The sequence below is a fragment of the Eleutherodactylus coqui genome, chromosome 6 (assembly GCF_035609145.1).
Source record: "Eleutherodactylus coqui strain aEleCoq1 chromosome 6, aEleCoq1.hap1, whole genome shotgun sequence".
In the NCBI taxonomy this organism is placed as follows: domain Eukaryota; kingdom Metazoa; phylum Chordata; class Amphibia; order Anura; family Eleutherodactylidae; genus Eleutherodactylus; species Eleutherodactylus coqui.
In genome coordinates this window covers 157,479,250-157,623,428 of record NC_089842.1, presented here as the reverse complement: position 1 = coordinate 157,623,428, position 144,179 = coordinate 157,479,250, and the positions used below count along the sequence as shown (strand labels likewise).

At 41.0% G+C, this 144,179-nt stretch overlaps 1 protein-coding gene across 2 annotated transcripts; it reads left to right on the top strand.

Annotated features, from left to right (window-relative positions):
• Nucleotides 1–23,845: 23,845 nt before the first annotated feature.
• On the top strand, nt 23,846–126,502 carry BCL11B (BCL11 transcription factor B). 2 transcript variants are annotated; one of them, XM_066608051.1, is made up of 4 exons: nt 23,846–24,470; nt 37,029–37,397; nt 109,635–111,494; nt 126,024–126,502. In XM_066608051.1, exons 1-4 carry the CDS (start codon nt 24,413–24,415, stop codon nt 126,212–126,214), a joined length of 2,478 nt encoding a protein of 825 aa, XP_066464148.1. In that variant the 5' UTR covers nt 23,846–24,412; the 3' UTR covers nt 126,215–126,502. The 2 variants fall into 2 exon arrangements, with proteins under 2 accessions (XP_066464148.1, XP_066464149.1); XM_066608052.1 differs by lacking the exon at nt 126,024–126,502 and having other exon boundaries at nt 109,635–115,901.
• Nucleotides 126,503–144,179: the final 17,677 nt, after the last annotated feature.

The window sequence follows — 144,179 nt, the reverse complement described above, 5'->3', positions numbered from 1 at the left end:
GGATGGATATATTCAGACTGCTATACATTAGGATACTGCGGTGAATTTTTGTTTGTATGCATCTTCTGCTCACACTCCAGCCACGGTCAAGGCCGTCCCAACTTGTCAATTCCTCAAGGCAAGGCGGATTTGCTCCACTCAGTGCAATTTTGAATTACAAACACACAAATTGTAGATGAGGTTAAGTGATAGAGGGCATAGTAAGCACTATTCAGGGTTATAAGAGGGCCTGTAGGACCAAACATGAGATTCTACTTGGGCCATGAATAAGAAAGAATGATGATGATCAAGTGGTTCGTTTTATTTCAACTGATAATTGCAGGTGGGAACATAAGCACAAATCTCTTAAAATACATTGGTCGGTTCTGTAAATGAACGCTACACTTTTCACCTGTATTATGAAGACCCCCCCCCCCCCCAAATGACAGCATGGATATGCAAAAAGTTAAAGGATATCTTGGTAGGAAGCCAATTTGCGCCCAGTATTCCAAATGTATTTGGTAGTGATGAGCCAAAGGGAGAGTGTTATCCATGTGGCAAGTGTATATCATGTCCCAACATAGCGACCGATTTTTAATCTGCGGATTGCACTAAAGACTTTGAAGATCAGGATTCAGGAACCTTACTACATGCAATTCTAGCTGTGTAATCTATTATGCCATTTGCCCCTGGGCAAAAATTTATATTTGGAGGCACTAGTCGGGCGCTCCGTATCAGGACATGTAAGAGATATCATGGCGGCCAAACAAGAGGAGAACCCTCATTCTTTAAAAACCATTCCCAGACAATATAAAATATACCACAATTGCAATCAAAATGGCTTTAAGGTACGAAGAATTGAGAAAATTCACGGTGGTATCAGAGGGGGGAACACTAAGCGATTGTATCTCAGGTTGACTGTACAGGTGCTTTTAGAAGGAACAATTACTGTTCAAAGAAGTGAAAGTGAACGATAATCGTTTGGTCTAAACGCAGCCAACACCGAACAATATTCATTCAGTTTTCATTCATCGTTCATGTTTTTAAAATCTAAAAATTATCACTGGCTCATTCACTTATCGTTCGGCTTAAACAGCACTTGTTCAGTCTTTCACATTCACTAATACAGGAAATGTGAAAGACTGAATTAGGGCTCATGCCCACGAGCGATGCGGAATATGCCCTTGGATTTACGCCACGGGAATACAGCAAATCAAAACAAAAAAGTGCCAGCGAGTGATGGCGTTTTTCTGCTGTTTCGCTTCCTTTGATGTCAATGGAGCCCTCACGCCGGTACAAAAATGCATGTGTGCATTGGCAGGCAGAAAGCACTTAGCTTCAATAGAACCTTGCCACTGCGGAATTCACATGTGGATGTACGTCGCGGAAAACACGATGCAAATCCGCCCGTGGGCATTCACCCTGATTCTAAACTATTCTTGTTTGAATGAGCCAACAGTGTATCTGCCTGTCTAAGCCTGCCTGTCCACGGGCGTTGCGATATCCCGTGGCGGATCTCCACCGCAGGAGCCACCGCTGGGGAGCAGGAGCCTGCTGACATATCTCTGCTGTAAGCCTATCTGACAGATAGGATCACCGCGGAGAATCGTGGCAATTCGCAGCACGCTGCAATTTGTTGGCCGCCAGCGGGAAATCGCTGTGATTCTCCGCTCGTGGACAGGGGGGCTGCACTTTCCATAGCAACACTATGAAAAGCTTGCATTGCATTCCCCGCGGACAGATTATCACAGCGGTGAACGCAATGCAAAAACGCCCGTGGACAGGCAGCCTTAACAGAGGCACAAGAGAGAACAAGCAAGAGATGATATCATTCATCGTTCAAATGATCTGGCTCTCCGGATTGGCTTTTATATGCAGCTAGCGAAACATGGACAACCTGTATCCCAGCCTCTTTCTCGGCATGTGGCTTGCTTGACTGCCATATCCAAATTTCCGTCCATGTCCTTTGACCCCATGCATGTGCCATTGATGGCGCAACAGTTGTGGCTGATGAGGGCAGTCATTTATAGGGAGTTGGCATCCTTGAACTGTAACTACACCCCTGAGGAAGAGGCAATGCTCGTCAGGGAGTGTGGATACATGAAGACACTGATATATATGGGTGAGATATGTTATATATGCCAACTTGTAATGCCAATGTTTGTGCATAGACTGCTTGACGTGTGGAATGCTGAGGGAGTGGGGATTATATTATAGACTTTTACATCTGTTTTGGGTGACATTTATGTATCTTCTGATGATGAACAATTATGGGCATATTGATACTATTTATTTGAGGATGATGCACAGCATCCTTTCCCCCCTTTTTTCTTTTGTGCATTGTCATTTTATGTATGATATGTACATTAATAGGGCATAATGCAGTGTTTACAATGTTTATCCCTTCTCCCTCCTTGCTGGTCAGGTATTATTAATGTGGCCCTTTAATGGTTATAGGCTCTTGTGTGGCTCAGAGTGTTAGGGCAGTAGAAATGCAGTCCTAAGCTCTCACTCACGACCTGAAGGTTGTGGGTACCAGCCCTGAATGGTTCAGGTAGCCAGCTCAAGGTCGGGAACAGCTGGTCTTCCATCCTTCCGAGGTTGGTAAAATGAGCACCCAGCTTGCTGGCGGGTAAAAGATGCCTGGGGAATGACAAACCACCCTGCAAAAACAGTCTGCCAAGAAAATGTCACGATGTGACGTCACCCTAGGAGTCAGTATGGAACTTTACCTACCTTAATGGTTATTAGTGGTAATTCTCTGATTTAAGCCGGCGATGATTTTGGACTGTGTATGATAGCGTATCTCACGCATGCTGTCATGCGCAGTCTTCCTGGTTTCTTTTTTAGTTTAAGTTTCCCGCTCTGTCGCTTTGAAGCGGCGTGTATAAGCACCTCCCATATGCAATATATACAGTTCATTATGTGCTTATAGAGACCAATGGGCTCTATCGTGCATAATACGCAACAAAATAGAACATGCTGCGTTCTTTTTTTGCGCGCGTATTATGCGCAATGAATACTTGCAGTAGTGAATGGATCAATGACCCTATTCACCGCATATTACGCAAGTGTAATACCTGGTGAAATTACGCTCGTGTGAGCCCGGCCTTAGCCTCTTGATGTTTCCAGTCTCTACTGTTTTGTACAACTTCTTCACCTCTCTATGGACAATAAATTACTTTTTTTATGAGGATTTGAATAATAAAGATTCATATTTTTTGAAGTAATATATGGCTCCGCTTTTCTGTGTGAATAAATACTTATATTGGAGTTGCTACTATATTATTTTTTTTTGGGGGGGGGGGGTACGAGATATTTAGGAATGAGATATTTATCTAGGATGTTCCTAGCTGCTATATGTTTTTATATGCTTTTAAACCACATTGGATTAATAAAGTGCACCACGTAGTCTGTGGAAGGAATTGCAGCGGCGGGTTGGAGAGCTGACAGCAGGGAATCGGCGGGGAAGATAAGTATAAAACTTCCATCCCTGGACTCAGTGTGTCACCTACTTTGAGTGCATAAGCTTAGCAGGCTCAAAGTAGTTGATAGAGTCCCTTTAAAACTCTATTCACTAACCTTGTACTGTACTTAGAGAATGTTGGTGTGGATTCCACAAACAGTGCGTGAAGTCTGAAGCCAGCCTTAGAAATGGCACATTGGATAATGGTTCCTGTTACTAACTTTGTATTGGGTCCAGAGACTTTGTAACTTCTCTGTGACTATATTCATTTGGACCCTTTGCATCCAGGAATTGGTTAATGACATCACCTTCTTCTGTGGCCAATCCAGTGAGCATTGGACTAGTTAAACCCACAGTTGCCTGTTCCTGTGATTGTGGTTGCTTTGAAACAGTCATGAACTTGGGGCTTTGTATCTGGATGCTGGGTCAGTAGTTGCTGGAGCTCAGAAGCCAGGGTCTTGATTCTCTACCTCTTGGCTTACCGCTGATTAGCGGTGCTGCTGTTACTATGAAAAGTCAAAAATCGTGTGATCGCCCGTGTGAAGGAGCCATAAAGAGCATTTTCTCTGAATGGAAAGCTATATCAAAACCCCTCTGGAAACTATAGTAAAATAGCAGCCATATTGGTTATTAGTTACCTAGTTTTCCCTGAAGCATCTAAATATTCACTTCTTCTGATTAATTTTTACTGGCTTTGTTATTTAGTATCCCCAAAAATCTACTCTGTGCTACCAATCCATTAGAATGGAAAACAGCTGATGTAGTCCCTTACATGCATGGTGTCTTTCCAGAAGGGGCAAATATCGCAGTGCCAAGGCAGCACAAAACGTATGGGTGGTTTTGCGCTACAACTGTTGCTAACATGATTTCAAACAATGTTGGGAAATGACATTTGAGGGCCAGGTAATTTGGCTAATTTACACCAGTCCTAACTTAGTATTTATTTTTTCTCGAGCCGTTTCATGTGGTTCCAGTTTGCACTCGAACGAATACTGGGCTGTGTTTATTTATAAAGGCCCAACGCGATCTGCGCTTTACTGCAGCCATATAAGACGTGTAAATAACACACGAGCTTAAAGATTTGGTTACAATGGCAGGGAGTAGCAAACAAGTTTTATATTACTCCATTTCTAATATGGAAGGAGGGAGTTGTCATCCAGGGACGGGCCCTCACTTACCATGTGACATGTACGAGGGCCCGTGTGGACATCTGAAGTGTCCACAGGTCTCCAAACCCAAATTCCAACATCCTTGAAGAGAGACCTTTGGGCATGAGGACCCAGGAGCGACTTCTACTTCCGCACCATCTCTATAGCTGACTTCCCTTGATACATGGAGGTTCAGTATCCAAATGAAAACTTTTGTAAGACGTTTAATATCTCTGCTTACTGCCAATGAGTTGAAACACTCTTGTTTGCATCCAGAAGTGGAACCCACATACTGATCTTATTCCACAGACACAAGTGTAGGGCTAATTATAATGCTTTTACATGTGATGGAAAATTAACCATAGAGAATTCTGCATCAAAATCCACATGGCTAAAAGGGCATTTAACCATGGAATTGCTGTGGCTTTTCAAGGAGCGAAATCTGCAGTCATTCCGCAGCAAACCTGCTTACTAGATATGTGGGGTTTGGTGTGTAATTATCCGCCACATGTGAACGCAGTATTTCCATACCATTTTTGCCACGTGTGAAGGTGCTTTTACATGGGAGGAATATGCCGTCCTTGAATTTTGCACCAAAATCCGCATGGCTAAGGGTATGCTCACACATAGCGGAAATGCTTCACATTTTTGCAGCATTTCCACATCAAAAACAGAGACAAAATCCAAACCATTTTTGTTACATGTGAACGTACTGCGAGGGCGACTTCAGACAAGCGTGTACACGCGCGCATTGTGCAGAGAATAGAACCCATTGTTTTAAATGGGTTCCTTCTCACTGTTCTGTTTCATGCTCGCATTTCGCTCACACGAAAAAATGCAACGTGCTCTGTTTTTGTGCACCCAAGGTCCCGCCCTCCCATATGAGCACATATGTTCGTGCGGGTATGCGCAAAAGACTGCACATACTTACAAAAACCAACACCCCATGTGAATGAGCAGTGCATGTGCAAATGCGCCCAATATTTGCACAGACATGCACGCAAAAACACTCTTTCACAGCACAAATACGCTGCGCAGGAACAAGCCTTTTTGTGCTTATACGTGCGTATTTGAGCATGTATTAGCTCAGTGTTTTTGCACAATAAATGTTAATTTTTTGCACATGCATCGGCATTTTTTAATATACTTTTTGCACCGATATGCACCAATGCTGCAAGCCATAATTAGTCTAAGGACTTATTTACACGAGCATATATCGGCCGCCGTTTTCACTGCCGGTGGATATATGCTACCATCTAAGCTGTCTTCCCCTTTCCCTCCGCCTCCCCGTCTCCCTCCTCCCCTCCAGCTAAGCTCTGCCCCGTCCCCCCCATCGCTATCTGCGGATAAGGGGTTGGGCTTAGCTCTGCCCCCATTCCCCCCCCCCTTCCATTGCAAACAGCCGGAGGGAACGAGAGAGGCAGAGAGACGGCGAGGGGGAGGGAAGAGTGAAAGACAGCTCAGATGGTAGCATATATCGACCGGCCATGAACATGGCGGCCGATATACACTCCTGTGCATAAGCCCTAAAAGTCAAGATGTGCTCTTTTTCCTACTTAATTACACAGTGTTATACACATCTCCTAGTGTATTGTGCGCACATTTGCATGTCCCCATTGACTTCTATAGGAACCATTGGTGTGCGAATGCGCAGAAAAATAGAGCATGCTGCGGGGAGGTTTTTGCACACCCGAAATGCGTATCAAGGCTTAGGGCTTAAATGCACATCGTTGTGCATACGGCGAGCGTAGTTGTGCATACGGCCGTATGAAACGCCCTAAGGTGGAGGAAAGATTCTTCCTCATAATGGCAAAATCATATAAGCATCACTGGTGGACCTGTGTTGATGTAGTGAGGAGCAATGGACATAGGTGCGAATAGGGACAGTTCTGCTTCCTAGCGTGTTTGGTGGAGGGGATGGTTCAGGCCTGTGATCCATCTACTTCCAAGCCCTATAGCAGTGGGGTAGTCTGCTCTATGACCACTACTTTACTGGGACAGACAGCAAGTTTTTCACAAGATTCTCCGAAATATGGACTTCAAATGGTTGAGAGTTATAAAAACGTGTCCCCAAATTGTTTTTTTAGACGTTCTGACATGCTGCAAATGTGAATTCAAATGGAAGACATGACCTGAGACTGTATCACACGGCCGTATGCACAGCTACATGTGCTTGTGCATGAACAGGGTTTTTTTTCACTTCTCGAGACGTCCAAACTCTGTGTCATAGCGCAGGAGTTTGAAAAAAATAGCGATTAGACAGATCCAGGCCTATCTTTCCCGCACATAGTATAAAGTATTAAGCACAGCCTAGTATTCACGCCTGAGAAAAGAGCTAGTAGAAACAAAACCATGGAAGGCGATGGTTTTGTTTTGTCCCGTTTGACTATCACGGCGGCATGGCGGGAGTAAAACAAGCCCACGTGTTTAAGCCCTACAGACACATTTGTGTCGCGTGTTTGTGAATAGGGTCTTACGTATTTGTGCATTCAACTGTATTTTTTTACTGCGCTTTCTGTGGGCGCAAATCATGCACATTTGCGCGCACAAAGAAACACGTGGCCATGGTCCCGTCCATTGACATGGATAATTAGCCTAATTAGTTCCATATGGTCTATTACCTTGCGCAAATGGACAGGAAAATAGAACATACTGATAATTATTTTCAACAATGGAAATGCGCACACAAAATACGTGTTTGTGAACTAACTCATCAAAATCAATGGATTCTATTCACTGTGTATTGCGCGCGCAGGTTTTACACGCAGCACTAATGCGTTCCTGTGAATAAGCCCTTAGGTACACGCCACCTCCGGGCCTTTTTAACACTGTGTTATTGTTAATCTACTGTGCAATTATATCAAATTCCCAAGACACATGAATACTGTAGACATCGAAGAGGAAAAACTGCCACATACAAAGCAATGTTTATTTGCAAATACCCTTTGTATCATTAATTGTTGCAACTTTCACATATTCTAAACACAAACGATTCTCCCGAACGCCCACATAGACAGCGCTAGGATCTATGCCAGCGTTCTCACCAGAGCCGTCCATCACTGAAGAAACTGCAGCGGAAAGTGCTCTTTCTTAAATTATATCTGTTTCTGGGAAAGTTATGTGTAACAGAGATTAAAGAAAAGCTTGGGGTTGTTATCCAGATTTCCTAGACTCCTGAATGGTTATGAAGTTGTAAGAGGGTCAGTTCTGTATGTGGCCCTCAGCCCTTTTTATAGGATCCTACTGTAGGATAGCTCAGTAAAAAGACAGCAGTAAATTTGTATCTTAAAGGCATTGTCCCACTTGTAGGAAGCAGACAGCTCCATACGTTGTGCAGTGGCCTGGGATGGTACTACAAGCTGAGCTTTATTGAAGTGAATGGGACTCAGTACCAACTCAGGCCACTGTGCAATCTACGGAGCTGTCTGCTTCCTACAGCAAAACACCTAGACGTAGGAGAACCCCTATAACTTTATTCCAAAAGGAAGTACAATACAAGCATATTTAGGTATAGAGGTTGGCAGTTGCTAATAGCAGTGAAACAGTAATAATAATCTTTATTTATATAGCGCCAACATATTCCGCAGCGCTTACAATACAGGGGAAATAACACAAGACAACGGTTACATGAAGTAATCAATTGATGGAAACAGTAGGGGTGCGGGTCCTGCTCCAACGAGCTTACATACTACAGATAATGGGGTGATACAGATGGTAGAGGGGCTGGAGATGTGCACGGTATGGCGAGGTGGAGAGTGAGGGATGCTATACACACAGACAATGGTCAGGCCGTATAGTGGCGGAATCAGGATGACTGCAGGGGGCGGTTGATTACGCCTAGCATGGATTACAGTTTGTGGGACAGGGAGCATGTTATCAGGCGGAGTACAGAGGGGTTTGGTTTAGGGGATATGGTATGTCTCCCTGAAGAGGTGCGTTTTTAGAGCACATCTGAAGTTTAGTGTGTCAGTGATTGCCCGGATATTTTTTGGTAGCCCGTTCCAGAGGACAGGTGCTGCTCTTGAGAAGTTTGTAGGCGGGAATGAGAAGTTTCGAATTAAAGGGGTGGTCAGTCTGATTTTATTAGCAGAGCAGAGGGCGCTGGCTGGGTGGTGAATTGAGATGAGGGAAGCAATGTAGGATGGGAAGGTGCTGTGGAGGGCATTGTGGATGAGGGTAGTGAGTTTAAATTGTATTCTGTATGTGACGGGCAGCCAGTGCAGTGACCGGCACAGGGCAGAGGCGTCCGAGTAGTGGCTGGACAGAAAGATGAGCCTGGCTGCCGCAATCAGGATGGATTGGAGAGAGAAGAGTTTGGCGCAAGGGAGGCCGATCAGCAGCTAGTTGCAATAATCGAGCGAGAGTGGATGAGGGCAACAGTGAGCATTTTTAACGTGTCCATTGTGAGAAAAAGGCGTATTCTAGCGATGTTCTTGAGATGCAGTTGACAGGTTCGGGGGAGAGATTGGATGTATGGGGTGAAGAAGAGATCGACGTTGAATATGAGCCCAAGGCAGCGGGTGTGCTGTCTGGGAGTTATGTGGTGCCACACACTGAGATGGAGATGTCAGGATGAGGTCGGTTAGTGGAGGGTGGAAACACCAGTAGGTCAGTGTTAAAGAGGTTCAGTTTTAGGTAGAGAGAGGACATAGTGTTGGAGACAGCAGACAGACAGTTGGTGGCGTTCTGGAGGAATGTTGCTGTGATGTCCCAGGAAGAGGCGTATAGCTGGGTATCATCAACATAGAGATGGTACTGGAAACCAAATCTCCCGATGGTCTGTCCAATGGGGGCTGTGTAGATGGAGAAGAGCGGAGGGCCGCGGACCGAGCCCTGGGGGACCCCAACAGCAAGGGGAAGAGGAGGGGAGGTAGAGCCCGCAAAGGAGACGCTGAAAGAGCGGTCAGATAGGTAGGAGAAGAAGCAGTGTCCTTTAGACCAATGGAGTGAAGCATACTGAGAAGTTTGTGGTCGACAGTGTCAAATGCTGCAGAGAGTCTCTCAATTAGGACATGCAGCGCACCGATTATAAAGTCTCTTAGAGCGCACACAATATATATACACATGTAAGTGGGGTAATCCCCAGATTACTTTTATGTTAGTGAAACTTTTAAGCTTTATGATTTGCTAAAGTACTGTTACTTTAAGAAGGGCCCAGAAAACTTAGCAATGGGGGAGTAACTTAGGAGTTGATAAAAGTAAACTCTGCAAAGAAGAGAAAAGTGTGATGCAGTGTTGTCATCTAAAGGGCAAAAGTGCAAGTAGCGACACAGGTGTGATGAGTATCACAGGTCTGGGAGTGAGATGGACTTTCACTTGCACTGTTGACCTGTTGACGAGTTGCCACCACACCTGGGGTATGAGATCGCTTAGCTGTATACCGCTATGTTGGAATAAAGATATCTCTGTTGGAAGTATGTGGCCTCCGCTATCTTCAATCTCTACATACTGCCTGCAGGCCGGACAGGAGTGTGACTGAGCCTTCTGCTCTTCCTATGGTCAGAATGTCACATCCTGTCCTGAGCAGTAAGCAGAAGAGCAGCGCGGTGCTCCCATTGATTTCAATGGGAGTGAAGCCAGCACTCCAACTTCCTCCTCTAAATACCGATGACTGTCCGGCCAGCCGCCAAGACAATCAGCTCATAAATGGAGGTCCTGAGCGGCAGACTCCTGTTCATCATCTACTGATGACCTATCCAGAGGATTGGTCATCAGTTTAAAAAAGCCTGGAATACCCCCCTTAAGTTCTCTTTAAAACCTATTACAAAAATATTAGGCAAAGATTATATTTGTTACTGTCTATGGTAAATATAATTTATCAGTTTAGCGATTCACAGCTTTTTTACTTTTTCGTTTTAGATTTGGACAAATCTTGATTCCCACACTCTCCGCAAGCCCAGAAAAAGAAAGGCCAAAAACAGATGTTCACAGGCAGAAGCCTCATATAAGTATTTTTTACTTTGCGCTTGAAACGTCTTGTGGACTATTTGACCGTAAATGATGGATTCAGTGTGATATAACAGAGGGTTTATGTGTATGGTGCCACAGAAATGCATTAGCACTAAGTATCTGTGAGGTCATCCGGTATAAATTGATGTTGGTCGGGTTCATTAACCCCCATAAAATGGACTTTTTCCATACCTATCTGAGATAATATCAAGCTATCAAACCCCATTATTTCGGACAGGTAGGATTATTTATTATGACAGGCAATGAGTTCAGGGATTGGCATCATCAGGATAGTTTATGTTCATTCTATACGCAACATGATATGTCAGGAAGCTGGTCTTCAGTTTACTTTCAAGGTTACTGACTTTTTAATTTTTTTGGGATTTATAACTTTTTGTAATAATCTTTTTTATTTTTAACCTTTAAATTGTTTCATTATTTTCTAGTGTTTTTATTAGTACATTTGTAATTGATTTTTGGAGATTTCTCTTTTGTTTATTAATTTACCATTCTTTATACAGATTTTTTTTCATTTTTTATTTGTTTGAGATGCTCATTGATCTAGAAGAAATTTGATCAGAAATAGTGACTATATTTGAATAATTCTGCTCATTATATTATTATTTACAGCTATTTTTTTATTTACTCTTTTGGATGCCAAGAAAGATTTTAATTAAGTTTGTAAATATTTTTCCTCATTACTTTTTAGCTTATTTTTAAAAAAATTCTTAATCATTTTTGTATTTTGTAAATTTTTACACAAATTTTAATTATAATATTTTTTTGGAATTTTTCTTCTGACATTTTTATTGATTTTTAAAAAAAAGTTTGTATATAAATTCTGACATTTATGTATTGATTTTATTTCATTGGTGTTTTTTTATAAGATGCACGTTTGTAGCTTTAGAGGCAATTTCATCACAATTTAAACTGTTTGTTTTTCCTTCTCTCTCTTTCTGCACATAAGAGGTATTTTTTTTTCTTCTGACTTCTCAGTATAACACTGTAATTGTGTAAATAATAATTACATATTAAAATATATTACTATTATTAAAAATAATACTAATTATTATTACTATTGTGTCTATATTTGGACACTAGGTGGCACTGTTTTATTGATTTACATTTCTAGTTTTTTTTACCCTGAGAGTACAAGTAGCTCATGTTAGATTTGCAGATATACAAAGGAATAAGATTATTTATTGAGAATAAACTATGCCTGTGCAGGTCTGAACATTCAAATAAACATACGATGGAAAATATGCATGGTGTGTGTTTCCCTTTTAAATCAGTCCAGCCAGTAACTGTGACCAGGTAGAGCTGTCACTGTAGGCAAAAGTGCATTAAAATGCTCTACTAAAGTCGTAGACATGTTCAAAGCATGGTTATCTTAAAAGGGTATTCCCATCCTAGACCTTTATAGCATATCCACAGAATCTGCAATAAAAAGCTGATAGATTTGAGTCCCACTTCTGGAACTTACATCTATCTCAAGAGGAGGGTCTGACCCCCCTAGACCAGCTGTGTAGGGTGGCCGGAGGAGATCGGGAGTTACAAAAACAGTCCAGCAGGTTGTATAGTGCAAAAAAGTGAATAGGAGTTATGAAAACAGTGCCGCTCGCTGTGCTAGGCTGTCTTACTATAACTTCCATTCACTTCTATGTGAGTCGTTCCCACCATGGTAGTGGGGTATAGGGAAGGTTTCGCATCTCAGCCATGATGGATGTAGATGGGAATATTCCTCCAATGTCATTATTTCATTCACATAATTTACTTGGTACTACAGTACTGCAGGGATATTGTGTGCCGCCATATGGTGCTTAAATTTACTGTTGGATTTATACTTTAACTAATAGACAACTCTGTTTGACATTGGCAAAGAGAGGTACAGTGGGGCCACATAGAAGTCTAAGGGTGCTGTATTAGGACTCTGCACAACTCAAAGGTTGCATGGAGCTGTATTACACATGTGTGTATGAGGCCTAAATCTGTATATTCACATGGTGGCCAGAAAGGATAGATTGAAACAATGTATTTTGTCACTTCTTGATGGAGCAAGGATGGTTGGCCACCCAGGGCTCCCCTACACAATAGTTGGTGGGAGAGGGGGGGGGGGGGGGGGGATTTCATTGAAAATCAAAACAGAAAATAGAATTTATGACAGTGCTGTCGTCCAATGAGTGCATCCCTTCTCAGACTGATGGGAGTATTCGTCAGCCAATGAGAGTTTTCGTCCATCTGAGTGAGGAGAGAACTATTCATTGGTACAGAAGGACCAGGGAACAATGAATAAAGCCGGTATGACTTACAGCTCCTCACTGATCTGGATGCCAACACATTCGGTCCTGCTGCTATCCAGCATCAGGACATAAAGTGTGGTGGCTGGCATCAGGACCCTGTGTATACAGCTAAATACTATCATATATCCTGATGCTAAAGCCATATGCTATCACCTGATAAGATAGGAAAGTTCTTATAATTTGGGAGTCTGGGCTGATAAATTTATGGGTCTGGTCTGGGAGCTGAATTAGTTTTGGGGTCTGGATTGAGAATTAATTTTGCAATCCGGTCAATCTTGTGGAGAAGTCATCATGGTGGTTTGGGCCAGATTGAAAAGAAAAGAAAGGTGAAGTCCCAAGTATTCTGGCTGTAACTGAATCTGATCACTAGTGTATTCTCACATAGTCTGCAGAGTGATGATTCTCTACAGTGAACCCATGTAGAACCTGGATCTGAACACTATTTGGTCACTGTATGGCAGTATTATTGGTTAGATTGGTGTTTATGTAGTGGTAGCATAGTCCTTATACAAAATGAAGGACAAAAACATGGGATTTGGCACAACTCCAATGGTGAAGAATCAAAACTCCATGAGTTGAAAGTTTTTCTTCTTTATTGATTGGTATCTAGAAGCTGTTTGGCGCATTTTGTTTAATCTGCTTGGGACACCCAAATACTTTGTTCCGACCCAGCAAACGTGAATAGCTAAGCAATAACAGTTTGTACTGTGGGCTATAGAAGACACCTATCTAGATTTGATGGGGATAGATATATAATATACGATTTTTGATTTGAGATATGAGCCAGTTACCACATTTTGTGTTTGTTCAGCTCTCACACTTGTGGTAAAGTATTTTTATTCACTTTTGAATTGTTTGCATTCTTTTTTGCCAGTTGTCCTTAAAATTTGTCCCTTCCTTCGTAATAAAAGTTCCAGAAGAAGAAAATAACATTTTTTTTTCTTCTAATGCATAGAGTTTTCCTGTACTGCCCCCTATGAGGGCCGCAGATCTAATTCCACAGCCCCAGCCAGATTGCTCCTATGAAGTGCCCAACGGGTGGCTGCTTGTGTTCCAGAGACGAGGTGCATTAACATTGAAAATTGTCCTTTTAATCCTTAAATTAGGATGGAAGCTTTGAAGGATAATTATGTTCTATATGTAACAATGGTGTAATCTGTAAACAGTTTGACTGTATGTGGGGGGCACCTCGGAATGTATTCTGCATAATTGTTTTCAAGATGCACTTTGTTATTTGGACTTAAAGGGAAATAGGAAAAGAGGGGTAACATCTCCTAGCGCTATCCAGGCTGATAAAGCACCAGAGCTGGCAATTAAATTCAATAGATTCATGGTATGGAATAGATAAAATGCACAGATTAACCTTTTCAGATCTTGCTAGAATCATGTTACATTTTTAGTTTTTTTAACCCCTTCCAATCCACTGTCTGACGTCTAAAGACATTCTGATTGAACGCTGTACAGCTCCGATGTCGCAAGACGTCCAGCAGGGTATTCTTACTGTATATTACTGGCCTCTCTGTTGTTGGGGGGTCTCTCCGGCATGTCACATACTGCAGTACTGGCTCTAGCCAGCAGATGGCGCCATTGTATAATGGCAGAAAGAGAAAACCCCCTAGGAAACCCTGAATCCAAAATTGGATTGCAAGGGGTTAATTGTCATTGGAATTAGGCCTCATTCACACAGGGGTGATAGTGATGAGGCACTGAAGAGAACAGTCTTACTAGCTTGCTTGATGCTCAGTTTTTTTGCAGCAGATTTTCTGGCTTGTAAAAACTATTTTTTGCGTTTTTTGCAGGGTTTTTTTGCCCATTATTTCCTATGGCAACTTAAAGAAATTCCCATTGGATTTGCATCTCATGTGATTTCCATGGGATGTGATTTTTACCAATGAAAACTATTTGGGCGGCAGCACATGGCCATGTTTTAGCGCGTTATTGTGTGCGGGAGAATTCCGCCTGCGAAATGCGGAGAATAGAGCCTATTGATTTCAATGGGTTCATTCTCACTTCTTTTCTTTGCTATGGGTTTTCTGCTGTGGAACACTTGCTGCAGATACACACCATGTGAAGGCAGCCTTAGAGGATATTCACATATTGCGGAAATGCTCCAGATTTCACAAATCTGCCTCATTTCTCAGGGCAGGCATTGTGGATGGGATTTCAAGAAAATCCTTAGGCCTCGCTCAGAGGCGTAACTTGAAGCTCCTGGGCCCCAATGCAAAACCTGTAATGAGGTCCCCAACTATAATACTTTATTCATAGTACTGGGCTCCCAATATGGAGAAGAGAGGCCTTATGGGGCCCCCCAAGGCTCCTGGGCCTGGGTGCAACCGCATCCCCTGCATCCTCTATAGTTACGCACCTGGCCTCGCTCACACAAGCGTATTGTGGCAATATATTGCGCACATATTTTTTGCTTATAGACTTGTATGGGAGTCTTAAAACGTGCAGATTTTACGCAAGGCATAAAAAATAGAACATGTCCTATTTTGGGTCGTTTTATGCATATAAGCCACCTATTCAAGTCTATGGGGTGCGTACAATACGCAGTGCACACAGATCAATACACAGTGCAAAGCTTCATATTTTGTGCAGCACTTCTAATCTCGTATGAGTGAGGCCCTATAGGATTTTTTTAAAATATGGATTTTTTCCCCTATTTATATAGAAATACACATATATTTATATTTTATTGCTTTTTTTGGATGCTAGGAAAAAAACGATAAAATGTTAACAACCCAACGCCCAACTGACCTTCATGTAGTTTGAAAATATTGAAATATGAATAGATTTCTGTTAATAAAATATGAAATAGCCTTAAAATTGGTGATGTTTTATGAGACTGTTTACATCAATCTTTATTGAACGTTCATATATGCATCTCTACTAACAGTGATGACAAAAGGAGAAAGGATCCTGTTTCCCTAAGAGCTTACAGTCTACAAGAAATGCATATAAAAACTTACTGTATAACAGTCTACTATGTTTTAGGAGTATTTCAAGGTCCACCGTCTTCTTCTCATACTGTGTATATTAAACCAGGTGATCTACAGCGCCCTCTAGACAGATGTTGGGAAATTAATTCTATACATTTAGATTTTTTTGTATTTTTTTAGGCAATGCCATCTGTTTTTTATTTTACACCCTCAGACTTCATAGTATTTTGCATTCTCATTCATACCTCACTGAAGGTAAGGTTATGGATTAGGTTTATCAGTCCTATTTAGATTCCAAATAAGACTTCCGTACTTCGTTGGTAACAGTGGCTCTGCTACATCTCTAGATGTGTAAGGGTGGTTTCAGATAAAACAGTTTTTAGTAAAACTGCTGCCTTTTTGGTGGCTTTTTTCCTGACATTTTTCTAGCTTTTTTTTAAACGCTACAAATAAATTTTAACTAAACGCCAAATTAAAAGATAAGGCGCACTACAGGCATTTTTGAGCAATTTTTCTCAACTTTTTTGGGTCAGTTGCGTTTTTTTTCCAAAATGCGGCATGATCTATGTATCACATTTTTTTCCTGATTGGCTTCTATATAGAACCGGAAAAAAAAAATATAAAAAAAAATGCATGTTCTGCATCCACATCTGCATTGGAGGATTCTTTAGGAGCTTCTGTTAAATTTGCTGAAAAAAAAAATAGTACAATAGGTAGCGCTATTTTTTTTAGGTAACCTGACGAATACCATGACAGCAACCTGACGGACCCAATTATAGTCAGTGGGGACCACCGGGTGCCGTCCGTGTCTGTTATATAATGGATCCGACACTGCGTTATTTTCCTATGGCAGAACACATCAGCTGCAATGATTAGCGCAAATGTGAATGGGGACTAAAAAATGTCTGCATAAAAATAACGCCACCCAGAAGATTCACGTGAAATTCACGGTGTTTATTAGAAGCCTAAAAAAGTGACAAAAAATGTGTGTGAAGTAAACGTAATGCTAACGATGAACCCAGTGGAAAGTCATTTGGATAGCTGCCAATATCCTTAATGTACATTGTCCATACAGTATGTATAGTCAATAGTAAATAGAGTAATAAAAAACATTGAAAGCGGTTTAGGGGCCACAGACAGAACGATTAGAGCGGTTGGATCATTATCTATAATTATTATACCTATATTATATTGTTATGTCACTGCTTGTCTCCAGAGGCGTTACTACAGGTGATGCAGAATTTGAAGTCACATACAGACCCTGAAGGGGCCCAAAAATTTGTTCTGCCGCTGCTGCTTATAAAAGTTCTTGTAATAATCACATATTTGGTTTCCATTTTTTTATTTTTAATTACAATTTTTTTTCAACTGATCCCATGTTTGGGCTGCATATATGACCTACATCCCAACTGATTGCATTACATTAATGTAATATATTCTTTACCTCCTCAGTGATCAATGAAAGATCGAAATGTGGTTGTCTAATCTAACTCTTGGCCGTAGTTTGTGGTTGAATACTATTCCTCTCAGACATGGCGGGATGTTTATTGAGCCCCTGTCGGAAAAAAAAAAATTCAGTAGGGCGGTATGATTGGCTACAGTACGGTACATGGTGAGAAAGCCCCTGACCCAGGCCCAGCCGTAGACAAGGGGCCGCGAGGCCAGAGGCGCAGGTCAAGGTTGTTAGGAAACTGCTATTGATCTGCCTTTGAACGTGAGACAGAGATAGCAAATAGACTAAAGGGGGAGCTGTGAGACAAGACATTAGAGCTAATGATCACCGGTGCCAGACAACTGAAAGCAAAGGAGCAGGCAAGGAACAAAACAAAAAAAAAATACAAAATGACTCGATTTCTTTTTTTAAGCAAATTTATAAAGTTTAACAAAATTCGACTTCACGAAAATCCCCTAATTCATAGTATAGACTTATTTTATTCTCTCTGCTGGTAGTGAGGAAATAGCGAAAAATAATCCAAGAGGTTATGCAAAAACGTAGTAGAGCTGAGTTTGTCATGGGCCGCCACTCAATGTTTCCACGATCTTATATTATCTGAGTATACTCATTTACATGGGTCATGAAAAATGCACCGTCTTCACTGCGTGTGGTTTGTGTGTTTTTGGTGTTTTTTTTTTTACGTCCGTGTTGCATTCATGTGTCATCCGTTTTCAAAACACGCGAGAAGGCCGCATGATGTCAGTTCTGTCACAACACACAGCAAACAGGATTGCAAAAATACTCCCCCACACAGTACGCTAATGCGTTTTCGCTGCGCTTTTTTAAAGCACCCATAAACTATAATGGCCAGTTTGGTCTGTGAATACGACCCGGACACGCTGCGCTATTTTTTGTACAAGCAACTTCAGACGAGCATAGTTTTAACGCTCAGATAACCGCGCTATAGTCGCGCTAAAACAGCGCGGCTATCTCAGCGTTAAATCAGGTGAGCGAATAGCAACTGCGAGCATGTTGCGGCTGCTACTAGCAAGTATTCAGAGTCTATGGGAGCCGCCGGCGCTGTGCCGTTAGAAGCTAGGACATGTCCTGTCTTTTGACGGAGAGAAATCTCTGCGTCAAAAAAAGCGCCAATTTGCGGCGTGTCAAAAAATCGTTCATCTGAAAGAGGTAAAAAACACAGTCTGAATACACCGATGGTTCTGTGTGCTTTCCGTATTCAGGCAGTAAAAAATCTGAAGTGAATGCGTCTATGTGAACGGAGCCTTGGAGAGTGATCGTGATGTACAAAAGAGATGGTTAAATGACAAATTCAGCTCTGTTACACCATTTTAACCTAAGGATCATTGGATTTTTGGGTCACAAAACATTAAAACGCTTATGAATAAGGAGCGGGTCATGTAGACTTAAACATGGGTAAATGATGATGATAATTACAGTAGGCTTGATTGCACTAAATATACAAACAGATGAAGCAGAGCTGAGTTAGTGATGTGGTGCAGCTTCTGGTGATATCTTGGCAGAGAACAGCTGAACCTACTGTATTATCGTAACTCAGAGAGGTATCTTTGTTTGTAAGGACTATACAACACATGAAGCTCTGATATATATCGTACTACTAGGAAAGGCACCTTTTGTCCATCACTATTGCAGAATTATGAATACTGTCCAACATTGTCATTTTCTTCATCTACTTCATCCGCCGAGCCGTCCTGATACTTTTGCCTGTTCATTGGTTTAAACCGACTTCTGTTTGCCCGTGAAAATTAAATTAGATTGCAAATGCAACACATGGAACTACATGGAATGATTCCTCTCTGCTGCATCTGACAAACTCAGCTCTACTACATCTGTATATCTACTATACAGATAAGGAGTTTATAGCACATGAAGTCCTTTGTGTTCTCCATGTCCTCATATATTCATATTCTAAACTTTGTGCATTCCTGACAAGGCCTGTGTGACCCCCTGACATCCATCATTATGACAGCAGGTGGGGCCTGGGGGTGGGGGGGTTGCAGACTTTAGGTGAGAATGAGGATAGATCCACTGCCTGGGAGAACTGCCTCACAAAAAGTGGAGGAATGAATATGAAAAGGGGTGTAACATATCTTCTCCTCCCCTCATCCACCACTGAGGACATCCCCATTCATAACCACCACACCAGTAATTATATCATTAACTCCTCCAGTGCCGCATTTGAGGGGAAAACCATTCAACGGTGAAAAGAATTTAAATCAACTTTGTAGCATCCGGAAAAATAATGATGCAGATTTGTAAACTATTGCATACTGTCAGGGGGAATTTCTTTAACCTTTTCCTTGCCATCGGCTTCTGTATAGTCCTATAGAGCAAGGAATGGGTTAAAAAAAAAGACATTCCTTGACCAGCTGAGCAGTAACAGCACCATGCTGGTTTCTGTAAAAGGATAGATCAGGAATAAGTTTGCATGTGCTGGACTTTGTTAGATTTCTGCCTGGGGGACAGAAGGGTGATGAGATAAACCATCTCAATTCCCCTTCCCCTCCCCCTCTTAGCCTGGCAGCCTGGACCCTGCTGGGCCCTGGACAGACAGAGCCTCTGCTTATTATACAGTTTTAAGGGGGCCAATGCCCCATTGATGGCACTGGGGGACCGGAAAAGATGGGGGCAGCCGATAGGAATGCAATTATTGCTTAAAATCGCTCGTTTGAGCGATTCTTTTGGCCAATAGTTGGCCTTGTGTAAAAGTCCCCTTAGTTATCTTTTCTAGTACAAAGCAGCAAAGCGAAATGAAAATGATGTTGTAATAATATAGTGTAGGGGGCGCATGCAGAAAATGAAGCACATAATGTATTATAATATAATATGGTACAGTCTAAAATATATCAGTCGTATATGGTTTAGGAGGATAATATACAATTTCATATAATATGATACAAAGTAGCATAGTGTACTATTACATAGTTTAATATGCCATATTACAGCATAATACAATGTTATATAAAACAGTATAATAACTAATACAGTATAATTGGTTTGGTAGGGTAATACATATAGATGACTCTGTAGGGTATTACATCATTTAATATGGTATGATATGTTATAGTATAGTTACTTTTATAAAGATTACTATGTTATATGAAATACAACACATTACAATACCATATAAGATAGTATATTACAGTATTATATACTGTAATATGGTTCCGTAACAGTTACATAATTGAATGTAGCATAATTTAGTATGTTACATTATGAGATAAAATAATGCAATATAGTGTAATCTAATACAATGCAATGTAGAAAGTATAGTTTGGTATGGTTAGGTAAGTTTTGATAAGTCATGGTAAGGTATGATATAAAATGAGATGATATTACATATTGGTATGTTATGATATGGCATGTGACAGGTGATATGGTATGACATGATATAGTAGAAATGTTAGTGAGATATGTTCAAGCCTATTATATGATATAGCATGGACAGTTGTAAGATACGGTAAAGTATATTACATGATATAGTGTAGATAGTAGTGAGATATGGTAAGGCATATTACATGATATAGTGTAGATAGTAGTAAGATATGGTAAGGTGTATTATATGATGTAGTACAGATGGTGGTAAGATATGGTAAGGCATATAGCATAGATGGTGGTACGATATGGTAAATCGTATTATATGGTCTTGTATACTATAGTATATCACAATATCATACATACTTGCAATTTGGTATAACAGAGCATAATGTTATATAATATACCATATCTTCCAAAATATGTCACCAAGAGGATAGAAGAAAAGACCGCATCAAATAAGGATGGAATAGAACAATTAAAAAGCCCCTTGCATTTCATTATTCCACATTTGCCTGTATTCCAGCACAACCACTCCAAAAAGTGACCCTAACATTATAATACCCAGAGCCCCAAAATGCAGCAAAGCAACATAACAAGCAAAGGCAATCTGCATCAATAGCGACTGAAACTCCAGATGTCTCTGTAGACCAAGGTACTGAAGCAATGAAGACACCTGCAAAGCAAGACTTGCCCCTTTTTTTCCCCTAATCGTCGCGATCGCACGTGCGGAAACGTTCCACATTTATATGTATCAGTTTTTTTTAAATAAAAATATGCAAAATCTGATATAAAGCACTGAATGAGTATGAGGTGAGTGATATAAAACATATCGAGGGTCGGGTGCGGACATTATTTTGTATGTACTTAAGATGAAGTGAAGCGATACAGGCGACAGAATCACAGGTTTCTAGTTCCACTTTCTACTTCATCATGTGTGACTGCTCGGGTAATGGGCAGGCTTAGATGTAATAATTAAAAAAAATGAATGTTTCTATGCAGGCGACAATATTGCGAGTGGTTCCGAGCGTCTCTAATGTATTTGAATGCGCCATCTACAATTAAGCAGTTTAACCTCTTGCAGGATGAGGATGAAGATAGAAGGATGCCCTTCAAGGATGGGAACGACAGCGCCTCATTGTCTATGTGCTATCTCATGATTACTGATCCCATCCATGATGTATATGTCGCCGCCATATATGAGCAGTATCATAGTATACATATTCATCGCTTCATCTGAACACTTGGATGGCATCGTACTCCGGAGCTGTAGGCTTGGGGCACACCAGTAATTGTTCTTTTACATGTAGTTTGAATGGTTAAGCCTTGCTGCTTACTCAGATGGCAAGGACAGATGTTGTCGGGGCTAGCACCGTCCTTTTGGTTTCATGTCATAAATTAGGTAAAGCAAATATTAATATAAGGTGATAGGAATATAAAGAGTGGGGTTTGCTACTACTGGATAGGGAGTACAGCCATGTGGAACCTGCCTCGTGCATGGGAGAATGAAGCAGAACATCTTACTACTTAAGACATGGGCAAAGAATTTGGGAATGGAAGGGGTTTAACCCCTTCACTGCAGAGAACATGTACATAGATATTATACATGCACATGACTCCCCTTCTTGTGTCACTCCCATTCATCTCCTTTAGATTTTAAGCGCCCTCCTGAACAGGGTTCATTAGGTATACTGCTTCTATGGAGGGTGAGAAATGTGGGGCCGCTTTGTATGTATAGAACAGATAGATGATAGGATTTGCTCTCACGTGATTATCTGAATGCACATTAATGAAAAGGATGGATTTAACGACTATCTTGTTTTATATTATATGCATCAGAAGAGGGATGATCGATTGATAGATAGATAGATAGATAGATAGATAGATAGATAGATAGATAGATAGATATGAGATAGATAGATATGAAATAGAGATATGAGAGATAGATAGATAGATAGATAGATAGATATGAGAAAGATAGAGATATGAGATAGATAGATAGATAAAGATAGAGATAGATAGATAATAGATAGATAGATAGATAGATAGATAGAGGATAGATAGATAATAGATAGATAATAGATAGATAGATAGAAGATAGATAGATAGAAGATAGATAGATAATAGATAGATAGATAGATAGATAGATAGATAGATAGATAGAAGATAGATAGATAGATAGATAGATAGATAGATAGATAGGAGATAGATAGATATGAGAAAGATAGAGATATGAGATAGATAGATAATAGATAGATAATAGATAGATAGATAGAAGATAGATAGATAGAAGATAGATAGATAATAGATAGATAGATAGATAGATAGATATAGATATGAGAGATAGATAGATAGATAGATAGATAGATAGATAGATAGATAGATAGATAGATAGATAGATAGATAGATATGAGATAATAGATAGATAGATAAAAAGAAAAGAAAGATTAAATAGATATTAAAAAAGGTTTTGAGGTGACAACTTCTATGCATTCAGAATGATCAATGCTGCCATTATATTCTCTTTGGGATAAAGTGGGTTAAATTTAATATGCACTATATGGGGTATGCAGTACATGGAATACAGGAGATAGATAGATAGATAGATCTGTGTGTGCAGGGTTCAGCAGGGTCCAGACTGGGATAAAGTGGGTTAAATTTAATATGCAGTATATGGAATATGGTAGATAGATAGATAGATAGATAGCTAGATAGATAGATAGATAGATAGCCACAGCCATCTTTTTCCTGATGGGCCAGCTCTTCTTTCATAAAGAGTTAACCCTTCACTAGCCGCAGTGTATGTTTTAATGGGTTAAGTCATCTGTTAAATAAGTAATTTATCTCATACCTTTCCTGTTCACAGTGATTAACTCTTCCTTTGCCACAATTCTCTTATTGCTTTTATTTTCTTTCCCCTACAAACTAGTAAGTGCTGGTAAGATGTTAAGTGTTTAGCCATAGCTGGCTGCAGTGTAGGTGAAGGAAGGGCATGGGTGACCTTTACCCAGGGCATGTGAGGGTGCAGCAGGCGAGGTGCAGTGTGGGGCACACACAGGCAGTGCATGGAGCAGCAGGCATGTGCTTCCTCTCCTCCTGTGTTGTGTATATACACAGCACCGTATATTCCAGGCAGGGTACAATGTTAAAGAGCCACCACTAGTCGCCCCCAGTGCTCCTCAGTCTCTGGGTCTTTTTGTCTCTGGTGCAGATTAAACGTCACGTCCGTACTTGAACTTGAATTTTATCCCATTGTACAGAGGCAGCCCCAGCCATAGAGAGACAGAGAGCTCCCAGAGAACCAGGACTCCGCCATCTTCACCATGAAATAGTCCTCCCCCCAGTGCCAGCCAAGTGGAGCAGTGCAAAGTGCTGGCCAGTCAATTGCAGGGCAGTGCCAGGCTCACTGCTAGCAGCAGACATTCACTCACTCTCTGGTGGCAGCAGGGTCAGCTCCCCCTCTGGCATTCTTTTTTTGGACAGTGATTATTGTTTTATATTTTTGTTTTATTTTTATTTTTTTTTGCAATTTAACATTTTTTTGCATTGATATTTTTTTTTGCATTGATGGGAGAAGTGCCATTGGAGTGGGCACAGGCATTTGGTAACTTGGAGGAGAAGTGCTGCTGCTTCCTGGCACAGAGGGGGGCACCCAGGTCTCCTGCTCTGCTGAATTTTATTTTTTAATTTTTTTTTTGAAGAAGCACCAGGAGGAGGAAGAAGGAGATCAGAGAGCAAGGAGCAGGAGGAGGAAGAAGGAGAAGAAGGTGCTGGGAGAGGAGGAAGGAGTCCCCCGGTTGTCTTGCAGATCTCCGGGCGATGCCACTGTAAATGCCACTGCAATGTCCCGTCGCAAGCAAGGGAACCCGCAGCACTTATTACAAAGGGAAATCATTACACGTAAGTGTGTGCATGGGCAGGGGGCACAGCTCAGTGCCGGGGACCGGGAGGCTGCAGGGGATCCTGGAGGAAAAGTTTTGCACAGGGGGGCAGAGAGCTGGGAAGTTGAGAAAGTTGCAGGAGGACACATGTGATTCCCTGTTTCTTTTTGACAGTGTCGCACATTCCAAGATCCCTCTCCATTCATTTTACTGTCAGTCCCTCTCCCCTTGTATTGTGATAGAAGGGGGAAAGTTCCAGGGTCTGCAGATCTGATGAAACACATTGGCCTTTGTCCCGATCACATTTCCTAGATCACTGTCTCGATCAGATGCGATTTAGCATTATTGCAGGGCAGTGAGTGCTTTGTAATGACTTCCATCCTGACTTTCTTTTATGCTATAGTCGGTGCAATCAATAGGCAATAATGATTATTGTATCACTATTGTAGTAGTATTATCTAGTGGCTTGATTGCATAGATCTCTTCATGCAATGCCATCCAATGCAATTTATTAAGCACTTAGCACAATAGTTTATTATGACTTTTACTGTCACAACCAAATTGCATGAATTACTTTATACAATGCAGTTCAATCCATTATTATTAGTATAAGTGATATAATACAGTGCAGAAGGACTAAGTGCAATTATTCAGTGTGTTACTCTATGATATTTGCTGAGCCGCCTGCGTTAGAATATTGCATTGGAACAATGTGGTTTGCTATTGCATATAGTATAATGACCACATTGCATTCATCGTTATGTAATGCAAATATTTTATTAGGATTATTTAGTGCAGCGAGTAATAATCATGCACTAAGAGGTTATAGGGGGGCAGATTTGTGCAGGAGTGCTAAGGGGATCAATTTAAATTGCACTAGACCAGATTGCACAGACTACTTCATACAATGCAATCTATTACAGTTGTTGTTATTATTATTATTTATTAACAATTATGAGAATATTAATATTATTCTTCCTGTGCAAAAAGTTAGAAAGACTGTTATGGCGAGGATCAGATTGCACAGATCACTTCATACAAAGCAATTTATCAATATTATTATTACTAGTGCAATGAATATTAGAACATTGCACGGCACTGAGCGGCAGCAGACATGAATGTGCAGTAAAAAGTTGGAGGGGTAAAGGGGGGGATCATGGGGAGGTAGGACCTGAGCAGGACAGGCTGGGGGGAAAGCTAATGACAAACACATGGTTATAACAGAATTACAACTGCCTGGTTGTAAAATGGAAATGCAACCAAACTGGCAGCAGAGTCTGGGGAGGGAGAGGGGGGAGAGAGAGGAGGGGGTGCTGGATCAATTTATTAGGAGGGGAGGGAGACTTTGCACACTGGAGATGGGACAGAGATCTCTCTCCGGTAGAGCTGGCACCCACATGTCTTGGTTTGCCTCCATGTGGGTGCTGCAAACATGAGAAAATAAAGTCATTGAGCAAGAGAGGGTAATGGGGCCCATGTCAGGAATTCAAGGAAAGGAGTGTCAGCTCTTGTGGTCTATATGAGCTATAAAAAGTTTAGGTTTGTGTCTTATAGGCCGCATACAACCCATGTGTATGACGAGTCTCCTACAAAGAGTATACAACACTTGTAATAGTATAAATTGGCGCAGTTTTAAGTATAAGTGATGTTAGTCTGTCATCTATGAGCCCTGTGGTAATAACAATATACGTGCATTTAAAAATATCCATGCCCGCCATAAGTGTGCCAGTCACCTGTAACCATATCATGGCAAAAATTTGTGAAATGCATTGTGACCTATAGCCAGGTCAGTGTTGGCACCATGGAGCTTGCACTCTAATTGAGACAGTAAAAGTGCTAAAACATCTAGAACAATGTATGTGGAGCATAGAGCCTGTCAGAGATACTTGGCGTCACGTATGGCCTATTTATAAGTGTATACGGATATATGCAGGTTTGTTGTCGTCGTGTTATTTGTGCCGTGTATTTTGTAGTTTTTCATAGAAATTTAGAATAACAGGCGCCAAGTATTTCCCTCATGGAAATGTCATGTATCAATATAGTACAGTGTCTGTGTATACATGATAGTAAGGTGCTGGGTTACATATATTTTGCATGGCTTGATGCTATATAGCCAGGCATTGAGCATTAATATTTATATATACATGCTGTGTTGATTAACATGAACTGCTAACAGATATGAAATGGCTGTAGTGAACAAAGTAAATAGTCGGCTGGTTATTGGGGTCATATTTATACCGGTACATGGGTCGTGTTCATACAGAAGAATGTGTTCATACAAGGGGTACATAGGGACAGCACTGTGCACATACATGGGGTACATAGGGACAGCACTGTGCACATACATGGGGTACAGAGGGACATGACTGTGTTCATACATGTGGTACATAGGGACAGGACTGTGTTCATACAAGGGGTACATAGGGACAGGACTGTGCTCATACTTGGGGTACATACGTACGGGACTGTGTTCATACATGGGGTACATAGGGATAGGACTGTGCTCATACATGGGGTACATAACGACAGGACTGTGCTCATACATAGGGTACATAGGGACAGGATTGTGTTTATACATGGGGTACATAGGGATAGGACTGTGTTCATACTTGGGGTACATAGGGACAGGACTGTGCTCAAACATGGAGTACATAGCGACAGGACTATGTTCATACATGGGTTACGTGGGGACGGGACTGTGTTCATACATGGGGTACATAGGGACCGGACTATGTTCATACATGGGTTACGTAGGGACAGGGCTATGTTTATACATGGGGTACATTGGTACAGGATTGTGTTCATACAACAGGATAGGACTGTTCATACACAGGGTACATGGGGACATGTTTGTTTTCATGCATGGGAATAGTATTGTTACATACAGTATGTGGACAAAGTTATGTTCATACATGAGGACAGAACTTTGTTCACATACGGGGAAGAACTTTGTTCATACATGGAAACAGGACTGTGATGATTGTACACATGGACAAGACCGTACTCATACATAAGAACAGGATTTTGATTATACATGCAGATAGCACTGTATTTCTATAGGGCCATACATGGGAACAGAACTGTGTTTACAGAAGGGATATGTATGAACAGGACTGATTCCATACATGTGCTAATATGCAGGAGCGTGTTCACACATGTGGAAAGGACTATGTTCATACTTGGGATACGTGCGGTCAGGATTTTACTCTTACATGCGCAAAGGAATGCGTTCATACGTGGGCACATGACTGTCCATATGTTGTCCTACGTAGGGACAGAATTGTGTCCACACATGAGGTACATGGGCTCAGGATTGTTTTCATACATAGGCTTAGAATTCTGTCCATACATGGTGTACTTATTGACAGTTTCTGGGTTACCTTCTTCCATGGGGTGAAGTGTTCATACGGGGGCAACACAAGGACAGGGATCTAAGGAGTCTGAACACAAGGAGGTGACTGGTGATGGTGAAGGGAGACAGGAGCCCAGGGCTCAGCTTATTTTCCCGCCCCCTGCTCAGGCTTCACAAGCGGCTGCATCGTCTCCCTTTCATCCCGGCCCTTCTAGCCTTTAAAAAATAAAAGTGTAAAGACTCCCAAGGCTCCTGCCTTCTCTTACCCCCAACCCTAAGGTGTCTGTTGAATGCCTGTGTCCGGGGAAACGTAGAGAGGGGAGAGCCGGGGAAGGCAGAATATTTATGGTAGATTTTAACAAATTTAAATAAATAAATATATATAGGGATATATAAGGGACTCTCTCCCCTCCCCTGGCTTGCAGGGGAAAGCTGCCTGCTCTGCTACCATCCTTTCCTTCTCTCCCTCTACCATAATTCTTCCCGTCGTATTTGGATTTTTTTGGACACTGCAATTTTTAAAATATATTTTTGGAAAAAAAAGAGGCAGAGAGATGGGATTGTTGCTGTCAGAGGATACATTTCTGCTCCATGGTGTAGTTTGTACCTCGTGCACATGGTGTAGAGATCTGCTCATTTATTTCTAGCTTTGCAGAGCAGGTGGTCCTTAAATTGTACATTTTGTATTTTTTTTTCTTTTTGCATTTTTTTTGGGTAGCACCATATGTGTATTAAATTTGGGATCTCTGGATTATCATAGATGGAATCTCTGAATGCAGAGGCCTGTCAGTTTTTCTTTTTTCCTTCTTTGCTTTTGGGGTGGGGGAGGCATCAGTGAACCCCAATATTTGTCTGGAATGCGGAAGGACATGAATCAGGTAGGTATATTTTTGCTGTTTACATCTCCCTGATCTTAGGATTATTGATCAGTGATCCAGAAATGACATCATTGGAGGTATTTGAATATTCATGAAATGCGTTGGAAGACGGCATAACCCCTTCTTTGCCAGAGTCATTCATGGTGCACCATGTTACACTCTAGTGCATATAGGTTAATGATTTCTAGTCTCAATGAATAATGCAAAAAAAAAATTAAAAATGGGAAAACCAATGAATTTTATTGTTTTTATATACCCTCAAAATTTATCCTCTATCTTTATGGGGGTCCTCCGGTATCTTTTTGCTAGACGTTATGGTATTTGACGTATGCATCTCTTCTTAAGTTGATCTGCAAGCAGAGTCTGGTTTGCAATTATATACAAGTGCCAGTCTCTAAGTGGCACTGTAGTTTAGTATAGGCATGCGTATTGATTTTTACAATGCTGCAATGCAAATTTAGAAACGGGAAAGTACAGTAGTTACCTAGGGTTGGGGTATCCCCCCCCCTCCTCCCCTCCAGGGATTAGCAAATTATGCAAATATAAAAAAAATTACAATGGGAGTTGCATACCCTACGTGGAGTTCTAATTGAAAAGAGAACGTGTTAGGGTTTGTGATAGATTTGCAAGTTACTGAGACATTTAAAGGGACCTGCTACATTGGATATAATGAGTTGTATATTGATTATATACAGCGTACTCTGCTGCCTGGCTTCCTTATTGTATTATGCTGTGGATTAGCTTGACATCTCTTGAATAAACAAGACAGCATTACTTACTGGCTTGAGACCTGAAAACAAGTGATCCCAAGCAGCATGCGGCCCTACTGGTGCAGACCTAACTGGTTGAGCTACAAATAATCTATAGCAGCCTGATATGTAATAAGGAGGGAAAAAAAACTGAAGAGGTGAGCGAGGGAAAGCGTCCATGCTGGAGCATGAAAATACCTGCAGATGTGGTGGAGAGAGAGTAGTCAAACCAGTTTTTATTGTTTATTGTGTAAAAAGCCCTCTGGTTTGTGTTATATAGGAATCTGGTGACTGGGACGAGCGGGCGTTCTGCATCAGATAGTTATCACCTTATGGGCTCGCAGGGAGTTTGCACACACACACACACGAAAAAATAGAAATATCTTCTACCTGCGTGCAGTGGGGATTGCAATTGTCGTTCTAGTTTGTAGTTAAGAACAGCAGAGCACAGCATGCATGGTGACCTATCTGTAATAATCGCTGAGGAGGGATTTTACTGATACTCAGGCCTACAGTCCTTTCCACTGAGTACAGATCGTCTTGTTTGATAATATTGTAATAATGAGCAAACTTTCACAGTTTTAATTTACACACATGACATGGGAATAGGGTGATTTGTGCTCAGATGTATACACTTGTGTATGGAATGCTGTCCATTTCTGTATGCGTGCTTGTGTATATATTTGTGCGAACATGTGTATCAACATCAGTCTTTATATTCATGAGACGGTCTATAGATATTTATATATTCATGCATGTGTATATTTATGTGTCTGTATGTATATATGTTAGCGTATCTATCTCTCTCTCTCATATCTCTCTCTCATATCTATCTATCTATCTATCTATCTATCTATCTATCTATCTATCTATCTATCTATCTATCTATCTATCTATCTCATATCTATCTATCTATCTCATATCTATCTATCTCTCTCATATCTATCTATCTATCTATCTATCTATCTATCTATCTCTCTCTCTCATATCTATCTATCTATCTATATATGTATGTATGTATCTATCTGTCTATGTGCATACACCTATATACAAGATCCTTCTTCTGCACGTCGGATGCAGCAGGCACATTAATGTATAGTCCACGCTACCTGTGGCTCATCGCTCAACAGCAATTAAAGTGCATGGTCCTCCTTTCAATTTCCCCCCTCTTTATCTAATATATAAGCACTCTTTAAGTGTTCTAGTGCATAAGTGACATAATCTCAACCTTAAGATTTCATCAGTCACTGTGTGAAAAGATGGCAGATTTTCCCATGAGATGACAGGCGGCAGGCGGCTCACTATATGGTCTGCAGCAATTCATGTATTAATCATGTATCCTTATAGTGAAGTCCTTTTTCGCAATAAATATATAGCAGCGGAGTATAAAAGCCGCTAACCCCTTCGTTGCCAACAGGTAGCGTAGCACAGGAAAATGATTGTGGTTGGGCGTCCCTTGCAGTGCAGGAAGGAACCTGACTTGTATGCACTAAATATCTATGCACAGATTAAAATTTTACACGCGAGCGCTTGGGTCGCTCGTACTTTGCAGATTCACATAACAGGCCTTGTACAATTTTATAGGCCACTCAAAAACATCCAAGGTGTTTAAAAAAAAATTGCTATTCCCCCCCTCCTTATTAGCAATTTTCTAGCAGTACATTCTTTAAAAGTGGCTACTGCAAGGTGTGGCGTTCCTGTGCATTACTTATGAGGGTTTGGTAGAGACCTAACACATGTGCCCTCGTTCGCAGAACTTGTGTGACCGGGCATGTATGTGCAAGGTGTCGTCTTATTATGACATCGATAGATGGAGGTCTTGAGGATGATGATTAGGTGTTAATACAACTCAGGAAGGATAGTTACATTGTTTTAAGGGGCCAGCTTTGGTTTGTGGCTCTTGGTCACAAGGTCCAGGGGTGCAGAATTTATAGTGACAATGTGTTTATTGCAAATAGTTTTTTTTTTAAAATAAACTTTTGCTTTATAACTTGTATTTATTTTTTATGCTGCACATTTCAGCAGTGCCCTAAAGGCAGATAACTGACAGACTCTGGCTACTAGGGGGAGCTCCGAGCCTGCAGGATTGTGAGCTGCTGGTTGCAATTCCTTCCTAGTATTTTAACTGTGAAATGTTGAAATCAACACACAAGTCTGTTTACTGCTGCAACATCTGAGGCACAAAGAGAACATTTATTTATGCAAATCCGACCTGTTCTTTTGATGCTTTTGTCCGTACCTTTAATAAGTGCGTCCAGTCCACTCGCTTCACATGTCACAGACCTGCAGTGGGGGGGGGTTGAAGTTTACAACTATGTCTTAATTAGCCTATGAAGGATTCAGCGTATAGCTTTTCAAAGTGATATGTTTAAGTAAGCGGTACAATTTTCTTAAAATTTTATTTATTATTTTTTTGTTATTCTTAAATAGTTTTTAAATAGTTTATTTTTTTTAAATTCTTTTTGGATTAAGTTCATACATTTTATAATAGGCCGAACCTTAGTTTGGGTTATTTTTAATACACCCTTTAAAAAAAAAAAAAAAAGTTTCTTTAATGAAATGATGTGATAAGCTATGATAAACTTGTGGCAGGTTGCAAGATGCTACTGTAGAATCCATTGCCCTGAAACATAGTAACCAGTCTCTTGTTTCCTAGAGGCACCGTCCCATGTGTTAGGGTTCAGTTTAGCCTCAGTTTACATCTTTCAAGCCATTGTTTCGTGTATTAGTTTTAGGATACGTAGGACTAAGGGGGAGATGTGGGGAAATACCCATTGCAAGGAATGCGAGCTTATCTGCTAATCTGCAAGAGAAATAAATTAGGTCAGACAAAAGACAAGTGCTGTCAGAGGAGTCTTCAGTCTTAAATATAGGGTAGCAGAAACATATCTTATTAGTACTTTACTGCATATTTCAGTAGTGCACACAGGAGACATGCAGACAGTATACATATCTTTTCAAAATCCCTTAAAAATTTCAGGGGTGGTGGGGAGGAGGGGGGGTTTTCCTTTCCGCGACACAGTAAGAATATTACATGTGGTAATTTAGCTCATCTCACTTAATTCCGCAGTGCATATAGTGTACGGAGTGATCGCATTAAAAAAAAAATAATAATAAGTTAACTGTATCTTTCCATTTTGATTTTGAAAAACCCTTCCGGAAACCTGAACATTCTGCGCAGGCATGAAATAGTTAAATGAAGGGAGTTGTTCCCTATAGTAGCTTAGTTTTCTATGTGTCAGATAAGCAGTCAGCAACTCGAAATGCGTTGAATTACATTTGGCGTTTTTTTTCAAAAAATTCTATTTTTTTTTCTACCTTGTGGTAAAACAGTAGAAAGAAATCATTGTTTTTTTTAGTATTATTACAAGCGGAATCCAAGTGTCTTTCACAATTTGCATTAGTTCTAACCCCCCCCCCCCCCCCCACCATGCGCATTCCACCTCCTGCATATTTATAGGTTCAATAAACGCTTTTCAATAAAGTATATTTATATTTTCAATAAACCTTAGATGTGTGTTCTGGTCACAAACTGTGAGAGCGAGAGAGCCTTTTAAAATACATCACACTAAATTATAAGCTCTCAACTCTGGCTACTTATGCAGATTTTTTATTTTTTTTGCCTGTAAAGAAAAAAAAAATGTAAAAAATAAATAAATAAAAAGTAAAAATAATGAATCAAAAAGGATAAAGAAAAAATAATAAAATATGAAAGTACGTGCAGATAGATGGATAGATACGAAATTTGGGGCCCCAATTTTGACGCAGATTATTTTCTAACCTCGCTTATCTTGTCTGCGGATGTATAGTCGCTCAGATAGGGCTTCAAATTTGACTAAAATATGAAATTTAGCCCCCCCAAAAAAGTGACAACTATAAATTAACCTTTGCCATTTCGGCTGTCTGAGACAACAAAATATGACACCACCTTTTTGTCCGTTATCTCTGATGAAAAATGAAAAAAAAAAAGCGACAAAAATTAAAAATGTGATTCATATATAGTATATCCAGTATAATATATAATTTATGTTACCATACAGCTTACAGATACATGATAGTGCCCAATGATAGGATTTACACCTTTCTCACTTTAAACAGTGCATCTAATATTTCAACTTTTTGTTCTGGACTTGGACGCCAGCGTAGCTCATATGACAGGTTTGTTCTCAGGTATTTTAATTTGCATTAGTTATTTGTCTATTCTGCTTCCTAACAGCTTGCAGTTGTTTTTATTGTATTTTTTTTTTTAGAATTTTTTTAGAGAGTGAGCATAATTACACTCGGTGCGACTTAGTATTCTAGACTTATTCCGTTTTTTTATTCCTTATCCTCTTAATTGGTTAAGTGGCATGCAGCACATTGCTCTTTGTAATCTGTTACAAGTCCTTCAATGCTTGAGTTGGTCAAGAGTCTAATTTTTCAGGCAGAACGGTGTAAAATGACTTCTTTTAACTCTGTTGACTATATTGTCGATATAGAGTTTTCGTCTTTATTACACTCCCAATATATGCGTCAGGAGTCTCTGTCTGCTGTTCAACCGTTTGTGATGATCTTCAGCTTCTAGAACAGTTTTACCTCGATGCATTTGGACCCTACAGTAAGTACAGTATCTAGGGAATAGGGCTGTTCTATTATTAGAGGATGTACAGGTGGAGGAGAACTGAGTTTGCAGGGTGCTGCAGAGCTGAATTTGTCATTTGCTACAGTTTTACATATATGTATATATATATTGATATTGTATATGATTTTACGTAAGACCGCAACTGCATTCTGCAGAGCGCCCCAGTTAGTGCACTTATTTTTGGCTTCAGTAAGAATAAATATCACTAGAAAGCAACTGAAAACTGAGGCAACAGTAGCAAATTTGTAGGTACGTTAACTACCGGGCCCTGGGAACCTATGGTATTATTTTAATACAGAGAGTTATCATTAAAGGTTAACAATTCAGCCCCAAGTGACAAATTCAGCTTTGTTATATTTGTAGAGATCAAGGAGGGGTTGCGGGAAATTTTTGAAGGTGCGAAAAGGAACAAAAGTAATTAATCTCAGCCCAAAACTGTTAACTCACCTACTAGGTGGGTCCAGAAATATATTGTGTCAGTGAAGTAAGTGGATGGGGTTGTATCACTGCAGGGATGGGGTAGGGTTAAATGTTGCTTTACACTGGATTTGGTTGAGGGACTGATAGGGTTCTCATAGACTCTCCTAAACCTCTAGTTTAAGATATTGATCTGTAACTATTCAGATGCTTAAAACTGGCTAAAATGAATAATAAAGTGACATGACGAGAGTCTGGCTTTTAAGAAAAAAATACCATAGGTTCCTTGGGTACCCTAACAATCTCTATGTAACAGGTTGCCTCCTTTCACTTACCTGTAACTGATAAATGACCAATGCGGCTAGATGACTTTATACTTTGTACAGCATTGCAGAGCATGGTGATACATATATATATTGTTATGGCTGCATAGTCAGTGTGTGGTGCGCAGCTTTGCGTTCCGGCAGTAAGTGTCTACCTGCAGTCCTATATAAAAGCACAAGTAACGTATTGTGATGAAACAGTTTGTGCCAAGCAACAAACTCAACTCTGCTTCATGTGTGATTCATGTATCCGGAGTCTACTTCTCCTCCAACTCAGTCTATTAGCAAAATTGTTATAGTGCACGTTGGATAATCAAAGCAATGATCTGATTGTTTGCCGAGATTAGCGCCAAATTTTTGACCTGAATGCTGTGCAACTTTTTCTGATTACAAAAAAATTGCAATTATACCATAATAGATCATTGGGAGGATGGATTACATTACCATATCATCAGTTTAGACTGAATTGATATCACATGACGGCATGACTATTATTATTCATGCTGCTTTACTATCACACGTTGTGGCCTGTGTCCCTTTATGTTGTATATGTGACCCTAAAGGACATTTAGTCTCATTTTTTTAAAATTCCAATTAAATGTAATTACTTGAATTATTTCCTCTCGGCTGTTTGTTTTTTCATATATTCGGCTGTTTTATCTGTTTCTAGAGAAGTTGAGCGACAACCAATATGGCCGCCATTATTACCGAGTCCTTCTGGACTCCTGAGTGGCAGCTCTATGAAATTGTTATAGTCTCTGTCTGGCTCTTACTAGGTTTATCTGAGTCTGGGAAAGCTGGGAGCAATAATGGTGGGCTGATAGTTTGCCACCCAGCTTTCCTAGAATCATATAGCTGATTCTATATAGCCTATAAAGTCCTGTTATATAATATGATATCTTCGTTGTATCCGCCATGATCCGAATATTCAAACACCATTGTAACCAGACCTGTGAAGCACCTTGACCGCCTCGTGTAAAACATGACATGCGGTAGGAACATGGGTGTTACCAGGAAACGATATTTTAAATTTTTATTGACAGTTTCGTAAAAGTAACCTAGAGCCGAGCAAAGGGTAAACAAAATCCTATTTCCGGGAATTTTTTTTTCCGTACAGCTCCGTCCTGCCTATTATCATTAACAGCTGGTTAGGCATCCTGTCAAAAAAAAATAAAAAATCATTTAATTTTCCTAATATAAGACTCCTCAGTCTTAGCGGTAATATTTGTTTAGACTAAAAGAGTGAGGACATTTCATGCAAACGTCGTGTTCTCACTTGAGTCGCATAATTTTTTTTTTTTTTTTTCAAAAATCATCTGCTACAATTTCAACTTTCCCTTGCAATTAATTATAACCCTGAGTAATCTCGCATGTGATAAACAGGCTGTTTATTGTCTGGTACAATACAAGTTACATTTTGAAGAGGGTGCGTCTCTGCGACATCATAATGGCCGGCGCAGAGCAATAGGAAACATTTTTTAGGTGTTTTTTTTAAATATATATAACTTTTTTTACCCCCCCCATGAATACAGTGAGACATGTTTGATGTAAATAATCCGTTCGGGTGAGAGGATACAGGTATGATCTCAAGTGCTATGTACTGCCAAGGGCATGCTGCATCTCCTATGATGGGGAGGATGAAGGGGAGGGCGATGTTACAGGAATCAGCAGCTATTAGGAGACATCTATCTGTTTTTAGACTTGTTTATGCTATTGATAGCTTTAACACAAATGTCCTCAGGTAGGCTTTATGGGGGTAAAATAAGGTTATCCGTGACAGTGGATCAGTATGTGGACAAGTTTAGTTATCGCCTGCTAGGTTAATACTCAGGTCTCTAAGAAGCTGAGGCTGAATGTAACTGCACAGAGGCCATCGTAAGTGATCAAGGATTTAAGTCTGCAAACAAAATTTAAGAATATGTACTTGGCCATCACTAAACTTTCCCAAACTCCTGAGTGGCAAACTCATCACTCTGGATCAACTAGGTTGATTTGGTGTCTAGACTGCTGGTTGATAATTGCTATTGGCATATTCGTTGTACCCGACAATTGGCAGAAGCAAATAAGTCTTTGTTCACCTCAGCATTGTGACTTTCTTTTAGAAGCTTTAAACTATGATGATTTTTAAAACATTTTTAGGATGAAATGCACTTTAACTTAAAAAAAATGTTGATATTTAGAAATAATTTTAGTTTAGTTTTATATATTCTCATGATTTCTCGTGTGCTCCATTACAGCCGAAGAGCACCATGTTGAAACGGTAATCACAGATGAAGACGACGGTCTCCCCATCTCAGAGCCGGGTACCATCAGCCTGTCCGGCAATGGGACTGACCCAGACTTGTTAACATGTGGACAGTGTCAAATGAACTTCCCGCTGGGAGACATCTTGGTTTTTATAGAGCACAAGAAAAAACAGTGCGGAGGTCCAAGCGGAGGCTGCTATGAAAAGAGTCTGGATAAAAGTAGTCCTCCGCCCCCATCTCGCTCCGAGCTCAGGAAAGTGGCAGAGCCGGTGGAAATCGGTATCCAAGTCACGCCCGATGAGGAAGACCGTCTTCTCACACCTACGAAAGGAATTTGCCCGAAGCAGGAGCATATTGCAGGTATGCAGGTGACATTCTGCTTTTGGAGATGGTAATGTTGTCCCCAAGAAAGGGTCAATGTGTACAATACAAAGGCTAGTCAGTCTTTATGGGTTTCACTCTAGACCCAGAGAGATAGACATCATAGACATCCAGGACTTGGCTCCAGATTTGGCTTAGAATATTTGCCAAATTTTGAGATTTTGCAGAATTGTTTTCCAGTACTTTAGATCTAAAGGTCAGGAATCCTCACCAGTAATTCATTAACAGCTCAATATATTTGAAAGTTCTATCATTATAGGATTGGGGATCTTATATATTGTTGGTCTCCATATTTGATTTTTGTTTCCATTTACAGAAACACAAATCTTTATGCCTATACCCACATGGCCGTAATTATCATGGCCTGACCTATTTTTGTCCGTTTTTGCCACCATATTGGTATTATTTTCTATTGAGCAAATACGGATCTGTATTTATGCAGTAGTAAATAAAACCAAATACTGATGGCATATTGATGACATACATTTGTAACCTCATCTGTAATGCGTTCGGATTACGGATCCGTATAACGGATGTGTTACAATATGCTTGTCTGCAACTGGCCTCAAGAAGAACTGCCAGCTCTCCTGTGTTGTCTGCGTTAGTAAATACAGTACTTGTATTCCCCATGCAGTATCAATTCATAGAACTCTACTTTGTATCATTCCCCTGTTATTCCTCCTGGAAATGTTTGAATGCATTGAAACTGGGTGTCCTTGGCAATGGAGCCTGTCCTTACACAGCTTGACGCTATCCAATTAGTACTGATGGTGACAAACACACTCTGTTGACAAACAGAATAGTAACACCCAGTTTCACTTTATTAATACATTTCCAGTGGGAATAACGGAGGGATGATACAACGTAGAGTTCAAAGACAAGATGCTCCAGAATGAGATGCGTGGACTTGATTGGACTCAAACAGGCAGAAGCTAAAGAATCCAGCAGCCAATCAAATCAGGGCTTTAAGTTGAATAATATCCCATAAGAACAGACAGACGCAACTTCTGATGCGTTTCAAGCTGACATACAAGTAAGTAAGATGAGTAAGACCTGTATGTCAGCTTGAAGCGCATCAGCGGCCATTTATATTTGTCTTTCCGTGATTTTATTGGATGCTGGGTTATTCTTCGTGTGTTTTTGATGCTCCGGAATTGTTATTTAATGGGAATACAAGTATATACGCTTGTCAGAAAAAAATAAGACCGGTCCTTTTTAGGCCGCCTTCTCACACATCGTATTTGCTGCTGGCGTTCAATAGCGGAAAATCCGCAGCAAGTATACTGAAAATCCGCAGAGGTCACAGTTTTTGTAGTGGATTTTAACCCTTGCATTCAAGGGTTGAAATCTGTTACATTAATAGGCGGATTTAGATACTTGAACTTTTCAAACATGCTACCGATTCAGTGTGGAAGTGTAAAACCCCATTTACAGGAGATTTTAAAATTCTCCTCCACATGGCTTGTACTTTAAATGCTGCAGAACTTACATAGTAAAATCCACTCCAGGAATTCCGCAGCATTTATGCTGCATGAGAAAGCACCACATGGGAGAGCTGACAAGTCCCCTTTAGGGTAGATCCACATGAGATCCACACGAATTTTGGCGTTCATCTGCATGGATTTTGAGGCAGATTTCACATTTTCATTTGAAATCCACTATTAAAATCCACAACATAAATTCACAGGCTGCTGATTTAAAATCCGCAGGTCAATTTACACTGCAGATTTTTTTCCCCAGTCTGTTGATGAGACCTCTTAAAGTCCTATCACATGGCCGGTATGTAAAATGCAGATTTTCAGTAGTCGATTCTGCTGCGGAAAATCCACACTGTTCACGTCATATATGAACATACCCCAATAGTAATACTAACCCCTATAAAGTGTTTTTTCAGTAGCTATGCCATCATGTAAAGACACCCCAAACTTGAAATTGCTAATTATGTTAAAATAGAGCCCAAAAGTTTAGACAGGAAGTAAAGTTTGGGTTTCATGCATCCTTACAGGTGAGCATAAACATCTATGAAGGTACCTAATAATTTGGGCAGACCGTATGGAAACAAGTTAAAGAGCGCTCTCCTTTTCTGAGCAGCACGACCATTAGCAGTGAAGGGTCAGATTAGCAAGCTTATTATAAATCCATATTTAAGCCTCTGCCATTGAGAATAAAGGTGCAGTGAATAGCACAGGCCCTCCGTGTCTGTGGCGTAGCCGGTGGCACTGACCTCTCCTCTTCTTGGTAGTTATACGTAATAAGCAGTCGTTTAATCATCACATGAAAGCGTCAGTATCTTGGCTCCTATCATGTGAAGTCGCAGCTTTCATCTGCCTGGCACGGAGACTCTCACTACCTTATGAGTCTGAAGTTGCATTGATTTGCATGTTAGAAGTCGGAGGATTAGCACTAATCCTAAACCTATTTATACTGAAGCCTCTGTGAAGGAGAGTTCCTTTTTACGTTTTCCTCGAATGCAAAACTTATCATCTTCTCCTCCTCGATGTAGGCATTGATTAACCAAAGTTAACTGGAGAACCCGTGCCCTACATATATAAGATATATCTGCAACTTGCTGGGAAACTACAACCCCCAGCATGCCCTGGGACCTCTCCGATTATTAGTTGGTCTCTTCTAACCTTTCAGTCTCTACGACATGCTGAGTGTTGTAGTTCCAAAACACCTTGGGAGTCACAGTACTGATTATAACCTCTACTACACTCAACATGCTGAGAGTTAGGGCTTCTTCCAATGAGCGTATGTACAAATACTCTCGCCTCAGCGCAACTTATTTTCACAGTGAATGAGGTTGATTTGCCCACATATCGGCGCATTGTACTGTTCTTTTTCTGTGCACGCAGGCCTATTCATATGCGCGTGCGATACCCTCTGCCCTGATTTAAAAGGCTATTTAACCTATTACGGTCCAGATACACTCTCTTTTTCACAGAATTGCGCAAGTTATTGCACATTTCCGCAACTGTCATAAACTTCTGTGGGGACCTTTGCTGCGCAAATACGCAGAAAGATAGAGCAGGGACTATTCTTTGGCGCATGACTGAAATGTGCGAAAAAAAATTCTAATGTGCAAGAACCCATTCACATTAATGGGTTTCATTTTCTGCGTAAAAACGTCCGTCTGAAGAAGCCCTTATGGCTTTATAACAACTGGAGCGCCATAAGATGTAGAACAATGAGGCTGTCAGGTCACGGTGGGACTTTTTGTACTACCATAGAAGGACCACTGTTGGCCCTAAGGCCTCTTTCACACGAACGTTATTTTAACGCTCCGAAAGCCGCTAAAAAATCATGACTATCGGAGCTTAAAATCGCATGAACAAAGAATAGCCACAGACCAAGCACCTATGTCCTATCTTTTACTGTCCCAGTTTTTAGGCGCATCAAAAAATCGGAACCCGTAGAAAACCATTATTTCCAATAGGCACGATTTTTTGATGCTCCTAGTTTGCATCAAAATGGCGCTCATGTGAACTAGCACTTGGTGTAATTTTACAGAGGATGACCGTTGGGCGCTTAAGTGTCCCAACTGTCCCAACTATCTTCGCTCCTGTGCTTTTACATAAACAAATGTCTGCCCCTTTAAACGGGCCAATAGTCTTTAAACGGGCCAATTTTAGGTGAGCTGAAAACCAAGTGACTCCGACTAGCGAGCGATTCTTGCTCACTTGCACTGTCAGGTCCCTTGTTTACACGAGGTGCCAGTCGCCGGAAATTCCTGTTTTGTGCGATTATTTGGGTGACTAATGGCCTTATAAAAGTACCCTTAGGTCCCATCCACACGACCTCTTTTCCTATCCGTGTGCTGTCCGTGTATTAACTGATTGAACACTGACCGCACACGGACCACTTAAAGTAAATCTGGCTATTCACATGGGCGTTTTTTACGTGCGCCGATGTTCCGTGTAAAGAAAACGGCAGCATGCCCTATTCTGGTGTATTTTCACAGACCAGAATTTTCCATGGCAGTGTAAAAATTAATGGATGCTACATGAGTGTACGTTTTTTTGCACATGTTGCCAGGAAACAGTAAAAAAGTGACATCAATTGGGCCTTCCTACATTTTTTTTGCACACGAATGACACATAAATGGCATACGAACGTTAAAAAAATTGCACATACGCTAGAAGAACATACGCTGCACACAGTGAAATTGGTCCGTTTTTCACGGATGCGATCTTGTGAATCCACAGCAGAAACATAGGTGAACTGCATAGACCAAATGTGCTCCTAAATGGTACACATTGAGCTGCGGTTTTCTTTCCGTGGATCTGCTGCGGAGTTAAACCTTTGTATTTCAAGAGTTGAAATCTGCAGCAGAAATCTGTGACGTACTGTGGATTTAGAATCCGCAGCATTTTTCAAAAGTGCTGCACATTCGCTGTGGAAATTTTCCCCTCCATATGAAGGAGATTGTAGAAATCCCCTCCACATGGCTTAGGCCTCATGTCCACTAGCTAGATAGAATTGCGGATTCCGCAGCGGATTTTGCCCATAGGGAATCATTGGCCAGCCGCGGTCCATTAAATTGATTTTTGCACCCGCGGATGGCCTTTTAAAAGAATTGCGTTTTTCACGCGCGGGAGAAAAAATGCGGCATGCTCCATTCTGCCGCGGATTCTGCGCGGATCGGCAACATTGCTATCACATTGATAGCAATGTGTGCGGGTATCTGCATGCAAAAAATACCATTTAAAGCAAATCCGCGCGGAATCCGCGGCAGATTCAGCGCGGATTGTATTTTTCAAGTGGACATGAGGCCTTAGGGCTCGTTCACTTGGACGATTTTGCGCAGCTGAGTAATACGCTAAAAAAAATCACAACTAATAGAACCAATGTGTTTCTAATGGAAACGTTCATATGAACAGTTTTTAGCTGCGCAAAAGAAAATATCACACCTAAAAAAATAGTACATCAGCGACTGAACTCGAATTACCTGCTGCGCAAAAAGATAGTTCTTGACCTATCTTTTGACTTAAAAACCCAGGAGACCGCATAAACTCCTATGGGAGCTGGAAAAAAAAGGAGGGGGTGGGAGTTTAGCTGTGTCCAACACTTGGAAAAGTAGGCTGATGCCTGTATTTTAGACATTAGACGTCCTTAGGAGGATTTCAACTGACCGAGGGAATTCCGAATGGTAGCACTTTTTTTTGGCAACACGCCGCTCCCAATTATGAATGGGCGATTTTAATGCTAATGAGACTTGATTGCGGAAAATCATCCATTCACGGTGATTTTGCCGCAATTTTGTGCACGGCTATCTTCTGCGCAATTTTGACTCCTATGTAACTGAGCCTTTATACTGCAAATGCTGTGGAATTTTCGCAGCAATATCTGCGGTGGAAATTCTGCAGCATTTCTGGCATGTGTGTTGCTACTCTTTCTCTTCTCAGCTTGATGGAAGTTGTAGTTCCACTGACTGCCTCTACTCTTCACGGCTTACTCTTCACAGTTAGACCATGCTGGAAGTTGGCGTTTCCCAACATGCAGCTTGTGTAGCACTAATATAAAGACTTATTGTGCAAAGTTATTAGAGACCAAAGCATTTGCAGTACTGGGATTTTTCACATTCCGTCTAGTGCTGTCGTAGAGGGAGACTGGAGCCGGAGGTCGTCGAGGCGCTTGTCTATCAGGCCATATAGCTCCGGTGACAACAGAGCAGAGGGGACCGCTTCTCCCAGCATGCTTTTTGCAGATTACTGTTGTTAAGAAGCAGCCAAAACACAATGTCAGATAATAGGAACGTGTATTATAGAGCGGTATCATTTGTATTCTCATATGACAGATATTCTTATTTCCTCACGTTACTGTCTGGGAGTCTTGGCTTCTCCCTCCCTCCACGAGCTTCTTGGAAGCAGAACCTGCGATGTGCTCACAACACTTTATATTTTTTTCCAAGAGGCTTTTCTTTGTCAGGAGTTTTCTGGCAACGATTTGCTCACCAACTTTTAAAGCAATTATAGGTTAATCCTTAAAATAGTAGCAGAGACTTGCTGTGTCAGCGATAGGAAAAGTTTCTCTACATTTTTTCATTGAAACTGCATACAAATCGCACTTTTACGATTCAACGCTACTACATGGCATGTAGCAGAGCTGTCAATGGGAATATTGCATTGTTTGGGCACCACAAACTTACAAATGTACTAAATGACAAACTGGGCTCCAATTTTACATTTACAATTTTGGGCGAGGATTTAAAGAGCAGGTGATATAGCAGAGCTTAATTTGTTATTTAGGTCCTGGGGCTATGTCCTTTGTGCATAGTAAGAAAGCCTTTGTAATAATTATACCTGCAATTGTCTTGGGATATTATAAGATAACAAGTGACAAACTCAGCCTGCTAAGTTTTTTTCTGTAGTCCTGCGTAGAATATAGAGATATTTTGAAAAGTTGACAAATGACAAATTCGTCTCTGCTACATCTGCGCATCAGATCACATATATTGACACAACTAAGAAAGATGGCTGCCATTGTTTTTATCTTTCTGGAGTGATGGCCTCTTTTATACGACGGAATGCATTTTTACGCTCAGCCGTACGCGGTAAAAAAATCGCATGAATGAAAAATAGCTGCGTATTTTCTGCCATTCACACGGGCGGCTGCTGTGTATGGGCAAAAATATACGCTGCAGCGTGGCAGAAATCCTCAGAATGCTTAAATAGCAGCAGTTGTCTTCCTTATCCAGCGTTGGGCACAGCTAAACTCCCTCCCCCTCCTTTTTTTTCAGCTCCCATAGGAGTCTATGGGAGCTTCCAGTGTAGTTCATTCCAGTTCTTGTATCAGAGGAACAACATACAGTAAAATTTCATTAATCCAGCATCTGACAATCCAGAAATTCTGATAATATAGTTCCAAATTCTGGCACAAAACTGCATGATAATCAGTACAGAAATACAGGATATTAAAGGGGTTGTCCAAGATTAGAAAAACATGGCTGCAGTCTTCCAGAAACAGCGCCCCTTCTGTCCATGGGTTGTATGCGATATTGCAGTTCACTCCTATTCACTTCAATGGAGCTGATGCCAGATACTTCTCATGGACAGGCGTGGCTCTGCTTTTGGAAGAAGGCAGCCATGTTTTTTTTAAATCCCGGACAACCCCTTTAAATCTGATATTTAATAATCCAGAATATTTTCTGATGGATTAAAGGAATGTTCTGTTCTTCAATACTGATTCTAATCCGGCCTGTGTTCTTGGGACAATGGATGAAGCTGAGATATTATCTGCCCCCCTGATTGTGTTGGGATGGTGGCGCAGAAAGGTGCAGCGTATTCTGGGCACGAGAGATAAACATTGCCACTGGCACATAAAAAGCCATTTGATTCCATTTTAATTATTTTGTTACAAATGGAGATTAGTTAAAGCTGTGTATGGCGGCGATTGATTGTTGAATGGGATGGCCGGGATTATCCCTTTTTTAAGTCATGACAGCTAATTATCAGCACTGTCGTTAGCTAAATATGTCCCTGTTATTGCTGTATACCATGATGGGCTTTAGCCGTAACAAGGCAGCTCCCTGACACTCATCATATCCGCTTAAGATTCTTAATAGACAAATTTCCAAGCATTTCCTTGGTTCAAAGAAGCTAGGCGGCTGCTTGCGTGTGTGTCAAGCTAGATGCTGTGAAGCTTGGCATGTGTAAGGTTTGCACGGGCATTCGCAGAAGAAGGCCTGCGGTGACACCTGATGTCGCTGCCTCTATAGAGAAGCCGCAGTGTAATTACAGGAAGGGCAGATCACACAGACGTTAAAAAAAGGCAGTTAAAATATGACCGAAATCTGATGAATCAAAAGTCTTACGTCCAATGGCTGCAGTTTCATGCAATCTATTGCTTCCTGTTATCAGCCATTTCAAGCTGGAGAGAAGCTGCGTTCTTCAACTGGATGGCTGACAAGTCCATAAAAATGTCCTCCCTAATAATTACCACTTTATGTGCCATATTTCCCGAGCGGAAAGCATCCAGAAACATTGATTTTCATAGGTGTGAATAATATTATCAGCTTGTATTATAGGATGCACTTTATATGCTGATGACATGAGGTGCGCTTCCCCTTTAAATTTTACCAGAGGTACAAGGGGCTAATTTGTATTGCAGAGACCATAGACATATAATAATCAGCCACATGACAAGGCTGATCATTTGTGCTTGTATCAAATATTCTGTCTTTTTTTATGGTGCAAAAGATTTAAAGGGCAAGTCACATAAAAACAGCCTCTTAAAAAAGGCCAGCGTTAGGTTGAATTCAGATTTGTCGCATAACTTTCTGCAACTATCCCATTTATCCAATCATATTAAGACCTGCGTTTAAAAGGCTGGTTTTAATAAATTACAACTTTTAGGTTGCTTAGATTTCCGTGCAATTTATGTCATGTCCCTTTTTGTATGAGTCGGAGAAACTGTCCAAAAGTGTCTAAAAACACATAAGAAATGTAACACAAAGCATATAAGATAGTTATCTGACGTAGTTTATGCCGGAGAGCATATTTTGAATAGTAAATCTGCCCCAATGTGTGAATAATCTATTAGAGATAAAGTAATAGTTATAGGGGAAGAAATTGTTACATTCCAGTACAAACTCTACCTAAAGTGGCTGATATCAGGGAACAATAGGCTAAAGTCATGTACAGAGAAAAATGGAGATAAATTAGAGTGTAGGCTTAGGTTATCATTAGGGACCTTTCACACAGGACAGGATCTTTGGATATTGGTAAACCATTTCTATAGTGTCTTACTGGTCACCACATATAGTCCTGCAGCCGCTCATACACGTTATTCCCATAGTGCTAAAGACCTGACATTCATGGTATAGTTAGAAGAAGGTATGAGTTGGAGGCTGAAGGTGTGTCGGTGACTGTCTGTCACACTTTTACAGTTCTGTTCCTTAGATTAGATAAGCCCCCCCCACCACCACCACCACCCCGGTCATCACAAGGCTGCATTATTCGCAAGGAAATATCACAGGCTGGATGGTCACTGTTCATCCGTTCCCCCGCTACACTTACCAGGAAACATCTCACAAAATAAATGCAGTTTATCCGCTCAGTTGCTCATGCTGGTATTTTTGTAGCTGGGTAATACAGTTATCGTCCAGAGCTCAAGGACAACACTAAAGTTCATTCTATCTATTTTTTCTTCTACATTGGATAATCTGAAGGTATTTTTGCTTGTTTCCCAGCTACAAATGTCCTCTAACATTTTCTTTTTTTGTAAACATTTTATATGAAAAATAAGACCTGAGTATGGGCTTGTCCTTGGTAGGTCAGGTAGAGTCCTCAGGTATAAGTGAAGTCCAAGACACTGAGTCATGACTGACTCCTAGGGTGATGTCACATGGTGACATTTTCTTGGTAGACTTTTTTTTGCAGGGTGGTTTGCACTGCCTTTCCCAGTCATCTTTTACACCCCAGCAAGCTGGGTACTCATTTTACTGATCTCGGAAGGATGGAAGGCTGAGTCAACCTTGAGCCGGCTACCTAAACCATGCAGGGATTGAACCCGCGAGAGCTTAGCACTGCATTTCTTCTGCCTTAACACTCCAGGCCACACAAGGTAGAGATAAGTAGGGTTAAATGACTGTGATCTTTGGGTCAGGCCTTAGGACTCTTTTACATGGAACAATTAATGTTAAGTTTATTGCTGTTTAAACACTGCCAAAGACTGAGTGACGAATGAATTCATTCACTTATCATTCGTTGCTCAGTTTATGCAGGCATAAAAATCAAATCACAATCAACCTTTGTAAACAAGCAGCCGTTCAACTATGAACGACTGACTGCCTGTTCACTGTGAAGGGAGGGGGGAATAGGTAAGGAAGCAAGCATCTGTAAGTGCTCTCTAGTGTGCTCTGCCTCTAGACCTGATAGAGCTAAAGTAGAAAGGTAGTACCCAATTTCTACTACTCAATATCAGAAACACTCTCATTAAATGGTATTCCAGATACCTACCCGCTGAATGGGTGAAAACTGATAGTTCAATGGAAGTCTGACCGCTGAGACCCGCACTGATACTGAGAACGATTGGTCTCTAAGGGAACGGAGTCCAGGTTGTTCCATTAATTTCAATGAGAGCGCCAGAGATTCCTGCTTTGCACTCGACAGTCTCTGGCGGTCTTATTGAAAATAATGGAGCGGTGGTGCACCTGTGTGGTCTACGCTCCATTACCTTGGAGAGCAACCAGATCCACGTTCTCTAGATTGGTGGGGGGCCCAGTGGTTGGATTCCTACTAATCTATGAGTTTTCACCCATCCAGCGAGTGACTTATGGTCTCTGGGATACTCCTTTAGGCCTTAGTCACACGGGCGTTTTTTGCCGCGATTTGCGGATCGCATGACGTATGCGCACCCGCAAATCGCGTGACCGGGGCCGAAAAATCGCCCGAAAAAACTGCTCCTAGCTGCGTTTCAATAGAAACGGGCCGGAGCTGTCCAGCGCATTGAATTCAATGGAGCCGGCAATACAGCCGACTCCATTGAAAGCAATGCGCTACGGGCGATCTCACGATGAATTGTCGGGAAGGGCTTAAATATATAAGCCCTTCCCTGCAATTCATCCAGAAATGTGTAAAAATAAAAAATATATATATACTCACCTTGTCCCGGCAGACGGAGTTCAGCGCGGCCAGCTGGCAGTGGGTGTGAGTGGGTGTGAGTGAGAGCTGCCCCTGATTGGCTCAGCGCTGAGCCAATCAGAGGCAGCACTCACTCACACCCATTCATGAATTCATGAATGGGTGTGAGTGAGAGCTGCCCCTGATTGGTCCCTGCGCTGAGCCAATCACACCCACTCACACCCACTGCCGGCCGGCTGCGCTGAACTCCGTCTGCCGGGACAAGGTGAGTATATATATTTTTTTTATTTTTACACATTTCTGGATGAATTGCAGGGAAGGGCTTATATATTTAAGCCCTTCCCGACAATTCATCCCACGCTCGCCGGCAGCCCATTGCTTTCAATGGAGCCGGCTGTATTGCCGGCTCCATTGAATTTAATGGGCAAACATCGTTCTTCTCTTCCACAGCTGTTACAGCTGTGGGAGAGAAGAATGATTTGTCTTCTATATGTTCTCAATGGGGTTGGCGCTGCTGCCGCCGGCCCCATTGAGCGCATATAGAGAAGAGAACAGGAATCGCAGATAGGTGCGATCTGCAATTTCTGTTCTATAATCTATCGGACGAGCGCATAAAAAGCGATCATGTGTCCGATACCATTGCAAAGCAATGGTTTTATAAAATCGCCGGACGCATGCGCATGCGCAAATCGCGCGAAAAAATGCCTGTCTGACTAAGGCCTTAATGTTTATGGAAGAGGAAGAGACAAATTCGATTGGAGTGAAAGGGTATTGGATGGGAAGCTCTGGAGAAGGATGTTGCCATGAAGTAGTCATGAGATAATGAGGTAGTCTAGAAATGATGAAGACATGAACTAGTATTTTAATTGACTCAGGGTTGTGGAAACAGGGTATTTGAGAGATATTTTTTGTTAGAGGTGTTGAGGGCTTGTATATAAGGTTTGAAGGAAAGGGCAGAATAAAATGTCACACCGAGACAGCGGGTATGTTGGACTAAGGAAAATATAGACCATTGATTGTGATTGATAAATCTGATGGGGCTGTTGAGTGAAATGGGATAAAAGGTTATAAATTCAGTTTTCTCCATGTTGAGTTGAAGAAGTCAGGAAAAAAAGAAGGATATAGTTGATAGACACTTTAGATTTTGGATAATAGAGAGGTAAGATCGATTTGAGTATCGTCAGTGTAAAGGTGGCACTAAAAGCTATCCTAGAACAAAGGTATAGGTGGAGAAGAGGTGTCCTAGGACAGAGCCTTGTGTGACACCAACAGCGAGAGGGCTGTGTGAGGAGGTGGTATATAAGTGGGAGACACATAGACTAGAGCTACACAGCTGTGACAGGGGTTGGGTAACCAAAAATAGCTGTGTAGCTGCAACCTCACACTCACATTGCAGTGAATAGGGTTATAGTGCAAAAAAATCAATTGAGGTTGGATTTTTTGCCACCTTCAGTTGCAGAAAGCTGCAACTTGCGCTGTAACCCAATTCACTTCAAATGCAAGTGCGAGGTCACAGGACTGCGCAACTAATTTTTTATCATGCAACCCCTGTCATGGAAAAAAGCCCTAACCTAAATATTTGGTCAGTGAGGTATGAGGAAATCCAGGAGAGAGCCAGATTTGTGATTCCAAGGGAGTATAGAGTTTCTACCAGGAGGGGGTAGTTGACTGTATTGAAGGCAGATGACAAGCCTAGAAGGAGGAGCACAGACTAATGTTTTGAGGCTTCTGCGGATAGTAGACCATTAGTGACTTTAGTTAAGGTGTTTCCAGTAGAGTGGTGGAGTCAGAAGCCACTTTGTGGTTAGTCGAACAGTGAGTTGGATAAGAGGTGGAAGGCCAGTTCAAAGTCCTGTTCCAGGAGGTTTGACGCAAATTGGCATAGTGAGGTTGAGGGAAAGCTGGACAAAGAGGAAGGATCGAGGGATCGCTTCTTAAGGCTGAGTGTGACAGTAGCATGTTTATAAGATGATGGGAAAGGGGCAGTGGCGAGTGAAATGTTAAAAAGATGGGTTAGGGCCGGTATGAACTCATTGGTTAGGTTGGAGATGAGGTAAGATGTGATTGGGTCAAGTGCACAGATGGTGAGGTGTGACTTGGAAAGCTTTTCCTTGGTTATGGTGGAGAAGCAGGTTATGATGGGAAAGGACTGAAGAGTTGTGCAGAGTGGTTGTGGGGGCTGTAGGTTGAAGCTTTCTCTGATTTTGTCAATTTTGTGTTTGAATTGTGTAGCCAAGTCCTCAGCAGAGATAAGAGATGTGGGAGGGTGCATCACAGGACGGGGAAGAGAGTTAAAAAAGTGTCTTATATGATTGGGGCCATGAGTTGTTGGGAGATAGGGACCAATTCTAATTACTGTAAGCTCATAGCATCACTTGGAGATGATGTAGTATATTCATGTACTTACCAGAACCTTCATGTTTGGTGTTCACAACTTAGAGGATCCAAGGGAGGATAGATATCTTATCTTGGTAACCCTGCTTGTCTATCTTCACACTTTGTTTTCATCCATCATCAACTGGAGAAGTCCATTCATTAGTCCTTTAAAAAAATGATGCATCTACTATATGTATTAACCCTGGTACAATACTTGAATACATCTCTCCCGAATTGTCAGAGAAAGGGGAATGGAAGGGGCCAGCCTGGAAAAGAATGTAGCACATGGCATGTTATTGCTGATACAAACCACCTGCACATTATCTGTAATAACGGCGTCTAGTCCTTTTTTCAACGTATCTTCAGAAACTATGCAAAAAATGTACTTTGTTATTATAAAATAGATTTCACGCAGATACTGAGAATGTATTGTTTACAACCAAGTCAGAACTGGGCAGAACTTCGAAACTGTACGGCCTTGATAAATCCCTATGGCTGTATTAGGGCTCCCGCACAATTGCGTTTTTCTTGCATGTTTTTTGGGGTTCATGAGCCTGAACAAATTGTCAAAATGGAAGTGTGGTGGCCATCGCTCGAGTGCTCAAAACTCTTTGATGCGGCAATCATTGGTGTACATAGAGCACAGATAACAATGATAAAAATGAGGTCCCTTTCAGCTGCTTCTTGACACCACCACACTCCTAGCAACCTATAACAGGAAGATCTGGTGCCCCACATCTCACTTTCATGAATTGATTTTCCACTATGTTGTTTGCCAGCAGCGGTGGAGACCACAACCCAGTGCAGGTTTTCACAACCTATAAAAAAGGGGAAACAAGACTAAACTGAAATAGGCCCACTTTCCCCTGAGGCCACATTACAGATATGGTACATGGGCTGTCTCTATGTGAGGTATGCCCTTGGAAGAAAACTAATGGCGACCTGATATGAGTGAACCCCAATGCTTTTAGGGAAAGCTTGCTCTTGCATACTGCAGCATGTTTCCGCTGTCCCTCGTGTGACAAGAGGCTCAGTGGTTACAGTTAATCTTTTGCAGGGCTGAGGTCATGGGTTCCTGTCTCATGAGGGCAACATCTGCATGAAGCTTGTGTTCACATGGGTTTCCTTTGGTTGGCCTAGTTTCCTCTCACACTTTCAAAAACAGACTGGTAGGTTAATCAGCATCTTATGAAATTGTCCCTAATGTGTGGGGAAATTAGATTGTAAGCCCAACTCTGCAGCGATTGACTGATGTTGGAGCTTAAATAAATCCTCCTCTACACATGTTACAGTAACGACAAGCTAGTTCCGGCAGCATGGTGCAACTTTTTATGCTTCCCACTATATACAGTATTGGTTTCATACTACCCTCGACACCCTACATTGTGTTACTATCAGACTTCATCTGGGCCTTGTTTTTGTGCGATCATACAACATGCTGAAACATTATCACACCTTCTGCTGTCTCCTACAACACAAGCATCACTCCTCCTACAACACGCCAGAACAAGCAAGATTCACGCCTACTACATGCCAGAGTATGCCAGCATCACACCTCCTGTTATCCAGAAGTCTAAGCCAAAAGATGGCACTGCACCACCGTCACACTCTCTACAGCAGATCTTGGACAGTTACTGTCACACTTCCCACAAAGCACCATGATGAGAGAATGTCAGATCTCTTTCTGTACAGTCTCATGTGCCATTCTCACTATTACTGCTACCGGCTGTAACATGCAATACCACACCGCAACACACCTAGGGGGTCATTCCTATTCCTATCCATGAACTTGGATGCCTCTTTATCTATCTATTCCTATCTATCTATCTATCTATCTATCTATCTATCTATCTGTCTGTCTGTCTAGCTCATATCTATCTCCTTATCTATCTATCTATCTATCTATCTATCTATCTATCTATCTATCTATCTATCTATCTGTCTGTCTAGCTCATATCTATCTCCTTATCTATCTATCTATCTCATTTCTATCTATCTCTTTATCTATCTATCTGTCTATCTCCTATCTATCTATCTATCTATCTATCTATCTATCTATCTATCTATCTATCTATCTATCTGTCTAGCTCAAATGTATCTTCTTATCTATCTATGTATCTATCTATCTGTCTAGCTTATATGTATCTCCTTATCTATCTATCTATCTTTTTATCTATCTGTTTGTCTAGCTCATGTCTATCTCCTTATCTATCTATATATCTCATATCTATATATCTCATATCTATCTATCTCATATCTATCTATCTCATGTCTATCTATATATCTATCTCATAGCTATCTATCTGTCTAGCTCATATCTATCTATCTATCTATCTGTCTAGCTCATATCTATCTTTCTATCTATGTCATATCTATCTATATCATATCTATCTCTCTATCTACATCATATCTATCTATCTCATATCTATCTATATCTATTATCTCATATCTATCTATCTATCTATCTATCTATCTATCTATCTATCTCTCTCTCTCTTTCTCTCATCTATCTATTTTTCTAATATTTTTTATCGGTTTACCAGTATATATCATTTTATAGCTCTCCAATTCTAAAAGTATTGCCAAGAAAAATTAATAATAATCTTTATTTGTATAGCGCCAACATATGATATTATTTTACAGTGATACATACATGTACAGTGAATGGTTACATTATTTTACAATGATACATGCATCTATTCCTGTATTTGAACAACTTTTTAGCCTCTTTTCTTGAACTAATTATGGCTCCATCACACAGGGGGTGAAAACTAAAATAGTGGGTGGAGTATCTGGGGATTTGGAATCCGGAAATCCCAGAGATGTAATGAAAACAGAACGGACTTTTCACTCGCACTGTGTCTTGCTGGCAGCGAGTTCGCTTTCACGAGCCAATGTTTTTATTGTTGGTGTGCTCTAGACAAGTAGTGGGAACGACTTGTTAACCCTTCTCACTGGCTTCAAACAACTCAAAAACATTTAAACGCATCAAATTCTTCATCTTTTTTTTTCAAAAACAAAATGAGCATTTAACCCTTCATGTGGAGCAGGCTCTGCAGTGCATCATGGGTCTTTTCTATCATACAAAGGGTCAGCCATATGCACAGCAGATGTTAAAGCCTGTGCGGCCACGCTTTTTTTTCCCTAGCCATTAAAACACTAGCCGTGAGTACTGTCACCATATATCACTGCTTTGCAAGCATAATTGGTATATGAATATATTAGCATATTTTACTGGGACACGGCTAAAAATAAAGTTCCCACGGTGTCGTTTTCATGTATTTATTAATTTGTTCCAATTGCTCGATGTCCATTCCGCTCACTTTTTGTGGCCTGAACCTTATTGTTATGTTTCTGCGTTTAGACTTTCTCACCAGTTCCTCTCGCTGTAGACTTGGCCGTCAGCAGTTGCATCATCGGAGCCTGCTATTTTTCATCATATTGTTTTGACATGTATTCTGTATGAAGTGGGGAAAAAGGAAAGTTAGGTGAATGACCCTGCGGACCTTAAGGGACTCAAACTGAAATGCAACACTTAAGTCTGTTTAAAAAAAAAAAAAAAAAAAAGCGTCTATGGGTTTTGCTATTTAAAAAAAAAAAATCTCAGGATTTTTTTTTTTTTACATTTAGGTCAGTGGACGACAGATTGGGCAACGGGTGCACAATTGACATCAGTTTTGTAATCAGTCTTCCAATCTGTTCCAATGGGGAAAATCTTTTTTTCCCCCACAATGGATGATTTCGGGTTTTTTTTGCCATTGACTTTAATAGGACTTCAGTTTAAAAAAAAACAAAAAACTTTTATTAGGATCAAATGTAAAAAAAAAACAAGTGTGATAGCACCCAACCTAATCTTGCCTTTCGAAAGCCAAAGCTGCAATTAAAATCATTCCACCTTCCTCCAGATCCCATACCAAGCTGGCATCCTGGTTGGATTCCTGGAATGTTCAAGTCTGTGCATAATTTGGGGATAATTGCACAGCTGCTCTTGGGGTCTACATCTCTGAGCTGACCTTGGTCAGTGCGTCTGCCCCTGAATACATGTTTGCCTTCTCTTTCCCTTGTCTTTTTATTTCACTTTGACAACCCCCCCACCTCCGCCTCCTCCTCAACTCCTTGTCTGTTCTCATTCCATAAACACTGGGATCATTACAAATCAGCTCCCATAGTAGAGCAAGCAGCTCCTTTGTGATCCCCTCCTTCCTCCGTCTTAAGAGCTAAGGTTATGGCTTATATTAAGGTCGCTAACAAAAAATTACAAAAAACAAAAAGTATTGGCCCAAGGAGCTGCAGACCCAAAATCCAGAATTATTAAGTGTAGGGTGGGGCATGTGATACGACATAATATTACATTGTCTCCGCAGATGGATTATGGGAACAGCTCCTCCCCCACACTAAAACCTAGTAAGTTAATTACTGTGTCATTTCCATGTCTGAGAGCATCAGTGAGACACGACTTCCTAGGAGACACAATGCCATTTTCTTTTACACTCCTAGAAAGCCGGCGTACTACATACACACGGACAGCTTTATGTACTAACACCAGAGAGGCAAGGTCACCCAATAATGTGTCTGCACCCATATAGTAAGGATACTACTAAAATAGTCGGCTGTATTTACGCGGGCGAGTGCGACGTAGGTCATTGAATATCTGATTTATATCGCATTTGTTTAACCTGCGATTCTCCTGCATGTGCGATGCGTTTCGGTGTTGAAACATGCGATTCGCATCGCAGTATGTGTTTTTCATGCGCGAGAAAAACATTGCACGTGCTTCCAATAGTTGGTAAAGAATGCATCATGCTCGTATACGATTTTTTTCGCACTCCCATAGTAAATAATAGGCAATTCTTGAACAAGAATCACCCAAAAATAGGGTATGCTGTGATTTGTCGCTCCTGGACTCTCGGTCCAAGAGAAAAATCGCTCACGTGCGTAAACCCATAATAGGTTCTTTTTCCGTAGCGTTCCGTCCGTATTGCAATCGAATGGAAATTGCGCTAGAAAATCTAAGCATAGAAATTGGGTTTCATTTATCAAAACTGTGTAACAGAAAATCTTTGCCCACAGCAACTAATCAGAGCTCAGCTTTCATTTCTCAAACTGCTCTGCTAAAATGGAAGCTGTACTGTGATTGGTTGCTGTGATGGACAGCAAAGGCAGATTTTTATGTATACCTCAGCGGTATAAGAAATAGCAACCAATCACAGCGCAGCCTTCACTTTACCTCTGTGGTATAAGAAATAGCAGCCAATCACAGCGCAGCTTTCACTTTACCTCAGCGGTATAAGAAATAGCAGCCAATCACATCGCAGCTTTCACTTTACATCAGCGGTATAAGAAATAGCAGCCAATCACAGCGCAGCTTTTACTTTACCTCAGCAATATAAGAAATAGCAACCAATCACAGCGCAGCTTTCACTTTACCTCAGCAGTGTAAGCAATAGCAACCAATCAGAGCACAGCTTTCATTTTACCTCAGCGGTATAAGAAATAGCAACCAATCGCAGCACAGCTGTCATTTTACCTTGGCAATATAAGAAATAGCAACAAATCACAGCACAGCTTTCATTTCTTATACTGCTGAGGTAAAATGAAAGCTGCGCTGTGATTGGTTGCTATAGGCAACACAGACAAATTTTCTTTAAGACATTGTCCATAACATGTTGAGCTAGTTCTCTGTGTCCCACCTTGGGTGTGGTAGAAACCCTTTCAATGCTATTTGCCCATGTTTGGGCACAGCCATAGCATATGTTCAGACGATGTTGTGCTGATGGCTGGTCTATCAGACCACTGGACGGCATTGCCCCAACTGGCTAGTTTCCTCTGTATCAGGTGTAGGACTACTAGTCACTATGGTCAAATTCTTGCGGATATTTTGCCCATTTCCCTGTCAGTGGACTGAGGTGTGGTAGTGGACCAGCATTTCCTTTCTTGCATGGGGCAGGAAAGGGAAGCTTCACCTCAGGAACGCCTCACACGGGATTGAGTAGGCCGCACCGCAAACCGCAGTAAATTCCGCGCCAAAATCCGCAGCTCACCTGCATATTTTGAGGCAGAATTGAAAATGGCCTAATTCAGCATCAAAATCTGCATTTAGACCTGCGCAGTTTGGTGCTGAGCTCTGCAGCTGCGGATTTGTCGGCGTCCTGCTGTGCATTTCCGTCCCTCGTCCCCTGAGGCTCCTGCGGCTGAGGCCTCCCCTACTTCCTCCGGTGGGCTGTTAGAGCTCGTAAAGAAGGGGGATTGAAGGGACGTTTCCGAACCAGGAAGTTTTATTTATTCTTTTCTTTTTTTCTCTCTTTCCCCAGTTTCACGGGTGGCAGCCAGACTTGGCACCTGGCCATGGTATCTTTTGAAGGAGCAGAAAACTATTCCAAGTTGAAATTTATAGAGCACAGTGTAGAAGGTTCAAGGGCTGGAAACCGCCAACAACCTCAGCCTCTTGTGTTACTAATCAGTCCTGCGAGCGGTTAAGCCGGTTTGCTCACTTGTACCTCATTTTACCCAGCAGACACCTTTTGTTCCTTTTAACCATTTTATTTCTGGTATTCCCCACCAGTGAAGGTTAGGAACATACCTGGTTGTTGCACTCGGAGGCCAAAAAATGTAATCTGAATTAGGTGTATCAGGATTTCCCTCAGGCCGGCTTGTTGTAACACAACCATCATGCAGATCCATTAGGCAGACGTGTTACATCAGTATTTGCGTTTATTGGTATTATTTTTGAATGGGCGAATATGGATCGTTTTTTTGCCCAGTAGAAAATAATACCAATGAATGTAAATATGGAGGGAAATACAGATCAAATACTGATGACGTACGGATACGATACAGATTCTGCATTTGAATGACTTTCAGTAGGCTATAGTGAGCGCATTTTTCATCAAAGACGAACAAAAGTAGCACATGCTGCGTTTATAAAACACGACCATGAAAAATGCGGCTATGTAAATAGATTCATAAATTTTCATTAAGCCTGTATTACGGTCCGCAAAATACAGACCGAATACGGATTAAGAATGAACTCATGTAAAATTGGCCTTTAAGCGATTCCAGTTTCAGGACAATGTTTTCAGCTGTCCAACATGGCCGATGCAATCTTCAGACTACCTGATTTCTACAGTGCATTGCTCAAGTGATCAGTGTTAACTAGAGATGAGCGAGCGTACTCGCTAAGGCAAACTACTCGAGTGAGTAGTGCCTTATGCGAGTACCTGCCCGCTCGTCTCAAAAGATTTGGGTGACGGTGGGGGAGAGCGGTGAGTTGCGGGAGGGAGCAGGGGGGAGAGAGCGAGCGAGAAATCTCCCCCCCCCCCCCCCCCCCGTTCCTCCCCGCTCTCCCCCGCCGGCACCCGAATCTTTTGAGACGAGCGGGAAGGTACTCGCATAAGGCACTACTTGCACGAGTAGTTTGCCTTAGCGAGTACGCTCGCTCATCTCAAGTATTGACCAATCAGAGAGCATTAGATAGCAAGAAAATTGCAATGGTCATCTTGGACAGCGGAAAACTGGATCCTGAATCGGACATCAGCAGAGAAGAATGCCAGCTGACAATATACTCTCCCGTTTTCGGTCCTGGGACAAAATTTTTTCCCAAAACCTTAGTGTACTTTGAATAGTGTGAGAGTAAAGTTGCCTAAAAACCACTCCACCTCCAGTGTGAGTGACTAACGAGCATGCAACTAGATATACTGAAGTAATCGCAGAAAGTTCAGTCTGCTATATTGGAGACTGAGGCCTTATGTCCACTTGCTGAATCCCGCAGCGGAATCCCTGCATGCTTGCGGACATGGAGAGGAAAAGACAGTTTCTTACCTCTCCAGATCCAGCGTGGGTCTCTTCCGGCGCGGTTGGATCTTCTGTCTTCAGCACGGCGGATGTGTCGGGGCGCGCTGGCCAATGGGAAAAAAAATCACATCCGCATGCTTTTCACTGCTTTGCGAGCACCTATGCATCCCTATGGGCGACTTGATTTGTTGATCTCCCGCGCAGGTGCCGCAAATCAAATCCGCCCGTGGACATTGGGACTCTCAGTGGTTCTCAGACTTGTTTTGGTTCCTCCCACTTGCTCTGCAGAATGCATGAGAAGACAAGACATAAAGTTACACTGTTACTGGATGGGATTTCAGTTGAAGACAACCCCTTTTCATATGCCCTAATACCAAATATAGTTGTCATATAGGAAGGATGCAATCCCTGCCAGCCATTAACAGCATCCCTCTTCTGGCAGACTTGGTCTAGCTATTTATTACATGGTCCCATTAATCTGAGTGGGCACCTTGTAATACTGCTTGTCCCATGTAGGGTTCCAGGAGCTGATCCTGCTTGATGTACCTCAAGTAGAGATACGTTTTTATATAGAGGCAAGTATAATGATTAGGTTAATGATTACTGACTTATTTTCTAGGAAACGTGACATCACTGCCGCAGGACTCACTTTATAGTAGTCTGTTGTCATTTTCTTAATTGCTCAATGAACTTTGGAATAACTGTATGCATGCACTATATGTGTTCTGTAGTTGATAGCATCTAATCAAATATTTTTCTTCATTAAGTTACATTTTATTAGACGAATTAAAGGTAAGGTAAGACATAATTGTGTGTGGTAAATCACTTACTAGGTTGTTGGTTGCCCGTGTCAGCCTCAGCACCCACTGAGCTGACCTTGGTTCCACTCTGTCAGCTGTCTGTGCTTTTGGTCCAATTTCCCACTCCTGGGTACAGGAGATTAGATTGGTATTTTCTTTGGGTAAGACACTATTCAGTGTAAAGATTAGTCTATCTATCTATCTGTCTGTCTGTCTATCTATCCATCTCATATCTCCCTGTCTCATATCTATCTATCTATCTATCTATCTCATATCTATCTATCTATCTATCTATCTCATATCTATCTATATATCTATCTCATATCTATCTATCCATCTATCTCATATCTATCTATCTCATATCTATCTATCTATCTCATATCTATCTATATATCTATCTCATATCTATCTATCCATCTATCTCATATCTATCTATCTACCTATCATCTCATATCTATCTATCCATCTATCTCATATCTAACTATCTATCTACCTATCATCTCATATCTATCTATCCATCTATCTCATATCTAACTATCTATCTATCATCTCATATCTATCTATCATCTCATATCTATCTTTCTATCTATCATCTCATATCTATCTGTCTATCATCTCATATCTATCTATCAATCTATCTATCTATCTATCTATCTTAAGGTCTCATATCTATCTATCTCATATCTATCTATTTATCTATCTATCTATATCATATCTATCTATCTATCTATCTATCTATCTCCTATCTTTCTATCTATCTACCTTCTATCTATCTATCTATCCATTTCATATCTATCTCATATCTATCATCTCATATCTATCTATCTATCTATCTATCTATCTATCTTAAGGTCTCATATCTATCTATCTATCTTAAGGTCTCATATCTATCTATCTATCTATCTATCTATCTATCATCTCATATCTATCTATCTTTTTATCTATCATCTCATATCTATCTATCAGCTCATATCTATCTATCTATCTATCTATCTATCTTAAGGTCTCATATCTATCTATCTATCTATCTATCTATCTCATATCTATCTATCTATCTATCTATCTATCTATCCATCCATCCATCCATCCATCCATTCATCCCTCTATCTCTCATATCCATCTTTGTATTTTCTTAATGTCTGGGGTCTATTGCTCAGCATGTGACACATAAAGTGCCTTGTCGTGTACCCGGTCCTGTGTGTGAACTTGGCCAGCAGTAGTAATTGGACATTTGGGAGAGACACACAGATACTGTAATCATTTGGCAGCAAAATGGAAGAGTGTGATATTAGCAGTTTTTTACTTTTTCTAATTTGAGCGCTAAGAACGCTGGTGCGTCTCTCCAAGAGTTTCACATCTGCCGGAGCTGTGCATCATTCCCTGGGGTCCCATTTATAACAATCTAACAAGATAGGATTTGCCTTTGAATATCTGTAAATATGGCTTAAGATCACAAAACGAAACTCATCATTGTTGAAGACTAAAAGGCAGAAAAGCGTTGTTTGATGAATGTGCATATTGTCGCTTCCTTCACACACACACAGGAGATAAAACACTTAGGAAAGTTGCTCTTTCCCTCAAACATCTGCATTTGCACACATTTAATTGCCGCTTTTCTCCGTCCTGAGAGTTAAGATTTGTCGTCAGGCAGCTGCTTTTATTAGGCTTTATCATTTGTTAAAACTACAAGGAGAACGTAACCCTTTATGTGCCGAGGCAGTACAATCTTACACTGAATATTTGTATCGCCCAACATGGAAAACACTTTGTTATCACAACTATCAGACCTGGTACTTGGCTAGGATGCTAGCTATGCACCATATGACACTCATCTTGCACCATATAACGCCATACCTTGGACACTTTATGACAGTATTACTTAGGCACCTCTGTCTGACCCTATTATTTGGGTGCTAAATGGAACTATTATTTGTTATGTTAGTATGACACTAATGTTTGGACACTGTATCATACTGTTACAGTATTGCTACATGTTATGATGCTAATATTTGGACACAGTATTACTAAAGCAATGTGGGCAGTATTTTTGGCACTGTATGGTTTCACATTTGAACACTCAGTGGTAGCATTATCTGACTAGCCTGCGGTACTACTCTTTGCACACTTTTTTGGGACTACTATAGGAGAACTACATGGAAATGTAATATATGCATTGCATAGTACTGTGCTTACAGCAGCCAGTAAGATACTTGTAGTTATCACAGTATAAGGAGGAATGACTTTCAGCATTTTCATATATAAGTCACTTCTTTCACATATATAGTATGATCTCTTTATATTATGTCATATCACCATGAGTTGTTCTAAATCATATATGTGTGTGTATATATATATATATATATATATATATATATATATATATATATGTTTCTTTAAAGCCTTGTTCACACCAGTCGTCTTTGTTTCCGCCTAGCTGTTCCATTGCGGAAGCAACTAAGCGGAAAGAAAACAAATAAAAAACAGACGCAAACAGCTTTTCATTTGCTTCCGTTTTCCATTGACAGCGCTGTTAAAAAATGGAAATGTCGCAGTCCATTTTGATTCCGTTTTTATTTTGAAGTGGAAAGAAAAGACAGCAATTCGCACTTTTGCTTAAATTTTCAAAAACGTATAGGCGACGGAAAATTGAGAAACGTATTGAAACGGAAGGCCTTTGGTTTCAATGCATGTCTATGGGCACAAAAACGAAAGCGCTTTTTTCCGTTTAGCTGCTCGCACAGCGGGACAGCTAAGCAGAAACTAAAAGCACTAGTGTGAACATGGCCTAATTATTATGGATCTGTTCTGTATGTTTATCAAAATAAAGGTCAGCTATTGTCTACTAATTGATAGAATTCCTTGCATCCGATTGGTCATTGCAGGCGATTTACTTTTTTGGTATGTTTCCTCGGCATCACTCCTCAATCAGCATTGCTTTTGTGCTCACATCACCCATATGGTAGCAAGATCCGTGTGTGTGTGTGGTAATGTGACGCTGGGACCGCATAAGTATTGTTTTTATTAGCTGGACCCTTCATCTTTTGTTTGCTGCGGTATAATTCACAGCAGATTATTTGTATAGGGGTAATATTTTTGGCTACAAAACCCTTGAAAATGATGGTATAAATGTCCTGCAATAAATTCACTGTGTTATTATTTTTCTTTAAATGGTGTTTTTTTTCTAATTGCTTCTTCGTTGTGCAGTTTTGTTAGTGATCTATTAGACGTAGGTAAATAAATCATATTTACATTTGGCATTCCTGGTAGTGGAAAGAAAAAAAAAATCACTTGGCTGTTTTTATTTCCTCGTTTCTAAGCATTTGCTTCCTACCTGTTTTTGAGCGAGTGCCCAGAAATAGTATTTTTTTTCTGTGAAAAGAGAGAATAATGCCAGGCTGCCTCACTCTTGCCAAATAAACTGCTGGATTGCAAAACTCGGTGACGTTCTTCAGCTCAGTTCGGATTTCCTGAGAAGTTTTTTACAGATAGTTGAGGTTGGTGAGCTCGGGAGTATTGTGGGTCCTGGAAGCCTACGGCGTGTGCTCTCTGATGCAGACCACCCCTGGATTGGGTACCTTTATTTCCTGGGGTGTGTTCTTTTTTTTTGTTTATTTTGACTAATTTAGAGAACATATAGTTTGGATTTTATTTTAATTTGCAGTTGGGTTTTGTGTAATTTCCTGTGTGTTCAGAGTTTTAATAAATCTGCATATAAGGGCAAGCTGGGCATTTGTGTGGCATCTCTCTGGCACAGTATTTTACATGCAAAGCACTTCAAAAAGTTGTACACAATTTACAAAAATTTGCAGAACTGTCAATGTCCACACAGGGCACTTAGTCGTGGCATCCTCCTGCCCTTTTTTTTTAATGGAAGCAAGTTTTACCTGTGGTACTTTGGGGGGCCTTTTCTCCATTCATTTCAATAGAAAATACTTTTGGTGATTTTTTTTGGTGGAGCCGGAAAGTTCCCAGTAGTCAGGAAAGTCAGTATGCTTAGAACAATGGTGCTGGCTCCTAACTTTTTGGTATTTTTTTACCATTGATGTCTGCGGACATTCTTAACCACCTCCAGACTAGTAGTTTTACCCCTCATTAACAGGCATGGGCCACCTGGACATTTATAGTCTATGGGCAGGAACTGGTTAATGTCTGGCTACTTAAAAAAAGGCTAGTAAAGTATACAGTAATTTTTCTTCCCCAGGAAGAAAAAAAAAACACGGCCACAAGAAAAAAGTATGAAAAGACCCAATAAAAATAACATACAATGTTATGGCTAATTGCCTGTTTTGCAAAAATTACAGTAAAACTGGGATATAAACGCAACGTATAAATAGACCCTTGTTTCTAAATTGTATTGAGCCCCCAATTGAAAGGACAGTGACCCTCCACCCCCCCCCCCCCTCCCCAATCCAAAGCGCAGTGTTGGCTCAATTGTAAGCTATTGTTAGTTAAAATTATGTATCAAAACTAGAAGGGCCATGAAGTGGGGGTGCAGTAACCAATCACATGACTCCACTTATATTAGATAGGATCTGATTGGCTATTTACAACTCCTCCATTTTTGTCCACACTCACTTCTATACATGGGTCACTCCATATCTGATGTTTGATTGTGATGTGACCACATTTTATGGGTCATATTCTTTTGACTTCTTAGACTATGTTCACATTAGCAACATGGCTTCTTTTTTGAAAAGCTTTTATTGATCCGTTTTCAAATGGACCCAATAAAATTCGTTTTTCCTGGCACTGTTCTCATGTGATAGAAATACTTCCCCTCATAGGCGTGTCCTTTGTATTTCATAAGTGTGCAAGAAGCAGCCGTTAATGCCGTGCTGCTAAAGAGGTGCTCTCTATTTGCTTGCTGCAGGGCTCTGTATTTTGGCTTTGTCCTCAAAGGACTTTTTTCTTTTGGCGATTAATCAAGGTCCTCCAGATGCAAACTTAAGGCAAAACAGAAGCGCATATTTTCTTTGAAATATTAAGTATTAAAGTGACACTTCGGGTTATGGTAAAGATTTCCCTCTATGTGTAGAACGTCTAGTTAACGCCCTACTTTTCAGTGTTGCTGGCACCGTTCATCCCATTGCCAATCCCCTCTTCATGTCTGTAGGATGGTCACCTGATACAAGAACTACGCAGTGTGCTTCCGTAGTCTGAGGGTGAGTTCACACATCGTGTGCTAGTTGTGGTATTTGGGTGTGGAGTCTGCACAGAACTTCTGCAACAAAGTAACAACAAACTCCATTTGCTTACACTGTGAAAAAATACACCATAGAGTTTCGGCACGCTGCAGATTTTCACATTCACGTTATGCCCTTCGGCCAGATTCACACGGACGTAAATGCACAGCGTGTTGTGCGTACGATACGCGGTGAATAGAACCCATTGATTTTAGAGGGTTTGTTCATATGCGCCTATTTTGCGTGCACTTTTTGTTAATGGGAAAAAATATATGTAGCATGCTCTATTTTCCTGTGCATTTGCGCACGCAAATAGTGCATATTGAACTAATTAATTTAATTGCCCATTTCAATGAATGGGCGCATGGTTGCATTTTTTAAGATTAGTGAAATATTTCAGAAACATATCCTGAAAAACGCAGAAAATTTCATACCGAAATTTGCATGTAGACACGTGGATATTGGAGCGGAATTCTGCAACTGGCGATTAAGCTGCGTTTTGTGGAAATATTCTGCTCATCTGAAAGCACCCTTAGGCCACTCTCACGCACACCGCTTCTTAGCAGGCAGTCCCATTGAAAATGATTAGAGCGGCGCTGTGCATGCGCAACCATGGCTTCATTCAGTCTCCTTCGCACTGCAGCGGTTGCAGTAAGCCCACTGTGAGGAGGAGCAGAGTGAGCGCCACGCTAATCCCGAGCGCCCGCTAATAACAATACAACACTCCCATTGATTTTAATGAGACTTCTTGGACCCGCGCTCGAAACGCCGCGATTTTCAAGCACTGTATATTCTATTTTTGTGCATTTTGGCGCTTGTTAACGCACCTCATTACCCATCACAAGGATGGGGTTTGTTAAAAAGCACCATCAAGCGCTGTGACATGCGTTCAAAAACACCACTTCTGAACGCATGCGTGAGAGTGGCCTTATAATCCACTGCAGAAAAGCACAACTGAGCTGTGGTTTTCTGCTGCATGCAGTTGTCGCCAATTCCCTCTTTGCCGCTTGCCATATTCAAATGATATCCCGCCCACAAAACACGGAGAATACAACCTATTCATTTCAATGGGTTCATGCTCACTTTGTTTTTTTGCATCCGCGGTTCTTTAGTCATTTAAATAAGGGTGGGGTGGTTCCAAAAGGCGGGGTGCCTTCGCAAAAATTCACAGTATTTGCGCAGCCACATGCGCAAAATGCACTCGCAAAAAATTCTTTGTGCGAAAAAAATGCGCAGGAGCGAGCATATTGCGAAATACACTTGTCTAAAGCCGCCCTTATACAAAATCAAATCCCTGGTGTGAATAGGGCTTATCCCCAGCTCTTGGGTCAAGGGGCCTGCAGGGAACATAGAGGGTGGGCATATAATCATCGCAGCTTCCTACTCTCACTAACATGTCTAGTCAATTACCCTAATTTTTACATTGTGACTTATGAAAGTCCTACAGTTAAGTTGAGTTACTTGCTCCAAATACTGGCCACGTTTCTCATAAATCAGTGATTGGGCCCACTTTATAAATCACCATAGGTCTGACATAAGAAAACCAACCTGAGCTTTTGTCTTTGACAACCAATCAGATCACTGCTTACATCGTCTAGCTCGCTTTGGATTGGTTACTGCTGCTGTATTTCCCAAAGCTGTGCCTTTCATTATAATATATGGATTTATGAAGAATAGTGCCAAATGACAAACTCACCTCTTCTACAATCGTAGGAACATTATATACCCATTTTACGAGGCCATGTAATACGATTTATAGCAATAGGTGTTAAGCAGTTTTGCTTGTAATAGCGAACGATGGAAGTCACATACGGAAAAGTCCCCCCTGTCCAGACAGTTTACCGAGCCTCGGCCTTTATGGTGACTTGATGTGACCAGACAGTCCCCATTTAATGTGAATATTGCCTTAAGCTTGCTGTACGTCGCCTTATCCTCTCCATTAAAATCTGACTCCCGATCTTATGAATCCTGCCCTGCGTTTATAACACCCCCCCCCCCCCTCATTTCCTTTGCGGAATATGTTTATTATCATCATTTTCTTATTTGCAGTTAATAACATATACTGGGAGACACGAGCGTTCACGTCTGGGAAGCAGTCCCCCACCGCCACACACACACGTGATGATGATTTTCAGCAAGAATAATGCCAAGAAGGTTTTTGTTTTAATAGATTTTTGTCAGGGGGTAAAATGGAGCAGATGTGGCGGAAAAAAGGCTGATCTGTTATATATTGTAACTACATCTCGTGGTTCATAGGAGATGAAAATGTTTCATTGAGTCATTTACGGGCTCGTTGTAATACGGCTCTAGATCTTGATTAGGATTAGAGTCAAATTTAACTACTGCTGAGCCAATTATACACAAGGATGGCGGTAGTTTTTTTTTTCCTTGGGGGAGGGGCTGTTTTTGAAACTTTATAAAAAAAAATAAAATACGTGCAGTAGCAGAGCTGAGTTTGCCATTTGGCACCAGTCTTAATGGCTATAGGACTGAAGGTACTCTAATATTTTGTATCTAAATATACTGCATTATTATGATACAGCTCATATCCAATAGGCAATAGATTGCAAGCTCTTTGCACAAACGTAGTGCTCACGGCGGCAGCGCCAAAATAATGACTTCTTTTTTTCTTTAGTTTCACATAATAGATAAACCAAAAATAAGAATGTCATCAGCTCCCTGTCAGCTTCTTATTCACAGATCGCTGTATACTTCATTAGCATTTACACAATGACTTGGATGTAATTATAAACAAGGGCAACAACGCATCTAAAATTAGACGTGAACCAATAATTATTTAACAATCGTTGGAACAGTTTATCGTCTTATTCCTAGAAACAAATGGCTTGGATACGAGGAGATTTACCGTGGCCCTTCCAAAAAAATTCCATATATTACTGTTAGAATTTTTGGTCCCCACCTCTCCCCAACACCACACAAGGTGCACTATTTTGCAGGCGGATTGGGCGATCTATCGGAAAAAGCTGGCTCCTTGAGTGACTCCCAAACCTTCGGCGCATCTATTTCCACTGCTGCATGCTTGTTCTCTGTTAATCACTTGGCAAGCGCTTATTTGAATATTAAAAATTTCTTTAATCATCAAAGGCAGGAGCGCTGCTTCATGAATATTCATATTTCTCTTCTCAGACTAGATTCTAGTTCATTACCCTGCAGTAAAGCCAAACAGTCATCAATCGCGCTCATTACAGCCTCTGGCGTTTTGATTGGCTGCCTGCTGGTAGGAGCTTGTTTTTTTCCCCCCTCATTTTTACCCCTTCCTTCTTTAGTGCAAGTTTCCCTGTACCTGCCAAGACAACAGCAAAAAAAAAAATAGCAGCCCTGCCATAGGTTTCTTTGGCCAATATGCCAAAAAAAAGCGCTAAAAAATAAATAAATAAAAAAACTTTATAAACTTGTGCAAGTGTTAAAAAAAAGAAAAAACATATAAGGGAAAACGAGCTTTGTAGAAGAATATTTGTCAAGAGAGTTGACGTAAGTTTCATTTGCATAATGACTTTGTACTTCTGCATTAATAAAATTTGCATATGAAGCCATGTTAATTACTCCTGATCATGCTTTTTGCATTCATGCATAGTAATTTTCTCCGACTTGTGAGAATTAATGTCTTGGCTTTGGGGGGGGGGGGATGTTGGAGGGACACAGTACAGTCTGTAATATCTTTAGCGACGATCCCCTTGTTAACCCCAGCAATCCTGGATCGGGCAGAGTGGATCTGCGTTGCTAATAATCAATAATAGCGAATAAAAAAAATACAAATTAATTATGGGCAAGTTTGAAAATCCTTTAAAACTTTTAATAAGGCTGTAATTAGGTGGGTCAGTTAAGCATCTGGTTATGCATGTATTTATTTATTTAAATTATCAAGGGATGCATCTTTTCATTTTTTTTTTGTGATTGAAATAGAGTTGTTCAGTGGGCAAATCATTAGTATTTCAGCAACTGGCCACTAGGGGGCAGCTGGGATTTCGGTGCACGATAGAACCCCCCAATTTATTTGAATTTCATTCTTACCAGCATACGTTTAGTGAAAGAGCAGCCAATGCCATATTTATGTAGAGGGGATGCTCCGAACTAGCCAATGTTCTCTATTTCTTGGAATTGTACAAAAATGCTTTTTATTTTACTGCAGCTCTAAATGTTACATCTTCAAATAGTCATTATTTTTTTACATGGAGCAGTAGAAGTTCGTAAAAAATGTTTTTCCCCTCTGAACTCCAAGATCCACCCACAAATGTATCTCAAGGTATTCATAGATAGATTGATAATATGATTACTGATGACTGATGATCTGTGTACCCATGTAGAGTGGTTCCATTTTTTGTGTCTGTTTTGGCTGTCTCATTGAACAACATTGCAGTCACCCTGATTACTATATGAAATGGCTGATAACAGGGACAATAGATTGATTCTAGATTTTAGCCTTTAACTAAACTTACAATCAATAAGTGAACTGATTTAAAGGGGTTATTACAATTGACTACTCCATAGGATAGATGATGAAATTCGGATCAACGAGGGTATCACCATTGAGACCCCCACCAATTCTAAGAACAGGGGTCCTGTGTCCCCCTCTGCTTTCCACTGCAGGCTCCGTTCACTCGCCTGCATTGACATTAGGTTGAGTAGAGGAGTGGCAGTTGCACATGCATGGCAATTCTCCATTCATTTCAGTAGGACTGACGGAAATAGTGGAGTACAAGCACGTGGCTATCTCCAACAACCCCATTGAAGATGAATGGAGCGGTTCCGTGCATGCGCAACTGCAGCTTCACTCAGTCTCTTTCTCACTGTGGGGGTGCAGTGATCCGGCAGTGAGGAGGAGCGGGGACACAGGACCTCCATTCTCTGGAACGTTGGGGGTTTCAGTGGTGAGACCACCACTGGTCAGATTTTTATCAGTTGTCCTATGAACACTCATATATATCCATTTATTTAAGCTTTTGACTGTATAAACGTCTGCAACGTGTCACTATGCAGATTGCAGGATGTTTGTACTTATCTACCGGTCTGCAAAGTAAAAAAGTAGAGAAGGATCAATGCTTTTGATACCGTGTTGGGCATAGTTATGTAGCAGAGCTGAGTTTGTAATGACACTGTTCTACCTGGGTATAGTGTAAATAGCTCATGAGATTTCCTACAGTCCTATGAAAACTCTCCGAGAACTCCTAGCGATATAACAATGAGTCGTATCACATGTCAGACTCGGTGCTGGCAGTCTCAGCTCTGCTACATCTGTACGTAGCCTACTCACAGGGGAGGGGAGGAAGCTGTATTACGGTTACAGTAGCTTTTGTACGATAAAACCAGTGGGCCTGCACCCTTCGTGCTGTACTTTTAAAGCTGAATACCTTTTTTGTGCTGAGAACTTTGCATCTCTGCTGTGTTCCTCCAGTCACATTTTTCTTCCTGACCTCCTTATTTCACAACTGGAAAATGCAGGCAGCGTTTCGCTGTTAGCTGTGTCACCTCTGACGCTCCGCGGTTTTTAAGTCCTTTTTCTCAGTGTTTGTCAGGGACTCGTTCTGTCTCATAAAAGTTGCACAGAAGGTTCCTTCACCCAGAAAACTCCTGCAGGGGCCCCGACACTCACTCTCCAAGTTATTACATGAAATGAGGGGCTGGGGGCAATGTTTTTTTTCCTTTTCCAACTTTTGCAAAAGCAATTTATAAGGGCCATTTGCTATACTGACTGTATCACAGTTACCTGGATATTCTCTCCTTGCTGATGTATAATTGCCATTTAACTCTTCGGGCCTCATACAATTCTGTGAGATCAAATAATACAGTAGATTTACCCTCAACCCAAAGGAAAAACCACATATAGTGCAACGGGATATCATCATGAGTTGAGGCAAATGACAAATTCAGCTCTGCTATTATCAGTATTTAAACTAGTGGGGTTAACTGGCTTGACTATCTGGTCTATTATTAGAGAACCATAATATAAGCGCACTTAAAATAGTCCCAAGAGCTTACACTCTTTATCGAGTAATAACGACTCAAAGCATATGAAGATATAGTTGCCCAATGACAATCTTAGCTCTGCTACATAAGTATCCAACAGCCGTCCCACCAATGCTTTGACACAAGAGCGCTAGTCATTCAGAGAATGGAGGCGGAGCGCACTGTGGATCTCATCCGGACGCCCGCCTCCACTCACTGTAAACAGGTTGTCGTCCACAGATGAGCAACTGCCTGTTCACACGAGTCGATAATCGCTTGATTTTTAGATGAGCTGAAAACCAAGCAACTCCGGCAAGTGAGCGATTGCTTGTTTATTGCCCCCTGGGTGGCCGCATGTACACTCCCGTCCCGCTCCGTCTTCATTCCGGCTGCGCTGCCAATGATACTCGCTCCTGTGTAACAGCATAAGAGTGAGCATCACTGGGATGAGTGTTGAACATTGCTTGCCCAACACTCATCTCATGTAAAAGGATCTTATCCACCCTTAACTTGTGGCTCTACAGCTCTTGTGAAACTACCATTTCTCACTTGAGTTGTGTCAAGCGACTATCTCAGCTCTGCTACATTTCGATTGTATAGCTGAATTAGTATAGCTGTTGCAAAAACAACAATTCTTCACTTGCGTTGTGGCAGATGACAATCTCAGCTCTGCTATATCTATAGGTGTACAGCTAACCTCTACCGCCCTGATATTGTATGTCAGTGACCTGCAACCTGTTGCGAAACTGCAACTTCTTTCGGCTCTCAAAGCACGCTGGGGGTTGTAGTTTTGCAACAGCTGGAGAGACACAGGTTGGAGATGACTGTTGAGAGTTCTCCATAATAAAGAAGGACAGTCCGGACCTGTTGTTTGTTGTGTTCTGTAGACTCTAATGTGTAATGTGTTAGATTAGGAAGCAGATCAAAAATGTTGATGACAGGAAATGAGCTTGTGCGTAAGCTTCCCTTGAAGATCAGACCTCACAAAAGAGCACTTAGTGTCGACTTTTTCTCCTTCTGCGCAGAGCCCGAGTATTTACATAGGGAATTTAGACTCCTTTACTTGTGGTTTTGGCAGCGTCTTCACACAAATGTTTTGCACTGGTGGTCTCGTAGCCATTTAAGATAAACGACAAAATCAAACGCAGCCCTTCCGAGATGAGGAGTGGGTCCCGTGCCAAGGATGAAGTAGTATTCCTTGTTGGTTCACAAGTGGAGACGGCAAGCCAGTACATCAGTAAATAACTTCTGTTGTGTGTGTATGTATGGAAATATAGATTTTGATACAGAAAGTTAAATCAAGTGTACTGGCCTCATAGAATAACTACTGTATATCATAGATTTCGGGGACTTAGAGGCTTCTAGCCTGAAACAAGTACATACTATGTAAAGGTTTAGTGGATTGCCCGTTTCTTAGAGAGGAACTGAACTCCTTAGTTGCGAATAGAGAATAGAATAAGTAAATCTTCACTTTTCTGGGAGTTTTCTCTTACGCACTTAAAGGGATTAATAGGAATCACTTAAAAACCTATTCGTAGGATAGCTGATAAAAATCTGACCCTCCTCCCCTTTCCTGAACCCCCTCTCCTGTCACTGTGGGCTCTCTGCATTCATCCACAGTGATGGAAGAATGAATGGAACCATGCCTAGCATACGCAGTTGCTGCTCCATTCATTTCAATGGGCCTGCAGGATGTAGCCGCATACAAGCACTCAGATATCTCGGGCAGTCCCATTGAAAATGATTGGAGTGTCACTGTGCATGCGCAACCGTGGCTTCATTCAGTCTCCTTCTCACTGCAGCGATTGCAGTAAGCCCACAGTGAGGAGGAGCAGAGCGAGCACCACAGTAATCGCAGTACAATGCTCTCATTGATTTCAATGGGGCCTCGTAGACCTGCGCTGGAATGCTGCGATTTTTGAGCGCTGTCTGTTCTATTTGACAATGATGGGGTGCGTTAAAAAGTGCTTTACCGTGCTTCAAAAACGCAGCTTGAAATCGCAGTAAAATGCTGCGGTTTCAAACAGCGTTTATCTGAGCGCATGCGTAGTAGTGGCCCGAGAGTGATCTATAGGGTACACATGCTGCGTGCTCACGTTCCTCAGACCTGTCTTTGCCTGCCAGTGCTAAGGACCGGCAGTCGTTCCATAGGTGCATCGGAAAAGACACTACCTATCTTGAATGCATCTAAATGGGCAGACATGCAGGTTCTGCATAGCGGGTGGCCCAGTCCAGATTTGGACCATGGTCCACGAGTTGAGAACTCTTACTGTAGAGTGAGAGATGCTCTCTGCTTTGGCTAATTGGTGGAGGATCTGAATGACGAAGTCCCCTCTATTCAATCAGAATGTTAAAATAGTATGTTTGAAAATTGATTCTCCAAACCGGACAAACCCTTTTGACATGTCATTTAGGAGATCATGGAATTGCTGTGGAAATTCGGGAACATCTACAGTACAAGCCAGGTGAAGGGGATTTCAGAAATCTCCATCACGTGGTTGCGAAAATCTCCTGCAACAAATCTGCCACGTCTTTAAAAACCGCTAAGGATTCTAAATCCACAGCATGCCTGTTTATGCTGCGGAATGATGCTGCAAAATTCATCCCTTAACAGACAAGAGTTGAATTCCTCAGCTGTTCAGCAATTAAAAACACAGTCAAATCTGCACCATTGGGTGTGGATTTGCCCACCGCGGATTTTCTCTAGACTTGCTGTGAGTTTTCCGTTGTGGAACGCCTGCAGCAATTCCACCCTTTGGGAAGGTACCCCTAGAACCTGCAGTGTTTTTAAAAAATGCGCTCCAAAATAGAGCAATGCCGTGTTCAAATGCGCATCAAAATAGAGCATGTCGTAGTTTTTTTTTGCACGCATGAAATGCGCACGCAAAAGCGAAAGTGTGAATGAAGCCCATTGAAAACAATATATTCTATTCTCTGCGCAAACGCGCTCGTGTGAGATGACCCTTAGTATTCAAGTGAAATAAATAAGTATGCGTTTGTCTAGTGCAGTGTTTCGAAACGCGAGTCCTCAAGTCCCTGCAAGGGAACCGTTCACACTGGACAGAATTACGCCTCAGGGCGCAGCCAAATCCACAGTTGCGAAAAAATCTGCAGGTCTGACTGGGGATTTTGATGCGGAATTGCAGGTAGGTTTTAAGCCATTTTCAGTTCCGCATCAAAACTCGCAGGTAGCTTGCGTATTTCGGTGCTGAATTTACCACGTCTTGCGGTGCGTTGAGCGGCCTATTCGATCTGGTGTGAAAGGTTTCTTAAGGAGACAGCTCACTGGTTGTGTTCAGCAGGGCTCTGGGTAAGGGGCCCTGGACTTGTGATTGACTCACAAAGACATCTGTTTGAGTGTTTCTAAGCTGGGCGGCACCCCCTCATGTCCTGTCTTGCTCATGAAATACCAATAGAATCCCACCACTTATCTTCCTTCTTCTTGGCAATTATTGATTCAGCCAAGTCCAGTTTACTTCCTGATTCATGACAAAGGAGGCGGCTGAGGAGCCAACCAAGAGCGCACACCTGCATTTTTCTCCTTCATTCCTCTCATACCGGTGACACGAGTATGTGATAAAAGTCTCATCGGGCTCATTTTTGGATCATTATCAAGTATTTCTTTCTTAATTTTTTTTGCATACTTTTGCTGTTGACGTTGGGCGTGGTAAATGGACTTTGACCTTCAATAGTTTCTAGCTGAGAACTCTCAATACCATAATTCCTGGTGTATTTCCCTATGGTCTTATTCACACAGACGAGTCAGTTTGGTCAGTGAAAAACAGACTGATTTCACTGCAAGTCTATGTGCTTTTACATTAGTTTTTGCATTTTTACACAAGTGTCATCTGTGTTCATCCACTCCAAAAAATGTATTTTAAAACCCCAACTGAAGTCAGTGGGTGCACACGCATGCGTTGTGAGTGGCTTCTGTTTTTTTAATTCACCCATTGACTTAGGCCGCCTGCAGACGGGCGGAAATTCTGCGGCGGGATTTCCCGGGGAATTTCCGTCCCTGGAAGCTGCCATAGGATTGCGTTAACAAACGCAATCCTATGCAGACGGACGCGATTTGGCCCGCACAGAAACGTCACTCACCGGCCGCCAGCTCCACTCTGCGCATGCGCTGGCTGCCTGACAGCCGGCACATGAAAGAGCCGGGGCCGCGGGAGCAGGTGAGTGTCACGCTGCTCTCTGCAGATGCTCGGGTCGGGTCCCGCTGCGAGAATTCTCGCAGCCTGATCCGACCCAGCCGTCTGCAGGCGGCCATGATTTTTCTTCTGCAGACCATAGAATTTCAGAAAAATTTATATAGTGGCCATAAGTTATAGGAAGATGATGTTCAATGGGTTTTTACCACTTAAAGGGTTTTTCCAAGATGTATATTTTAGATAAAATCCAGTCCCCATGCCATAAAATAACAAATAGGCTTATACCAACCTCTTCCTGCATATCCCGCTCCGACACTCAGTCCTGCTCCTGTGGTTTCTGTATTGGCTGTAGTCCCGCCTGGTTTATGGGACGTCACAGGCGCTGCAGCCAATAAATTGATCTTTGAGCCAAGAGCTTGATCGCTGAGCTCTGTTATTGGCTGGAGCCCTGTGACTATGGATGAGCGAGCATACTCGTTAGGGCAAATTACTTGAGCGAGTGTCGCCATTTTCGAGTACACGCCTGCTCGTTCAAAAAAAATTCGGGGGCCGGCAGAGGTGAGCTGTGAGTTGCGGGAGTGATTCGAGGAAAACCCCTTTGGAGTAGTTTCACACAGGCAATTGTGATATCGCCGCGAGAAAATTGTGGCAATATCGCAATTTTGCTCAAAGATATCTGAGCGTTAACGCCGCTTTTTCTCGCAAAAACATCGCTGCCGCTTGAGATTTTCTTGGGCATTTTTCTCACAATTTTCTTGCGATAAAGACAGTAGGACTTGCTAATGTTAAAAACCCAATGCGATAAAAAGGAGGCTCCATAGAGAAACATGGGCTAGAAAAAAAGAAAGATAGAACATGTCGCGGTTTTTTTTTTTCGACTCAACAACGCATAAGTGAAAACATTGCAAATGGGAAGGAAACCTTTGAAAAGGGTTTCATAATTCTGTGTTTTCACATGCTCTTGCATCGTGCGAAAATCGCGTAATTTTAAGGCCCGTGTGAAACCGGCATAGGGGTTTAGATTAAAAAAACTTGCTGAGATGGCATATCTTGAGCCAAAAAGAGGATAGTGGGAGTGATTTTTGCCAAGTGCTGTGTACACGGCTCTTAATAAATGTGGCCCATTTGAGATTTTGTATAAGTCAGAAAATCAAATTCTTGCCAAAATTTGCACCATTTTCAGGTTTTATTCTTAAAAAATTTGCCTGAAACGCATATGGTGGGAGAAATCCCAATTTTTTGTGCATATTTGTTGCATGTCATGATTCACAATTTATTTTGCAGTTTGCATAACAAAACTGACCCAAATATTTGGACCAGTGTGTGTAGTAATGATTTCAGGCAAGGTTCACATGTCCATAGTTGTCTGGATCCGCTTCCAGTATTGGAAGTCTGTGTCTTGTTTTACTGCGATGTTTTGTTGAGAGCGTCCTCCCATAGGGTGCATTCACACGGGACAGAATTGTCCACAGGACGCCACGCAGATTTTGTCAATTAAAGCAGATTTTATTGCGCTTTTAACTGCGTAGTGCGTTCTGCGGAAAGTTTTGTGGAATTTTTGGCATTTTTTATGCAGACTTTGGGCTTACTTACACGAGCTTATATCGGCCGGCGTTTTTACAGCCGGGCCGATATACGCTTACATCTGAGCAGGTCTCCCCCTTCCTTACCCCCTCACCGTTTCTCTGCTTTTGTCCTCCCCTCCGGCCAAGATCCTGCCCCTCTCTGCAGCCAGCAATGGAAGTGGGCGGCACAGAGCAGAGCTTAGCTCCGCCCCCACCCCTCCCATTGCAAACGCCTGATTGGAGAAGAGAGGCAGAGAGTCGGTGAGGGGAAGGAAAGGGGGGAACTTCTTAGATGGAAGCGTATATCGGCCGGCCGTGAAAACAGCGGCCGTTATACGCTCGTGGGAATAAGCCCTTAAATTGTGGAATATATCTCCTGTATGTTAGAAATGCGCAACAACAATTTCTCAAGATGGCCTTAATTCCGCAACAGAAAGTTTTCCTCTGCAGAATTTAATCTTGCGGTTTTGAAGTAAAGCCGCATGAATTTTAACAAGTGCGATATTCAACCCCATAGGGATAAATTATGACGCAGAAATGTCCATCCAGACTAATTTCGTCCCGTATGAAAGCACCCATAAGAACGCCTATTCCACCTCCATTCACTTTCATCTACTGCCTACAGAGAGGACGGGAGTGACTTCATTGTAAAAATAAGTATCAAGGAAAAAATATATTTTTTAATTTTCTCTAGTCTGGTTATTTTTTTCTCTAGTTTTCTCCTTCTAGTTCTCAAGTGGTCTGTTCCCTGGAAAGTGATGCCAGCTTTGCGGAGAAATCGACTTGTTATCATGGCTTTCCCATAATTACTGCTGCAGTCTACAGCACTTAGAGAATAGGGTATATCAAAGAGCATGTTAAGTGTTTATGGCAGTGTTTGGCCAAGTCCTGCCTGAAAGAAACATTATCTTCTCTTAGAAAGTAAATGAAAACACGCTTAACCCTTGGCGCTCTGAAGCCGTGAAAATACAGTAAAACAGTTTATTCTGCATTATGATAGAGATTAGTTAGAACTGGTGAATGGAGGGTTGAGCAGTTATCTATGGAGACTGATCACATTGCTCCAAAAGGCTCTTGTAGAACGAAAGCTGAAATCTCATTTGCTGCTCCATTCTTATCCTCTGCAGTTCTTGTCTCCAAGAACAGTGCATCACCTATCGAGGTGTTGGGAAATCTACTTTTTTGCATCTTGAGGATTCCTAGTGACTTCTTCTAACCAGTGTTAATGAAGTTGGTGAGTGAGGCTAGCCATAATGTTCCTACTTACTAGTGTGTCCAGTATATAGTATAGTTGGGACTCCCATATAAAGCGAGTTGTTGATACCAGTCACACATAGATGTTTCTGGAGAAGCTCAGAACTCCATCCTGATCTGAATTGGCTGACACCAGGGAGCAATCGAGATATTGAAAATAGACAAATTGATAAGGTATTTCTCCCTGCTAAGGACACTGACCTCTATTCATATTCATTTTCTCACAGACTGTTATTATGGCACTAGGAAGTGACTACCATCCTGTTTTGGGAAAATGTGGACTTTGAGGATTTATAAACGGTTTAAGTAGGTAGAAAGTTTAGCTTTGGTTTGAGTTTAGATGCAGAGATAAAAGTGCACAGCCAAAGGGGTCCTGCAAATAAGCATACGCGTAGATACACTCGCGATAGATAATTGCACTGTGAAGAAAGTGCTATCGCACGCATATCTGCAAATTCTACTGTACTTTTCTGCGCTGTCAGGACGGTTCACATCAGTGCGGGACACACCTGCGTCGTGATTAAACAGGCTGTGCAGCCTAATTAGTCCCCAGTGTTATCGATTTCCCTGCGAAATTGCGCAGTTCACTGCACGATGTCGTGCAGATTGGGTGCGTATTGAATGACAGCTGAGCACTGCCTCTGATTGGTCACAGTGCTCAGCCAATCAGAGGCAGTGCTTTCTGGAAGTGGAGATTTTTCAATCCCCGGCCATCAGAATACAGAAGAACACTGGCGGGGACGGGAAGAAGAGCCGGACTGCGCTTCTAAGTGAGTTAACTTTTACTTTTTTTCTACAGCTAGGGATGATTTTCAGGGTAGAGCTTATATTTCAAGCCCCCCACCTTCCCCGAAAATCATCACTGCGGGGATTGCCTTCATCCCATTTCTTTTAATGGGGCGGCAGTAGCGCCGGCCCCATTGAAAGCAATGGGATGGCATCGTGCTCCTCTGTGGCAGGAGATTCTGTCGTCCCCACTGCACACCCCTCATCACTGAACACTGTGAACCCTCCCATAACCCACTGGAAGTCTACTCTTCCCCTGTCACCTCTGTAACATCACACAATGTTTTTACACGCAGCAGGGACCTTACAGACGTGCATTCTAGGTACGCATGTCCTATCTTTTGCAGGTGCGAGTATTTTGCGCCTCTAAAAAACGGACATGTGTACACTTCATAGGAAACCAATGGTTCTAATAGACGTGATGTTTTTGCGCAAAAAAACACACTTGTCTGACCGCAGCCTGAGGGTGGCTTTAAAGAGAAAAACTATCGGACGAAGTTTTCAGTGATAGTTGTCCTGATTTGACGGGGTACTGAGCGACAAATTGCTTATTAGTTATAAGTCACTTAGTTTCAGCTCATTGAAAAAAGCAACCAGTGAGCAACTTTCACTCAGTGTAAACAGGCAGTCACTCATCCTTGAACAACTGCCTTTTCACGGTGATTGGAGGCGGGCAATCAGAAAGGATATCCAGTGCGCGCTCCCTCCATTCACTGCACGACTATCACTCCTGTGTGAAAGTACATGAGCTATAGTCGCTGGGACAGCTGTCAGGTGCTCCTGTGCCCTACAGCCGTCCCATATAAAGTAACTCTTAGTCAGTAGTTTCTTAAAGCGACCCTCTGGTTATTGGACAAAATTCTGACCTCGGATAGGAGGGGGTGTATTACCTGCAGTTGTTGTACTCTGCTGCCCTTCAGATTTGCCGGGTTTGGGCCCTGTTTTCAGCTGTCAATGATGACTGCAGCAGTTTTCTCTCTCTGATTGGCCAGTGCTGATCACATGAACAGCTCTAGCCAATCAGATTGCAGGTACAGTGCATTAGTAGTCTAATACTACCAATGCAGAAGAACAACTGCAGGTAATATACCTCCACCCTCCTTTCTGGTCCTAGGACAGAATTTTGTCCTGAAACTGGATGGCCGCTATAGACGTAACACATTTCATGTCTGACATGCTAATGGAGGAATGCCCAAAGTATCGAGAGTTGTATGCCTAGCCATTCACTAGACAAGGCTAAGTGATCTCAAAGCTGTGTCTTCTGAATGAAGGACTAGATTGGTCCTTATAATCATTGCATAAATGGTACAATATCCATGTACTATATTTCAGTGGACTTGTCCATTTCCAGCTAAGAATTCTCTCATTTGTCCCTTAACTCCTATTGATTTTCACGACGGCTTGGCGTATGTAGTCATATTTTCATAAAACTCAATACTGCTGCCCATTCCATTTTTCACATTAGTGGAAGTCCCACCTGACAGACCCCACTATTGTGGCTCTTTTGACAGGACCCACTGATACTTGTCTGGGAGGCAAGTCTGATTCTGGTTCCTTCATATTGCTTCTTGGTTCTCCTTGCATTTACTGCATGAAACACCTAAATTGACTCAACATGAAGAAGACGTGATAATCCAAGTAGTTTTTAGCATCATTTTACTTGATAACTTCCCTTTTGTAGGCGAGAGACCTTATGTGAGGAAAATCAAAGCCCCTTTGTTCCTATTTTATATAAAATGTTGCTATTTTCCGTTGACATTAGAAGCATTAAGAAGGGCTTTCTCTTCCTGCGCTCCTCTTTTTTTATGACCGTCTTTTAAAAGAGTTTGGATATTTAGCACAGCTGGTGCTCATTACATTATGCACTATCAATAAAATAACATGTGTAATTAATTTTTAATGCAATGCTGTATGCATCTCTTTAAAGTAGTGTATGAGGGGAGCTGACACTGGTCATTACTATATGAAAACCTGTACACAGGATCCTTTGATAATGGATTTTTTTTTTATCCAGTCCTGGCAGATGTCATCACATAGGGAGGAGAGGGGTCCAATAAAATAGTGTATCTTAATGAGACCATGCTAGTGGACTGTAAAACAACCCATTCATTGCCTTTGTTTTAAAGCGGTTGTCCAAGATTCTTAAACTTGTCTGCTTTCTTTCACAAACTGTGCCGCATGTGTCAACACGTTGTGTGCGGTAGCCCCATTCGCGTCAATAGAGTTGAGTTGAGTCAGGAACGCTTTTCTCCTTAGGGAGAGCACCTAGAAGGTGAGTGAGGAGGCTTACAAGGCCATTCATGCTCCTCTGGGTAGTATGCAAATTCCATCTCCCTTGTTAGAGTTGAGCTGTAATACCGGACAGAGTCTGTGTGCCACTGTTTTTGTAAGGATACAGCCATTTTTCCTCACCCTTAATAACCCCTTTAAGTCTTTTATATGATGCGAGTCGTACAATTGTATTCGACTATAAATCAGTGGAAATGTTGGGTGATTCTGGTGTCATCTATTATATTTCCATGAAACAGTGTCAGGTACAACCGTGAAGGGTGCAACAAGTAGGACATATCATGCAACGTAATTGTCTAATCAGCTCTTTTTGGCTCTTTGATTAGTATAGATTTGATCGCTAGTATTGTAGCTAGGCCGGCTTCACATGGGCGTAAGAGTATTTATACGTGCATTTGCGCTGCATATTTGCACGATGGGCATTGCGCTTTTTGCGTGCAGATTTTTTAAAGCACGCTTTGATTTCAACAGCTAATTACGTTTAATATAATGAGTAATACACACCAAAATAGAAAATGCTGTGGTTTTTTTGCGCACATTTGACTGAGTTTGGTTCATCTCGTATTGCGTGCACAAATTTATGCACGTGTAATACACAGCGTAAATGCATGTGTGTGAATAAGCCCTTAGTCTTAGTTTTGATAGGTCCATGGGATCGGAGGCTAATGTGATCACCTTCTGTACATATGAGGTAGTGGAGGGAAATCCATCTAAATGTCAGACGTACATTCTTCGTTTTCTTCCATCCTGAGTTAGACCCATCATGTACATTTTTTGAGTGCTCACAAGGTTCTATGTTTCCTCCGTGGGTCATTAGTTTTTATGCCAATCATTTGTATCCCCATGGGTACTGAATATTTTTGTTATACAGGATGCCTGCTGGTGGCTAGATCCTAAATCGTGGGATGGTGGAGATGTCTGTCACTTCTTGCTCCTTGACTCATAGGTGGCATATGTTAATCTTTTATGAGATTACACTGGTGGAGTTATGTTTGTGTTTTGGTGTTATCCTGCCTAGCATTTGACATGCAGACACGTGTGTGTGTGTGTGTATATATATATATATATATATATATATATATACTGTATATATATATACACATACATACATACATACACACACATATATATATATATTCCTGGTATAGCACTGGGTTCCATTTTGTTATTTTGATAAATCATTTTCAGATCTCCGTGACTGGAGAAGTGATGAATACAATGTTTTCATGGGTATTTCGCCTCTGCTGTGCTGCGCTCCATCTGTTCTAAACCAGGAAATACATATTGTTCCCTGACTCTTCCTCGAAGACTTGTTGCAGGCATGTGTCATTGGCAGTGGCTTGTCTTTATATAGCTTCTGAGGGCAGCAAGTAACTACTTTTAATTCTAGAAAATTCTATAAAAGCGAAATGAATCACAACTCAAGAAAGTTTTAACCCGGGATGTGTGTGGGCTTCTTATGATGTACTGTGTGTGGTGTTTGTGCCAGTACAGTTGTGTATCTTTTTGTTGGATATATGAGTGTGTGTCTGCTGTGTGTTTGAATTCTGATCTATACAGCAGACATTGTGGGATTGAGTTTCACATGATGCATGGGTGGCTGGGTCAGAGCAGTTAGTTGCTTCTTCAATAAAGCGTTGAGTAACAGTATGCTTCAGGGGAAACAGAGAGGCACTGTTACTTTGTGGTGGTACAGAGGGGCATTATTAGTCTTTAGGGGCACAGCAGTGGCACAATTTGTGGGGGCACAGGGGAGTCCTATTACTTGGTGGTGGCACAGAGGTGGTACTATTAATTTGTGGCTGCACAGAGTGAGCACTATTACTTTGGGAGAACAGAGGAGCACCATAACTTTGTGGCTTCACAGAGAGGGCACTACTACGTTTGGGGCATAGAGGGGGCCCTATTACTTTGGGGGCACAATAGTATTACTTTCAGGTGTACTAGGTGGGCATTATTATCTTGTAGAGGACATAAAGGAGAACTGTTACAATGTGGGGGCACAACGAGGGCACTATTACAATGAGGCATAAAGGAAGCATTATTTCTTGAGGTGACCACTATGGTGGATTCTTTACTGTGTAGGGGCACTAGTACTGTAAGGAGCAAAGTCACTACTATGGTGTAAGGGGCATTCATGGTAGCTGCAGGATACAGGGAGAGTATACAGAGACATGTTGTGCCTCCAAAAAGTCATCATTGAGATCTCGGCCCAGATAGACAAGAAAAGGGAAAGTGGATGAGGACAATCAGAAAATATGTCACCTGTAATCACTGTAGGTAATTGCACTATAATCACTTCTCACTAGAGCTGGGTGCCTTATCTGTGCCTGTTGTGTTAATACAGTTGGTACAGTATGATTTTGTACCGGTATGTAGAGTATATTTGTGTCTGTACTGTACATGTACATGTATAATATGTTTGTATACAGTCTCTATATATGTTTGTCGTTCTCTACCTCTTCTATCTGTACTGCAAGAAAATTTTATTGAAAGATGTAATTATTCTCTACTAGGCTGTAAATGTAGACAATATATGGGAACTGTTTTAGGGATTGCTTGAAAACAACCAGAAACTGATCCTGTAAAAACAACAGGATTTTGTGTATATGCTCATCTTTTATTTCTGGAGCAGCTGTAAATTAAAATTTGAAGGCACTAAACTAATTTGTAGCATGTATACCCACCACTAGTGATGTTATCACAGTACACACCACAAGAAGCTAGTGCTGTCACCAGAATGTACATTATTAGGAATCAGTGATGTCACCAGAATGTACATAACTAGGCACCTGTGATGTCATCAGAATGCATATTTTTAGGTGCTACTGATATCATTATAATGCACATTATTAGGAGCCTGTGATATCACCACAGTGCACATTATTAGGAACCAGTGATGTCACTTGGATATGTAGAAACTTGTGATGTCACTGGTATGCTTAAGTACTTCAGTTATAGGGACAATGCCCTACTGTGTCTGGACTAAACGCTATGTGAGTTGTCTTTTTGCACGCCAGTACCTCGTCATCTCCTCAAAGAACTTCAAAATGGGTCCATTATCACCACCTTTGTTTTGCATGGATGTTGTGATATTTATGCATTATCCAAACCCTGGAGAAATCGCAGAAACCCCGTGAGACTGCAGCGTCACTTTTTAATTTCATGTTGAAGCAAAGCCACGAGTAATTTTCTCCTTGTCTATCCCATTGCATCCGCCACAATGATTTTCCAGGCTTCGGAGATCAGGATAAAAGGCTATTTCTATTGCATTGCAAAATATAAAAGCAGACACATGAACTGTCAGTGATGCCCCCATCCCCCACACCCCCAAGAATGATTATTTTGTGGCGCTAGGCTTAAAGTTTTCAAAGAAAGCTTGTTGTATGACATGACTGGAAATAGGATTGTAACCATTTCTAGGCCGTATGGCCTGTTATTATATAGAGTTACTCTAGGATCTACTGTTCTTCCTTATATTTGGTGACAGTCGTGGGTCACTGTCATTTTTCACTATGATTGAAACAATTTTTTTTATAGGAAGAACCATAGAGTGCCTGTTTTGCATGGGAGTTGGGGTAATTAATTAGGCAGATTTTCCATTTGAAAGTCTGAGAAAGCTAGGTGACTAGGGTCTATGAAGGTGGCCATATCGATGGGAATTCATTGAGATTCCGCAAGTCGGGAGGGCTGTGTCTTCTCTTTGTAGAGAGCGCCAATTATAGATATAGAGACTTATAAGCCATGCAGTGCTTCCCTGGGAAATTTGGTATGCAAATCAGAGATGGTGTAATGCCTCTGCAGTGCCACCTGTTGGAAGGTAGTTTCCTTATTAGTCAATGTCCAACTTCTTTCCTTATGGATAAGACTCTGATTTGGTCTAAAGCCTTAGCAATGTTGCAAAGTCTATTAAAGGGGTTTTCTGAGATAAAATATTTTTTTACAAACGGGTTCCCCAGTGTGTAAACATAATAAAGAGCTCATACTTACCCCCCCCCTCCTCTCGCCCCCTGCTAGCAGCTCACTGACATCATGCTATCAGGCTGCAGTCAACATGTGCCATCCTGTAAACAGGCTGTTGCAGCCAACAGCAGGGCTCATCGAGCATCATTGGCTGCAGCAGCAGGTTTACAGGACTTCACAGGCTGACTGGAAACAAAAGCTGTCTTCCAATAGGTGGCACTGTAGTGGCATTATACTAAACTTCCATTTACATTTAAGATTTCCTAGGAACGGATATAGCCAGGAAACAGAATTTTTAACAGATGTTCAGTGGAGAACAATTCAAGTAATATTAGGCTATGTTCTCAATAACTTGATGGTTTCCATCCTTAAAGGGGTATTCCTTGCTTGCTCAGAACTATTCTTAACCCTGATAGACATCACCTCTCTATGAAAGTGTATTGGGAATGAGGCAGCTTGGAATTGGCTAATGGGGGACACTTGTTCTTCCAATACATTGGAAGACACACCTATTAGGAGTTATGGCATGTATACGAAAATGCAATTCTCAGACATGTGTGTAGTAAGAGGCGATCACAGTTTTACCTTTATTTCTGTTATTAGGAAACTTGATCTGTGTCTGTGTAAAGTATTTTGTTGGGTGTTCAGCTCCTTGAAATGCCCGTTCTGCTGCCACCCTATCAGCTCCATTCTAGTTTGGCAGCAGATGTTTTTGTTTGGAGGGGGCTCCTATACTGGAGAGAGAAAAAGGCTTCAGAAATAAAGAGTGCTGTTCCTTTAACGGACAGTTTACTGGCAGTTTTTACTGTGCCTGGTTTCATTTACAGTGGAGCCAGTCGTACTGTGTAAGAGCCGCTCGCATGCTGAAATTAGTCCCGAGCTTGCTTCTGTGGCCATGCCAAATTTCATGTTTGTGTTTTATTCAGAATTCTTTTCACGGCCAGTCAGCTCCGTCCAGGCGCACATACGCGCTGTTGTACCCCACAATGAAAATAAGCAAGCTTTGGGTTTTCTTTGGCAATTATAACAGCCACAAAAAAAAAAAAACAGAAAAACAAAAAAAGCGGTATGTAATTTTTTTTTATTAAAAAAAGAGGGTATTTTAACCAATAACAGATGTACAGAGCAGGCCTGCGCATGTCAGCATTCCAAATTTTTAATTAAAAAATAATTACTGCTTAATGGGTTGCTCGCTACAAATGTGGATGAATGGTGGGTGACATTATCTTAGCATTACTTCATTTTTTTTTAAATGAGAGCATTTTTTTCTTGTCTTCTTGGCTGACTGAACAGATAAAATTAAAAGAAGATGCAGATCGATTGGGAGGGATGTGGCGGCTGTATTTATTTATTTCATTTTATGACTATGGCAAATATACAACCACAGGGCCTTTTAAAGGAGATGCAACAGATAGTCCAGCCTGCTTTCCCATAGCAATCTATCACAGTGTCACGTAAACACATACATACATGGATTTTCATATGCATATATACATATTTGTAAACATTTATATATATATATATCTATATATATCTATACATACATATATATATATATATGTATCTATACACACCCACATATCTATCTATCTATCTATATATATATATATATATATATATATATATTATACATTGCGTTGTTGCAAGTTTATTTGATAAGCCCGCCATCAAATATGAAAGCATATTCACACATAGACCAATAAGATAAGTGAGCGACTGAAAGCCCAATCACTTTGACAGGGAAAAATATATATATGACTCTACACACTTCTGTATGTTTAAATAGCTTTTTTATTTCATTTTATAACTTTTTTCCATTTTCTTTGCAAAAATAGTACTGTGGTGCCTTTTAAAATAAATAAAGAAATCCCATGCAAATTTTTACTTATTTTCTTGTAATTTGGCATTTTCTATTTTTTTTAAGCCCGTGTTGAATGGTCCTAAAATTGCAGCATGCTTCACAATTTATGTAACAAAAAAAAAATTACGATCTGTGAATAGAAAAATATTAATTCGCATACACTAATGTTCCACATCTGCTGCCTGTAATATAATACCTCAGAGGCTAAACTGCAACGCTAGCGCCTTGTGTGAACCTGGCAAAACAGTTTTGGAATTTTTGGATCTATTAACCCAGGATCTGCAGAGTTAAATCAAGTCTCATTTAACCGTGGCGCCGAATCACGCAGCCATACGCCCTTTTCTGAAGGATATTTGGGAGAGATTCAGATTTGGGCATCAGAGAGGAATGTTTGGCTGAGGATATATTTGCCGTTGGCACGCTCGCCTTTGCCTCCCTCTGGATCAATCTGCTTGATAACAACATATTATATTCTAGATTTAGTCAACAGATTGAACCTTATTGATAGAGAGTCTTCTGCTCATGAACTAAGCTGCAGAACGGGCCCATGCCAAATGTGAAGCACATACCAAATTCTGTATTATAGGATTGTCTGCTGAACGACGGAATCCTAGTATCTGTCATCAGGGTGATTTCGGGATCGAGAGATGATACATAAATTTGCCTTCACATTACCTTTAAGTTGGGTGACCAACACTAATGGCCGCCATTAAAATGTCCATTGTAAATCGGCATTTTATACAGCATGATGAAATGGGAAGCTCAGGATGAGCAGAGCTATCAGTCCTAACTGTATTTTAACTGGAGGATTATTTTTCTTATTTTCCTTTATTATTTAATTACCTAAGATAATTTGATTTGTATCATTGATTTCAATGCCTTGATTGCTATGGCTGAGAGCCAAGGAGGACCATTGCCTTTTGATCATCCGGAGCTTCCTGCTACCTTAGGGCTTATTTAAACGAGTGTCTGCAATTTTGATCCCTGAACAACCATTACGCCAGATCTGTGGCATGATGGGCACCACCAGCACCAAGTGGACCCTACTGAATTACAGTCAGATCTGTCATCCCACTCATTCGATGACCATCGGTTCGACTGGAAAAGTAGCGCTGAACAATGCCTCCGACGGAGAAGTGATCATTGCCTTACACACATTCTACAATGTAGTCACCTATTCTACTTGCACGTCATTATCCTTCCTTGTAAGACAGTGACCTGCAACCTGAGACTGTCCAGCTGCGGGGAAACTACAATTCCCAGCATGCGCTGTCACTTCTAGTTGTAGTCTCACCACAGGTGGAGAGCTGCGTTTTACAGACTACTGTTCTAAAAGAAACAAGGCTGATTTTGCAGTTCCATGTGGGGATATAATACCGTCTGTAGGATAAATCCACGCGGCTGATTGTGTGTGTGTGTTATTGCAATATGTTATGCTCGGAACAGTACAGCTGGAATTGTGCAGCTAGCCAGATATCAAAAGGGCTCTTGTATTCCCTTGTTGTATCTGCCAAAACCGATAGCAGTTACTGTGTATCTGTTGCCTATTTTTAATGTAGCAAATCATGTTTCTCACTTGGCACACACAATCTCCCGCTTGCTCCCCCCTCCTCTCTCTCTTTCTCTCTTTTTCATTCCCTCTCATACTTAAAAAAAAAAATCCAGATCCCAGCAAGCTCAGGATAAAGCACCATCAAAATGTATGCATGTGGCTAGATCTATAACAAATCTTATTTACTTGTGGCAATCAAATGGATTCTTGTAATATAAAAAAATGCACATATCAGCCGCCAGGCGCTAGCACCAAGCCCAATTGTTGTTGTTCCTCTGTGATTAGCATGTTATAGATCAGCTATGAGAGCAGAGCTATGCATTTCTATTATGTGACTCAGGGCCCTTTCACATGGGGGGAATTTTTCTATACCGCAAATTTGCAACTTAAGCCGCCGTTGCAAATTCTGCACCAAGGTCCGCAAGTCTCATTGTGAATTTTTAGGAAGAATTGCCGGCAGAACTAGCTATTTTCATTTCACGTAAAAAATCCGCAAAAAAGCCGTACGGATTTTGGTGCAGAAATGATTGCGTCATGCGGTGCAAAAATTCCGCCCGTGTGAAGGGGATACTTAAAACGAGTGTTGTAACTGAGCAGAACTGTCTTGATCCAGGAAGAAAGCACAGCAGAGTTCTTAGTACAGCTCAATTTTGATTTTCGAGCATAGACATGCTTAATCATTTACACAAGCTCTGTTTACAGTAATGTAATACGTGGCACAAGCAGTAGCCTTGAGCTCTGATGAAATGTCATTATATACTCAAATTAATTTTACCTATATTCAATTATAGAGCCATTCATTAAATTAGACGTGACACCCGCCAGTTCATTAGTCCGCATACACCGTGGTATATTTCTGTGGGGCGGCTTACAATTTTCTGACTTTTGTCTGGTTGCTTGGTCTCTTGCTATAGAATTTTAGTAATTGTGAGGAGAGTTGAGAAATTAAAAGTGAGGGCATAACGGGGCCTGCAGGCATGAGGTATCACAAATTGAATTGTACATTTATATAAAATTTGCACAACTCTTCATTAAAGGGGTTGTCTGGGACTTTTTGGATTTTATCTATTGATGACTGGTCCCCAGGACAGGTAATCAATAGATGATCGGAAGGTTTCATTACTGAGGATCCCCACAAATCAGCTGATTCCCAGTGCTGCTGTCACGACAGACAGCGCAAGAAGCAGATCGCGTTGACTATAGCACAGTGATCCGAGTTGGTATTGCAGGCACAGTTTTCATTAAATTCAACAGGGGCTTTGCCTGCGGTGCTAAACCGGGCCACTGCGCTATGGTCAACGTGATCTGCTTCCTGTACTGTCCGTGGTGATAGCGGCAGCAGGAATCAGCTGATATGTGGGGATCCCAAGTGGTGGACTTCTGCTGATCATCAACAGAAAAAAATCTAAAACGTCCTAGACTTTATATTCGCATATATTGTCTTTAGACAGTGGGTGATTAAGATGGTCAGCTTACACTGACTGATTGCATTGGCCTATGGGACCGTTTTAAAAATGATGCTAACGTAAAGTCTGGATCAACATTTTATTTAGCTTCCAAACCCAAGAACTTATACTAGGGGTTCCTGGCATTCAGTATCCACATAGGCCGGTCAAAAGGTAAAGGAGCTGAAGAGCACTTGGTTGGTGTCAGCTAAGTAAAAAGGAGTCCTCTAATTTTCTTAGTATCAGTGGACATGAAAATTCATTGCAGGTGGTCATCTTTATTGGCTTTGAGAATTATGACCCCTTGAATAGGTTATTTTAGAATTTCTATCTCATTTGCACAAGTTGGTACATCGTTCATTTTTTTGCTGGGTACATCTAATGATGGCTATGGGCAGATCTCTGACCAACATCAAAGATCTTTGACCTTTGTGTCTATCCCCCAACACCCCTATATTTGCTTTATAAAACCACTTGGTAATTGCTTAAAAATTTTCCAAGATGTTCAGAAGAACCTGTTATCTTCCTCTTAAACAGCCGACCTTTAAAGACTTACTATGTGGATATATACAGTAAGCAACACAAATACATCCTTATACTATAGGCTAAGGGACCAAATTGTAACCAGGTTCCTATAAAAAATGTGCAGCTCTCCCTATTCCCAGGCAAATGATGGACACTTTTTTTTTAGTCTTGGACAACCCCTTTAAGACACATTGGAAAGAACGCACATTTGCTCAGTGGTTTATGGAAATTCCCCTCGTATTGTTTTGTTCTTATGCTAATAGCCCTTTGCCTAGGCTATTTGGACTAATTACATTTTGATTAGCAAAACTCTCCGACTTCCAGAGTAAATGGCTCTGCAAATGCACAAATGTATGCTGGTAATATGATGAAATTGGGTTGCCGCTGACATTTGAAGTGGACTCTTATATCATATTTTCTGGGTTGCATTCAGAGATTAAGCACAGATTCCCCTATCCACGGAGGTTTATTGAGGTTTACAAATGATCATTTATCGGCCTGTGGCCGCCACGTTCTGTCGCTCTTGAGCTCTGTCAGGAGCAGATATTTTCTTCTTCAGTCTCAAATGTTTCCTGTGAATGTTCTGACATTTATTGTCTCGACACAACATTTTTATTTATACAGCGCAAGATTATTTTATGCAGCGAGGAAGCAATATTGCGTAGAGTGTCACTGTTTGCAATGGCTTACAAAAACTACAGCGGCGTTACATTTAAGGGGACAAGATATGTTTTTGGAGGTGCAATTTTTTCTATAAACCAGTAATGTCAATCAATTAGACATTTGAAGATATGAAGGATCCTTCCTGATGATGGTGTACCTAATACTGTTAGGTTGTTTCAAGTTCTTTTTTTTTGTGTGCCTATTAGAGATGAGCGAGTATACTCGCTAAGGGCAATTGCTCGATCGAGCATTGCCCTTAGCGAGTACCTGTCCGCTCGGGAGCAAAGATTCGGCTGCCGGCGACGGGCGGGGAGAGCGGGGAGGAACTCGCTAAGGACAATGCTCGATCGAGCAATTGTCCTTAGCGAGTATGCTCGTTCATCTCTAGTGCCTATGCCTTTTTTTGTGTCTATGACAGATTTCAAGTTATCAGGACAGTGAACTCTAGACACATGATAATTGTTGGCCAAATATTACGTTTACAGGCTACATCTCTTCCATAGGCCTGCAAATTTCCTGAATTTTGGCTTAAATGTTAAGCCCAATGTAGCCACTCTTAATAGCATTGATTCTTCTATTTGCCCAATAATCTACCAGCCTCCATAGATATTTGTTTGTCAATGAAGTCCACAGGATTTGGCAACAAACATCTAAAGTCTATGGCCAGGGGTGCACCATCCATGAGGCAAGGTGAAACCTTTGCTTTACCTGACATCAGAGAGGCAATATTTCGACAGATATACAGGGTGTAGTCAAAAAGACTGATCCAGCACAAATTTTTAATATTAGTGTCCTATATTGAAATAACAATGATGTACTTGAATAGGAAAACATAGATTCTAGAGATGAGCGAGCACCAAAATGCTCGGGTGCTCGTTACTCGGGACGAAATTATCACGATGCTCGAGGGCTCGTTTCGAGTAACGAACCCCATTGAAGTCAATGGGCGACCCGAGCATTTTTGTATATCGCCGATGCTCGCTAAGATTTTCATTTGTGAAAATCGGGGCAATTCAAGAAAGTGATGGGAACGACACAGCAACGGATAGGGCAGGCGAGGGGCTACATGTTGGGCTGCATCTCAAGTTCCCAGGTCCCACTATTAAGCCACAATACCGGCAAGAGTGGGCCCCCCCCCAACAACTTTTACTTCTGAAAAGCCCTCATTAGTAATGCATTAGGACAACTACCCCCAGCAGAGACCCAGTACACTTGTGGACAGGAATACAGTGGTGATGTAAGAGGCAACACACAGGTAGAAAAGAATTTTGCGCAAGCCTGCTGTAACACTTAGCTGGCTGCGTATGAATTAGGACAACTACCCCCAGCAGAGACCCAGTACACTGAGGACGGTCACAGGCAGCCCAAATAGATTTTTTTTCCCAAATGTTTTTGGAAAGGCCCACTGCCCATATACACTAAATATGTCTTCTGTCCCTGCCTCACCACTACTGGCCCTGGACAATGTAAAATTACTGCAGGACGCAATGCTCTGCACGTCCGATATACAAAAAAAAAAAATGTGCAACACTGCAAAAAGCAGCCTCCACACTACTGCACACGGTTAGATGTGGCCCTAAGAAGGACCGTTGGGGTTCTTGAAGCCTAAAATCACTCCTAACGCTCTCCCTATAGCAGCTCCGGCACCAGCAGCACTGTCCCTGATCTCTGTCAGAATGCATCTGTGGCGAGCCGCAGGAGGGGCCGATTTATATACTCGGGTGACACCTGATCTCGCCAGCCACTCACTGCAGGGGGGTGGTATAGGGCTTGAACGTCGCAGGGGGAAGTTGTAATGCCTTCCCTGTCTTTCTATTGGCCAGAAAAGCGCGCTAACGTCTCAGAGATGAAAGTGAAAGTAACTCGAACATCGCGTGGTACTCATCTCGAGTAACGAGCATCTCGAACACGCTAATACTTGAACGAGTATCAAGCTCGGACGAGTACGTTCACTCATCTCTAATAGATTCGCTACATGATGGTATGGCACACAGGCCCCTGGGGCCCCCGGAACATGTATTTTTTTATTTTTGTATTGTAGTCCCTGTAAGAGACAGTAAAACCCAATTGCAAAGTTGAATAGTAACTTGTGAAAAGTGGAAATCCGCTTTCTGTGTCTCTCTAAGTTCCATGGAACGGCAGCTATGGAAAGTGTACTCCAAGTGGCCTCCTTCTGTTACGATATGGGCAGATTATCCAGAAAGGCCTCCACCTATGTTTGGAGGATATTCAGGTACTGATCTGCATCGAGGGTCCCTGGAATGAACACAGGTTGAACAATGCTCCATGCATGTATCATAGCCGAAAAGGCCACTCCAAGTACGCTTCCATGTTTGGGCGCCCTCACAGCCCATGCGCCATACCATCACATTACTCATCCAGACCTTCCTAGTCATGTATCTTATTGTTATTTCAAAATAGGCCATCACTATTCAGATATAGCACTGTCAAGCTTTTTGACTCCACCCTGTATAGCCCCTCCGTGTATCTTCCTTTCCAAAATTTAGGGTGAGTGGGAATAGAAGAGGATAACTTTTTTTTAGTCAGGGGGAGTGGTGGAGATAGTTTATTACAATATTGTAATAAGGAGGCAAATTTTGTAGAAAGTATCCTTCCATTGTGTTATAACTGTAGTCCCCAGAGCCATTTTACTTTCTAACGTGAATATATGCATTATACGATGGTTTTCTTTTCATGGGTGTGTTGTTTCGTTTCCTTGAGGTGATGTAGATTGAGGTTACTTTCATATGTCAGTCCAGGTGCATTTCTCTGCAAAATGTCTGTAACACACTGTGCCCATTGAGAAAGCCATTGGCAGCATTGTATTCAGCCCCTAGAAAGAGTCACACTGAACAGGTAGTAAACTTCAGCGGTCTCCAATATGTATACATTAAATTATAGTTAGGCCTCATCAAATGGAGACGAATGCTGAAGATCTTACCTCCTAGCAAGCAATCACATCCAAGCTTTCTTTTTCCAATGCTGGTTGGAAAATAAATGAAGGAATCTAACTGGTTGCTTATACTAACCTATCAGATTCCAGCTACCATTTAGTCTATGTTGTAGAGTGGAAGGAGTGCCCTGATTGGTTGCTATTGGTTCCTCTTTCTTTCATACAAAATAGCATTATTGTTTTCGTTGTAATATGGAGTACAGAAAATAAAAGTTATAAAGAGAAGTTAATTGTTAATGTCAACCTGGTTTGTCTGTAAATGTTTCAGTGGTTCAATGTATTTGTAGCACTGAAGCATGAATCTGAATGCTCCCTGTTCACTCCAAAACAATCACATCACTGGGGGAATTTTTAAGGGAAAGCCATTTTGCAGAAGCCATTACACTTAGGCCTCTTTCACACCGGCGATACGTCTTTAAGGTGGCCGCAAAACACATGGACAAGCAGAAGCCGCGACCAAGTAGTGGCTAAAACCTGCATTTTCTTGCCCATTCACATGGCCCGGTGCGGTGTATATATGCCACTGCCCAGATTCTTTTATGGACCGGCATAAATGCTCAGCATGGTTTCTATTATTTAAATAGAGCCAGCTGACATAGTTTAGCAGAGATAGTCCATCAGTCCCATAGAGATGTATTTGAGCAGAGGAGCGCATGCTTGTTCACCAGTCCATTGAAACTCCTCCAGACCGGGGGGCTTTGTACCCCCATTCTAGCAATAAGTGGGCGTCCCTGCTATGGGGCCCCCAGCATTATACATTTATTACCTATTCTGCAGTTGGATCTTTATTGTTCTCACATTTATCACCTATTAGATGATAAATGTTTATGGCTGGAAAAACCTATTGCTATAAAAAGGTAACGTAAGTACTCCTCACATCAAATTTCCTCCTCTGTCTGAACTTCTATGACACCACGTGACTTCTGATAATACAGGCTAGTTGATGTCAATTGCCCCAGACCCAAACTGTGGAGCCAGATCACTTTGTGACCTCCATTTACTCGGGAAGGAGCAGCGCATGAGTGAGGTGAGATAGGATTTCATTTGGAGTAACGAGCTGACCCGTCGTCATTGCCCCTCTAAGTACATGTAAGCAGATAGTGCCCGGCCCGAGCCATTCATTTTATTGACAGCAATCATGATCCGAAGGCTGTTGAAACTTCCCCTCTAATTGAACTGGGAAAGGTAAACCAGTTTCAGGGCTCTGCACACTGTAATTGCAATAATTTAATTTAGCTATTTAACCTGTAATTCAGTGGTATTTATTAAAGTGCATGGGAGAAAATGAGGCCATTAGGAGCCAGAGATGAATACATTGAATTGAAAATGAACACTTCTCGCTGCTAGTTGACCTTCGTTTTGTCGCGGTTTTTATTAGGCTGGTCATGGTAATTACTAGGATGTGAATCATAGGGAAAAGTGAATAATTCTGTAATGAATGATTTTTATTATTTAGCTCCGGTTTCCCAAAGACTTTGGTGAGAGTACGGGTAGCAGGATTGTGTTTATTTTTGGACCAAGAGATATTGGTTGTGGATATTCCAGGGCGATGAGAAACGCGTGTGCGTATGAGAGTTGTCAGATCTCTTAGGTTTATTATAGCACAGAGATTGATAATTGAGGAAGATGGATGAATTGATTACTGTATGGATGAAACGTGGAATCGGAAACAAATATAAATATACAGACAGAGGATATATGAGGTAGATCGACAGACAAATTGGTAGATATGAGATAGATATGAGATAGATAGATAGATATGACATAGATAGATAGATATGAGATAGATAGATATGAGATAGATAGATAGATAGATATGAGATAGAAAGATAGATATGACATAGATAGATATGAGATAGATAGTTATGACATAGATAGATATGAGATAGATAGATAGATAGATAGATATGAGATAGATAGATAGGAGATAGAGTAGATAGATATTAGATAGATAGATAGATATGAGATAGATAGTTATGACATAGATGGATATGAGATAGATAGATAGATAGATAGATAGATAGATAGATAGATAGATAGATAGATAGATAGATATGAAATAGATGGATAGAATGTGATAGATAATAGAATAGTATACAGCTTGATAAGTATATATAATATGTATAGATATAAATGGAGAGATGAATGGATAGGTAGATAATATTAGAATGCTGAATGGATAGATACATAATAGATAGATACCAGAAAGATGAATGGATGAATATATTATTGATTGCTAGGTAGATATAAGTTATCATAGATAGATAGATACATAGACTATATAGATAAGAGAAGAAATGTAGATATAAGAAAGATGAACGAATATAGATAGATATTAGAATGTTGAATAGATAGATACATAATATGTAGGTAGATATAAGTTATAAACGAGAAAGATGAATGGATGAATTGATAATAGATTGGTAGGTCGATAAAAGTTAAAGTTATGATAGATGACCAACAAATGAATGAATGAAAGAAAATAGATGTTAGGAAGATGAATGGATGGCTAAGTGGATAGATAGATAGATTTAAGATAGATAGATAGACAAATAGGAAAAAAGACAGATAGATAGATGTGAGATAGATAGATTTGAGATAGATAGATAGATAGATATGGGATAGATAGATAGATAGATAGATAGATAGATAGATAGATAGATAGATAGATATGAGATAGATAGGAGATAGATAGATAGATAGATAGATATGAGATAGATAGGAGATAGATAGATAGATATAGATAGATAGATAGATATGAGATAGATAGATATAAATAGATAGATATGAGATAGATAGATATAAATAGATAGATATGAGATAGATAGATAGATTTGAGATAGATAGATAGATATGAGATCTTTATCTATCTCATATCTATCAGTTTATGAAACACTGTGTATAGATATGGATTAAACAGCAGACAGAGACAGTTGTGAGTGAAATACAGAACAAAATAAGACATTTAATACGTCACTGCCTCCTGAGTAAGGTCTGTATACTGTCAGTGACTAAATTGTACTCCCCTTGTGCACAGACCCTGTTAATTTTATTAATGAGCACAACCCAGAGCCCTGGTCCTTTGCATTGTCCCTAAATAATCTAGAGGTAGAGACATCGCCTTGTGCTGGAACTTTAAATCCCCTCATCTGCTCCGTTGCTTAGAAACAGGATCATTTGTCATGTATTTTATAAAAAGGGGGGAAAAATTGCATGTTCTGTGGAGAATTACGCCGAGCACATTCGATCATATCTAATTCCCATTTATATTGCTGTGGACATCCTTACTGCCCAGCTGCCCTCTAAAAGACTCTGAGCTGTGGGATTTTGTCATGGATGAATGAATACTGGGAAGCAGGCCAGGACTCTGCTTATAAGCCTCTTCATCATTTATTACCTTCCAGTTTTAATTGTTTTCCTAGGGTTTTTTCTTCGATATTTATCTAGCCGAAATAGACCTTCCTTGCGGTGCCCACACACTTTCTACAGCGAGAAATGAAACGCCAGGATTACGTCGAGCAGCGAAAGAAAAAAAAAAGCTCATCCAGTCATTAAATAAACATAAAACAGGGATATTTAGCATTGCATCTGCATTGTCAAGCAACTTGGCTTACAGGCCTGCATTTGAGGTTTGCATGAAGACATGAAAAGGACGGTAAATGACGGATTTATTTCTTCTGTCATCTTGTTCATTTGTATCAAAAAAACAGCAATAACCCAGGTGAACTGCATTGGAACACTTACAGTAAATAGCGGCTTTATGGCTCTGACCTTCCCTGCTCGACACATAAAACTCAAACGGCTTTCGTAAAAGACGTCCTGCGATCAATGCAATGCTAGGAAGTACATCAAGGCCCATCTTAGGTATAAGTAGAAAAAAAGAAGTCTAACTGCTTCAAACACTCATGTCATCTTTTTTTTTACATATTTCTTGACTTGAATGGTGGTCCTTTCACATGTTGGGTCGGGAGGGGTCATATAATATTCTTATGTTTAGCCTTTTTTTTATAGGCTCAACATATTCTATAGAGATGTACACTAATGATATAATTTCCCTATATCATACCATAAGTCCCATTGTAGGAGAAGAAAACCCAAGTTTAAGTTAGCAGAACGAAACTGGCCAACATGAATATGCTTAGTTCCTAAAACTCCAAGCAGATCTTATAATGCTTGGGCTCCAACCTTGGATCTCAGGGATGCTAGGTCATAGTGTCAATGTAAGGTTATGTTCGCACTAGCAACATGGCTTCCGTTTGTAATGGAAACCATGGCACTCTGACGAGTCCATCGCCCGATGCATTCAAATGGTCAGTAATTAACTCCATTGACTTTACAGAAGAATCCATGCAAAGGAAAATTAAAAACTTTGTAGGCCCAATATCTACCCAGATGGATTGTGGAAAGACTTTTGAGACCAAATTTTGTATTGAAATGTATTGCAAATGTGAACACTATAGATCTCATACAAAATGGAAGCTGATTGGTCGTTATGGGCAACAGTGATACAATCTGTTAGTTTTTATGCAGGAGGTCCATTGTCTGAGAGCCTCGCTGTGGGCCATCGTAGACAATGTCAATGATGGTCAGTCAGACATCTGCTGACCTCATACTTACATTGATTCCTCCCGATGGTCAGAATTGACTGCTTGGGGTTATAAAATTGACCTATGTATGGCAAACAGCCAAAGGGGACATGTAACAAATTACTAGCTGACCCATAGTAACCGTGTCCTGTCTCTACATATTTACATGTAGAGTATATGTATTGGTTCCTGTACATTTTGTAAGCACTTCAAGCATGAGGAAGAGTAAGAGTAAAAACAAAAACTGATGAGGATAGATGATCTTAGATACTATAAAAAGAAATAGTTCCCATCAGTATTTTCTATTGTCTGCTATTCCACCCTCTCCCGACAAAAAAGTTTAAGATAGAAAACCCAAAACTTTTTAGACACGATACGCCTCTAAACACAAAATTTAGGACTGCCAAAGCATTCTGGGAAATTTCTGGCTCCTAGCTTGTTGCACTTCAGTGTCACAATTTGTTTTCCTTTTGTTCGTCTTAAATAAGCCATTTTTAATAGAAAAGTTTTCGGGGGCATCGTCTATCTCGAAGATAAATCCATATAAATATTGTATGGCACAGATTGTACAAACCACCAGCTGTGATCCTCTATGAACTGCAGAAATCCAGAGATTCACAGGATTGTCAGAATATTTTATGTTTTGGCCAGAAGGCACACGATTCGCTTCATAACTGTGGCGGAAAACCCCCAGCAAATAAAAAAAAAATTGAGACGGCAACATTTGCCAAGAAATGCGCCGTTACATTCTAAAGGACGAACGGTATAGATTCCGCTGCTTCCTTGTAGCTTCGCAGCCATGGACGTTCTGTAGGATCTGTGTGTTTCTTTCCTCTCCCGCGAGCTGCAGTCAGGGAGGATTGTGCTGCTCTCGCTGTGTTATTAGAGAACGCGTGGCTGGGACGGTTGAAATGAGAGTGCTACTGTATTGCAAGAGAGATATTCACCGTGTGTTATCCAAGGAAAGCCTGCCAAGGCAGTGTATGAACGAGAGCCAAACAAAACACAGGCGGCTTTCCAGTGAAAACCGGCGCACTTCTGCAAATAGAGGAAAAATTGACTCTCATTCCAGTGTTTCTATTGCAGCACTGATTGTTTTAAAAATAGCTTTTAGGCAATGCGCTCTCCTAGGAGTTTAGATTCTTTGCATTCCTTTATTCTGTCTCTTATGTAATGAATTTGGATCCAAAGAAGGAAAGCATTCTCTGTTGTGTTTTTTTTTTTTGCCTGGATGCTTTTTCCAATGTGTTTCACAGTCCAAAATAAGAAAACTTTGTACTTGAAGTGTATTGTACTACTAGATCTCATTGATGAAGATGAACACATGCATATACATTTATATATAGAATACATTTGTTACAAAAATCTATCAATCTACTTATTCGTGTCTGACTACCTACGTATTCTTGTATTTCTACTCATCTGTCTATCTACCTAACTATTCTTGTCTATCTATATATATCTATTTTTGTCTATCTATCTAATATCTATCTACCTCATATCTATCTATCTATCTCATATATTTATCTATCTATCCATCTGTCTATCTTATATCTATCTATCTCATATCTATCTATATCATATCTATCTATCTATCTCATATCTATCTATCCATCTGTCTATCTCATATCTATCTATCTATCTATCTATCTATCCATCTGTCTATCTCATATCTATCTATCTATCTATCTATCTATCTCATATCTATCTATCTCCTATCTATCTATCTATCTATCTATCTATCTATCTCATATATCTATCTATCCATCTGTCTATCACATATCTATCTCATATCTATCTATCTATCTATCTATCTATCTATCTCATATCTATCTATCTATCTATCTGTCTATCTCATATCTAACTATCTCATATCATATCTATCTCCTATCTATCTATCTATCTATCTATCTATCTCCTATCTATCTATCTATCTATCTATCTATCTATCTATCTATCTATCTATCTATCTATCTATCTATCTATCTATATCTATCTATCTATCTATCTATCTATCTATCTCCTATCTATCTATCTATCTATCTCATATCTATCTATCTATCTCCTATCTATCTATCTATCTATCTATCTATCTATCTATCTATCTATCTATCTATCTATCTCATATCTATCCCTCTATCTAATGATCTATTTTTGTCTTTCTATCTATCTATTCTTATACAGTATATCTAGCTTTATTATCTAATATACATAACTATGTATGTCTATATGCTGTATATGCACACATACCTATATATTTATTTCATGTATTATATTATTTACATACATACATTAACTTATGCACACAGCTAGACTGAAATGCAGTCCAAATATATAGACATCTAAAAACACCTACATAAACATGCTCTATACACAGGCACACATATTTATGCATATACTATGTGCACATACACACATATTTGAGCTTCATCTCCAGATTATTCTATGTTGCACATTACAGATGCTTCCTTTTCCATTTAATTTACACTAATTGCAAAGTCCAATGAAGAAATTCAAAATGTGCGAAAATGTTCTCCCTTGCAGTATCCAACAGAAATGATATGAAAGATCAATGTTTGTTTCATGGGTTTGTAAATCAAGGGCCCTTTACAGAACACTTCTGGAGTGAATGGAGTTGTCACATGTCCATAGGTCATAGGGGATCATATAAAAAAAAAACAAAGGCGGTATAAGAGTATTGACTTTATTAGTTCCTTTTCATAGGACTACTGGTAAGCCCACTATCCCCATGCACAAACAATGTAGTGTCAAAGACTTAAGTGACACATTCAGCTCTGCTACATCTGTAGTACATGCATTACATTACTATAGCATGGGTATTTCGGCCTGGTTCATTTGTAAATTCTTTGGCAAATCACTGGCGATACTCTACCATTGATAGATGCATTTGCAGTTAAGTGAGCCCAGGTTGTGGGATAACTACAGATGAATCGTTTCCAACTCACTCCAGTGATTCGCTTAGTCCCTGCAGGAGTCATCTTGCACGCAGGGACTTGTAGAGGAGAGGAGGCATGCCGGCATTCCTGTAGGATCTTTTTTCATTCCATCAGCCAACTAGCTTTAAATTCAGGCAAGGGTGAAAACGGCAATAACATTCAGCCTGGCGAGATTGACCAGCGCTCCTTTCTATTTCTCAGTCAGTCAGATGAGGGAAGTTGGCATTGTCAGCGACTGAAAGCTCTGCAGAAGTGCCGCAGGTTTTTCATATGGAAATGTGAAATAATGGGGTGATTAAATAGAGCTGTATATTAAAGTACATCTGACATTAGAATTAGCATAATGTGCTCTAGCCTTAGGCAGAGTACTTTATTTGCCATCTGCGTTGGACCAAAATCCCCCAGGGAAGCTCTAAAATATTCTGAATAAACTCAGCCCGAGTTCTTATTGAGAATAAAATACCATTTGTGGCACGTCGTATTGATTCGTCTTAATTGCGGTGCAGGAAAGAACATTCAGTCGCTGATGACTTTTGTGCTCGGTGACAAGTCTACAGGAGTTATGCTTATGCTGTGGTTGGTTAACCTGAACAGACTGTCGTAATTCAGGGAAGGTGAAAACCTTACCTCTACAAACCCGCGCTCACAAGATTACCTCGCCACTGTCCTGTTTTTGTTTTTCTGGAAAAAAAAATGTTTTATTGGTGACGGGAATTTTTTTATTTTTTTTTATTTTGCCCATAGACATGATTTGCTTTTTTCAATTCAAAAGGCCCAGAATTCATAAGCATCCCAGTACATGTAGTACCACATCGGCTGGGGAGGCAGGATTAGCCACCTCTCTATTACGGGACACATAGGATTTTATTTTAAATTGGTCAGTAAAATGTTATTTTTCTTACTTGACTCATTAATCATATTTCTTCTGTGTTGCGCATCACTGCCAGCTTGCATAAGATTGATACTATATGCTGAGAGTCGTAGTACCACATCTGTTGGAGAGAAGGGATCAGTTCCATTTCTGTGGATTGAGACAGACAAGAACAATTGCTTTTTAGTGGTCATTGTATTTTTTTTTACCTTTTTCGGCATAGATTTGAGTGATTCATAGAAATTCTTCTTTGTTACACATCACTCCCAAAGTTCCAACATGCATAAGGCCTCTTTCGGACAAACGTATTTTTTTTTTTGCACCATATAAGTCAGTATTGAGGGGACCGTAATATGGAACTACGGTAATTCTATTGGGCTAATCACACATTATGACCGTTTTTCAAAAACGTCTATTTTTTTTTGTATTTCCTTCCTTAATTATATTTCTTTCTTTTGGGAAAATCACTATTTGCTCAGTAGAAAATAATAAAAATACGAAGGCAAATACGGATGAAAAATTGATGACTTATGGATGCAACGGCTTTCGGAACACGCCTGTTTTCGTATTACGGATTTGTTTTTAGACGTGGCTTAAGACTGATAGTACATTCTGAGAGCTGCAGTTCTAAATCCATTGGAGAAAAGAAAATATCCACTTTCTGATAGACAAGATCAATTCCTTTATTTTTTTTTATATATTTTTTTTCACTATCATCTTTGCGACTATCCCAAAAAATGTAAACAAATAAGAATACATTAACTCATTATAGCATAAATTCCCCCCAAAATTCCAATTTTGCTGAACTGCTTTTGTGCATCTACAACTTCCAACATGGCTTGGGCCAACAAGGCCTGGTAGGGATTGCAGTTTATTATAAAGATTCCAAGACCTTGCTCCATTGCAAAAGCTGATGTGATTGCAGTATGTTTTGGTGCAACCCATGCTGGGATTTGTAGTTGAGGATGACTAGCCACCTCCACTTAGGTATAATAAGAGCAGGTGTGTTGGGAAGAAAAACACCGGGACAGCAGGAATATAGCCGTACTACCTAGAGCTTCACTGCGACACGACAGGGACATGTCTGTCTTGCCATCAGCAATTAGCGGGTCCAGTTTTTACCTTGCAATTTTCTGTTATTATATGCAATTTAAATATTCAAACTTTCTCCGGCGACCTCGGTCTATTATGTTTTATTATAGATTCAGATCAAGGGAATAACCTTTAACTTCAGAGACAAGTGAGGCAAATTTACAAGTATATGTCTGCTGTTTCCTGGCGTTATATAAATCCCCGTGGAGACGATCACTTTTCTATAATGCCACTCCGCAACAATATATGTATATTACTTCTTGTTTGTACTACGGCGCTAATGAGTCCCCTTTGTATTAGATAACCTATATAATACAGCCTCATGTCAATTATCTCCACACAGCTAAATGTACATTGCATTTAAAGAAGATTTACAGCTCATGACACGTCCCAGGTTTAAGGAGCTCAGGAACAGACCTGCGAATGTCCACAAGAATATATTTAATGTGTTCGTTAGTTTTCACGTACAACGCACTTAATTATAGTTCATCGGGATGACATTTTATAGTACACTGGAATAGTAGGACCAGTATATGTCTGGCTATTGATTAGAACGCATCATCTGTCTATGCAGTGAATTATGATGTCATAGCTTGTAATTAATAAGATGGGATTTTATAGGGTTAAAAAAACATTAACTTGATTGAGTTCTCTTGACAAAGAGTTTCTGCAGCAGATGCACTTTGCAAATACTCACTTGGTTGATACTATGAATGTGGGAATCCATCAGGTTCTGGTATATCCACTACATTCTGAAAAAAACGGATTATATGTACTGGAGCTATTGTAGAACCTGGCTACTGCAGAAACTTCTAATACACATCCTGCTAACTGCTGTGCCTTGTATAATACACATTCTGCTTTTTACAGAACATGCTAATACACATTCTGCCTAATGTAGGTCATCATACAACACTTCCTGCCTTCTGCAGAACATCGTGATACATAACCTGCCTACTGCAGGTCATCATAATACATAACCTACCTGCTGCGGAACCTCATAATGCACGTCTTGCCTACTGCAAGTCCTCATACTGCACATCCTGGTAAAACACATTCTATCATACTGCAGAATTTCATCATATACATCCTGCCTGCAGCATAACATCATCATGTACATCCTGCCTACTGCAGAACCTTATCATATATATTCTTCATATCGCAGAACATCGTAATAGACATACTACCTACTGCAGAACATCCTGAGTACTGTAGAACATCATAATTCTCATGCAGAACCTCATAATATACATCCTGCCTACTGAAGAACATCATCATACACATTCTTCCTACTACAGGACAATATAATAGACATCCTACTTACTGCAGAACCTCATAATACACATCCTGCCCCTGTAGATCATCATCATACACATCCTTGCTACTACAGAACATAATGTATATCCTACCTAGTGCAGAACCTCATGATTCACATCCTGCCTACTGTAGAACACCATAATTCTCATGCAGAACCTCGTAATACACATCCTACTTATTGCAGAACCTCATAATACACATCCTGCCCCTGTAGAACTTCATCATACACATCCTTGCTACTACAGAACATCATAATAGACGTCCTACCTACTGCAGAACCTCATAATACACATCCTGCCCCTGTAGAAACTCATCATACACACCCTTGCTACTACAGAACATCATAATAGACATCCTACCTACTGCAGAACCTCATAATACACATCCTGCCCCTGTAGAACATCATCATACAGATCCTTCCTACTACAGAACATCATAATAGTCACCCTACCTACTGCAGAAGCTCTTAATACACATCCTGCCCACTGCAGAACCTCATCATATACTTCCTGCCTACTGCAAAACCTCATCATACACATCCTTCCTTCTGCAGAACATCATATTAGACATCCTACCTAGGGAAGAACCTCACAATACACATTCTGCCTACTGTAGAACATCATAATTCACATGCAGAGACACATAATACACATCTTATCTACTGTAGAACGTCATCAAACTCATCCTGTCCTACCTCAGAACATTATAAGACACAATTGCCTATTGCAGAACCTCATGATACCCTACAACCTAATAAAACATAAACTGTCTGCTGCAGAACTTAATACTCTAGAACCACACAATGCTTCTGGGTCAGTCATGGCTCATTTTTCCTCTGAAGTAAGCAGGGTTTTGCATTATTTGGTTCTACAGAGGAAGGATGTGCATTATGAAGTCATATAGCACATAAGATATGATCACATGCAGCAGCTTTGGTCATTACTTCGAGGCATAATGTATCACTTACTGTATATTATTAGGAATACTAGAACCAGTCTCAGAGTACCATTAAAAACAATGAACCTTTGTTATGAATTAGCGTAGTGGGTGCGTTATCCAACTGACTTTACGAGCAAGGTGGCTGGTCTTGCAACTTTTAATTTAGGAGATTACAAAATTAGAAGCATTGGTCATTTACTGCAATGGTCCATCTTGCCTAGAGAATAGCATTTGTCTTGGTTATACCCTGCCAAAGTCGTACTTACTTATTATGTAAAAAAGAAAACATTACATGTCTGCCGCAGAACGCTATCCCTGTTGGCCTTGAAACCACTTTATTTGAACCTATGGAATCTTACTTAGTTGTACCTGATGTCCTTTAACAACATGAACCATAAACGTCAAGGCTGAAGAACTGTTCTGCATGTGCTCAGAAAAAAGAGACAAAAGATCCATGCATAGATACATCCATTCAGGACGACGACAGGGCTTAGCCATTCAAAGGATAGAGACATATTCTCACACAATCATTGTTTTAAGGACAGCGAGATTTCTCAACCTCTTTGCAGCTGTCATCTTCTCCCCACATCATTTTTTATAATTATTCAAACCAGATTTATCTTCTTCTTCAAGCCTCTATTAGGAGAACCACAAACCATAATGGACTTGGGATCACCCAAGATCACTCCCAGTCTTTGTAGGTCCATCAACAGTCCTACATTTTTTCCTTTAAGGGTATGGACCTTAGCTTAGTCTTTAGGCAAATATTTCACAGCTTGGGATTCATGAGAAGATCATGAAAGGTTTTATTATAATAACAGAAGTTCTTCATAAACGTATAAACATGCAAAGACAACCAAACCAGTGGAGGCTAAACCACAGGCTCGTCAAAAAATAGCTTCAGAATAGGTTGCACTCTATAATTTACCATTGCATTCAGTCACAGTTTCTCATAGTTGTTGCTCTTAGGGATGTGAAACCAAGAGGCCCTGAATGCAGTACATCCTAAGGTTAAATCGTCGCACCAATACTTGAATGTAAGTGCTTGCTCTGCAGAGCTCTAGTAAGAGACCTACTTACGATGGCATGGATGCTTTCCTACAGGTAGTAACTTCCATTGTATAGCATTTATAGTATTTATTTAGTACTGCCATTGCTACATGGACACTTGTGTGGACGTAAACCCCAAATTTTAGATATGGACGTCAAGATCTGATTTTGGGGACCACATTTCTATTGAATACTTAGATGACGTTTAATGGTGTCCGAGGTCAAACATGTTTCTAGAAAGTTAAATTTAAAGTTGAGCTATAGCTATAGTAAAATATAGACTCTAATATTCTTTGCTATAAAATGACTTTTTTCCTGCAAGGTTTACGGTAGTTATATATTATGGTAAAGCAATATATTAAAAGGGACTTTAATGTCAATGATGAGTTGTCCCAAAAGGAAAATCGGGATGGGATGCAGTGTTCTCATATACACCTCATCCCATTACTGCTTCTTAAAGGAGTTGTCCAACCTTAAAAAATAATTTTAAGTAGCTGGTCATGCACTAATATAACAAATGAAACAATAATCACCTCTCTTCTCTGCCTGGTGATCCTGGTCTATACTGACAGTGAAAGTCAGGTGACCCCTGCAGTCAATCAGAGGCTGTACTGTAACCGTTCCGACATCATGGCACCCAGGATGCCAGGAGAATATATGGTGATGCTGCAGCCTCTGATTGGCTGCAGAGGTCACCTGACTTCCACTGTCAACACAGACCACTGTGGGAGCCTCTTAACGGAGGAAAGTGGGGAGGCAAAAGGTGAGTATTGTTATTTTAGTGCATGGGCAGCTGTTAAATAAAACATTTTAAGTAAGCCAACCCCTATAAGCCCTTTAATCACTGAAGGGAGGCAGAATCAGGATGCAAGGTACGTTTGAAATCTGCACCGCGTCCTGATTCCATTCCCTGGACACCATTTGGTCATAGTGTAGGACCTCTTGAACTAGACCTTGTAAAATGATGTCTCCATGCTTGGCTTTTGGTCTTTAGACCTGGAAATTGCTTACCCCTGGTTCCACCCATTAAGACATAACTGTCCAGTCAGGAACGCTGCAAGAGTTTATTGCAAAGTCTAAAAGTTATACTTTATTTTTTATTATAAATACTGAAAACAGCTATATAGCGGTAGATCTATTTTTTCAGTTTTGGATTTGTTTTTCTGTAAAGTTCTACCTTGCAGCACTCGCATGCCTTATGAGTTATATGATCAGAAGACATCAGGTAAAAGAGGTCAAATTCTTGTCAGCAAGTCCCAGCAAGTGATTGTGTACAAGCCTGCCATTTAAAACGACCAGTTCACTTGAATTAAATAGCCTCAATAATCCCAGTTTACCTGAATAGAACTTTTCAAGTATATACAAGTTCCCTGTCTACTGAATGTTCAATGTGCTATATAAAAATGCAGACTCTCTTAAGCAATGACCTCACCATAAAGCCTAATAAAAATGTAAAAAGCACATGTTCACAGAGGATGTAACAGGGGGTTCAAAAATCCAGCTTTTCTCGTCTCGACTTACACAAAGGTATTTTACAGTGTTCTTACAAGTCCTTGGGCGTCCAACAAGATCGTGCAGGAGGAGAAATTATGAATGACCTGTCAACTGTAAATGATGGAAGCTGCCATTTTGTGGGCAGATCGAATAGAAGTTTGAAACTCCCAGTAGGAATGAATGGTATAATTAATAGGATACAGATTTCTTTTTCATTCTTAGTGGTGTCAATAGTTCAAGGAAGAGTAGCTGGAAGGCAGCTTCTATAGCCAAGAGTGAAAAATACCCCAAGAAGTCAAGAAGTTAGGTGACTGGCTTCTCCTCATACTGATACATGTTCAGGCTTCTCTACCTTCACCTAGTGTGTGTCTCCAGTTATACTGAGGAAGAGGAAATGTTGTCTCGAAGCACATCTGTTATCCTGTGATCTTGTTTTTTTAATCACACTATCGGGTCGCACCTTATTCCCAGTACCTTTCCATTTTGATGGTTCTAGTACCAAAAAAGTAGCTGTCGAAAATGTCTAGAATCATTCATCCAGACATTAAACTGGCCATGCACTTAAAAGGGTTTTGTCATTAGAAAAAAAAAAATCAATACTTACCTATTCTTCCCCAGGCAGTCTTCTTACTGCATCTTCTCCTCGCCTATCTTCTCCTGGCTCCCCCAGTCCCCCGGGTCACGTCACCTCCTACCATCCAGATCCCCTTCTTCCTGTTTTGGAGCATCCATTAGCTTCAGTTCACTTCCTGCAGTGCAGTGAACGCTGAGTGATGTAGCGTTCACTGCCTAGCAGGGAATGCTGAAACATTGGCAGCTTGCTTTAGCGCGCATGTGCGATATCTCGCTGCTAGTGTTACATATAGTATATGAAACACTAGCGTCGAGACATTGCGCATGCACAGTTGCGCTAAAGCAGGCTGCCGAGGATTTAGCATGCCCTGCCAGGCAGTGAACGCAACGTCACTAGTGACGTAGTGTACATTGCCCTGCAAGAAGCAGAATGCCGGCAATGTACGCTTCATCACAAGAAGAAAATCCAGCCAGGTGGAGGTGAGGTGACCCAGGGAACCAGAGGACTCAGGATAAGATTGGTGAGGTGAAGATCTGGTAAGAAGGCTGCCTGGGGAGGAATAGGTAAGTATAGACTTTTCTTTTAATGACAGAACTCCTTTAAGGATCTGCTCACATTTGTTTTGGAGGCTCCATCAGAATCCCAATGGACTCCATCATTAGTCAGTCAGTGGGGTCCATTGGGTGCCATTTGCATCTATCATATAACTGATCCGGCATTTCATCGCAATTTCATTTATAAAAGAAAGCCATAACACAGATATGAAGAGAGCCTAGAATAGCTATTGGTCAAACGTGGGCCAATACTTTTCCCCACAAACATTTACAGTACATTAGAAGAGGATTGGTGGACCACTGAGCACATTAGATAGTTGGCTAGTCACTCAATTATAAGCAAATTTGGCCAAAACTAATCAAATATATGGTCACCTTAGTAAGGGCTTTGTCTTTTTTGTCTGTCATGTGTTCTGTACCCATAGGATTTCATTCTTTTAGTGATGATCCCATTATTTTTTAACTTCTAAATTATTAAAACTTTTTCACCCACTTACCACATGTTGCTCATTTATAGCTAAACCATTTGTGAAGGGAAGAGCTCTCTCATAATGCATTCCAAACTCAGCATCATTGTACTCGTGAGTAATCTCATGTAAATCAAGTGATGTGTAGACATTTAGTAACAGATAAGTCTTCATGTCATACTCAACACAGCTACGATGTTATAGCCACCCAATTGCAGTGTATTAAAGAATCAATAGCAATGAGTTTCAGTGAAGTATTTTGAAGAAGTTATTGATTAGATATTGTTTTTCTGTGCTTATATTCATTACCCTGCCAAGCTGATAAGAATATAATACAAGTATATTAGCAAATATTCATTACTGTGTTGTATATTGAGCTGCAGTCTGTAAATTTGCACAGAAGTGATAATAGGTAGAGTGTTATGAGACATTCATTAGAGCTTTGTTTGCAGTTCAAAAAGCAACAGTCATCATTAAGAAATTGCTTAGAAGTTTTTCTGAAAATAAGAAAAATACTGCAATTTTTATAATTTTGGACATTTTAGTTAATTTTAATTTTAAAAAAATTAGCAAGAATTTGTCATTTGAATGTTCTTCTCTTTTCTTTTTAGGTAAAGATGAGCCTTCAAGCTATATTTGCACAACATGTAAGCAGCCTTTCAACAGCGCCTGGTTTCTGCTTCAACATGCCCAAAACACACATGGATTTCGCATCTATCTGGAGACCAGCCCAACTAGCAGTTCCCTTACTCCCCGAATCACTATCCCTCCACCTCTGGGACCGGAGACTGTTGCACCATCCCCCTTGATGAACTTCCTTGGAGATAACAATCCCTTTAATCTTTTGCGAATGACTGGACCCATCCTACGTGAACATCCAGGCTTTGCTGATGCTCGGCTCCCAAACACGCCACCACTCTTTAGCCCACCCCCTCGCCATCATCTGGACCCGCACCGCCTTAGTGCCGAAGAAATGGGGTTAGTTGCCCAGCATCCCAGTGCCTTTGACAGAGTTATGCGTTTAAATCCAATGGCAATTGAATCTCCAGCAATGGATTTTTCTCGAAGGCTACGAGAACTGGCAGGAAATAACTCCACTCCTCCTCCGGTATCTCCGAACCGTGGCAATCCTATGCATCGCCTGCTAAATCCCTTCCAGCCAAGCCCTAAATCCCCTTTTATGAGTACACCACCATTGCCACCAATGCCCCCAAACAGTACGACTCCACCGCAAACCCAAGCCAAGAGTAAATCCTGTGAGTTCTGTGGGAAGACTTTCAAGTTCCAGAGCAATCTTATAGTTCACCGTCGTAGTCACACAGGGGAAAAACCTTATAAATGTCAATTGTGTGATCATGCTTGCTCGCAGGCAAGCAAATTAAAACGCCACATGAAAACGCATATGCACAAAGCTGGCTCAATGACTGGCAGGTCTGATGATGGACTATCAGCTACAAGTTCACCAGAACCAGGCACTAGCGATTTAACGGGAGAAGGTGTGAAATCCAACGAGACAGATTTTAGAAATGAAAGTGACCGTTCCTTAGGCCATGATAATGAAGAAGAGGAGGAGGAGGAAGAAGAAGAGGAAGAGGAATTGGAGAATGAGAGTAGACCAGAATCAAGTTTCAGCATGGACTCAGAAATGAGTCGCAACCGTGAAAACGGCGCAAAGCAAATTCATGATGAGAAGTCACTTGTCCTTGGTAAAGTAATGGATAATGTAAACATGGGAGCCATGCAACAATATAATGACATGCTTAATGACAAACAAAAGAGAAGCCACTTCATGAAACGCTCTGATCCCCGAGACATATGTCGGGGAATTCCAGTTGACGAAGACGGGGTAGAGAGAGAAATTATACGAAATGAAGAAGGGACAGTCAACGGAAGAAATTTTGGCTCAGGTGAACCCTTTCCAGGCTTGCTCCCTCGAAAACCAATGCCCATCTCTGGCAGTGGTCTCAATAACTCATCAAAAAGGATAAAAATTGAGAAAGACTTGGACTTGCCACCAGCAACGATAATCCCTTCAGAAAACGTTTACTCACAGTGGCTGGTTGGATATGCAGCATCACGGCACTTCATGAAGGATCCATTTCTTGGATTCACAGACTCTCGACAATCCCCTTTTGCAACGTCTTCTGAACACTCTTCAGAAAACGGAAGCCTGCGGTTCTCCACTCCACCAGGTGATATGCTGGACGGGGGTCTCTCAGGGCGGAGTGGGACAGCAAGTGGGGGCAGTACCCCTCACATCAGTGGACCAGGCCCTGGTCGACCCAGCTCAAAGGAAGGGAGAAGGAGTGATACGTGCGAGTTCTGTGGCAAAGTATTTAAGAACTGCAGCAACCTCACAGTCCACCGTCGGAGCCACACTGGGGAACGGCCTTACAAATGTGAGCTCTGCAACTATGCATGTGCACAGAGCAGCAAGCTGACGCGCCATATGAAAACACATGGCCAGATAGGTAAGGAGGTGTACCGCTGTGACATTTGCCAGATGCCCTTCAGCGTTTACAGCACCTTGGAAAAACACATGAAAAAGTGGCACGGAGAACACTTGCTGACAAATGACGTGAAAATTGAGCAGGCAGAAAGAAGCTAAGGCCCCTATATGGGTTAATTCAATTTAATTTGTACAGATATAACTATTGCCAACTGAGAAAGCTGACCTTACTTGCCTCCTTAAACATAACTTAGTGTAAACATGTTAGGTGTCGCAAAGTGGCACTTAAAATATATCCTGTGTCTGCAGTTCTTTTAAACCTGAGGGTTGAATAAGGCAGTAACAATTGTGGAGCCTTTTAACTGTGCAATAATTTCTGTATTTATTTGGGTTTAATTTGTCATTTTGGCATGTGCAGGTACTTTTTTTTGCTGTTTCTTTTTTAATTTCCTTTCTATATTTTTTTATATTGTTTTTTTGTTATTGCGCATCCTTGTTATAAAAAACAAACAAAAAAACAAAAAATCCCTCTTGTGCTGCGGGGACTGATAACTTGTTATAGGCAACAATGATTTTTCAGCCCCCTTCAGGACAAAAAGGGTTTAATCCCATCTCTCCCAGTAGTAGCCTCCCCTCCCCATTGTCTTAGTAGTGGAGAATTGTATTTTAAATTATCATTTTGGGCTGCTACATTTCTGGAATTTAAGCTAAAACTTTTGTAATTTCTTGCAAAGAAGCCATCAGCTATTTGATTTCATTTGTTACCGATTTTATGTTATATGGCCATTTCCTAAAAGATGGGGTCAGGATTATTTACACAGCGGATTACAATCTTATAATATTTTTAGCACTTAATTTTAATTGCATGGTAGGATCTCATACGCAACAGTTAAAATGCAACCTAAAACTCAAGAGTCTTTACTAAGAATCTTGGGGGTACACCTCAAAAACAAAAGGGAAATTTTTCAAAAATAGTCTCAACCTTCCACATAGATGGGAAATTTTGTCAGAGGCATATCTCGGAGAAGTGTCCCAGCTCAAAAGCAAGCAATCTGCTTCATGTTGAAATGATTTTTTGCTGCTCAAGTGCTCTGCAACCCCAGCTCCGTGGGCTTTGCGTTGCGAGTCACTCTTGCAAGCAAATGGCAGAAAGATGCACTGTTATTCTTGAAACTTTGAACCCACCTGCAGTGTTTTGCAGTTCACTCAGTGCTGAAAGGCTGAAGGGTCATCATTGCAGTTCATTACCGTTATGTCATTTGTAATATTGTGGACTATGAATTTGAACATGTTATTTATTCTAAATAATTGCAAGTTCCGATAATGACACCTGCTTTTAAGATCCTTTTTCCATTTTTGTTTTCTTTTTTTCTTTTGCGTGCATCAGGAGGACAGCAGAGATCAAAAGGTTACCCATTTTAATTTTGTTGACCGCACTTTAAAAAACAAAAAAAAACAAAAACTTGAGTTTTCCATGGCTTCTGAACAAGAAATTACAGCCTATTCTCCTACGCAACCCGATGGCGGGTTGAACTCTATAAGGGAACGCCTGAGATTAAGTGCCAGCGTTGCTAAGCATGGCATTCACAATGCTGGCACTATAAAAAGAATATATATATAATTTATTGGACGGTTTGTCTACTGCCATTCGAATTTTTTGTGAGTGCCTTGAAAACTGATCTTCCTATGTGAGTCTCTTGAGACAAAATGCAAAACATTTTTTGTGAAAAAAAAGGACTTTTAAAATAGTAATACAAGAAAAGTACATTTCTTTAAAAAAAAACAAAAAAAAATCAAAAGCCACATTTACTTATTAAACAAAAAAAAAAAAATCTGGTTGACGATAGTGTGGACTCAATAATGCCATAAGACCCAATCTAACGAAGATGTTTACTCAGCACAAGTTTGAACCTTCTCCAGCTGATTTATTATCAGCTATGTTTCTTTTCAGGACAACGCTGCTTAGAAAAAAATGGAATGAAAATTATTTACTGCTGAATTGAAAATGAAATGACACAACTTACCAGTTATCGTTGAATGGGGAAAAAACAAAAACAATTCAGGAACAACTGCTATTTTTTTTTTTTTTTTTTTTAACGTTAAATTTAGTGCACTCTGTCTTAAAATACGTTTACAGTATTCAATACGTACAAGGGTAAAAGAAAAAAATAATTGTGTGTATGTGTGTTTGGACGATCATTTCTTTTCAAGGTTTGCTTAATAGGTTTTTGAAAAATGCCATCATGGCCATGTGTATATTGTTTATTTTTGGATTTTTTTTTGGATTTTTTTTTTGGTGACGGGGTTTTAGTATATATTATATATATTAAAATTTCTTGATTACTGTAAAAGTGGACCAGTATTTGTAATAATGGAGAATGCCTGGGCATTTAACAAAACCAGAAAAAAAAATTCCTTGAAAAAATGTTGCAGTAAAAAAAAACTTAAATGGTGGGTCTATAACAATGTTCTTGTCACTGTAATTGTAAAGTCTGAGTTTTAGTACTTTTTTTCCTGCCTTGGGTGTTTTTTTTTTTTATTTCGAACTGTATAGAAACTTGTATTTGGGGATTAAAAGGTGATTGCTACACCATGTAGAAAAAGTAAGTAGAAAAAAAGTGCTTAATATTGTTATTGCTTTGCAAAAAAAAAAAAAAAATCACTTTTCTGAACTGTGCTTAATTTGATTCCTTCTCCCCTTGCCCTTCCCCTTCCCCCTCTTCTGGAATGGATATTGATATTGATTGGTTCACATGATGTAGGCACTTGCTGTATTTTTACCGGAGCTTGTAATTTTTTAACTGTACGCTTGTCCTTTTGAAAGGATTAAATGTACCTTTTTGTTAGTGAATTTGAAAAATAAAATGAAATAAACATGCTGCCATAATATATTTTTTTAATTTGGCAGGATAAAATATTGAAAAAAAAAATACAAAAAAATACAAAATAAATAAAGCATTTGTAATTTAAGTCCTACTGTACAGAAAATAAAAAAAAAGGAAGTTGTTTAACAGCTTTCTGGATAATCAAAAAGAAAACAACTTAAATATTTTGTTCACCGGTAAATATTAGTTGTACATTTTTTCATTATTAGCCTACAAAATAAGTACTGTTCCTACAGGGATGTAACAATCTATAGGGTGCCTGGACCTTGTATCAAGGCCTTAGCAGGTATTGAATGATTGGTACGGATTACCAGTGTAAAATAATATAATTTTTTGTATAAAAATTACAGGAACATTCCACAAACTGTAACCTGTGAAGTTTCCAGAAAACCTCTTATAGAGAGTTACGCGCCATCCTACATCCTATCTTTTCTCCCTATATGTTGTACTTATAACTCAAACTAGTTAAAGGAGAACACAAAACCTACTGTATTATTATGCTATATGGTCCAGGCACAACCACGCCATCCCCTGTCAGAACAGGACGTCACATGAACCCAGGTCTTGCCAGTCCATTAGCATCTGCTTTGCTTTTCAATCCTTTTTGTACATTCCATAAAAATTCCTGAATGTTTGATGGGCTGAGATGAAATTCTGATTTTTTTTCCCCCCCATAATTCCCCAGTTCTGGGAACACTAAAATTGGCAACTCGTTGCCTTTTTGAAATCAATGATACCCTTTTGGTCAAGCTAATCGATTTCGATTGCCCCGCCAAGAAAGTTGGATCTCCAACTAAACCAATGGATGAAACTGTAACGACACCAGCAAATGTGGAACCCCTCTTTTTAGTTTTACCGAAATGGTATGTGCCACACGTCTACTAATGGGTATTCATAGGTCAAACCAACAAGCACAAAAGTGAAATTTTTGGGATAAAATAACTATCCCCCCCCCTCTTCTTTCAAGCACAATTAGCAAGCTCCTGCTCTCCTAGTTTTCTCTTATGTCCCTTTTAGCGGTCAATAGCATTTCATCACAGCCCATGGTAAAAGACGGTCCGCCATTTTGTGTATTGCAGGCAGCCTCATCATAATGGTGCTCTTTGTAATTTCAGAACTGCAAAGCAAAATTAAATGTTGGTTAAGTTGTTTGCATTTGTACGGCAAGGCAAAATATTTTTATTACCTTTTTCTATTATTGTATGAGCTTTTGTTGTTTTGGAGGTTTTTGTCTTTTACTACAAGTTTGAAACTATTTATTATTGCTTGGTATTTGCGCTCTGTTTGAAAAACGAGCACTTTTTTTTTTATTATGGATAAAATGTTGGGACGGCTAGAGGTCTTTTCAACATGGCTAGGTGAAATATTTATTGTTTCTTTATCTATCTGTACAAGAATATGGTCTTTCTTTAACCGTACTGTCTCATTGTTGAGTTCAGCATGTGTCAGCCATTTCATTTGTACGCTCGTTTGAAACAAAGCTTGTTCCAGTTTTCAAGTTATAAAAAAGAAAAATAAATTGGACATTAAACTTGATGAAATGATGCTTCTTCCTCTTCTGTTTTCTTCATCTAGGAATTTGAAAAAAATTCTATCCTGTTTATCATCAATAAAACAATGTACGAATAAAAAAAAATACGCAAAAAATGTAGCTATAGCGAAACTACCGTAGTTCGACCCAGTGGTCCACGAAGTCTCAGAATCTAGATACATGTGTGATTTAAAAACACAAAGCCTGTTTCATAACTGCTGTGTTGATCCCTGTTTTAAAGCTGTTTTGGTATAGTTTTAGGCCAAAGGCACATAGCTTGATTTTTGGGGCCATGTGCTCCACATACAGCACACAGCCCTATTATAGCCTACGAGACTATTCACATGCACATGGTTTTTGGGGAAAAAAACATTGCGTATTCTATTCTCATCCGTTTTCAAGGACAGGAATAGGACGTGCAATGTACAGGGTTCTTAAAGACCTGTCTGTGTGCTGCCCGATGCTAGTTGTACCTAAGGGCTCAGTCACACGGGCGCATCGGCACCCTACACCGGCGCCGATGCGCCCGTGTGACTGACAGTTAGAAGACGGCCGTACCTGAAGACGGACGTCTCTCTCCAGCGCTGATGAAAGAACACATGACCGGCAATGAAGCCGGTCACATGTTCTTTCCCCCAGCGCTGCAGAGAGACGTCCGTCTTCAGGTACGGCCGTCTGCTGGCTGCAGTAACATGGGCGCCAATGCGCCCGTTTGACTGAGTCCTAAGTTGCTTGGGCGCAACTTGCATTAAGGCCTTGCGCCTTTGGCCCTAGATACAAATGTTGGCCAGGAGTGGATCCAAAAAAATTGAAAAAAAAGAAGGCTTTATGTGCCCCCTTAGCATGTGCAAAACTGCGTGTGTTATTAATCCCAAAAAATCTCCTAATCTAGATGAGACATATTTGATTTAAGAGCAGGTCAGTTTCGGATACAGCTTTGGGGCTCAGTCACACGGTCGCCGATCCGCCCGTATTTCTGCACGATGAGACGGCCACACCACGTGCGGACGACTCTCTGCATGACTGGCTCCATTGCTGGCCATGTGTTCTTTCTTTCGGCGGTGCAGAGTCATCCGCACCTGCAGTGCGGCCGATTTATCGTGCAGGAACACGGACGGATCGGCGCTCGTGTGACTGAGCCCTCAGATGCTGTTTTTGGTGCAGTTTTTTGTAGCCAAAGCTAGGAGTGGATCCAAGGAGAAGAAGAAGTATAAAAATCAGTATAATCGAAGGACTTGCTTTTGTCCTCCTACCTGTATCCATTACTGGCTTTGCTTAAGATAAACAGCACCAAAAATGCACCAAAGATTGCATCAAGAATTGCACATCTCAACAATTCGGAATGTCTTATAGTCTAGATGGGCGGATTCAGATTTAAAACAACAAGGCCACATAGACAGATGTGGTTTTCATGTTTTTTTTTACAATTTTGATGCAGTTTTTATTGCAATAATCCGGAAAGTTTTGTAATCCATGCCAGATAGCTTTGGTTCTTAAATTCAATTTTTCATGCTGTTGCGTATTTTTTTTTTTTTGCCAAAACCTTGAGTAGATCAAGAGGAAGTGGAAGGGCTTATACTTGCCTTCATATTTGGATCCACTCTTAGCTTTGGCTAAAAAAAAATTCCATAAAAAAGTAATTGTATCTAAAACTGCAAGTGGAAAGCTTTATTTCATGTATTAGCCTTTTATTTTGAGCTGTGTCCCTCGAGTCTCTGTACTCTTAGTTTACCTTCACACTCAGTGTAATTGCGGCCGGCATATTCAATGGAAATCCTGCAGCAATTACACTGGAAAACCACAGTGGCAAAATCCACACCTGAATGGTGCAGATTTGACCATTATTTTTGGCGGATCTGCTGTGGAATTTAACCCCTCGTATTTCAGGAGTTGAATTCTGTAGCATAAATATCTATTCTGCATATTTAGAATCTGGAGCGTTTTTCAAAAACACGGTGGATTCGGTGACTTCACAAGTGGGCACCTCGGAAACAAGAAAGCGGGCGAGTATGAAAAATACATCACCCAGCTCCCTGTCACCTGCCCTAACAAACATAACTTAGTTTATGGTGCTTTAGGCAGGTGACAGGTTCCCTTTAATGTAACTTTTTAGGCTAAGCCAGAAGTGGATCTGAAATGAACAAAGGGTATAAGGAAAGACAATGTAATTTGATAGCTATTCGACCCAATAACTATCAAGTCTCAGATATGCCAGATTACACACACAGATTACAGACATATATATACATATATTCACCTTCGTAATATGGGTAAAAAAATATATATCTTAACACAACTACTTGACTGTTGGAACAAAATGTCACACACCATGACAAATAATTGAGTTTGTGTAAGAAAAAAACAGACGGGAAAAGTTAATTTTTAACTGCTAATTAAGTTTAGCTTGGCGTCAGTGTCACTTCCATGGTGTGAATATATTCTGGACGAGTTCGGTTCAGTGGCGTTAATCTGCTGACTTCTTTCAACCGGAGAATATCACATAAGACTCTTGTCCCTAAACATGTTACGTTAGTACCAGCCGTTTCTAATCAATGGTGTAAAGAGTGTACAACTAAAAATGGCATTCCTATTTTATATAAGTCATGACACACTCTGCCTAAGGACCCATTCATATGGGTGTATGCAGGCTCTTAGGCACAATTCGCATCAGACATCACACGGACGCACGTCTATGTGCTGTCAGGGCGCTGGCGGTAGTGGACATTGGATGTCCTACTCCCTTCCCTGATATGGAACAGAATAGGACATCAGTCCATGGGAAAAATCGCTCATGTGACTAGCTTAATTGACTATACTGGGTCGGTGTGCTGTCCGTGTAATTTACAGACGGTATATGGACGGGATATATGCCCATCTGAATGAGCCCAAACAATATTAGAAAAGTTCAAAACATGTTCAATGTACAAAGATGAGTGATTGTTTTGCATGTGGATCCTAAAGTGCAATTTTGAAAAACACAATGATCACTGCTCTCTAGCGGATAGATCTTTAAAGGAACCTGTCACTATGAAAATGTTGTCTCTTCTTTTTTTAATGTAGGAGTTCAGTGGGCAGTTTCACTCAAGGACTGACAGCTATATCTATATGGCTGTACATACAGAAATGGCTGTCATCTGCAACTAGCTGTCCATCACTGAGTAGCTCCACCCACTGGACTTCTAAGCACTGAAATAACAGGGAATTCAATGAATAAATAACAAGTTATACTAATTATTTTCCGACAAAACTATCAATCTGCTTAGCTCTTCCTACTGTATAGCTTACTGACAGATCAAACTGCTTGATTCAATGTGACATGTTCTTTTTAAGGGGTTAGGAGATGTTAGAAAAATAGCACCACTCTTGTCCAAGGGCTGTGTCGGGTATTACAATGCGTTTCTATGTACTTGAAGATGCCTTACCAGACACAGCCTATGGACAAGAATGGTGCTATTTATAAAAATTATATGATACCCACAAGTCAGAAATCTACCCATCTTTGGAACTCTTACGTATTCTTAGATGGTTCTTACCAGGGGCGTAACTTCAAGCTCCTGGGCCCCAATGCAAAACCTGCAACAGGGCCCCCAACTATAATGCTTTATTCATAGTACTGGGCTCCCTATATGGGGATGAGAGGCCTTATGGGCCCCCTAAGGCTCCTAGGCCCGGGTGCAACCGCATCCCCTGCATCCTCTATAGTTACGCCCCTGGTTCTTAGATTAACATGTAAATTCCATATTTCACGTGTTGTTGAGACAAATAGAATAGAAACAAACATTTTTCAATATATATGATCCACCCCAAATTTCTTAATCTGGCTATCTTAACTATAGTATTCGGCCACAAATTATCACTTAACTTACAGTAATAAACTTAAGGGGTTTTCCAGGACATTAAAAAATGATAAAAGGTTAAAATGAAGAGAAATTGAATGCTCACCTATCCCAACGGCTCCCCATTCAGCACTGCAGCCCCGGTGACCGCCACACGGAACTCAGAAGAAGCGATGCGCAATGAACAGTATGTGATAGCTAAGCCACTCACAGGCTTCAGTGGTGATTCTTCACGGCCGCTGAGTACGTGGCTGAGCAATCACATACACCATGAACAGCACGTGACCACCCGCCATTTCTTACGTGTTCCATGTGGCAGACGGTAACATGCCATTCATTGTGTACATGACTGCTCAGTTATGTACCCAGCGGCCATGCAAGAATCAGCACAGAATCCTGTGAATGTCTGAGCGGTCACATTCATAAAGAACGGAACTAACCGCCCGCAGCTTCTTCAGGGGTCTGTGGGGCAGTAACCAAAAAACAATGAGTTGTACAATACATTATGGTATCAAAATGGTACCATTGACAAATACAGCTTGTCACAAAAAAAGCCTAGACATGGCTATTTTGATGGAAAATTAAAAAGTTATGGCTTTCGAAATGTTGAGACCTTGAAGACAATCCCGCCATTAACTACCAAAATCAGGCCTCATGCTTTATGGGTTAAAGCTTGTTTGTTGTAATCTACTTAAATGACAAATTAAGGTAGCAGGAGATTGTATATCTTTCAAACTATATATTGTCAGTGATAAGAGTTAAATCTGAAGCTGAGATAAAGTCATTGGTACCTGTAAATTACTGCCGGGTTTTGGTCTGGATGGAAGTATCGATAAGGTCATGTCGTGCATTCACATTACTCTGTAGAGTTTAGCAACATGAATCAATATATTAAAAGCTACACAGCACAAAAGTCAGTTCTGCGAGGAAAAGTCAAAATGATTATACACATCAAGCTGTTCCACACTGCACATCTTGTGAAGTCGTAAGGCATTACTAATCAGTTAGAAAATGTAGTCATTACTCACTTAGAAATATGTATACATTTCTTTTTTTGGCCACAGCCACATCTATAAGAATGATAGACTCCCTACGTGACTGACACAATTGAAGAGAAACCTTTGATGTGAATCACTGGTGGGGAAAATTGGCTATTTCTGTAGTTTTGGTGCATCTTCACACTTTCCCTGAGTTGAACTTTGGTAAGAGTCCTCTTTGTGTAGAATTAGGGGTCAAGATGTAAAGTTGGACAATATTGTAAGTGTTCATTAGAAGTTTTTCCTAGACATGAGTTCCTAAGCCTTGGCACATATAAGAGATCTTCTTGCTTCTATGCTTCTAGTTCCCATTGTGAAGGTCCTAAAGTTTATGGAAAAGCACTAGAACTCCCATAGTGTTGGTGTGAGGTCTCCGTTACTTGATATAATCCAGACAGTTTAAAAAGAGGAGAAAGTTCCTTTTGAGGCCTGCGTGCCTCATGCTTATTGCCGGTACATTGTTGTCATTTCTTAGTCTTTCATTAAAATGCGTTCTGATGAAAAAAAAAGACAATTACTCTGGACACCATATTGTTCCACTTGTGATCCCACATACCTCTGATCTCCTACCTGGATAAAAGATCAGTCTGATTTATCTATTAAGTTTTCTGTTATGGCTCATGGAGGGGACTAGGTGTACTGATAGGTCATATGAATAGGGCTTATCCTTCACGAGGCAACTCCTTTAAAGGGGTTGTCCAACTTAAAAAAAACTAAATTAACATCTTCACATACAATGAAATAACACAAAAATGAGACTCATCTTTCTTTTCTTCCCCCAGGCAACAGGGTAGCAGCTCCAACGATGAATATGGTCTGTGCTGACAGCAGAGGTCAGTTGACTAATGTAGCCAATTCAAAGGCTATAGCTTCACCTTCACTCTCCTGGCATTAGCACACATTCTGGGCATCATTGTGCCAGAAGTTCAGAAAGGTGTCACTGCAGCCTCTGATTGGCCATAGTGGTCACCTGACTTCTGCTCTCAACATAGACCGGGATCATTGCAAGAGCTGCTGCAGTGTTTCCTGTGGGAAAGAAGAGGTAAGCATTATTTCTTTTGTTACTTTATGACATGGCCAGATGTTTAATTTTTTTTTCTAAGTCAGACAACCCCTCTAACAACAGTTTGTCAATAATGACCTTGTTTTTTTTTTTAACTCATCCTTAATATACATCAATCTGATTTAGAAAACATATTTGCAGATACGCTATTAAGGTATACAGAGATAATAGAAGAGAGGCCCTCATATGAAAACTCCATCATTTAGCTGAAGGGGACAGCAACCATGGAGAGGTCCTCTAGCACTGGAGGACCCAATATGTCGATGTGTTGCACAGGCCATTGATTTGAATGGGCGCTTTGCAGTGTTTCTTTCGCCCTGTAAAGTTCTGCAGTGAAACTAAACACCTGTAGCCAGGTAAATTACAGGTGATCATTGGGGATCCCAACAGCACAACACCTTGTGATCAGCTTATTTTCAATGGGCCCTTTTAAAAAAAAGGAACTGTCCACAGTGTGCAACACTTTTTTAAGCAAAAAATATCAAGTATGGAGGTACTTTTGGAATAAATCAACTATTAGCCCTAACATATGTTCATGATATTATAGGTTATGACATCACATTTTATATTACATCATGATTATGGAGATATCACTACAGAATATAGGGAGACACATCTTTTACATTATGCATTCATTTTACTTGTAGTCTAAGCATGAAAACAGTGGAGATGGACCTAAAACTCCATACAGATACAAACAAGCTTAGGCTTTATTACTGCTACAGTCTGCTGATTCCTTTCCTCGCTGTTGTTATTGAAAAGAATAATGAAATCACTGTGATCGTGTCGTATTTCACTGTGCCGCTCTCATTTGCAGTTATATTCTCATTAGGCACAAATCTGAAGCGCCAGTTCTGAACAGATCAAGGACCGAATATAAAATAGTGTTATGCTACAAAGTGCATTGAACAAATGAGTGGAACATTTGTAAATAGTTCTGTGATGCGCTTTTATTTTATATTGCAAGCGTTATGCTACTCTTCTAGATTAGAGAGATTGGATACCAGAAATTCTATTTGCTGGTAGATGTTTTGAGATCTGGAGATGTCGGTCAAATGCAGTATAACGTATAACACTTTAATGCTATACTAAATCTATCTGTCTAATCTATCATTCTTATACCATTCTTATTATATACATATTTATATATATATAGAATATACACACACACATATATATATATATATATATATATATATATATATATATATATACATATATATACACAAACCCAATTCCCAAAAAGTTGGAACACTGTAAAATGTAAATCTAAGGCTAAAAAGAATGCAATGATTTGGAAATCTGAAATAACCATATTTTATTCACAACAGAACATAAAACACATATCAGAAGTTGAAAATTAGATATATTCCCATTTCATTAAGAAATTTATGGCAGCAACACATCTCATAAAAGTTAACAAAAGGCTGGAAAATTAAGTGGCACTAGTGAAAAACAGCTGGAGGGTCAATTTTCTGCTAAGTCGCATGACTGTATAAAAAGAGAGGCAGAGTCTCTCAGAAGCAAAGATCTTCAGATGTTTGCCAATCTGTGAAAACTGCACCTTAAAATTGAGTACAAATTTCAGAAAAATGTTTCTCAATGTAAAATATGGCTTTGTATATCCCACCATCTACAGAACATAATATCATCAAAAGATTTAGAGAATCTGGAAAAATTCATGTGCACAAGGGACAAGGCCGGCGGTTAATATTGCATGCTCAAGATCCACGGAGCCTTGAAAGCACTGCATTAAAAACACTGCATGTGCTCAGGAATACTTCCAGAAATCATAGTCTGTGAACACAGTTCACCGTGCAATCCACAAATGCGAGTTATAGTTGTATCATGCCCAATTCAAAAGCCGGCATCTCTGGTGCTTTGGGGTTGCATTAGTGCTTATGGCATTGGCAGCTAACACATCTTGAAATGTATTATCAATGCTCAGCAGTATATAGAGGTTTTAGAACAACATATGCGCCCATCCAGACAACGTCTCTTTCAGGGAAGGCCTTACATATTTCAGCCAGGCAATGCTAAACCACATACTGCATCCATCACAACAGCATGGCTTTACAGAACAAGAGTCAAGGGGCAGATTTGGCCGCCTGCAGTCCAGACCTTTTACCAATAGGAGTCCTACATCAGATACGAATAGGACAACATTCCTCTCCCAAAACTCCAACAATTGGTCTCCTCACTTCCCAGATGTTTACAGACTTGTAAAAAGAAGCGGGGTTACTAAACAATGTTAGACACGGCCCGGTCCCAACTTTTGTGAGATGTGTCACTGCCATCAATTTCTAAGTGAGTTAATGAAATGGAAAAACGCCTCACTTTGTCCTTCTGATGTGTTCTATGTTCTATTGTGAATAAAATATGATTATATGAGGGCTCAAAATCATGAGAAATGGTCATACTATAATCATAAGGTAAGTCAACATCTAGAGTTTATGTCTTTTTTTACAGAGATTGGCACTTTTTTGTTTTGTTGTGATGGGCATTTTTGAAACAGTGACAACAGTAAGTTCAGTCATATCAGTTGTCAGTCTTTTAATTAGCAGCTGATGGTAAAACTGTCACTTTGTTTTTGATAGAACAGACTGCAAAAGTTTTAGCTTGGCATCAGTTACTGATATGGTAATTCAAGTCACAACCAATATGGCTGTACTTCCTATTATTACTTAGCAAAAATAACCACCGCAACCAAATACAAAAATGTTAAGATTTGTCCGTAAAGCAGCTATAGTCACCAAACGTTGATGGTCACTAAGGGCTCGCTCACATCAACGCTCCAGACTTCTGTTTTAGTGCTCGTTCGGGGAGCAGGAAAATAGCACGCACTGCGATATTTCATCCTGTTTTCTAGCAGAAATTAGTGACAGAGGTTTTGAAGGGAACCTCTGACTCTGATATGAACAAACCCTAACTTCTGTTCTGAGTCGAAATCTGCTCTGATTTAAACCCCTTTAAGACTGTTCTCCTAAGGGTCCTTTTACACATTAATTGTCGGGTGCCCGTCAGTCATCCCAGCGATTATTGCTTCTTCTCCTTCACACAGGATCAATAATTGTTCAGCGAATGGAGACGGAACACTTCCAGCTGCCCACCTCCATTCACAGTTAACGGCCAGTCGTTCATAGATGAATGATTGCCTATATGCCTGAGCCAATTGCCTTTTGATTTCTATGCTTACACGAACTGATCGGTGAACGATAAGCGAACGAAGTATCATTCGTTGTTCAGTCTCTGGCAGTGTTCACACTGAACGAGTATTGTTTAGATTTGCATGTTCCAGCAATAAACTGAATGGTAATCAAAAAGGCCCTTATCAAGAAACTTCATCTAGAAAGTAAAGGGATTATCTACTTTCGATAATTATTTTTTCTAATAATAAGTTGATTCCAAGGTGCTCTGCTGCTGGGACACCCAACAATCTGTGGTAATCTGTGGGACAACCTGGCAGCAAGTGTACATTTTCCCACAAGTGCCATCACAAGGGAAATGAAGTACTTCCAATTGACTGTCCTTGAAATACATGGGAATGTAGGCCCTACACGGCAAGAGGAGCTTTTGGTAGCCACTTTACTCTCTGGTTAATAGATGAATGTCCAGAACTGGAGACCCCAGTACTATTGACTCAGAATTCAATAATAGTATATATATTTTTTCTAAACTAGACAACCCCTCTAAATACTCCCCCACCATACTATGTGTACATAATGAATATTTTGTGAAACTATCATTTTAGTATTATGCATACAGACTTGTATGTACAAATGGAGCAATAAAGAGAGATGAGGGCCAAATAAAGGAGTAGGAACAAGGAGCTGTAAGGGGGTCACTGGGGCTCACTGGAAAGGAACAAGATCTGCGGAAGATAGGTCAGTCTATGGGTATCACTGGTGATAGTGTAGCTTTGTGAGAAAGGACATGATAGTCGCAGTTTTATAACCCATTGTTTAGGGCCAGGAAGGTGAGTCAGGGGGCCAGCAGATGAAAAGAGAGTAGGGCAGTAGGTGACAAAAGTAGGCCCGGAAGCCCAGGCAAGGTAAAAAGCTGTGACGGGGAGGGTAAATTTAGTTAGATTCAGCCCGCTGTTCATTTTACTTGTTTTATCCTTGCCTTGCCATGCACTATCTGTACGATCACCTGTATACTGCTGTAGCCTATAACCCTTATCGTTTTATTTTGAATAGGTAATGTGAGGTGGAATCGCGGCACTTACCAGCGCAAGAGAAAATCGAGGTGTCCCACAGATGTAGCAGCCCTATTTGAGCAATGGGGAAGGGCACACAGGATTTTAGGTGGGCCCTTCCAAGGGCCAACACTGGGCGACATTGGGCCAATGTTGCAACAAGCTGATGTTAAGTCAATGGCAAGCAGTTGATGTGGCGAACCAATAACGCCTGATGAAGACCACGGCCAACAGAGACAGTCTCAGTGGGGCCGATGTTAAGCCAGCTAGTTATCTGGTGATGTGATGTTTGTTTTGCTGTGCACAAAAGAGTCAGGCGGCAGGTGTATCCCTACCCGCCTGAGAACCGGGCCACCGGAGGGGGCTCAATTCATTCCAAATGGGATCAAGTGATGCTATTGGTGCCAGACTTCACGCTGTATTACTTGTAAATAAAGAAGCGGCGGGTGCCATAAAAAATTTGTTTGCCAAAAAGCATTTGCCTTGTGTTTCTTCTTCTGGTGGGGTAGTGGGTTGAGCGAGTAAAGGATCGATGAGCGTAGCAGGTTCCCTCTTAAGGAAATTACCCATTCCATACAGAAATGAGGTTAAAAAGTTCCTTAAAGGAATTTTCCAAGTTGTATACTTTTTGTAAATCCAGTTCCTCATGCAGTAAAATAACAAACCAACATATACTCACCTCTCCCTGCTGTGTCCTGCTCCTGGTCTCTCCTCTAACATCAGATTTACAAGCTTCGCCAGCCGGTTTAAGGTAAGTCATCGGCACTGCAGCCATTAACAGAACTCAGTGCTCGAGCTCTGTTATTGGCTGCAGTGCCTGCGACGTCCCATAAACTGGGCGGGACTGCAGTCTATACATAAACACAGGCGCGGAGCATCATGGGACACAGCGGGAGCGGAGAGAGGTAGGTATATGCCTATTTATTATTTTACTGCACGGGAGGCTCGATTTACAGAAATTTACAACTTGGAAAACTCCTTTAAACCTGGTACTCTTTTACGTTATTATTTTTCTAAAGAAATATTCCCTTCCCCCCCAAATAAAAGTAAAAAAAATCAAAATTGTATAATTGCATGTTATGACCTTCTTACGGCTCTTCTATTGCTGCTACTAATTCATACGAGGTCTGTGGCTCACCTCTAATACAGAACAGACCTGTTTTTATGCCTCTCCTTTTGACTATAAAACATCATTATGGTCGGTTAAGTAATGATATGAGCCCGGAATGTCTGGCAGTGTTTATTGAAAGGTTTATATGTGGAGAGAGTAATTTTGCTGAGTTTAGACAGTGCTCAGTCCTCTATCTCCTCCACTGATTAGTAAATTTTAAGCCTATTTCCATTCGCAACAAAATGTCTGCCTCAAACCTCTACCCATAACTTACAAGCTCTCTTGTTCCTTGTTTTATATTCTGAAGCTGCATCATTTGTTATGAAATCTGCTCATGCTACTTGGCCAGTGGGAGGGACCTAAAACAAGTCTGTGTTTCAAGGAGAGGCACTCTACTGTATAGCAGATAGAACTTCCTATGGGCACTTCTATAGGTACACGTCCTAAAATGGTGTTCACTCAGATTGTAAGTCGTGATCAATCATCTCGGAACTTGAAGTTCTTAGGCCCCAAGGAAAAATCTGTAACAGCCCGCCCACCGCCACGACTGCATGCACCGGCTGAATGAGGAACGATAATTTGTTTGCTTATCATTCTTCAGCTTGTGCATGCATAGAAACTGAACGTTGATTGGCCCATTTAAAGAGGCATTCATCCATCTATGAATGACTGCCTGTTTACTGTGAATGGAGGAGTGCAAGCCGTAACAATTCCCAGCCTGCTATGTCACCATTCACTGAGCGATGATCGTTCCTGTGTAAAAACACAGGAACGATTAGACGGACGATCAGTTGGTCATTTGCCCCGACAGGTCATCCCGTGTAAAAGGACCCTAAAACCAACCTTCAGTAATGTTATAAAACTACCTTTCAAGTCCTATGAGCCCTTAATGTTATGGGCTTATAGAAGAGGGGCCACTAAATCTGGGGACTTTTGTCATTCTCATCTGCCTCACCATTACCTCGCTGTCTATTCAGGATGTGTCTCAGTGCATGTACACACACATAGAAGAGAATGACAGTTACATCTCTGGACTTAGTGGTCCATGTCTTATGAACCAATAAGGTCTTATGAACCCAAGGCTGGACATACCAAAGAGGTAGACTATGTGGCTTCCATAGGGCCCTTGGAGAGAGCTTATGGTACTGGTTAACAAGATGTTGTACTCCAAGATCATAAAAAGGGGAAAAAGACTTCCATCCCATGACAAAATCCCATATATTTGGGGGTCATTTTGATCATTGCTGAGGCCTCCTCTGTTCCACAGTATGCACTGACATCACCGGGAGAAGCGTATAAAAAAAAAAGAGTGCCATGAGCAATTGCCCCAGTTCTTCCTTTTTATTCTTCCTCTGGTCCACAAGTTCAAAGCAAAGATGGTCATATTTTGATGCATCAAAAAGGGTCATTTTAGTGTGCATATACCAGACTGAAATATAATCCTCTATAATAACACAAAGGGTTTTGTGACAAAGGTCTGTGGCCTGGCTGTTGAGGATCTATCTATTTTTCTTGCAATACATGCTTATCTCCCGTCTGAATCCCCATCCAGTAAAACAGCTTTGTCCTAATTACCTCAGGACGAGGCGATGCCCCCGAAGCAATCATATGTGTTTGTTAACACCCTATCCAGTGCGTTCCTCCCCATAAATAAAACATTACAGAGATTACAATGTTGTGTTCCTTTGGACTCCAGACCCCGCTAACACCGTGGATGGAATTCACAAAATCTCCCCAAGCAGCCGGCTGCTTATCCTGGAATATCAAGAAATGTTATCATTTCCTAAGCAGCGGTCTGTAGGCAACATGCTCAGAGGAGGGTAACTACAGAGGTGATATGAAAGGGCGACATTCTACTAACCTTCCCTCACTATATTAATAATCTTTGGACTGCAAAGAGTTAACACGTCTTTAAATTTTTAAACTGTACCTGTCTTGCAGACACCCCCCCCCCCCTCCTTCTTTTGCCTATGGCTGCAGCATGCAGATTAGATGCCTGTCAACCGTGGTGAGATCTCATGTGAACTGACATTCGATGCTTTTTTTTTTTTGAGCGCACACAACAAAAACTTATTTTTAAGGTGCATTTGTTTGCCGTCAAATTACCTTTTTGTCATAAAGGCACAGGTTCATGTTTTGTCAAGCAAAGCTTGTATAACAAGGGATTGCATTCAAGGTAATGTGCTTCATATAAGTCCTTTATCACCATTGCTCCGTTTTTCACAGAGTGATAATATATTAGACAAAAGCAGTATTGGTAGAAATCAACTTCTCCGGGGATTCCCAGGAGCCCTTCAAGCTGTTTTATGACAGCCTGTATCTATTGAGCCATGAGAAGAACACCGGCTGCCATAAACTGGCCTAAACTATGGTGAGAGACTCATAGGGCAATTACACAGATTTGCTCTCCTTGGGGAAATCATTTGACTCACATCTGAAGCAGTTCTGATACTAATCATACAGTATATTAAAAACTTTGCCCTAAATACAATTCTTTAACCCCTTTACTTTAAAGTGAGCCAATCCCACTCCTTACAAGGTGTCTTTGACAGAGGACACTCGCCTACAACAGCCGCTGATAACCCTTTAAATGCCACTGTCAATTCTGACAGCAGCATTTAAATGGCCCCATTGGCATTCAGGGGTCTAGATCGGCCACCTTGCGATGAGAACACGAGGTGCCGTTTGGTTCTCATGGCAGCCCGGGACCTTCTGAAGGCCCCCAGTGTTGCCATGTATTTCTACCTATTAGGATGGGCTTGTGGTCTGATGTAATAGAATGCCAAGCAGAAATACCATATACTGCAATACTGAAGTATTGCAGTATATGGTCTAAGCAATTAAGCAATGTGAAGTTCTCGTTCCCTACGGAGACTAAAAATAAGTGGAAAAATAGTTTTTTAATTATTGTAAAAAATAAAGATTACTAAAAGTTAAAATTCTCCGCTTTTCCGGTATTTATAGTAAAATGAAAGCAAAAAAGCCTAAAACATATTTGATACCACCATGTCCATAAAAGTCCAATCTATCAATATAACACATTATTTATCCCTCACTGTGAGTGTCGTTAGAAAAAGAAACCACGGCGCCAGAATTGCGCTTTTATTTGCTCATCCTGTCATTGGCTGCTACAATAGGTTTACAGGATGTCACAGCTGCCTGTAATCAAGGACACATACAAATGACATCATTTGACATATCAGATGTGAAGATGAATCTTTACTGTGATGTTCATTTGCTTGTATGGAAGCCTTGGCTAATGTAGTCAGATTCAGGGCAAGCTCAGCTAAATTAATGTTTGACTTGTATTAAGGAAAGTCTAACCACAAAGATGATTGAAGTGACCCTCCGAGCCTTGAGAAACAAAGATGGCCGCACCAGCTTCTCTGACTGCCTGATGCACACTGTGAATTCTGCACATTATGATGCACACTGCTTTCCCTCTTTCTACCTCTATTAGCTAAGAGAAGTTGTGCACTTTTGCACAATCTCTTCATGTTAGAAAGGTACTTTAATAATAAACTGATTAAATAAAGTCCTGTTGCTTGAATCCCCAACAATTAGCTGTAATCTGTGGGGAATACAAGGAGTTAGTGTTCACTTTCCCTGCAGTGCCACCATAGGTGAAATGAAGCATTACACAATTAACAGAAATGACTGGTCTGTTCTAACAGGCTGCGTTCTCCTAAGCAAAAGACTCTTGTTGCAGACTATCTCCTTCCTAGATTGATGACGGTCCTGAAATCTATAATAGGGTACATCAAATGGCTCTATAAAACTGGACAGCCACTTTAACCCCTTTTCACCCCCTAATGTACATGTACATCATGAGAAACAGGAGGTTAAGGTTAAATGCCACCTATTTATGTCATGTAGATGGCCTGGGAGCTGACTTTGATTGACAGCCGTTCTCCTGCTACAACAGTGGAGACTGGTGAGAACACTGATCCCTGCTGTTAAACTATTACATGCTACGATCAATATTCATCATGGCATGTATGAGGTTAACAGTTTTTTTCTATGAAAAAATATATATTGTGTAAAAGTGGAAAAACCTAAAAAAATACAATTTTAGTGTTATTGTAATCATACAGCATAAAATACTACATAATGAATACTACACAAAAATGATGGAATGGATGTTTTTTCACCCAGTCCTCCCCAAACTACACCTCATCCTAAGGTGTTTGATGGGGTATTTTGGCTATGAAGTGAATTTTCAAAAATTCCAGATATGAAAGCTGTTTGTGCCATGCGTATGCACAGCTGGTTATGGGTATAAATCACACGGCCATTATCTTCATTTCCTTTAACCACATCACTATGTTGATGCCCGCCGCATGCCTGCTGATATGCAGCTTTGAAACTGCATTTCTCACAATTCCCCACTCTGTACTTGTTTCCTGTGTCTACCCACTAAGCGCTGCCCTGTTATTGGTCAGCAATCCAGAGCAGAGAGCTGAGTATCAAAAAAAGCCAACCTTGATCATTTTTACTGAACAAGCCCGTCCTGTAGCACTGGAATGCCTGCAGGTCGTATTCAGAGCCAACCTGGGAATAACCACTTCTGAAGTGTAGGGAGGTGATGGTATAGAGCTACAGACACAAAGTCCAAAGCAGATGCACATTGCAAACTTTAACAACATTTGATTATCATTGAATTTGACAGCAACTTTATGTAACCAGAATAGCAAGGTGGCTTCACACACAATTTTTTTTGGAAATCGCACTTGCAGTTTTTGATGCACTTTTTGAGCCTAAACCAAAAGTGGATTAAAAAAAATGAGAACTATAAAGGAAGGACTTAGACTTCTCCTTTCTACTGGGTCCACTTCTGGCTTTGGCTCAAACAGGCATTTCCAAAAAATGCTATGTGTTAAGCCACCCAAAAGAAATATTCTAAGGCCGCCTACTCATCCCAAATAATAGGTCAGCACTCAAAGCTTCCATAAAACAACTTTTCTATATTTTATTCATTACAATTAAAAAGATGTTACAATATAACAGAGATGAGTCTCCAATGTGCAGCAGACAGGCGGAAGCAAGTCATACAACATATCAAGTTCATAAAATAATATATAAGTTCAAAAATAGATGTATGCAAAACCATATATTAACAATCATTTAACCTACTCTTGTGGCAGAAATGCTGCGTAATTTCCGCTAGTGGAATTAATGTGGAAATTCCACAACATTTAGGCTAGGTTCCAACAGGACAGAAATCTCATGGAATGTCCGCAGCGGGACCGCCCGAAAAGCGGAAAGACTGCTTCAAAACCCGCGTCATTTGGTGCATGTTTGAAGTGGCTTTTTCAACTGTACTCCACTGCGGAAACGGCAATACAATTGACATGTCGCGGATTTGAATTCCGCGCCACATGTCAGTTTTCACACAGTTTGTCTGCAGCGGACTGTCAGCAGCACGTGTATGAGATTTTTGCAGATCTCGTCAACTTTGCTGCTTGTCTCAGTTTTAAAAATGCATGTGGAATTTCAGTGTGGAAATTCCACGGCAATTCCGCCCCATGTAAACCCAGCCTTACCATGCAAGCCATGTAGATGGCATTTTAAAAAGTCTCCTTTACATGGTGCAGATATTTTCCACAGCAAATCTGCAGCATTTTTGAAAAATGCTGCAGATTTTAAACATAATTCTATTTATGCTGCAGAATTCGGTTAAATTTTACAGCTGTTCCACAAGTAAAAATGTGTCAAAATCCGTACGTGTTTAAAATCTGCACAAACAGTAAAAACACTGTTGTGCACACAAATAAGCGATGTCCTGTGCGTTAATATGCCGCACAAATGCGTCCGCAAAAACACATATGCTCGTGTGAACCTGGCGGTAGGAATACCAGAGGAACTGCACAATGCTTTAAGAAAAGACTCCCCCAGAATTTTTACTGTACAAGTACTGAAGGTATTGACTAAGCCGGATATGTCAGAGGTCCTCTTTAAAGGAAAGCCTATCTTTATACTGTCTGCCACGTAAGTTAGGAATATTTACTGTCTCATTGATGTTAATATCAATTGTAACTGGAATTGCTCTTTAAAGCCATGGAGTGAATTTCTTCCACCGATGGGAAAAAAGTGAGGCTGTCTTATCACTTGATGAAAAATGGCAGCAGCATATTATAGAGATATGATGTAAATCTTTGATACAGTAATGGAAAAAGAAGTCTCCGGAAGGATACCTGATCTGTGAGACGTCTGCATATTGACAAATCAGGAAACAAGATGAGTCGATCTAACACATCTTACACCATTTACGGGGAGGATTTTGAATATTGAATGAAGTTTTGCCTTGCAGATTAGACATGTCCACTAATCCTTTAATATCTCAGCCCCTATCATCATTTCACTTTGAGATTTGCTCCCAGCATGCTGTAAATTGCAAATTGCCAGGCCAAAGTATTTACAGTGATTGCAGATCTGCTGTATTCATATATATTGCGAATCAACATGACAAAATAGGTCTGATAGTATCGTTATAATTTTGTAACAAAGTTGGTTTGTGATTTCCCACATGTGGCTCCCCAGCTGTTGCAAAACGTCGAAAGTCGGCATGTGCTGCAGCCTGGGAGTTTAATGTTGGAACAGTTGGACGGTCACAGGTTGGAGACCGCAGCAGAAGTTCTTATGACAGGCTATGTCGTAGATCAGTTTTCCCCAAGTCAGGTAAAAAATGATCCAATTGCCCAAACTGCTGATTAATACACAAGGCAGAGCAGTAGGAATGAGTAAACTAGCAAAGGGATGGTAAGAGCATTCCTTCACCTACCAAAAACACTGGACAGGTTTGTGGTGCTCCTAATTCATACTTTGTTGATATTCCTTGGGCTGTGCAAAAATTTATGCTGACACTGTCCTGGGGATTTACTGACTGGTTTGGTAGACTATTGGCCTGGCAGCAAGTCTGCTTAGTATAAACCTAGAGTTCTTTTATGGATACCCATTGCCATTGGTCACTGTCCTCTAGGATCATACACATACAGTAGACTAGGAGTAGTGATGAGCGAACTTTTAAAAAGCTCGGTTCAGCTGGTTCAACAAACTTCTGCAAAAGGTTCAGTTTGGTCCAGATTAATATGGACCGGAAGTTCAACAAAACCACTAAAAGTGGTTTAAAACACTGCCTCTGAGTGCTTTTATAGCTCTTGAACCAGTGCTCAGGAATAATTTTGAGTAAACCGAAATAATAGAACCCCTTTATCAGGAAGAACTGCTTAAAGCTCAGTTTGGCTTTGTGCTAAACTGAACTTTTTGCAAAATTCAACCCGAAACAAGGTTCTTCTGGTTCAGTTTGCTCAACAATAACCAGAAGGATAGGTTCCAGCTACATATAGGATATCAGTGCCTGGTTACAGGTGAAATAGGGGAGCGGCAGCAACACACCTTTGCACCTGGGTATTTTGATACAGGTTAAGACACCAAGTGAATCTTGGACCTGAGTGAAGAAAAGCCTAACTATGACTAGGGGGAATAGAATATTTCAAGATGTCACACAAGAGGAGAACTCCAGAACTTATGCTTTGTTTCTATATCTTTTTTATTTTATTTTATGGAAAAAGTTCCTTAAAAGGCCACTCCGATGAAAACACATTTTGCCTTCCCAACCCTTCTCACCTGATTGCCCGTCACACTCTGGAGGTTTCTTCTGTGTATTGCAGCCACTTTCGTGCAGTGTAGTCCCTTGTCTGATGCTTATCAGGCAGCATCTTGAAGCTGATATTTTTTACTTTCAGTTTCACACCTATCCAATGATGTATCAGCACAGCATTGACTGAGGCTATACCATTTTTGCCTGCTGGGGGAAGTTTAATTATCATTACCTATATATTCCTCTAAATAAGCTACAGCCCATAAGTATACAGTCAAGAGGATGAGCTGTCATGTCCTCTATTATCACTGTGTGACAGGAGCTGTGTGACCATCATCAGTAACTGTGATAAGAGTGCTTGTGCCCTCCTCTAGCTAGTTTCTGTGGTAGGTTCATATAACAGCATCAGCAAACTGAGAATTTGACTAGAAACTGAACATATGACCCCAAGTAAATCTGAGCATATGAGGAAAAAGAACTTGTGAGTTTCAGATAGAAAAAATAACTAAGCAAGGTAACGTTAGCTAACTTGAATATTCTGGGGGAGAGGCTACATAATGAATGAATAAGCAAAAAAATCACCACGGTGGCCCTTTCACTGTTGTGATTGCCTTTTTGGCAATGAAAGAGTTCAACATCAATGTGATTTTTTATTTTGGAGTTTGGCTTGGGCTTCTGAGAAGTGAAGTGGCCACTACACATATAATGGAATATTTCAGTATGACTTCTTTTCTCATCTCATCTACAGAAAAAGCCCAATCATAGGTTTTGTGATATGTTCATGTTTAATGCTGTTTATTCTTTCCCTGCCAGTGGAAGGACCCAAACACATTGACAACATCAAGTTCCACCTCCCAATGGCTCCTTGAAGACACAAGGGAGAGATTACGTGGCTTCATGTAGCTGTTTGAAAAATGCGGTTTAGGTGAAAATCTTGTGGATCAGAATAACTTTAAGAAATTAGCTGTATACTTTCTTCATGGTCCAGTGAGAAAGATGGAACATCCAAAACAAGGGTTGAAGTCCTTCAATTGAATATTATGGCCCACCAGTAATACCTAGTGATGTGTTCTAAACTCAAGTGAAGATCTCTTTTCTTCAAGGAGATATGTTTTTTTAAATTAATATTTCTTTAAATGTATATAGGGTTATTAAAGTACAGCTCCATTCAAGTAATGCAATTTACCAATCCTTATGATTATTCCCCTTCTCTGTCTACTCAGAATTTCACTAATTAAAACTCCGTTTTCCACTGAAGAGCTGCTCTTCTTAGTGTAACTTGGGACAGGAAGTTGTAATCATAGTCAGCCATTTTGAAGGTCTTTGACATCGGTTTCTGGCCTGTTTCACCTCTCCAGCTTTGTCAGCTTTGAGTTCACTAGGCCTTATGTACAAGTCAACGTGAAAACCTCACATTTTTCAGGAAGGGTATAGATTCTTCACTCCAAGCAGAAACTATACCCTTCCTGACCCATGTTATAGGTTTCTCACCCAATCAAGCTAGCAACCTACTGCATGCTGATAAGGTTCAGAAACTCCAAAACAGTTTGCCTGTGCATGGTGTGTCTTCTTCTGGCGAAGACTCTGGCTTATATTCCAAGCCTTGTTAAAAGACTTGTTAAAAGGTCTGACTTGTAGGAAAGCTACCTTCTAATAGGTGGCGAGGGAGGAATTATTCTATTTACCATTTACATAAAAATTCCCACTTTTTTATGGAGCTGCAGGCAGTCTGTGTGCTTCCATATAGTGTCTCCATATAGCACTATATTCTTTCTAGAGGCAATGTTTTTAGACTGCGTTATTTGTTCCAGTAAAAAAAATAAAACAAAACGTAATTGTAGCAACACCAAGCAAATGGAAATCATCCATTTTTTAAAAAACCCAAAATTGAAATCAATGCAGTAAAAAACGGTTTCTCTCCTTTAAAATAGAACATAGAGACAGAAATACAAAACTGAGATAAAAGGAAGTGTGAACATAAAAACATATACTATAAAGAAAAAACTGAAATTAATGGGAGTTAGAGAAACAGTGTAGTACATTGCGCTATGCTGCTTGCGGATGTCATGTGCTACACTGTTTCCATAACACAAATTCATTTTATAGTAACATAGTATGTAAGGTCGAAAAAAAGACACCTGTCCATCTAGTTCAGCCTATTGCCCCCCAATGTTAATCTAGTAGAAGGCAAAAAAACACCAATGAGGTAGAAACCAATTTTCCCCATTTAAAGCCTCGGTCAGACGAGCATTTCTTCCATGCATGAATAGGCGAGCAAAAAGATCGTTCCTCGTGTGTGGAAAAAAATGCATAACCGGGTGAATTCCAGCTATTCGAAGTAGCCTTTTCACACGATCAGAGGTGTGTGGTGCGTGTTTTCCAGCTGCCATAGGAGTCTATGGACAGCACACTCCAAAGATAGGACAGGTCACCCCATGATCCTATTTGCTTTGGTAGCAGCTGCCTGACACTGGTTGCTCCAGTTAAGTTTACAGTTAACTAAAACCCCCAAGTCCTTTGCCATGTCAGTGTTACCCAGTGGTTTCCAATTTAGTGTGTAATGGTGACATGTATTTCCCTGCCCATGTGCATAACCTTACATTCATCCTGGCAGCTGAGTAGAATGCTTACACTGTCCCCCTGCTATTGGGGATTCGCGGAGTGCTGATGTGTGAGGTATCCCCCTTCGCACTCCTTCGGTCCCAGCAGCGTCCTCATGTACACCCCGCTGTCCACACTCACCCCCTTCCCTGCTTTCGGCCATCATTTGCAGCGCTCATCTGATCCTAGGAGCGTGCTAAAGGATCAAGAGGCAGGGGAGGAGATTTTCACAAATGTGATCGCCACAGCCGCCTCCACATGCACAGGCTTCGGCGTCCCTAATGACCCGGAGTGCAGCGGTAATGGTCAGAGCAACAGCACCACAGTAAGGAGCATAACAAGCACTGAGACAGTGGAGCCAGGGCGTCAGTGCAATCGGCTTAGCTGCAGCGCCGAGGTGGTGGCTTTTGCTTGCCCCGGGAAGATGGTACAGGGGACGGCTGCTGCGAGTCAACTCCTAGCAGCACCATGCGTATAGCTTGTTGCCTGGGCTGCATGGTAAGGCTGAGCTCATGTTAGCCTTACATTATTTACTGTAAATGGTTCCCTGTTACCCCTGTAACATTTTACTATTTCCAGCTACTAATGTAAGGCTAACATAAGCTCACCGTAACAGTGGAGCCCAGGCAACAAGCTATACACACGGTGCTGCTAGGACCTTTGAAAAGTCACCAATCGGGAGCCAGGGGTGTGACAGGGGCGTTCCTGCATCCAACACTAGTCATACCCCTAGCTTCATGGTGGCATCAAGATACACTAATACCCGTTATCATTGCCTATTCCAGCAGGGACCAGAGCAGAGGTAACCAGTTTGGTGGCACTGGACTTGAGCCACAGTGGAAGAATGAGTAATGGGTATTTTATTTTATAACCCTGGGGCATTTTTGTTTTTAGAGATTGTAAACCCCCTTTAAAGGGGTTTATGAGATTAGAAAAAGCATGATTGCTGTCTTCCAAAACCAATGCCCTGTCCATGTCCTGGTATTTATCAAAACTGGTATTGCAGCATAGCTAAATAGAAGTGAATGGGGCTGAAGTGCAATACTATAAACAGTCAATGGACAACAGTGGCGCTGTTTTTGCAAGAAAACTACCATGTTTTCCTCATTTCAAACCTAGCTGAGTGCTTTACTACCACTGCAGCTACTTCGTTCTAACTTTTGACATGAGTTACAACAATCGAATTGTCATTGTTCAGCCATTTGAGGCATATCTTTGCAATACGTCACTGATGTCTTGACAATGTGCCTTTAAATATTAGTTGATTAATTAGTACAATGAAATTACCGGAAACTCCCACCAAGCTAAAGTAATTAATTGCAAGTCATTTACATACACATATAATGATCGATGCAGGATGTAAATATCATGTTGTATTTGCTACAGTGTAACAGCAGCTTATTTCAGTGCAGATGCACAGGGCCATCATAAATATTTAAAATAACCCTTATAAATCCCCCTGTTATTTGTGCCTGCGTTCATTGTCTCGCTAACGGCAGGAACATTTGCAGGAATACACGCCAGCGAAGTCTTTAATACCTGTGCTAACGGATGTGGGGTATTAACCTGACATAAGATTTGTATAGACAGAAGCCTGTGATCTCATTCCATTATTTTTAACTTCTTACATTGATAATTAATTTGTCTGACACTATATTGATTTCTTGTCTCTTGTTTTATTGACAATGTCTTCTGTTTAATGCACAAATGGCAAGCCTCCCATTACTGTGGATTTGAAAGAAAATTCGGGCCTACAAATTATGGACACATTCGGGTTGACCTTCCAAGGAGAACTTGTGTCCAGAGAACAATATACTCACTAATTACAAGCCCCCAAAGTCCTGAAACTTTATGTCCACCTTCTTCTTTTAGTATTCCAATACACTTAAAATGAAAAATGCAGCAACTTTACAAATAGTCCTAATTAGATATTCTATCGTTTTGTGTATACAGCTCCTATACAGATCTATGGTAAGAGACTACAAACAAATCCTGTGTATTCTGATCCCGTAATCATGTTGCCCTCCATTTGTCCTCTACTTCTTGTTAGCCTATTACGTACGAATAAAGGTAACTTCACATTAGGCGTATTCACTGCCGACTTTCCGCAGTGGAGAACCAGCAGAAAATACACATTAGACATGAAGCGGCTGAAACTGCACCCAAAAGGTGAAGATTTGGCTGTGGATTTAGTCGCAGAGATGCTGCGGATTTTAACCCTTGTATTCCTAGTTTTGAAATCCACAGCATAAATAGACATGCTGCGGAATTTAAATCTGCAGTGCTTTTTCAAAGCGCTACCGATTAGTTAGGGAAAATTTCCACATCACGTGAAGGCGATTTTTGAAATCTCCCCCATATAGTTCAGGGCTTATTCACACGTCTGTATATATATATGGACAGGTTTTCATGTCCTAACCTGCATCTTTCAGTGCACCTTACAAAAATATTCTGATAGTCTGAAATACTTAAGCTGCCTTCACACGGGTGAGAAAATTGCGTGAGATTTGTGCTATGCGAGATGTACAAATCTTGCACAAATATGAACCCCATTCTTTTGAACAGAGTCGAACACATGAGTGATGTTTTCCTGCATTGCACTACGATGCTGCGCAGGAAACAGATAGCAGCATTTCCTATTTTTGTGCGTGCTCTCGCATCGCATCTCCCATTACCTTCAATGGGGCCAGCAGCAGCATCGCACCACACGCTAGGTGCACACAATGCCGCTGCTTTTAATGAGGGCAGCTTCACACGGCTGTATACCAACTATACTTGCCGCTACGGAGCGTAGTTGCGAATGAACGGGGTTATTTTCCTTCTCGGGCCGTTCAATCTCTGCACTATAGTGCAGGAGTTTGAAAAAACAGCGGGAAGATAGGTCCTGCACCAGAGGCGTAACTATAGAGGATGCAGGGGATGCGGTTGCACCCGGGCCCAGGAGCCTTAGGGGGCCCATAAGACCTCTCTTCTCCATATAGGGAGCCCAGTATTATGAATAAAGCATTATAGTTGGGGGCCCTGTTCCAGGTTTTGCATTGGGGCCCAGGAGCTTCAAGTTACGCTTCTGTCCTGCACTATATTTCCCGCACGTAGTATTAATCACGTGATGACCACGGCCGCATAACGAGAAAAAACGAAACCATTGATTTCTCGCCCATTAAAACTACATGTGAGAAAGATCGGACATGACCCATCTTCCTGCTGTTTTATTCAAACTAACGCTATGTGGCAGAGTTTGAACAGCCAGTTTCTGTGCAGCTATGCTTCATAGCGGCAACTGTAATAGCGCATATGGCCATGTCAATCCGCCAACTTGTGGATTTTGGTGTGGAATTTACCATGACCTGTGGTGCGTCATGCGCCTATTCTGTCCGCTTTGAACGGTCCCGTAGACACACGTTAATCTGCTGCAGATTTCTGCTCCATAACCTGCATATATATACCGATTTTAGTGCAGAATTTCTGCATCTTTAGTCCCACAGACAGATTTATGCCACATTCCCCGTGGTGTAAATCCGCAGCGGAATAACGCAGCTATTAGGTTCTATTAAACCTAATAGCTCAGTCCTCACATGCAGGATTCTGCCATGCGTTTACGCCGCAGGAAAAAAATCATGGCATGTTTTATTTTACAGTGTTTTTCCGTGGCAGGAGGTCTACTTTAATATAGTATTAATAAAGACCGCCAAAAAATATGGTAAAAAGCACTAGAGATGAGCGAGCACCAAAATGCCCGGGTGCTCGTTACTCGGGACGAAATTATCGCGATGCTCGAGGGTTCGTTTCGGGTAACGAACCCCATTGAAGTCAATGGGCGACCCGAGCATTTTTGTATATCGCCGATGCTCGCTAAGGTTTTCATTTGTGAAAATCTGGGCAATTCAAGAAAGTGATGGGAACGACACAGCAACGGATAGGGCAGGCGAGGGGCTACATGTTGGGCTGCATCTCAAGTTCCCAGGTCCCACTATTAAGCCACAATAGCGGCAAGAGTGGGCCCCCCCCTCCCAACAACTTTTACTTCTGAAAAGCCCTCATTAGCAATGCATACCTTAGCTAAGCACCACACTACCTCCAACAAAGCACAATCACTGCCTGCATGACACTCCGCTGCCACTTCTCCTGGGTTACATGCTGCCCAAGACCCCCCCCCCCGCACGACCCAGTGTCCACAGTGCACACCAAAGTGTCCCTGCGCAGCCTTCAGCTGCACTCGTGCCACACCACCCTCATGTCTATTTATAAGTGCGTCTGCCATGAGGAGGAACCGCGGGCACACACTGCAGAGGGTTGGCACGGCTAGGCAGCGACCCTCTTTAAAAGGGGCGGGGCGATAGCCCACAATGCTGTACAGAAGCAATGAGAAATATAATCCTGTGCCACCGCCATCAGGAGCTGCACACGTGGGCATAGCAATGGGGAACCTATGTGCCACACACTATTCATTCTGTCAAGGTGTCTGCATGCCCCAGTCAGACCGCGGTTTTTTATAAATAGTCACAGGCAGCTACAACTCCGCAATGGGAATTCCGTGTGCACCCACAGCATGGGTGGCTCCCTGGAACCCACCGGCTGTACATAAATGTATCCCATTGCAGTGCCCTGGACAGCAGAGCTAACGTCAGATTAAATGCAGGTGGGCTTCGGCCCACACTGCATGCCCCAACCTGACCGGGGTTTTTAATTCATAGACACAGGCAGGTACAACTCCCTGTGGACCCACAGCATGGGTGGGTGCCAGGAAGCCACCGGCGGTACATAAATATATCCCATTGCATTGCCCATCACAGCTGAGGTAATGTCATGTTTAATGCAGGTGGGCTTCGGCCCACACTGCATGCCCCAGTCAGACTGGGGTTCTTTAGAAGTAGACACATGCAGTTACAACTCCCTGTGGACCCACAGCATGGGTGGCTCCCTGGAACCCACCGGCGGTACATAAATATATCCCATTGCAGTGCCCAGCACAGCTGATGTAATGTCAGCTTTAATGCAGGTGGGCAAAAAATTAATTGGATTATACTGTAGGCGAGGGCCCCAAAAAATTGGTGTACCAACAGTACTAATGTACGTCAGAAAAATTGCCCATGCCCAACCAAGAGGGCAGGTGAAACCCATTAATCGCTTTGGTTAATGTGGCTTAATTTGTAACTAGGCCTGGAGGCAGCCCAGTTAAAATAAAAATTGGTTCAGGTGAAAGTTTCAACGCTTTAATGAGCATTGAAACGTATAAAAATTGTTTACAAAAATTATATGACTGAGCCTTGTGGGCCTAAGAAAAATTGCCCGTTCGGCGTGATTACGTCAGGTTTCAGGAGGAGGAGCAGGAGGAGGAGGATGAATATTATACACAGATTGATGAAGCTAAAAGGTCCACGTTTTTGATGGTGATAGAGAACAATGCTTCCATCCGCGGGTGCAGCCTACGTATTGCTTAGGTATCGCTGCTGTCCGCTGGTGGAGAAGAGAAGTCTGGGGAAATCCAGGCTTTGTTCATCTTGATGAGTGTAAGCCTGTCGGCACTGTCGGTTGACAGGCGGGTACGCTTATCCGTGATGATTCCCCCAGCCGCACTAAACACCCTCTCTGACAAGACGCTAGCCGCAGGACAAGCAAGCACCTCCAGGGCATACAGCGCGAGTTCAGGCCACGTGTCCAGCTTCGACACCCAGTAGTTGTAGGGGGCAGAGGCGTCACGGAGGACGGTCGTGCGATCGGCTACGTACTCCCTCACCATCCTTTTACAGTGCTCCCGCCGACTCAGCCTTGACTGGGGAGCGGTGACGCAGTCTTGCTGGGGAGCCAGAAAGCTGTCAAAGGCCTTAAAGAGTGTTCCCCTGCCTGTGCTGTACATGCTGCCTCATCTCTGCGCCTCCCCTGCTACCTGGCCCTCGGAACTGCGCCTTCGGCCACTAGCGCTGTCGGATGGGAATTTTACCATCAGCTTGTCTGCCAGGGTCCTGTGGTATAGCATCACTCTCGAACCCCTTTCCTCTTCGGGTATGAGAGTGGAAAGGTTCTCCCTATACCGTGGGTCGAGCAGTGTGTACACCCAGTAATCCGTAGTGGCCAGAATGCGTGTAACGTGAGGGTCACGAGAAAGGCATCCTAACATGAAGTCAGCCATGTGTGCCAGGGTACCTGTACGCAACACATGGCTGTCCACACTAGGAAGATCACTTTCAGGATCCTCCTCCTCCTCCTCAGGCCATACACGCTGAAAGGATGACAGGCAAGCAGCATGGGTACCCTCAGCAGTGGGCCAAGCTGTCTCTTCCCCCTCCTCCTCATCCTCCTCATGCTCCTTCTCCTCCTCCTCAACGCGCTGAGATATAGACAGGAGGGTGCTCTGACTATCCAGCGACATACTGTCTTCCCCTGCCTCTGTTTCCGAGCGCAAAGCGTCTGCCTTTATGCTTTGCAGGGAACTTCTCAAGAGGCATAGCAGAGGAATGGTGACGCTAATGATTGCAGCATCGCCGCTCACCATCTGGGTAGACTCCTCAAAGTTTCCAAGGACCTGGCAGATGTCTGCCAACCAGGCCCACTCTTCTGTAAAGAATTGAGGAGGCTGACTCCCACTGCGCCGCCCATGTTGGAGTTGGTATTCCACTAAAGCTTTACGCTGCTCATAGAGCCTGGCCAACATGTGGAGCGTAGAGTTGCAGGGTGCGCAGGGTGGCAGCGTCCATGTGGGACTTGCGGAAATGTGCGCAGAGCCGGCGCACCTTTCCAAGCAGGTCTGACAAGCGTCGGTAGCTTTTCAGAAAGCGCTGAACCACCAAATGATAGATGTGGGCCAGGCATGGCACGTGCGTGAGGCTGCCGAGCTGCAGAGCCGC

Bases quoted from the DNA above. Each gene is read 5' to 3' on its own strand.
- BCL11B (XM_066608051.1), top strand. From the start codon at position 24,413: ATGTCCCGTCGCAAGCAAGGGAACCCGCAGCACTTATTACAAAGGGAA. The intron at 37,398-109,634 runs GTATGCAGGTGA...TTTTCTTTTTAG, and splicing joins GAAGCAGGAGCATATTGCAG to GTAAAGATGAGCCTTCAAGC. The intron at 111,495-126,023 runs GTAAGGAGGTGT...TATTTTGAATAG, and splicing joins GAAAACACATGGCCAGATAG to GTAATGTGAGGTGGAATCGC.